The following is a 123,580-nucleotide window of genomic DNA, read 5'->3' on the forward strand; positions in this document are numbered from 1 at the left end:
TTGACCTTGGGTACCTGGATTGGGTTCCGCGGGCAACCAGAAACTGGATTGCGGGTGCTGCATGGTCGGCGATCTTTTCATTGGTCGGAGTTTCATTCACACCTCCGGGTTATCGCGCGGGATTTCGATTAGAACGAGTTGGAGATTCTCTCGAAACAGACTCGACTTTACCGTAAAACGAGACAGTTCTTGAATCATTCATGAGAAAAACCCACGATTAGTAATTAAAAATCCCATCCCCCTCGAAAACCACGAAAAAGAAACCATTCCAGTAAAGGAGGGTTAAAGAAAGTATTTGGAACGATAAGTAGAAGTGTCTGCGTTGTGTCTTCCGCGAAGAATTGTCTATATTCTCATCTCTCTCATCCAGCACCTCGCGCGTGACGCCTAAGAGTTTTCGCGCTAAAAGTATTCTCATTTTTTTGGCGCGCGTATCTAACCGGGGGACTCGTCAAGAGTTAATGGGTTTTTGTCTATTGGCCGAGGGAAGCGCGTGACGTCACGGAGCGATATCCACCCCTCGGGGAACGCCCGTTCACCCGATGCTTATAAAAGTGAGTGGACCCTCGAGCCCGTGCAGTACTTGCAAATCGTTTGCAAATATTGCCTCAGAAGAGAACCCAAAATACGTCTCGCTATCAAACTCTTCTCCAACCATTAAGAAACTAGCTATCCAACGTGAAAGACGCGTTCGCTATTCGGTCCCAGGTAAATTGAGAATCACGCGTCCAAGACGATTAACTTTAACTAGGGTGCTTCGGATGCCTGATATGTCGCCTTAAGGTCGCACCAACGAGACGCCCGAACTTATCAAAAATTCCGTGGTTTTCGCCGTATCAGAACTTTTTAAAAAATCGACGCGTTTTTGAGGACGCGTGTGTTGAAACGAACTTCGGATACCGCAACGGGACAGAACTCTAACAACCGTGAAAGTCAAAAGACGCATTTTCACACGAGGGATTTCGGAATCATTAACGCTTCAAATATGATGCTGTGGACGAGACAGAAACTTAACGGCACATCTTCGCCGAGAAAATTCAACATATCGTAAGTATCCTTTAGTATGACGCAATGCGCTACAAATATTTCGATAGACGAGGGAGCGCGCTAGAGAATGATCATTAGGAACAACGTAGAAAGGAATCGAGAAGCCTTGAACTATACCTCCGGGTACGGAACGAACCCAATAACTGCGATAAAAATGGAACGTATTCTCGTATCGAAATATTTGTAATTAACAATATCCAATAGCGGCGAAACAGGAAACTCTAATAAGCCTTCTACCGTTGCAGGCTTTTCTTAAGGATATCACCGCCAGCGCATCTGGTCTTCGCCTTCGCCACGTTTCTTTGCCTAACCTTCTTCCTATTCCCCGCGGAGAAAACCGCCACGACCAGATCGGAACCATCCACGCTGATTGGCTTGCTTTACATTGGTTCGTTCGCTACTCACTTCGGAACTCAAATCTGGATGTCCCTCATATCTGGTAAGATCATTTTACCGCAATCACGGACAATCTGAAACCTTTTCCCTCCAAACGCTCATATTCGTTATCTTTCGGAATTACAGGCGTTTTCCTATTCTTCAATTTACCGAGGCACATTTTCGGTAAAGTACAGAAAGTCCTATTCCCGAAGTACTTTTTCGTCAACGCTATTCTGGGTTTCGTGACCCTCGCCGCTTACGCTCGATGTCAGAGCAAAGAAGAAAGCTATCAGTTTAAGCTACAGGTATGTTTCCGTTTTCCAAACGAATTCTAAACGCCACCGATCTATATCACTGACCTATATGTTTCCTTATCCAGACATGGGCGTTGGCAATCTGTTTTCTAACGGAATTGGCAGTCCGTCTTTACTTGGTCCCGACCATGCTGAGGACGATGGAAGCCAGAGGACACTTTGAAAAACGAGCGGGTGTCGGAAACGAGATTGGCCGCCACGATCCGGGGGTCCTGCGCGCCGACAATCAGTACATGGACTTGCACAAGAAGTTCCGTAGACTGCATGGCATCTGCGCTATGGCCAACTTGGTAGCCGTTGGAACCAACACCTTCCACTTGTACTACTTGGCCGTCAAATTGGCTGCTTTAATGACGTGAACGGCGCGTACAAAACGTATAAAATCGCGTACGCCTCACAGAGACGTCGTACGAGACTTTCTTCCGGTAGTATAAACCCCCTGGAATCGGACATCCAGCGTCTCCTCTACGGTCAACTTTATCAACAGTAGACGAGGCGGTAGCGGCTATCGAAAATAGCGTTAGCAAACTCCCCAAAAATAATCGAGATGTTTATGTCCGAGATGAGTCCTTCAAATGATCCAGTCAGTCGCGCTCATGTACTAATATGAGTAGGGTAAATTTCACGATCAGCGTAGGTCGTAGCCATAAAAGCTAGTCTTCACTTTCGGCTACTCTATGTCATCACGCCGCCAGTAAAATATCCACATTTTTAAATATACTAAACGCTGTGAGATGGTTATATCCCAAGCTCGCAGCATTTTCGAAAAATGTATACGCCCAAATTATCGTAGTGAGATTTTTGTGCTTATTTTTTCGTCGTCGGAAACTATTGTGTATTGTTAATAAGCATTATGTATTTAATTATGTAAATATAATTGTAACTTGGCCGATATTCGGACTGAAATGAAACGAGCAAAGAACGTTTTTTAAGTATTTATTAAATTTGTCTTTCATGAATTGTATTTAACAACACTTATTTATTTGTTGAAATTTATGACATTTCATGCTCAAAATATAACAATAAAATTTTATAGTTTTAAAATATTTATATTTTGGTTTCGTTCATTTTATTATTTGGGACAGGAGAGCTTGGTAAATTATTAACTACATCCAGGTACCAAATAAAGAATCTAGTAATATAGTATAAACCTGACAATTTTACCTTTAAACAAAAAGTTAATTTAATAGCTAAATTATAAACTTTAACTATATGGTAAATCCACGCGGATAGCTTGAATTGACTGTATTCGTATTTTGAGCAAACAGAAATTGTTCCGAGACTTTCAAGTCGAGTTCGATTTATAGAATTCTCGACTAATGGTATCATACTTAGGGCATTGCACATATTTGAATACATTATGTTAACCTTTTAAGTTTGACTAGATCCTTCCCACATTCGAAGACATTTTAACAATTGATAGAATTATATAAACTTTAGAAAAATATAGAAGTTATGTAGAATATACGTGAAGAAATAGGTACGAATATAAGTATAGAAAAAGGTTTACGCTATTTGAACTAATAGATCTGAAGGTAGGAGGTAAATCAAGACGTTTTCTCGCTTTCTCTTAACTTCTACCTTTGGCCCTACTAGTTCTAATATCGGAAACGGACAATAACGACTTAAATAAACATAATGGAAGATCATATAGGTACTAGATTTAAACGTAAATTGTTCATATGAACGTAGTGGATGGAGTTAATGGGATTCGTGGAAGATTTGGAAATAGATATCTGTAGAGTTGTCTACACATCTCCGTAGAGCATTTTAAAAGCCACACTTAACCATCCACTCTGCATCGGGATTATTTTTATACAAAATGGCAATACGGGCATTCGGATCAAGTTTCCTTTGACCTGAAATAATTATTTAATTAGAAAATTGTTCATTCAACTTATTGTTTATGTCGATGTTGTAAAATTCAAATAACCTACAAATATGTCTACTTATTGGTAGGATTTCAGTTGCTTATTGGTATGATTTCATTTGCTTTTGCATAGTTAAAATTATACAACATTTAGCAACAAATTTATAATAATACCCAAGGCACCACACTAGGAATAAGTCACCTAGAGACTTTTAATGCCTTTCAGTGTGAGCACTTCTAACATTCCCTGAGCGTTTTAATCCACTTACCAATATTGCCTCCAACTTCGTACAAGGCGTGTCCGCATTGCGTGCTGAGCGATGGGATCAAATCGTTGTTTACGGAAGGAATGGAGGAGTAATAGTAATTCTCCAAACTGGAAGCTCTTGTCCTGAAACGTCAAAATGGTCGCTGCGTTAATAAAACATTGCGCGTTTTTCGACCGAAACCGGAGTGAGGAAACCAAAGCCAAAAGATAAATCCAAGCCAAACCAAACCATCAACCACAAAAAAAACAACCAGGAAAAAATAACCAACTACAAGTGTAAGATTATCGAGCGTAAAAAGCGATTAAAATCTACATGAATATACAACGCAAATTTAAAGCGATTCTGTTTACAAAGAACGAAATAAGATCAATTTTTTAGGCCTTAGACGTTCGTGTTACACTAACAAGGAGACGACCCGAGGTGTTACACACCGATTTTGTTCAAACTCTGGGGATTGATTGTACCTTGAAAAATCCTAAAGGGATTTTATTCAATGGGCAACGAAAAATGTTTTTGACAACATAAAATGGAAATTTTCCCATGGAAAATAACATGGGACTTGGACCGATTCCAAGGGTCCCCCCCCCCTGTGAAAAATTTTAAAAAAATTGAAAAAAATTTAAAATACCAAAATTAAATTTTTTTTTTAAAAATTGACGAAAAACATCAAAATTGATCACATTTTGATCAAATTGAACCAAATGGGCGAAAATGAATCGATATGGCTTAAATAGGAAAAATTTCCATTTTACGTTGTCAAAAACATTTTTCGTTGCCATGGCAAAACCGTTACCCATTGAATAAATTCCCTTTAGGATTTTTCAAGTTACATGAATCCCTCGAGTTTGAACGAAATCGGTGTGTAACACCTCGGGTCGTCTCCTTGTAAGTTTAGAAAACTAATATAATTGATCTTTTGGGCTTAGACTTTTTTGAGTTTTGGAAAATCCAATCAAGGATTCTACTTTCGTACCATTAATAACAGAAATCCGCTCGTGATAGCAACTTCAACCCTTTATCGCGACTTACGGCGAGATAATTTTAATAGTGAACCCAACGAACCCGCGTTCGCTTCAGGGAAGCTATCAAAGGACACCGACTTAACGTTTTTTTCCATATCCGAGCACCTGCGATGTCACGTTGGAAAGACACACTGATAAATCAGAGGTTGATTTAGGTACTTGGCAAGCGAGACGAATTTTTTTCGTCGTCTAAAGCCGAGAGATTAAGGAATTGTGACCCAACTGCACGAACGAGGTACTTGGGTACGTTTACTTCACTGATATCGCCAGAACATCACTCTTCGGATTATTCGGTTATTTTTCGTTAGTCAAATGTTTAGCGTATAGTCTACCCACCAACTCTCGAAGAGGGATTTTGTATCTAGAGCCCTACACTACCGCTCGAAAGAAGTCGGAATTTAAAAAAAATTAAGATAACTTGGCAAACAATTCGCCAAAAAAACTAAAATTTGCGAAAATTTATTAAATTTGTTCATGTTTTACTCGCAAATCCGAATACAGAATATCAATTTAGCGTGTTCTCCGTGTCCCCTATCAAACATCGAATCGCGACAAATTAAGAGAAAGGTAGTACAAAATTGTCAAAATCTAGAAATCAACTCTCTTTCATTGCGAAACAAACCGGCAGAGAAAAAACATTTGTAACCAAATACCACCCGTAATTAGTAAATGGTTTTAGTGAAAATTACGGGTGGTATTTGGTTAAGTGAAAATTACGGGTGGTATTTGGTTAAGTGACAATTACGGGTGGTATTTGGTTAAGTGAAAATTACGGGTGGTATTTGGTTAAGTGAAAATTACGGGTGGTATTTGGTTAAGTGAAAATTACGGGTGGTATTTGGTTAAGTGAAAATTACGGGTGGTATTTGGTTAAGTGAAAATTACGGGTGGTATTTGGTTAAGTGAAAATTACGGGTGGTATTTGGTTAAGCGAAAATTACGGGTGGTATTTGGTTAAGTGAAAATTACGGGTGGTATTTGGTTAAGTGAAAATTACGGGTGGTATTTGGTTAAGTGAAAATTACGGGTGGTATTTGGTTAAGTGAAAATTACGGGTGGTATTTGGTTAAGTGAAAATTCGGGTGGTATTTGGTTAAGTGAAAATTACGGGTGGTATTTGGTTAAGTGAAAATTACGGGTGGTATTTGGTTAAGTGAAAATTACGGGTGGTATTTGGTTAAGTGAAAATTACGGGTGGTATTTGGTTAAGTGAAAATTACGGGTGGTATTTGGTTAAGTGAAAATTACGGGTGGTATTTGGTTAAGTGAAAATTACGGGTGGTATTTGGTTAAGTGAAAATTACGGGTGGTATTTGGTTAAGTGAAAATTACGGGTGGTATTTGGTTAAGTGAAAATTACGGGTGGTATTTGGTTAAGTGAAAATTACGGGTGGTATTTGGTTAAGTGAAAATTACGGGTGGTATTTGGTTAAGTGAAAATTACGGGTGGTATTTGGTTAAGTGAAAATTACGGGTGGTATTTGGTTAAGTGAAAATTACGGGTGGTATTTGGTTAAGTGAAAATTACGGGTGGTATTTGGTTAAGTGAAAATTACGGGTGGTATTTGGTTAAGTGAAAATTACGGGTGGTATTTGGTTAAGTGAAAATTACGGGTGATATTTGGTTAAGTGAAAATTACGGGTGGTATTTGGTTAAGTGAAAATTACGAGTGGTTTTTGGGATGGTAAAGTTACCCGTTAAGTGAATAATTTCGTACCGATAAGTATTTAACTCGTGAAGAGTGAATCACCTTTTAAATGACGCGATCTTAAAAGAAAATTATAAGGTTCAAGGGGTCAACCGACTCAAAGATGCAGTCAGCTACCAGTTATAACCGCCAGAAAGTAACTTTTATACTTCCAAGTTTAAATAGATATGACAGATGGACAGGTCATTCGTTATTGGATGCGAGATTAGATTCGAAACTACTAGGACAAGGCGTGGGAGGGAATATACTAAACCAGTTGCGTTATAGCCCAGCCACGGTAACCCGCCCGCATCCACTTGGTTGTTCAAAATGCATTTCGAAAATGCAAAATACCATTTTGCATTTTTTGAGTTAAAAAAGGTATTTTGCATTTAACATTTTGAATTTCTAGGAAACTATTTTGCATTTTGTAGAGAAAGTTCGTCTACTATTTACTGCCAAGTAATCATAGATGGCGATACTTACTCAGAAGCAGACGAACATTCATACAGTGCCACCGCTTTATTTCCTACGCTGGCTGCGAGGATAGTTTGGAAATATCTACGTAATTATCATTAATTAGTAATTAATAAATTATCAATACTAAGTAATTAATAAATTATCAATACTAAGTAATTAATAAATTATCAATACTAAGTAATTAATAAATTATCAATACTAAGTAATTAATAAATTATCAATACTAAGTAATTAATAAATTATCAATACTAAGTAATTAATAAATTATCAATACTAAGTAATTAATAAATTATCAATACTAAGTAATTAATAAATTATAATTGATTAGTAATTATTTAAAATTATTAAATAATTAAAATTATTAAATAATTAAAATTATTAAATAATTAAAATTATTAAATAATTAAAATTATTAAATAATTAAAATTATTAAATAATTAAAATTATTAAATAATTAAAATTATTAAATAATTAAAATTATTAAATAATTAAAATTATTAAATAATTAAAATTATTAAATAATTAAAATTATTAAATAATTAAAATTATTAAATAATTAAAATTATTAAATAATTAAAATTATTAAATAATTAAAATTATTAAATAATTAAAATTATTAAATAATTAAAATTATTAAATAATTAAAATTATTAAATAATTAAAATTATTAAATAATTAAAATTATTAAATAATTAAAATTATTAAATAATTAAAATTATTAAATAATTAAAATTATTAAATAATTAAAATTATTAAATAATTACTAATTATTAAATAATTACTAATTATTAAATAATTACTAATTATTAAATAATTACTAATTATTAAATAATTACTAATTATTAAATAATTACTAATTATTAAATAATTACTAATTATTAAATAATTACTAATTATTAAATAATTACTAATTATTAAATAATTACTAATTATTAAATAATTACTAATTATTAAATAATTATTTAATAACTAGTAATTAATTATTTAATAATAATTAATTCGCATTTTTATTATGAGCTGCAAAAATCATTTTACGTTTTACATTTAGAGAATTCAATTTTCAAAATGCATTTTGAACAACCCTGTTGGATAGACACACAAAAAAAGGTTTTGTATCCCTATAATAGGGCTGGTGACATTGGCACTGCGCTACACAACGTGACAGCGTAAGGGCCTTAACAGGGCCGGTTCAAAAACCAATGCAACACAAACTCAACACAACTACCATAACACCGCGTGCTAAGGCTTAGGATTTTGAGAAAAAAACCGTCATCCCGTTGAGCGCTCACCTTCCATTGACCTTTTCCCTTCCGCAACCCCCCGCCGATTCCAACGTTTTCTCCAAAAGGGACCCAACAGTCAAGGCTCCGTATAAACTGACGGTGAAGACCCTTCGTCGATCGCACTCCAGCTGGACGGCAATAGACTTGTTGCCATTATTGGAATCCGTCAAAGGACTCGTCGAGCTAATACTGTTACTCCTCTCCGAACCGGAAGAATCGGAATTACTCCTCGGCTTCGAGTAATCGTCCTTGGGCTTTCTATGCAATAACTTCAAACCCTTTAAAAATGGTGAATCGGTATTAAAAGATCATTAACAAACGCGAATAGCCGCCAAAACGTTTACTTTGTGCTCTTTGCCAAGTCGCGTCTTGGACAGTTCTTCGTTTTGTTCGCGAATTTGTTTAAGTAGCGGCAGCGGAACAGTCCAGAGTACTTGTTTGTATTTGAGTAACATTTTAGTGATGGTGGCCGTCCTAGTCGCCAAGGCCATTTCCTGATTAATGTCCTTTTTGTGGATTTCTTGGCCATGGCCCGTCCGACTGGACCGGGCCGGAGGGAATAAATTGGGCGCCATGATGACCGACAAATTCTGAGCATTCATTCTATTGTACCGTTCCATTTCGGAGACTCTTTCTAGGAACTCCAATAACCTCTATTAGAAAAAAAGCTATTTAATTAAATCTTAAATTACAACTGACGAGGTGACTACCCGAGGTGATAATCACCGTTTTTGTTGAAACTAGGTGGGTATGTAGACTTTATGGTAGCATGAAATTTCACCAAGGGAAAAGTTGCAATGGGCATTAGTTTTGCCATGGCAACCGAAAATGTTTTTGACAACACAGTATGTATATTTTCCCATCGAAAGTAACGTGGGAATCTGAGATCTAAAAAAATAGATCAAAACTGACAAATGAAATTAATTTTACGATATTTTATTCGAGGGGCTGATCACTCCGCGTAATCGGTGTACAGAGCCGTACCTTTGACTGTACTAATGGGACTACGCGTAATCTTTGAAGTCTCTGCCTTTGGCAGTGGTAATCGAAGTGTAGTCCGGTGTACAGACTTTCTAAGAGTGGTTAGCCCCTCGATTTTGATGAATTTTGGTCAATTTGATCAAAATATGTAAAAATTGATCAGAATCGGTAAAAATTGAGAAAAGCGAAATATAAAAATAAAAAGTTGTATTTGCCAACTAATCTCCAAATCGACGGTAATAAATGAATTTTATCAAAATTAATCAAATATAATTAAGTTGTTTTAATTTGATCAAAATTAATAATTTCAATTAGAATTATTATTATTATTTTTTTTTACAGGGGGGATACGGACCCTTAGAAGTGCTCAGATTCCCACGTCATTTTCAATGGGAAAATATACATACTGTGTTGTCAAAAACATTTTTCGGTTGCCATGGCAAAACTAATGCCCATTGCAACTTTTCCCTTGGTGAAATTTCATGTTACCATAAGTTCTACATCCCCACCTAGTTTCAACAAAATCGGTGATTATCACCTCGGGTTGTCTCCTCGTGAGTTCCCTTCGAGCATTCCAGATGGCGGTACAAACCTTCAAAGTTTCCCTGTGCACCTCCGAGAGTAGCATGACGAGTAGGTTGAGAGCTTTCAATTGCTCGACGATACAGGGGATTTCTTTCGGGGAAAGATAAAATCGTTTTAAAACCGGTTTTAAAATTCGCGCCTATGAAGTCTAGAAGGTCTTACCGGTGACTTGAAGGAAAGCGTCCAAATAGGCGTTCGTCAATAGAGGCTCCGGAAGTTCTCGAATGAACGATTTGCTGAGGAATGACAAGTCGTGAGGGGAAGCCTGCGCTATGGCCTCTTCCACCAAATCGGGACACGTTCGGTAACTACTGTCCACCAACTCTTTCAGACTCTAAAAATACATTTTCGATATTGAAATGACTTCTGCCGTTTTTCCCCGCGATGACTAAGTTACTAAGGCAGTCTTATAGGTGGCTCCCTAGAAGTAAGTCCTTCAGATAGGCTTTAATAATAATAATAATAATAAGTTAGGCTAATACCCAAGACACCACCTTAGGCCTAAGTCATCAAGGAACCTTTAAAGCCATTAATTCAGATGGCCGGGTTACAACGCGTAGGAGGGTGGAGGCAAACCCTTCATGCCACGTGAGCCAACAGCTCCCTACACTAACTATTACCGTTAACCTCCACAAGTTTATATGGAAGGGGAAACCGAAGAAATAGGGGAAAAACCTAAATGTACCGATATTTAGCCTATTGTATAGAACATTACCTAGACCTAGTCAACACGAAACTTAAAAAAAAGTGACGCAATTTGTGCGTAACCGGAAACGGAAATTCCATACCTCGGCCGACTGCACGGACGCCGTCTTTCTGAGAATACCCTCTTCCTTCAGCGTTCGCCTTTCCATCTCTTCCAGAAGCTGCGTGAAAGTGAAAATTATTACTTTCGTAGTTTGTTGATTTTTTATTAAAAAAATATGCCAACATTTAAGCCAAACAAACAGGGAATATCCAAGGCGATAAAATTATCATTGTATTTTGTTCGCCAGCTGGCCGTAGGCATAACGCGATTCATCAAGCACGCTAAAGGGCAATACAGGCCCGTACATGGGGGGGCGCCAGGGGATGCTCAGCGCCCCCAAATGAGTACTTGAGCATCCCCAATTTACTAATTTCATAGGTGGGGAGATAAAAATGACTCAAGGCATTGGCACCCCCAAAAATAATTTGAGCGCCCCCGAGTTTTGGCGGCTGTGTACGGGCCTGGGGCAATACGTGTATATAAAAATAAGGACAAAAACAACCCTCAACGCGCGTATTAATTGCAGGTTGCTTAGAACAGAATTCGCGATAAAAGTTTCCAAAAATACTGAGGAAATAGTACGTAACTCCGTAGGAAGTTATATAAGGCGAATTGAGGGTGGCACTTTTAAATATTAAGAGGTCCTACGCTCCTCGTCTTTTTGGGTTAAATAAAATCAAAGCTAAAAATCTTCTGGATCTTCCATCATAAAGTTTTAAGATGATTTATTACGAAGAAATATAATACAATTTTATTATATTTGTGTACTTAATTTGGACTTAAAATTCGTTAGATATTGAGTTGTTTACAGAATAGGATGGTATACCTTCTGTATAAGTCGATAGCCGCGAGATAATCAAGAAAAAAAAACAGTTTTGGAGAGGTATTATTTTTAAATCTAATAAAAAAAAAATCGCCAGGAAGTAAACGGCCGAAGAGACTGGCCAGGGGGAAGCGAAAATAACTAGGAAATGACGTGCTTTTCAAACCAAATTTCCCCACTCATTAAATCTCTTCGCCAAAATAAAATCAACCAGTTAATATTAACTATGGCAGTGTTGGAACGACAGCGATTGGATTATTCACAATCGAAGCGGGTATGAGATCACGCGAAGCTGTTTAAAATGCGGCGATATTTCGAGGGTTCAATTTCCGTTAAGTGCCGGGTCACGAGTGGAATAATTTGTTTTTAGCGAAAAATGCGTTAATTTCAAAGGGACGTCTCTTCCTGAATTTCAAAGACACGTCGGCTAAACAACCATTACCCGATTTTAGTGAAAAATAAACCAGAAGGGGTAGAGGTTACGGCTATTTTTAAATAAGCTTTCTAATTTGCATATCTAGAGAACTTACCCTCTGGAATAGAATGGGAGTTTGACAACGGGGAAACCTCTGTCTGTCTTCTTCAACTAGTGTCGTCAGGGCGACCCCAAAAACTCCTCCATCTAAAGTCAAAAAACGTTTTCATTATGATTAAAAAAACTGAAATGTCAAGAAGAAATATTGCCTACGGCCTTAACTCGCCATGTCAGTATGAAATAATCAATTCGCTTCGTTAACGGATGTACCATAATGGGACACCCGGCCACCTGAATTAAAAGGCTTCAAAAGTCGCTTGATGACTTAGGCCTAAGGTGGTGCCTTGGGTATTAGCCTAGCTGATTATTATTATTTATTATGCTGTTTGATTTGTATCGTACGGTTAAATAATTAAATAACCAACGCGAACTCAGTGCAGAAATCTACTATATTAGGTACATTTCTTGTATTATTGGATAACTTAGCGGATTTACAAAGCCCGTACATTTCAAGATTTCAGGGTTGGCTGATTTAAATCAACTTTATTTAAATCAATTTTTATATAGTATTTTTGAAAAAGAAAAACCTCGCCAATTGCTATAATTTAGGTTTAAATATAGTCTTTCTTGTACCTTCCCCCTAATGTTGCATTGGGTTCTACCTGTGGGTGGAGATTCCGCCGAATTTATTTTGTAAAGTACCAAAATAGGTTTTAAAAATTAAAAACTTTTATATGATTATTAGCTTAAATGTAATAAATTCATTATACATACATACATACATTATATATATATTTTTTTTTTGGGTAAAATTATGATACTAAATTATATAAAACTTTAAATTTAAAACAAATCAATAAAAATTCGATTTAAATAAAGAAAATCAATTAATTTGATTTTTTTTAAATTGCCCACCCTGCAAGATTTTGTTCGAAAGTGGCAGTGTTTTCACTAGATTTTCTAAGACACGGATAAAAAAGTTTTAATTTTCAAAAGACCGTGAAATTTTAGGAAAATATAGGAAAATAAAGGAAATTATAGGAAGGCATTGAAAATATAGGAAATATAGGAAGTCTGGTCACCCTGTATTTATCGAAGCTGGTCAATTAATCCATGATGCTGAAACACTATTCTAAAGAACAGGCCAAACGGCGTGGTGTTGACGGCAGTTTGAAATAAGGCTACAGCTACAAATGTGGACAAAGACTGACCTTTCAATTTCCTCTTAGCCGCCTTCCTTCTGCTGTAGCTAAGCCCGTGTTGGTCAAGGAGGGCAGCCAATTCAATCAAAGCCAGCGTGTGCATTTTCTTCTGGTCATCGGTGCCAAGGTCACTGGGGTAGGTGACTCCCAACGGATTCTCAGTTATCTCGACATCCTAGAAAACAAAAAGAGTGGAACCACGGTTATTAGAGAAAACCCAACCTCAAAACACAAATACGCAAGAACGCGCCAATTAAGGAAAACGAAAGTTGAAGATAATCTAAATCCAAATGGATCATTAGCCTCGCTACGGCAATACGTACAAAAATTCGAATCCTGCCTAATAAACATTATAGAAGAAAAAATACCATAATTAACGCGGATGGCGATTATACTAATCTTCGAGACATTAAAGAGCCGATGAACCAACGATATAAATTAAAATAAATTAAGATGTTTTCACAACGAAGAACAGGTTATGACTATAACAACGATAATATTTTTAATTAAATTGCAGGGATAAAGATTATTTTTTGACCTTCGAGGATTATTTTAACAGACCTTGAAATAAATTTCCACTATAGTTAAAATAGCAACACCGAAACCGAGTTGACAGCTTTACGGGAGAAAATGTTTTTGGGACAAAATTTTGGCAAACGTACAAGCATAATAACACGAGGAAACAAACGCTATACAACAGCGACATAACAAATTCTGTTTTCGCATTATTAAATAAGAAAAAAAAACATTGATATCGAAATTTCACATCCCGGTAGTGTTAATAAATTCTTAAAATATAAAAAAACCTACATTATCTAAATATATAAATACCACAACAAAACAGTGATATAACGAAATCGAAAGTTTTCGCGTATTTTCAAATACATTTGAAATAGAACAAAAATAAACCTTGTGCGAATATAATAGCGCGGTAACCGAGAAAACCACAAAGAAAAACGATTTCACTTTTAAAAAATTATGTTCCGAAAAAAAAAGGGTATAGTCTAGGGTAATTTATAGCGGTAGCGCTCCGCCAAAACCGAATAGGTTCGTTAAAATACCGACTGCACGGTTCATCGACCCAAAACGTTTATCGAAAAGTCCTCTTCACACCCCTCCTCTGAGAAAGAAAAACAGATATTTCCATCCACGTTTCAAATAAAATGAATAAAAAACTAGCCGATAAAATTATAATATAGGACACGGACTTATTAACAGACGGACGATTTTTGTAGCGAAGAATTAAGCTATTGTAAAATCCGGCAATCTGTATTACAACGATTTAGCGACGCGTATGACGTTTTTGTAAGCATTTAGTTTCAGTTTTCGTAGTTTTTTTCAATTATTTTTCTAGACAAACTGGTTCCGCGTAAGCCGTGTGATGTTAATAAAATGGGGCAGACTGGAATATAAGAATCGTCATTCTTTTCGGAAAAAGGTGTTACACTTTGAACATACCCGCTCTCTCCAGAACCGGTATAGCTAAAGGATTATTTCTAGATATTTTAGACTACAGATAGTCTCGAGCGGAAATAAATTTCTAGGCGGATGCGAAGGCGAAAGTTTTTCCGCGAACGGACCTAGATAGTGAAATCTGAGAACGATCTGTTTGAAACACTTCCGTCTATACAGAGTTAATGAGCTCTTTCGAGTCAAAACAACAATGTATTTGGTAGGCCTCGTGATTCCCGCAAGAAAAACCACGCCCTCGCTCTATTCCTAATGTAACCTTCCCCCCTTTCTCAGGTACGTGTAGGCGAAGAATATCTTCGGGGAATCATGAAAGCAGACTATAGTTGCGGCTGCATATTCTCTGTTAACCCGAATAAATATTTGGTTAAAACTATTGTTTGCTTGAGATCATAGAATGGACCCTTTGTAATTGATTTCATCAAGATAATGTGGTTGCGTTTTCAGTTTAGCACATTTTAAACAGGCTTTATTGTTAATGTATTTATTTTATAAGGATAAATATAGTTTAATAGGGTTTATTTTTGTTTAACGAAGTTTATTTGCTACCTCTTAGTTTTAGTATATTTGCTTACATAATTTAAAGCGTTGATTATATTTATCTTTATTATGGTTATTTACCTAGATAAATATATAATAATAATAATATATATTTTATTATTGATCAATAATTAGGTTGTTTACAGTAAAGGCGAAGTCGACATAACGACTTTTATGTCAATAATAAATTACAAACTGTATTTATATTAACAGTTATAAAAGTGCGATAGGACGAACTATTCATATTTAATACCAATTGGTTAATTGATTCTTAATTGCGGAAACCAGAGTGTAATACCGAACTAATCGATCATTTTTGGAAATTGAAAAGCGATTTTTAACAAACGTTTTTTTTTTTCAGATTCTCCAGAACTCGTCTTCACCGCACCGAAGCTATACTTTAAAATTATTCGAAAATTATCCAAGCGTTTAAAGCACGAAATATACACATTACATAATTTTTTGCAACCAATTCTATCGTTCCGGCAAATTGTTTTCTTTCGTCAGAAATAAATGTATCAAAACATGGTATATATGCGAATAAAAACACGCTATATTATTTTTAACAAGTTCTAAATATAATTATATTAAATTTTAAAATCATAGAAATGTTCGATATACAATTTAACACATTCTGTCATGTTTTTCCGGCAAAGAGTCTATTCAAATAAATTAAAAAAGAATATGAAGAATCCACAAGTTGAAATATTTGATGGGATAAAACGCTAGACATTTTGAGGACAGCGCTAAAATTTACCAAAAACGATCGTTGGAATTGAAAAAGCAGACGACGTTTGCATTAAATTTTTCCCCTAAACGAAATTACAGATAATTTTCGTGAGTGCGAAAACTGTTAATAACTCTTCAAAATTCCATTCCTTTGATATGGAAAAATAGGACTATATAGGCTTACAGGATGTAGATAAAAAATCCATTCAATTTTCAGAGTCCAAAACGTCGTAAGTTACACAATACGAGGATATTTCCCGTCAACCGTTTTGTGATATTTTAAAATCTCATTTACAAAAATGATAGTCGAAAACGTCCGTATAAAAAGGAGGATAAAAATCTTAAATGGGTTCTAAATGCGAACAAAAAATACATTATGTGGATGAGAGATTAAATCGATTTGACATACGCGGAAACGTGTGGTCTCTCTTACTAAGGGAAGAAAATGAGCAGCGCTCTTTCAAAATGGGAAACTGATACACTTCTTTCATACGCAACAAAAACAACAAAACAAGTTGCGAGTCCTTTAGCCTTAAACTCTTATAGATTACACATTTCTAAAGCCTTTTTATCGTTTATGAATTGTATCAAATTTGAAGGGCTGCGTGTAGAAGGGTCTTAAATTTGCATATAATTACAGCTTTTTGCGGCGAACCAACCTATAAAGCTTGCCCTTTCCTTTAAAATGTCATTGAAATAATGGGATCAGATAATTTCATAATCTATTATTAAAAATAGTCCGGGTTAAATTATCACTATTCAACATTTGTTAAAATACATTATATTTTAAGACGTTTATTTTTAAAGAAATTATCATTTAAATAAATATCACGTAATACATAAACAATACTTTCAGATTGTTTTCATCGTAACTTCCCCTTTTAATTTTAACTGCTTGTTTAAATATAAAACTACGGAATTAAAACTCTTAAATAGATAATTAACTTCTCTTTTTCGCGGGGAAAAAATAATATTAATTAGAATCAAAAGGTGTGGTTTTCATCCGAAACTAAGAGGTTTATTGAACCGAATTATTAAAAAGAAAACCTAAATTCTAACAAACACAAGCGGTGTTTTTTTAGTAAGCGAAACCAAACGCGCCTCCATCTTTTGGGCTGAGAAATCTCTCAAAAACTAGATCAAATTATAAAACATTCTTAGCATACGCACACCTATATAGCTAAAACGTAAAAAAAAGACAACCTATTAAAGAAAAGCGTACGTAAACCTGCCGGAAGTAGAACCATTATTTTGGGAATAAGAAAAAATTAAATCAGGTCAATTCTACATGGCTATACAATGAAAATTTATACACCATAAATTTATTGGAATATAGTAAATTAAATCGCTATTGCCAATAATCGTAAAAAATACTAATTTTAAAAAGGTGAAAAAATGGATTTATGATAAGCGGATACTAAAAAATATTGCATTTGTAAAAGATATTTTCCACACAAAATGAAAATGTTTTCTTCAGAACTAGTACCGGAGTTGGAAAAACTGTTAGAAAATTTTCGCGATTTAAAAAAAATAAGACCATTACGATAACGAATTGCATCGCGACCTAGATTCCGCTATTGTTATATTATAAACGATGGTCAGAGACTTTTATAGGTACATGAACTTGGACAATTGCGAGCCATGTTGCGAACACGAACAAATGATATACTCATCAGCTTCAAACTAAACGAACAATATGCAAAATGGCGGTAGAACAGTGTAATTGATTAGGCGTTTCACGACCACCACTATATCATCCAAGTACCGTAAAGGAAAGTGTAGGAACGCTGCCCGAACAATATACTTTCATGGTCCGCTATACACGACACATTTCGTTTCTCGGACTTGGAGACCAAAGAATGAATAGGGATGAAACGAAAAGTTGGATCTTTTTTCGCCATGGTGACGGTGTTCATGGGTGCGAAGGGTAACCAGCCGTTACCGTTCTGAGTCGTTACGGGTTTACGTCAATACGATACTTATACGGTTAAAAGTGTTAAGAGCCAAAACGGTTCTATTTCGAGATGGAAACTTATACCGAAAATGCAGAGAGTTGATAAAATGCCCCAAAAATAGCGTCGAATACAATAACGCTTTTAAATTAGAATATTTTGGAAACTGATTACGAATATTTCTACAGCCAGCAATTTAAAAAGGGCGAAGAGCCGAAACAACGAGAACTAGCCTTTCAACATTTAGAAATGTTGAAATATGAATAAAAATTGATAAAACCTCCTTTACAAAAAGTTAAGTGTTATATTTTATTTATTAATTTATAGTCATATTATGGAGAAAATGAAAGGAGCTCCTAACACTCGTCGTTGGAGCGAAGGGTAAGTTTTAAAAAAGAGAATGTCATTGGTAACTTTTTTATTCAGATGGGGCCATCACGCCCCTAATAAATAAATCATGCCGCAATGACTTGTTTCTATGCTTTTAAATGTAAGACTGGTAGATGTTAAAGTTAAAATATTGAAAATTAATTTTTGGGAAGATTTTGAAGCAAACATCACGGATTTGACAAATATTCGTATATTTTGCGGGTGCGCCTAGATAAGATACTTCAGTCAGGGACGTAATTTGGGTGGGGCAAGGGGGGGGGGGGGGGAACCGCACAATTTCAGTATTTTTTTCTAATACCAACTCAGACTCGGATCGAAATATGCGAAAATGTTTAGTACCGTCTATTATCCTGAAAATCACTGCAATTATGCAATAGCTACTTCGATTAAAAATCCAAAAAATATTAAATTTTACGAGTTTTTTCCCTTTAAAAAAAATTGTTTTCCGTAGCTCAAGTTCCGCCCTTTCCTGAAAAATTCTGAAATGCCGTTCCAGACTTTAGGGACAAACTTTATATTTCATAAGGATTAAGGCGCCTTGACGAGAAATAGGGACTTTCGGGTATTCTAGGAACAAGTTGAAAGCCCTACTCCAGCTAAAGGAACACCCTCGTGTTCGTAAAAGTGTTTAGACCGAACACTTATTTTACACTTTCTAATTTGTACAAACAAACGCGCCATCCGCGTTTATATATAAGCCCACCAAGTAGAGCATCTATATAACAGCATCATCACGTTTTCGGGTTTCAAAATACCAAAAGTACATAAAATTAAAACGTGCCTCTCCCATTCATTTCCGACTTGTTCTTTTTATAAATTGATATACAAATGACGGGAGAAAGACACCCTCGAGGGTCCGAAAAACCAAAATTGGCACAGTCGATATCGTCCCGATCACTTTTATTGTATTTCCCCACCGTCAGAATTCCCCAAATTATTCTCACGCGATGGGACAAACACGTTCTTAAATTCGACCGCTCTCGAATTAATGTCTCTTCCCCACCTTTGACGAACCCGGTAGAAGAACAGAACGAACCAAAAAAAACACCAGAACAAGATTTCTTTTGGCCAATTTGATTCCCTTTTAAATGGAGAGTCGGCCGGTGGACGGGGGCATTTCTCGGCGTGACGTGCTTGGTGTAAGAGAGCGGCCGCGGAAAGTAGGGCAAGCGCCTTAAGTCTAGAAGAGGTTCGTTAGCTGGTAGCTCATTTCGACCCGAGAGTTTCGTTTGGTGACAGGTGCGCCACGCAATCAACAGAAAGAGAAAGAAGGAAAAACAGCGCGTCATTGAGAAATTAAACGGCCGGACTCGAACCCGGCATTGAATTCGCCTTTTTGGAAAACTGTTATTAAAGAAACGCGACTTTTGTTGGATTCTTTCACCGTCACGAAGGACTATTGAATTATCAAGTAAGTTCAAATTTAGCGGATCGACAATTTTCCGTAGGTTTTATTTTAACTATCTAGTATTAAATGATTTATCATTTTAGAAACGATACGTATTAATTCGATTCGCGTGTAACGTAATTATTCCATTTCATAAACATTAACCGAATCTTAATTATTTTTAATTGTGATACGCGTAAAATAGACAGATTAAAGTTACATAAAATCATAAATGTTTCGAAAATTTTGTAGAAGTATTTAACGTTCATGGATAAGATAATTTTGAATAATTGACACTTCCTAATAACCCTTTCTATAAATTCTTAAAGAGTCTTGATATTTGGAATATTTTTACAGGGTTACCACCAAATTTACAGATTAAATTGCTATGACATTTTAGATTTTAACTGGCTCTTTTAAAGCAAAGATGGGACCATTTTAACTTATACTACTTTTATCAGACCCTAATTAATTTAATTCCGCTTATATTTTAGTAAAAAACATTTTTACTAAAACACCTTTTGCAACGTTTAGTTTTTTCAGATCACCTTTATAACATTTTTAAGATAAAATTCACTCTCCGATTTTAACAAATTCGTAAAATGCCATGACCTTTCCCTGACATTCAAGCCTATTTTTAAACTTAGTTACTTTTCCCTGATCCATGATAATCCTGTTTAACGTTGAATAAGAATCAATTTCAATAATGTCATATTATGTTCCAAATTTATATTATATCACTGACCCGAAACCCGAAGTAGCGACTCTATATTATCGATTATAAATCTTTAAAAATATTCAAGTCCTTTGACTCCTTTATCTGGAAACGGTAAAACTAGGGCCGGCGGCGAGTCTATTTATAGAGTTCACGAATTTGAGCCAATGGAATATACCACAAATAAGTGTACGCGAAACCAAGAGCACTGAAATAACAGGGTACCTCTGGCCTTTGATAGCGGTAGCAGATAAGGTGTTATTTTCGAGTATAGGAAGTTTTCCAACGAGGTGGGCGGATTTAAAATATACGAGTATATTTATAGAGGTCCACCTATATCGTTGCACCGAAACGGAAGGCTGAGAAACACGCGCGAAATTTATTCTAACGGAACGTTTGTTTGACAGAAGTTTATTAGAGGAAGTATAGACATTAGCCATATCGCGCAAATTACGTTAACTTTCTATTCATAGACTTAATTAATGAACCACGAGATAATTTAGTCAACAGTGCATTCATTTTTACCGGCTTGTATTTTGGAATTTCAATAATACGGAGCTCAATCTTATTATTTCAATAAAAATAATTTTAACGAAATAATAATTGAAGGTAATCGACTGAAAATTATTTCATTTAATAGTAGAAAAGGAAATGAAAGGAAATAATACAGAGCTCAGATTAATTTATCTTTAGTAAAATATTAAAATAAAATTAATTGACTGAAAATTATTTTGTTTAATAATAAAAAATCCCGGAATATTTTTGAATTTTAATAACAGAGAATAATTTTAATTAATAATTAAAATAAAATTAATCGTCTGAAAGTTATTTATTTCGATAGTAGTATAAGGAACGTTTTTACATTAAATTAGGTAGCTTTCACGTGTCGTCAGCTTTACTATAAATACATAGTGAAAGAATTGCCATCTTGAACAAAATACTCGCGAAACTGCTTGATACACTTTTTAAAATATTATTCATATATTTTTCCGAGCAATATATTACATATTCCAGAGATTTGAAAAACCAGGCGGAATATCCGTATGAGGTTTAGCCTCATAGATTTTCAATTGGGCTACTTTTTCATCCGTTTCTCTCCCGTCTGACGCGTAAAAGAAACACGGCTTACATGATCGAGGATTTTAAAGGGAAAAATCGAGGTTATTGCTTCTCTCTGTATGTAAACAGAAATTTGTTCAATTCTGGGTCAGACAACAACGTTCTGCTGAATGGTAAAAGTTTCCGCGCATTTTTTTTTCTTTACCCACGTTAGCTAAAATAGTTTTCAGGGTCAAAAGTAAAAAAAACATTTGCGTAAAACGGGTTCCAAATTGTATAAATTAATATATTAATCGTATCCCGGCATTCAATTTTAACTGGCACACTTTATTAGCCGCAAATATGAACATCTTTCAACTTCGCTAAAAATATCAAGATTTGTCCATAAAGATACGTCAAGTTTCACACGGCAACGACTCAACATTTCGGGTAGAAGCGAAGTCAAATATTTTCCGTCGATCGAGATGGAACTTATTTTGTATTGTAAATGCATTAAATAACTTTAATTGGAAGGTATTTTGAAGTCGATGGGGAGAGATTTAAGATGACGATACGTGTCCCACTGAGCTAGATATCGGTTTCTTAAAAAGCCGAAAGTAAGATGGTGGTCGTACGTGAGGAAAATTAAAAATATCCACCTTCTCTTTCTAAAAGCGTAAAAACCGCGTTCTCGCTAAAAATAACTATTTGTATTGACTTCGCGGGGGTTTCGCGTCTTGCCTTTTGCGTTTTGGACGAAATTTCGCGTTTGATCTTGTCTTTCTTAAATGGAATAGAGCGTACAAAATTTTAATAAATGAATTATTATTATCATCATTTAGCGTGTATTGGCAGTCATTATCAATTCATAAAACTTCATATGAAAAGGTCAAACGTGGGAAATTTATAACACAAACTGAATTATATTTTCAGGAAATTAGCATACTACTCGATTTTTAACCGACATATCTTCCGGAGATTAATTTAAAAAATTTTCTTTTACAGCCATGAATTTTGCATTGTTGTGCGTGACGTTTCTAGGCGTCATAGCCGTCAACGAGGCTCTGATTCCGTTCCTAGTACTCAAATCACTGTGAGTCTGAATATTATTTAACGCAAATTAGCCCGCGACACGAACTAATTATCAATTGATATCCTTAGTTTGCCGATTCCACTTCCGTTGCCATTGCCACTTCCGATTCCAATCCCGATCCCGAAGATCGGCGTCACCAAGCTGTTGGGAGGCAAGGCCGTCAAGATTAAGATCTCCGCCGACGTGCCGCACCATCACTACGAACCGGAAGTGCACATTGGCGGCTACGCCCACCCGCAGTACAAGGAGAGCAAGCAAGGATGGGCCGGACCCCCGCCGCCGCCACCACCTCCACCCGCGCACGGCGACCACCAGTACGAAGGATCGGACAATGCCCACCGATACAGGCCCAAGGAAGAGGAAGAGAGGAGAGTGTCGGCGAGGGCCGGCCCTGGACCCTACCAGTACTACGCGTCTCCGTCGGAAGGAAGAGAATTCAAGATCACGGCTAACGGAGTACCCTTGTTCGGGAGTGGCACCGTTCGGGTCAGGTTCCACGGTTAGACAAGACGACAAACATCATCTCCCGCGCGGATTGTACATTTTGTAGCCAATTTATACAAAACACTATCTCATGCCATCGAATTTCAAAAGTTAGATGAGAAAGAACACCGCAACCAACGAACCAAATGGCTCTAACTATTAAATAGATGCGGTATAGATATATTGGAAATTAGTTTCAATATGAATCTCCCTTTGACAAAAACAAGCTTCCCCAATAATTAAAATACACCATCGAATATTTATGGAAAATGAAAAGTAAAAAAAAAATTAATGAGGAAATTAGTATATTTTTCTATACGAAAACATCTATGGTTTCATTAGTCGTACGTCCTTAAGAAATAACTAAATACATTTATATTTTTATTTTTATCGCGTAGGAAAATAAAAGTAGCCTATAAACGGCGAGTGTAATATAATGAACAAAAAATATATGTTAATTGTTGCGTGAAACGCCTGTTTTTTTTGTAAATAAAAATAACCATGTTGTTTTGTTTGAATAGTTGATTGTTCCAAAAAATTAATAAAAACATAACAGAGATAATTAATGGTTTTACTTTTTCTTAAATTGTCGAGTGAATTTTTTTATTTTTTTCCGAAAATATATTAAAAAAATATATTTTCGGAAAAAGTCACGTTTCGGGTGTAAAAGTAGACTCGACTTAAATTGGGGCCAAAAAACAAGGAAAGCCCGCCAGACAACTTGCTCTTTTTAGAATAGCACCTTTGGGCTACAATTACCAGAGAGACATTAAAAGAAGAGACGTACTACAATATTGGAGTAAGATTTATTCTCAGAATTAAATCATCAAACTCGATTAATACGTAAATTATAAGCGTGTACATTGAAAGGGAATTTTATCCCTTTTCTCCCACGTTTGGGGCTCCAACCTATTTTTAGATTATGTTCAAACTTACAAAGTTATAAAAGTGAGGTTAAAAGGAGGAATATCTTACATTTAAATTACAAATAGTTCCTGGTTTTTAACACGAATAGAAGTTATACGTGATACATAAAAGGTTAGAGGACGAATGGAACTATAAACAGCGGATTTTTACAGACACCGGTTTGTTTTAGATGTGTGGTTATCATACTACTATATCGTTCAAACGGGCGGAGGGGTGAATTAAGGATTTATTGATCGTCGAACATACGAATCCTTAGCGATTTCTTTTTAAAATTGAGTTGGATTTAGATATGGCTATCCTTGAAATACTTAGCAACTTTAAATTCAGGTGGATTAAGATTGTCTCTCCTACAAATCCTTAGCAAATTCAAATTGATCAGGATTTAGAGATCGCCAATCCTACAAATCTTTAACGATCTTAAATTAGTGGGCAATTCTTCAAATTCTTAGTAATTTTAAATTAATCTAACCTTAGAATTTTCAATTGGTCAGGATTTAGAGATCGCCGATCCTACACAACCAAAGCAATTTTGACTCATTGAAACCCAATAATAAAACAATAGAAAAGTCAATATATTATATTTAAAAACAAATATTTTTGGATAACTTTTGGCCACAAAATTTTGAGATTCAAATTCCCTGACTATTCCCAGATTTTGTTAGGGCCAAAATTTTTATTTTATACTTTACTTTTATCAGAATTTAATAAATATAAATGGACCTCTATTTCAGTAAAAAGGTTATGGAAATGTTGAAAAAATTAGCAACACTTTCAGGGAAATAAACGATAATCATAGAATTTATCATAGATCGAGAGTAAAATTACCTTCAAAAGGTGTTAAGATAAAATTGAATTCCCTGACTTTCCCCTGAATTCTTAAAATTCCCTGACGTGAAGCAGCCCTGCATTATTGCTATAAAAATCAATTACTTTTACAAACGTATTACACGGTACTAAACAAACGCAACAAAACGTAAATTTCAATGAAACCTGACCCAGTATGACACAATCGACCGATGAGGAAGCAAATAATAAATAATTAAAAAGTTCTTCAACACCGGTATTTCTAGCCTTTGAGCGCTCAATGGGTTCAAACATATAACATTGTTAGTTTTTAATATCAGTAGGAAAGCTATAATCTGGGACGTAAATCCAAATTACTATTCACGCCCGATTCAAATCAACCGAATCCGCCGAATGCTCAGGTTAAACAGGTAATTTTTATTATTTAAATATTCTATTAATAGGACTTCAATGCCTCAAAATAATAGCAAAATAAGGCGACACACAACGCCTATAAACATCCTAGAAGCGAAATAGCTAGAAGCGCCGAATATAAGTTACACTTCAACTTCAAATAATGAAATTACGGTAAAAAATAATCAACAAATAAAACGCCCTACTTCTTAAGACGGCTCGTCATTCTACATAAAAGTAAAGGAACCAATTATAGAGTACAATTCCAGTCAAACACAACAAACCAATATTCTAAAAGCCAGAAGACTGAACATCAACAGAAGAACCAATATTTTATTAACTACAAAACGTAAAAATGTCTTTATCAAACCAGGGCATAAAAGAATCAATTTTTAAAAGCGAGTACATCGTAATATTATCATAACAATTTCTTCTAACACAACACAATGAATTTACGTAAGAGCGAGGTCAAGCGAAGGTCAGGCTTCTTTGGTCTGAGATACAACAGACGGCTTGGCGACAACCAAGCAGCAAACGACAAACTTTCTCTCTCTCTCTCGCTGGTGCCTTTGACACAATTATGAGCGGTCGCATTATCAACAACGGAGTGGGGATCCTTCACTTTGAATTTAAAAGGCTCCAGAGTAAAGGATCTTGCGAAAGGGTACTTTTGGCAAACAGCCCTATATTGTTTTTAAATATTTGGAAATTGATAGAGAAAACATTGTATATGAACCACTCTTGAAAGATTTGGAGCTACAAAAGGCATGAACTTGACACTTTTTTTTTAATTATTTGGGCTATTTAATATTTTATATTGAAGTTTAGCGGGTTCTATGGTTTGTGCTTAATAAGATTCAGTGTAGAATTATATATTGAAACACGAAAAAAGGTCTCTTTTGGACTTTCCTCATACAAATTTGCTTTTGTGGGAAATGGTACCACTGCCGCCATCTCTTTTCGATTCGTTTAACTAAAATACCGTTTGAATTCTAAAAAATATTTTTCGTTGCGAATTTCAATTTAATGCTTTACAATATATATTTGCGATGCATACCGTTTAATTTATAAATATAAAATTAAATTAAATTAAATTTAATATAATATAATATATATAAAATTATATCAAGATAAATTCCCACATATTCGAATACAAATAATATAAATTTAAAATTATACGAATAATTTAGATATAAACTTAAGCTAGCAGAATACAGATGGCAGTAGATAGTGTAAGCTATTTTTTCCCAAATCTTTCCTCGCAAAAGCAACGATTTTTTTTAAACACTTGTTTGGAAGAAAAGTAATAAAACTTTCCGCGAAGTAAATACGTCATTTTGTTAGGGAAGATATAACACCTGCTCATATACCTGAATATATTGCAAGGAAACGTATCAGCAAACGTGTATAATATCGCTCTTACGATAGAATCATCCATCTAGACTCATTTATACGAAGCTAGTAATCCGCCAAACCGCGGATGTATACACCGCATCACGGCTGACAATTTACAGCCGGTATTACTCCGCCTAAGGGTGTAAAATGTAAAACTTTTACTTTACTTTTTATTTTCTTATTTATAAACCATATTTTATATGTAAAAATCTTAGAAAATGTCTCAGAATTAATTTCACCCGGCACTATTTTTCCTTCTCAAACGTATTTTAACTTTTTAATGCCAAAATTAGATAATTTTATTTTAAAAATTACTTTTATCAGAAATTAATAAATTTAAATCAACTTATATTTCAGTACAAAGGTTATTGCAACGTTACAAAAATTAGCGAAACTTTCAAGGAACGAAAGAATAACCTCAATTTGTCCTAGATCTAGTGTAAAATTAGTGTCAAGATAAAATTGATTCCCCCGACTTTTTAACAAATTCTCAAAAATTCCTGACTAATTAAGCCCATTTTTAAATATCTCTGACTTTTCCCGGACTAGTGGACACCCTGTATTTGGGAAAATCAACGGGAGCTGCTGAATGTACACTTTTCTGGCGAATAAAATTAACAGGATATTGATATCATTACTTCTGATGTCCAATCGAAAACGAGGGATGTTATTTTTAATTGATCGCGTTTCTAATTAATGCAGTAATGTATATTAATCCGTGATACCCCGCTCCCCCTTGGCCGTAGCTTTGACTGTCCCAAATTTTCACCCCCTCCGAAATTTCTTACCCGCCCTTTGACGAATTTTATGACTACGGTACTTCATAAATCAATTAAAACTATATCGATATAAACATATTGTTACTAAAATTAAAGTAATAAGTCGTTAAGAAAATTAAAAATTGCGCATTTTTATTAAGATTAAAATAACATTTCTCATAAAAGTAAAAGATTACTTCTAAGGTATGAAAACCTAACGGTAATTTTGTCCATTGAGAAAAAAATTCCCTTTTAATGGCGGTCACCAGGGTTGGCTGATTTAAATCAATTTTACAAAGTATTTTTGAAAAAGAAAAACCTCGCCAATAATTTAGGTTTAAATATAATCTTTCTTCTACTTTCCCCCTTATGTTGCATTGGCTTCTCTACCTGTGGGTGGAGATTCCGCCGAATTTATTTTGTTAAGTACCAAAATAGGTTTTAAAAAATAAAAACTTTTATATGATTATTAGCTTAAATTTAATAAATTCCTTATACATAATATATATATATATATATATATATATATATATATATATATATATATATATATATATATATATATATATATATATATATATATATATATATATATATATATATATATATAAGTCTTTAAAAATTAAAACATTTGTTTTAGGTAAAATTATGATAGTAAATTATATAAAACTTTGAAATTTTAATTAAAATCAAAAAATCATTAAAAATCCGATTTAAACAAAAAGTTGATTTATTTGATTTTTTTAAAAAAATCAAACAATTGCCAACCCTGGCGGTCACTATTAAAAGCTACAGTTGAAATTTGGTACTATTTAAATAACGTTACCATTTGAAAAGTTATAAAAAATAAATGAAATATATCAATCAGGATATAACTTTCTCTAGATAACCTAGTTTTTGACAAATATAGGAACTTGGCTTTTCTTTAAATAAAATCGCGACATTATCCGACAACGTTAAGACACCAAAAAATAGAAAGTTATTGGGGCCTCGGGATATCATTTTGAAGCAACGCCAATGGGTTTCAATATTCTTAGAACCACGCGAACTTAAGACACCTGTTCTAAAATTCCGATGGGGGAATTTTCCACTGGCCTTTATTTTAAGAAATAGAAATATTTCCTCGCGGTTTCGATTATAAAATCTAGCTTATCACAATTCAATTATGTATATGCGTACGTAACCGGAATTCTTCGAGACAAGGGAGAACCTAGACGTTAAAGCCGCGACCACTTGTTCCAATAATCACGCGAGCGCTATAACAATGTACCTATTTCGCGTGTGAAAATATAATAACACGCGGAGACACGACCACAAAGTGGCGACAGATACGATTATTGTTAAAATATTCAACCAAGAATGGATTTATTTATATTTAGGTAGAATGACTATATTGAGACGATCCGCGGGCATCCGGTGTTGGGCATTTTCGTCAAAGAGCCGCTCGCACTCGATAGCCTAATATCCGCTCACGCTCACGCATTTTTGAGCGGTAAAATCGGCGCTCCTCTCTATTCACTTTTTTTTTGAGCGGTAAAATCGGCGCTCCTCTCTTTTCGCTCTTTTTTGAGCGGTAAAAACGGCGCCCCTCTCTTTTCACTCTTTTTTGAGCGGTAAAATCGGCGCTCCTCTCTTTTCACTCTTTTTTGAGCGGTAAAATCGGCGCTCCTCTCTATTCACTTTTTTTTTGAGCGGTAAAATCGGCGCTCCTCTCTTTTCACTTTTTTTTTGAGCGGTAAAATCGGCGCTCCTCTCTTTTCGCTCTTTTTTGAGCGGTAAAAACGGCGCTCCTCTCTTTTCGCTCTTTTTAGAGCGGTGAAATCGGCGCTCCTCTCTTTTCGCTCTTTTTAGAGCGGTGAAATCGGCGCTCCTCTCTTTTCGCTCTTTTTAGAGCGGTGAAATCGGCGCTCCTCTCTTTTCGCTCTTTTTAGAGCGGTGAAATCGGCGCTCCTCTCTTTTCGCTCTTTTTAGAGCGGTGAAATCGGCGCTCCTCTCTTTTCGCTCTTTTTAGAGCGGTGAAATCGGCGCTCCTCTCTTTTCGCTCTTTTTAGAGCGGTGAAATCGGCGCTCCTCTCTTTTCGCTCTTTTTAGAGCGGTGAAATCGGCGCTCCTCTCTTTTCGCTCTTTTTAGAGCGGTGAAATCGGCGCTCCTCTCTTTTCGCTCTTTTTAGAGCGGTGAAATCGGCGCTCCTCTCTTTTCGCTCTTTTTAGAGCGGTGAAATCGGCGCTCCTCTCTTTTCGCTCTTTTTAGAGCGGTGAAATCGGCGCTCCTCTCTTTTCGCTCTTTTTAGAGCGGTGAAATCGGCGCTCCTCTCTTTTCGCTCTTTTTAGAGCGGTGAAATCGGCGCCCCTCTCTTTTCACTCTTTTTTGAGCGGTAAAATCGGCGCTCCTATCTTTTCGCTCTTTTTAGAGCGGTAAAATCGGCGCTCCTCTCTTTTCACTCTTTTTTGAGCGGTAAAATCGGCGCTCCTCTCTTTTCGCTCTTTTTTGAGCGGTAAAAACGGCGCTCCTCTCTTTTCGCTCTTTTTTGAGCGGTGAAATCGGCGCCCCTCTCTTTTCGCTCTTTTTTGAGCGGTGAAATCGGCGCCCCTCTCTTTTCACTCTTTTTTGAGCGGTAAAATCGGCGCTCCTCTCTTTTCGCTCTTTTTAGAGCGGTGAAATCGGCGCTCCTCTCTTTTCGCTCTTTTTAGAGCGGTGAAATCGGCGCTCCTCTCTTTTCGCTCTTTTTAGAGCGGTGAAATCGGCGCTCCTCTCTTTTCGCTCTTTTTAGAGCGGTGAAATCGGCGCTCCTCTCTTTTCGCTCTTTTTAGAGCGGTGAAATCGGCGCTCCTCTCTTTTCGCTCTTTTTAGAGCGGTGAAATCGGCGCTCCTCTCTTTTCGCTCTTTTTAGAGCGGTGAAATCGGCGCTCCTCTCTTTTCGCTCTTTTTAGAGCGGTGAAATCGGCGCTCCTCTCTTTTCGCTCTTTTTAGAGCGGTGAAATCGGCGCTCCTCTCTTTTCGCTCTTTTTAGAGCGGTGAAATCGGCGCTCCTCTCTTTTCGCTCTTTTTAGAGCGGTGAAATCGGCGCTCCTCTCTTTTCGCTCTTTTTAGAGCGGTGAAATCGGCGCTCCTCTCTTTTCGCTCTTTTAAGAGCGGTGAAATCGGCGCTCCTCTCTTTTCGCTCTTTTTAGAGCGGTGAAATCGGCGCTCCTCTCTTTTCGCTCTTTTTAGAGCGGTAAAATCGGCGCTCCTTTTTTCGCTCTTTTAAAAAAGATTTTGCCGCTCAATTTGACTCAATAACAAAATCGCTAACGATGAGAGGAGCGGTTCCCATCACTGCGGGCATCATTGTCAGGTTCCCCGGAGCACGAAATGGGGGAGGGAAACACGTCACCAGTGTGCGCTTCAATGGCGTCGCAAATCGCAAATTCGGGGTGACCACAGGAAACCCATTTTTATAGGAAAAATAGGAAATTTTGTCTTTTTATAGGAAATCATAGGAACGTTCAGGTGATTTTATAAGAATAATTTTAATAAAGTTCAAACTAATGCGTTTAAATGAACTTCGGTGTAATAGCAATATTACATTTAATATGAAAACATCAGACTTTGTGACTAGAAAATTAAATAATCAGGGTTCATACAATATTTCCAAGAGTCATTTCCCTGATATTTCCAGGTTTTCCAGAGTAGTTTTGAATATTTTCCAGGTGTACTTTTTTAAAACAATAGGGGTCTCTAAAATGTTAAAAGCATTACTGTTACACTTTCTAATATAATATAGTCAAGATTGAACGTATGAATTCAATACTTAGTAATAATTTCAGTAATACTAAAACAAATTGCACATAATTTGGAGTTCTCATAATTATTTTCCCTGATTTCCCCGATTTTTCAGGAAAATATAATTTTCCCTGATATTTCCCTGACATTTTTGCTTTAAATAAATTTCACTGATATTTCCAGGTTTTCACTGATTTCCATGTTTGTATGAACCCTGAAAATACATTTTCATTTCAAAACAGCAGCCAGCCGTAAAAGCCAATGAAATTAGTGCTTTAGTAAAAGGCTAGCTGTTTTGAGCGCCTTCTATTGAGATTTCAAACTATATTGAAAGCAAAGCGTGAAGTACTAAAAATAGGAAAATATAGGAAAATTGTCCAATTATCTAAATATAGGAAAAATAATAAAATATAGTTAGTGTGGTCACCCTGCAAGTAGTAGGACACCAATGAGATGCCGGCTCGATTTGATATGACTTTTAAGAGGAGGAGCGTACTGGCGGACCGTGACGTGGACACGGTGGATTGCAGGACAAATGTTAAAAATAGTCTCATTCTGGATTCAACAGAAGCCGTGTTCACACTAGCCACTTTGGAACAGTTTTTAAACGGTTTCGAAAAATAATATTGAACATTTTCGGTGTCAACTGTATTAATAGCCATACGATAAATACAATAGAAAGCAAAATTTTACAATTTACTCGTTCGAAACAGTTTTAAAACGGTTCCAAAGTGCCTAGTGTGAACGTGGCTAAAATGGATACTATTGAAAATTCGCGTAAGACAGCCCGGCGATTTCCGCAAAAAAACGAGCACACTTGTAACGCCTTTTGTGACATAAATAGCCCCATCCTAATGACTACTACGCTATTACGTACAATAGAGTTTCAATTTCCTAAACGGAGCTTTTCAATGGTGGGCGACGTCTCAAATTCTTGGCCGCTAGGGACATTTTTCTACAAAAACTGCAATACCCGCGAGACTTTTACTCCCATTTAAAAAGAATCACGTAGTTAAGTAATTACCGGAAGAATATTTAACAGGAATGTCATTTAAATCAATTTGTTTAAAATCAAATGTTTTTTTAATTAGCTGATTTAAATTTGAATACTCAATGTATGAAAATGTCTAAAAGTAGTTTCCGCAACAATGTCAATTCATAGCAAACTAAATTACAAGTAATAAATAAATTTATTTAGCTTTTAAATGATATTTACATTAACAAAGCGCACGAGTTATTAAACAATTTGTCAAGGGAAAAAAGCATAAAATGATATAAATTCGATAAAACCAGGAAATCATTTACATTGAATAAAAATAATAAATTTCGTGTCTATATAGGTCGAAAAAGGACCCTTTTTAGGATTGTAAATTTATTTTTTTTTTACCAAATTCCCAAGAGATGCAAAATGTGACAAAAAGTTTAATGGTCTAAAGAGCTTAAGGTTCTCTACACGTACAATGAATGAATATTTATTTACTCTTTGTTATAAGCAAATCCCTTTTAAATGGTTTCACGAGTGACATGTTATTTTTAAAATAAGTTTGGCAAAAAAGAAATAAACAAAAAAGTCAAAATAAAACAAAAAGCCAGGGCAACATTTGTAGAAAACTAGACTAATTACAATATATACAGTTACACCAAAAAGTGAGTTATCGTTTGGCACTATGACCAGTTTGTCAGAATTAATAGCCCGGTGTACCTAGTAACAAAGACCACACCACCGGAGGCCTATCATCATAGTGCCCTACGCCAGCGTCCACAGCCCGGACAGGTGACAAATCCAGAATGGGTAGTAGCAACTAACTGGGTACGTGACGTTTAGACCCCGCTGTTTCGCCCCCAGGCTTTTCGACCTCGGACGTTAAGACCCCTACGATGATTGAACTCCAGCCAGTTTGACCCCATCCCCAATTAATAAATATTTAATTAAAAAATAATTCGAAATAATTTCAACTATTTATATACCAAAAAATTTAAAAAAAATACCTAAAAAAGAATACCCCCGAAAATGAAAAAACCGAAAATAAGAAGATAAGAAAATTAAAGCTTGGGTCAAAGTGGTCGGGGTCGAAACGGTCGGGGCCGAAAGGGTCGGGGCCGAACTGACCTCGGGTCAAAAGGGCAGGGGCGAAACAACTGGGGTCAAAACATCCGGGTCCGGCACCCACCAGGACAGGACTGGCTAGTAGTTGGCCCCACCGGCTATGCAATCGTCTGGGCCCCATTTCCCATTAATTCCAAATTTTTCCTCTTTGGCCCCGATCTGACCGGCGATCGCCGGTTAGCCGCCCAGGCCAGTCCGGGCCTGGCACCCACTACCGATGGTCGCACCTTCGACGCAAGCCACTCAACCCAGCAGAAGGTGCAGCAATGGGTCGACCAATCCCCACTTCGCACACAGCAGTGGGATTAAGAGTGGATGCTATAGCAACTCCAGGCGACACCCTACGTAGGTACCTTTCAGTTCTCACGCGATCCCAACGTCTCAAAATTCTTTTCGACACAAGCAAGTACTACCCACTCCTAAACCCAATAAATACGCAACGCAGTCGTCCGATTTGTCCAGTTCATTTGTACAGCTGCGACATTGCGGGTGAAAATAAATTCCGGGATTTGGTCTAATAAAACCACCTCTACGAAGCACCCCCAAAAATATTTAATCCAAACAAGAAAACCTTTACGAAATACAAATATATTATAATATTTATTTCCTATATTTCGTCAAAACCCTAAAACGTTGCTTTGATGATCACAATTAATTATGAATTTCCACACGGGCTAAATTGGTTAGTGTACCATACGCGTCAATTTTTATCAAGAAATGAACAGAATGAACTTTAAAGGACGATATTTTTATCCCACTCAGGATAGTCAACCGTGTTTGGTGATCATACTCAAGATTAAAAATTATATCCTTCAAATTCCATAACCAAATAAGTAGATAACTCGTAAATCCGGCATTTCAATAGTAACAATAAAGCAGTATGAAAAAGTAAAATCACGGTAAACATTATTCATTCGGGATTTTTTCCTAAAATTAAAACCAGTTTCCTCGTACAAAGAACGGATCTATTGAGAGCTAGTCCTAGAAACATTGAAACTTAAGTGTCTGGCGCCCCGAATCGAACCTAAAACCGAGTTTCCAAAGTCTAGGGCTATTTAAGCGCTTAAAAATAACATGAGAAACCCCTCTTTGTATACTAAACGCAAGAGCGCGACTTACACCCATCTGACATTTCTTTTATTCGCCTAAGAATTATCAAATATCCCGATTTTTATCAATAATCCGAAGAGAAAAACGCTGGAAATGTTTTAAAAAATAAAAGGAAATTTTCTCAACGCGATCAGCGGGTCAAGGAACCTTTCCAAAAAACTGTAACGAAAATTTAGCCCGGAGCGAACTTCGCTTAAAACACTCTCGCTTATCTGACAATAAGCACTTTTCCTTTCAACTTAATAGAAAATTTAAAAGCCACATTTTATTGGTATTTCGTTAAAAAAAACGGCAGAGTACCTACGTAATGAAAATTGCATTTTATTTAAAAATCATGGAAGATTCGAAAATAATTCAAAAGGCGGTTTGGACGTTTTGTAAATAAAAATAACGATGTTATTTTGGGGGTATTTTTCATCGCGGGAAATTATTTTTATTTTCGGTTCTGCGGTTTTGAAAAATTACATTTCGAATTTTGCGTGTGAAATAGGTACAAGTTTTATTTTGGTATATAAGCCGCGTGTACGGATGCGCTCCTCTTTTGTACGGGCTTATTTAATTTAAAGCGATTTCATCGAGGTTCCGCGATATTTAAAAAAAATACTTTTGTTACGATTGATAACTGCGTATTGCAGGGCTCCCACCAAAATCTCAAGAAAAAAAGGGAAATAGGGAATTTTTTAGGCTAGAAATAGATACCAAATATTGACCATTTTAATAAAAAGTTAGATCTTTATTTAAACTTTTTGAAAAATGACTAAAAATAGGATATTTTAAAACTGACTTAATTTTAATCTGTAAAAACATTTTATCACACAAATGACCTATCTTTACTCAAAATTATATAGTTAAACTTTACGATAGGGAGGCTCATTATGAATTTGTAGTGTAAATTATAGATATAAAAGTAAATCGATACAATTCTGGTTCAATATTATAAGCCGATGGTACTTTTCACCATATTTACTAGAAATAGGATGATTTATGGAACAAATTTCGATTTTTAAGTGGTTTACGGACCTCGAAAAAAGTAGGAGCTTTTAGGTATTTTAGGGACCTGGTGGGAGCCCTGCTATTGCTTAAAGTAGTTAAAAAACCAAAGTGGTATCGCCAAATAATCGTATAAGAGGTATTTTTAAATAACAATTACTTATTCAAACTAATTGATGGAAAATTTGCATCTTATATGTTTTACAGGGTTGCCACAAAATTTTCAGATTCAAATTCCCTGTTTTCCCTGACCATTTTAAGAGATTTTCCCTGACTTATTAAGGCCAAAATTTGTCTTTAATATTTTACTTTTATCAGAAGTTAATAAATTTAGATGGACTTATATTTCAGTATAAATGTTATTGCAATGTTGAAAAAATTAGCCAAACATTCAAGGAAATAAATGATAATCGCGGAATTTGTCATAGATCTAGAGTTAAATTACCTTCAAAAAGTGCCAAGATAAAATTGAATTCCCTGACCTTTCCCCGAATTTTTACCAATTCTTAAAATTCCCTGACATTTCCCTGACTTTTTAGGCCCATTTTTAAATTCCCTGACTTTCCCTGACGTGTGGCAACCCTGTGTAATCTAAAATTAACAAGATGTCACTGACATTTGAATACACACAATCCCTCTATGTATTAAATACATTTTGAATGTTAAATTTAAACTTGAACTAATTTTCAATCACCTTTTACATTAACTTAATAAGCGTGCTATAATAACCCAATAGGAATTTTATCAGAAATGAGCGATTTCTCAACCACCCTGTAAATTAAAAACATTATCTTAATCACCCTGGCGTTTAACATAACTAATCCACCAAAGAGTAATTTTAACTCAAAGTAAAACCCATGACCACGCTTTATTGATCACCCTGTCCATTAATTATGAACGATATTTCAAACACCCCTGTCCATTAAATTACTAAGCGAACTATAACAACCTAACCACCCGGGATATGTTAAAAACATTACCTAAATCACCCTGTCGTTTAACATAACTAACCCACTAAGCTTTAACCAAAGAGTAATATTACCTCAAAGAAAAACCTAATCGATTTGATTTAATTAGTTTTTAATTATTTTAATTAATTTTTATTTTATCGAGTTTTTATAGTTATCCTTTTTCCTTGGACATATTGATAAATATTAATTTGATATCAGCGATAATTTTAACATAAGTTTAAATTAATCTTCATTAAATGTAATCGAGATTGCTCAGAATAGCATTGCGAGAAACTACGTTCGTACATTTTCATATACATGTATACGTTGAAGTATAATAGGCGATTTAAATCAAATTTAAATAAAATTGAATTAAATCATAAAACCCTGATTTAAAGTTTTTTTAAATAACCGATTTAATATTATATATTTCATAATTCAATATCTGAAACAAGGGCAAGATATATATAATATATATAAAAAGGATAAAACACCAAATATTAGCCATCACTTATTGTGAATTATAAAATTACAAGACGTTTAATAACACGGAAAGAAATAGATTTTCAATCCGTCAATGTCCAAGAGAGCGAGTTACGTCAAAGTGAAGTCATCCGTGTTGAAGAGTGAAGCGAAAAAGCGTTTGTTTATTAGGTAAAAAGAAAACGTGTGGGGAAGAAAGGCAAAAAAGAAACATTCCAATCAAACTAAATAAGGATTTAAAATTAGATCGGGTCTTTTTCCCAATATAAACATATAGAAAATATTGATAAATAATAGCCAATTAAATTTGCAATTAAACGAAATATATTGAAAACAATTTAAAAATATAACGGCACAGATCTCGTAAATATCAACCTTAAAAGGATAATACCAGAAAAAACAATATAAGTAAAATACTGAACTATTTCCCTTCATGATAGTCTATAACCGCGTGATTGGGTAATCAGAAGCGGAAACACTTCACAGCCTACTCGCTTCGTTTAAAAAAATTGCTACTGGGTTAGTGTGATGGCGATAAATACAATAATTGTCATTATTTTCCCAAAGTAAACGTTATGTTTACTGTTTACAGAGTTTCAATTTTTAATAGACTGATAATTCAAATAAGCTGTTGGTGGTGTACACCGTTACTTAACTATCTAAAAATTAGTAACGGCTCGCGAAGATTTCTTAGTCATATTAATCAAGTAATGCTTTACATAGAGTAGTTTCAGTTCGTAGCTTTGGCTATGGCCGCCATTTTGTGCGGGATTTTTCTCTATGGGAAAAAGCATAGGTGACGTCGTGTCACGTGATACTGAAATAACTGTATTGCCATTGGCGAAACAGACCATTAAAACGTGGGAAGAATATTAAAAGTCATATTTACGCTTATGTAACTTATGGTAATGGAAATAAAATTAGTTATAATAGACATTTAACAAAATATTTATAATTTGATAGGGCACTGAGGAAAATCAGTAATAGAACAAAACTCAAGTCAGGGTTGCCACAAAAATTTTCAGATTCAAATTCCCTGACTGTTCCCTGTCTTCCCTGACCATTTTAACAGATTTCCCCCGACTTATAAAAGAAAAATTTTGGCCTTAATATTTTACTTTTATCAGAAGTTAAAAAAAAATTAATTAATTAATAAATTTAGATGAACTTATATTTCAGTAAAAAGGTTATTGCAATGTTGAAAAAATTAGCCAAACATTCAAGGAAATTTATGATAATCGTGGAATTTGTCATACATCTAGAGTTAAATTATACCTTCAAAAAGTGCCCAGATAAAATTGAATTCCCTGACTTTTCCCTGAATTTTTACCAATTCTTAAAATTCCCTGACTTTTTAGGCCCATTTTTAAATTCCATGACTTTCCCTAATTTTCCTGACGTGTGGCAACCCTGCAAGTAGTGAACTTCAGACTTGTTGGACTAATCTGCGAGTCACATATCGCCAAGACATTTTTAAAAAGATTAAATTAGAAAATTTTCCCCCACGTACACTTCACATACATCAAGTTTATAAACCACTGTGTCAAAAAGAATCAACTTTAAAAGATCTTTTGGCGGAGACAAAATCGCTATTAAACGAAAACGACATCGCGTTAGTAGGCGGGAGAGAGGGTCAATGCCTCAATCGCGCCTTTCGAGAAATAAAAAAAAATTATCGAAAAATAAAATTGCTTTTTTTTCTTCCTTATTACACTTCAGAACGTCCAAAACATCGTTGTAGCGTCACCTAGGAACGCGCTGGAGCGGAACTGGCGAAAGAAAGATAACAATAACTGGTTGCCGAAATACCAACGAGATGTACTCGCGCCAGACTCAGAAATAAAAGGATGAGCCATTCCGAAAGATACAGCTCCGAAATTCATTACCGGCTAATGTGAATATTGATGGTCTAGGCTACGAAAGAAAAAAAAAACAGATTCGGTTGGGACAAAGATAATCTATTTTACACTATTTCAAAATATGGGTTTATATGAAAGCCCATCTCTAAAGGAAATGGATAAATCACCGAATTCTATTTCAAGCATCGAATGGTTAAGGAATTAAATTATAAGAACTAGTCTTTTAATTGGAGATAATTCCTTGATTTACCGGTTTGTATCGCGACACAAATTATAGGTCACTGTGAACTTTTATAAGAGTTATTTCAGATCGACATTATTTGATTTCATCCTTAAATTTTAACAATATTAATGGAAAATATAGCAAATAGTAATTGGGGGAAAATCGTGACTAGAGCGTAACTAACGCAAGATTTACCCAAAAAGAAAAGACTAATTCTTTCATATTATAAGGATAACTAAGATTAATTACTAATATTAAGGAAAACTCTTAACGATCAAAATATTTTATTTAAAAATGTTGAAATTAAAACGGGTGATGAGTTTGATGACACTATGTCCAGTGTAATACATATCAAATCTGATATGTTTTACACATTTTTACCTCTCCGAGGGGACTTTGTACCCTAGGAGGAATTATACAACCACCGTGTCTGTGTCTGTCTGTCTGTGGGTCTGTTTGTCAGGCCTGCGAACGCGTTCGCATTTTCGGGGCAAAGGGTAATCACTGCGTACCCAGTTTCTTAGAATAAGGGAAAAGGTTTTTCCAAAAACGCCCTCTTTTTGTCATTGGGTGTAGTATAATTTTTTAATCGGCCGGGATTCGAACCCGAGCCCTCTTGCACGACCGGTGAGCGTTCTACCGCAGAACCACGGATACAGTTACGCTTCATTGAAAATTAAAAACTATTCCGAGGAGAGGTATATTTTGTCTTGCCAACTTGTTATATACCACAACATAATGACTACAATGTATTTGTAACATTTAAATTTTAATATACTTAAGTAAAATAATTTTTTTGTAAAGATTACTTTTCCAAAAAAGTTTATCAATTTTGGTGTCATTCTGTAAAATACTTTTTGAAAAAACGTAAATGAACGTGTTTCGTTTCGTATAATAAGCTTCTTCATTGTTCGGCTAGTATCTTTTGCATCAATAAATGACGTTCGTAGGACCTTTCAGGGAAGCTATCGCCCTACCCATCCTAAATTAGCCCCCACTAAACTTTTCCAAAACTCCCCAAAAAAATTTAGATAAGACTAATAGTAACTTTCTTACTTTGTAAAAGATACATTTAAAACCTTGGAACTTTAGATTGCAATATAAAGAGTTTATTAGCATAAATTAACCAAAATTCCAAAGCTATAAGAAATACATTCGCCAATCACGGGTATTTAAGTGCCACTTACATCGAACACAAGGAAATAAAGTTCCATTTTTTTATCAAGAAGTGTACAGCTACATTCTTTGCTGCACGAGGGGTCGGACATTTACCAAAATCCCGCACACTTTGTCTAAAATCGCAAAATCTTTTAACTCTCTCTATGGTAAATTAACATTGAAATCCCAAAATCACTTAAAATAATGATAAAATCGCCAAAATCTCTACGAAATCCCGTACAAAATAATGGCAAGTGTCCGACCCCTCGTTGCTGCAGCTCGAGCGTAAAGCAACAAAAATTATAATACCAACTTCCGATTGGTCGCCGTGAATTACGACACCACCATGAAAATGCTTGCCCAAATAAGTCAACAAATTAGCACTTTCACTTCGCAGCAAGATAAACCGGGTTTAATTCCAGCTTGTGCAGCACCCGAGGTGTTTATTGCCGATTTTGTTCAAAGTCGGGCTTAATATAGACCTATATGAGATATGAAATTTCCCCCAAAAAGGGATGTTGCACTACACATTCGATTTGCCATGGCAATCGAAAATGTTTTTGATCACTTAAAACAAAAAAATATCCATTTAAAAAAGCATGGGATATTCTAAGTTTCACGAAAGTTTTAAAAGAAATTGAAAATCACGAAATGGGTAATTAGGACCACATTTAGGCAAATTTCATAACGTTTGGGTAAATTGGAATTTTTTTGGCTAAAATTGTAACACGTTTTGGGTAAAATAAGGAAAAAATGTTATTTTTGTTTTAAGTGGTCAGAAACATTTTCGGTTGCCATGGCAAACGAATGGCTAGTGCAACGTCTCTTTTTGGGAAATTTCATACCTCATATAGGTCTACATTACGCCCGACTTTAAACAAAATCGGCAATAAACACCTCGGGTACCTTGTGAGTGAAACCTCGAAGAAACTCCCGCTTTGAGTTTTGCAAGTTCTCTGCCCACTGGTTTAAGGGGTTTTTCCCAGACCCTTTCGGTTTCCCATCCCATGAAAACTTGTTGAGGTTATCGGTAATAGTGAGTGTAGGGAGCTGTTGGCTCGCGTGGCATGAAGGGCTTTCCACCACTCTCCTACGCATTGTAACCCGGCTACCTGATTAATCGCATTAAAAGTCGCTTAATGACTTAGGCCTAAGGTGGTGCCTTGGGTATTAGCCTAGCTGATTAGGATTTCAAATCCTAGCGACGGCACTGGCATCAGCTGTTAAACATATTTCGCTACATCCAATAAACTGAACAAGCGATATCTTCACTATTTATTTTAAGTAGTTTTAGTAGTAGGCTTTATAAGACTGAAATAGCTATTAGTTGGGTGTTTTCACGGTAACAATAAAGAAGCTTAAAGGCCGACTACATAGTTATTCGGTTTACTCTGCCTTTCACTGGAAGCTGGCTCGCTGCAAGACATGTGCTATGCAAGCAGCCAACTTCCATTGAAATACAGAGTAAACCGAATAACTATGTAGTCGGCCTTTAACGCTATGAAACACAGCAGGATCACTTGAAATCGGATACTACTTTTAAAAGAATACCGCAAAACCTTGGCAGTACGGGGATGGCAAATCATTAATGAAGCTTAATAAACTTTCGCTAATGAAACAAAATTAAAAATATCCTCCCACGGGATTTTTTATTTTCCATTTCATTAGTTGGCCATCCCATTAGGCTCCGACTTCAAACTAGCGCTTAGAGAAGATATCCGCATTCTTAAGGAACTAAGATCCATTTTAACGACTGCTAACGTACTTAATTTCGCCAAGTACGGCTAACTATCAGCGACAGCCGCCTATCACGAAAGGGTACGACAGCCCACCCTCCTCGGCAAAAACAATCAACCGAATCTTGGATCAACTAAATTTGAGGGAAAGCGAGCCTCTTATCTTCAGAAATAACCTATCATTGAAAAGCGTTTTATTTAAGAAAATTCCACCCGACAAAGTTATATACTTATAAATAATAAACAAATCAAAAATGAGCTTGAACCTATAACGTAACAATGGCTGGCGCCCAAAAATACTATCGGCTAAAAAAAACCCAGAAAGCAAGAGAAATCGCGCTTTAGGGTCTTTAAACCTTCTCACCTTGTTGGATACGTTAAGTAAGTGCGATTTACCTCGGAAAAAAAAACGTCAAATAAGCAATTATATTCCCGCTGAAGGAAAGGTTAAGATTCGCTTTTTTTTCGCAACGTAGCATTTTCGTTAGCGTCTCCGTGTGTGTCTCTTCACAGTACAGTGAGTCCGGCAGAGCTGTGGAAAAATGACCGCGAAATAGCGTCGAAATAACACGGCTGGCGATGCTTAGTTATGGATCCCTTGTTTTGAAGGAAAAACTGTCCTCTCCCCGCGCGAGATTTTTTGCCGAGAGAAATAGATTTAAGAATAACGCCCTTGACTAGGTCTTCGCGTATTAGCGACAGCGGCCAACCAATGGGACGCGAGCTTACTTAGCCGTGAACTAGAACCGTTAGCAATGTTTACAGTATATATGATTGGGACTGTGGGCTAACGACTACTAGGTTACAGGCAATTTATGAAAGCGGACGACTGTCGATTTTCGGGGACATTAATATAAATAGGTTAGTCAGCCCGTCACAGCTCTTCATTCCAGAAAGTCATCGGTTGACGGAAGGTCCGTAGGGTGCTAGCCAGTGGATTTCGTTTACTAGTGGTCCGAGAGTGCTCCGTGTTGGATTAATCTCAAAGGTATTGTCCTACCGTTTACTTTCGGCTAAAAGACTACAGCTAAATCCTTCATCGCGCCCTGTCATAGGCTTTCGGTTCACTCAAAATAGTTATCGTTTTCTATTATTATTAATGTAGCCGAATGTTAACTAGCTTAGCAATAGCAGTTTATTGAATGAATACTTTTCTACGTTAGAACGATGAATCATAGCGATGGTACACCAGCAACGTAAATAGGTTAAATTAGAGTTGTACCAAATAATGTTTCTCGTGTCAAATGAACGTTAAGCACAGAGGAAAAACTTATTCAATTTATGATTACCGAATTATGGATTAAACCTTAGGGAGCTGTCGGCAATTTAACCCGGCCACCAAAATTAAAAGGCAATAAAAATAGCTAGATGACTTGGGCCTAGTGTGGTGCTTTGAGTATTATTAGTATAGCCAACATGTTGAAACATGAGAATCGAATTCAACAAATTTAGTTTCCATAAAAAAAAAGACCTTGTAGAGAGAAAACATTGGAGCTGCTATGTAATAATCTATATCTCGGATCTATGACGCACGTTAACCTACCAGTAATAAAAATGGTGAATTTCCCAAAAGATTTAAACGAGAGCCTATCGTGGTTATACCAAGATGTAAAGGTTTGAAAATGCAGCAGCTGCAAACTGAACACCACATTCGTCCTAGTGTATTACCCCTATTCCCCCCCCCCAGGTTAGAATTGTATCACGCGAATCCCAAGCAAGTTTCAAACATAACCAAGGTCCTAGCGATTCCCCATACAAGCTTCAACCACAATCGAAGTCCTAGTGTCCTGGTAAACCATGTCAAACCGAGATGCTCCGATACGTAAACTTAAGTCTCAGAAAGCGAACCCACGCAAAACGGTATAGCGTAGGAACTTTTACGTCTAAAGAGGAGTGTTTAAGTATGATTTTTGTAACATTTAAACAGGGCAAAAAGAAAGGAATCATGGCACGATTGTTCAGTAACTACTACTTGACAACGGCGGTAGCGGCCGTGATGGTCATCTTGGCCACCTTCTACGCGGGACAAACCACAGCCATCTCGTACTTGCAAATAAAGCGACTGGCTGGACTGGCTATCTTAGCCAAGGCGTTGAAACCCGACCTGATCCCCATACCGATTCCAATGCACTTGGACAAAATGCCTTCGTTCATGAAGCACCATAAGGAACCAGCCATAAAACCAGTCTTCATTCCAGTCCCGTAAGTTATGTTTAATTTGACCCGAGAGTTTCGGAAATAGGCTAGAGAATTGATGCATTTACTGCCTCGCGAAAGCTACGGAATCACCGAAAAATATCAATATTTAAAATTCGGAATTTCCACTTAAATATAACTTTTCCAGCTGTGGATCGAACTAAAGATTGTATTTTTTTTAATATTCCTACGATTTAATCAAAGAGTCTTAAGCAGTGGCATAGATAAGGGGTGGTTTCAGTTTCAACCTCCCTGGGCGTAGCTTTAACTGTACTAAATTTTCGACTCCTATAAGTGTTACATTATCTGACTAATTTCTGCCTAACCTACTTATCTTCCAATAGCTATTAAAAATTATATTACATTAATAATTTGGCCTGATGACAAAAACAGGGTTCGTATAAAATTCCCTGACATTTCCAGGTTTTCCCTGACCAAATTTTCCCCGACCATTTTTGTAGAATAAAAGAATGGTTTGAGGTAAAAATCATGAAAAAGATTCTTTCAAAATTTATTTGCCTGATTTTTTTGGAGTCATTTTAAAATTCCCTTACTTTTTGGGACCATTTTCAAATTCCCTGACTTTTCCCTGACATTTTGGAATATTTTCAAATTCCTTGACTGTTCCCTGACCCTTTGGGAACATTTTCAAATTCCCTGACTTTTCCCTGACCTTTTGGGAACATTTTCAAATTCCCTGACTTTTCCAGGTTTTGTACGAACCCTGAAAAAGCACAACCATTAAGTCTGAGATCTTTAAAAAAAAAACCTCATTAGCATACGTTTGTTAAGTAGGCTAGTGGGTCTGACAAAAGTAAATACCCGATTTAGAAATTGTTCTGGTAACGGCGCAGTCCTAATTGGCAGAAAGGAAAAAGGATGCCGTTCCGCCAGAACTAAAAAAAAACGCTGCAAAATCGAGCAAAGAGGTGAATCAGATTATAAAAATAATTTTCCGAATTTGGCGTAGAATTGGTAAAAGTAATAAGTGCACGAGGAAAGAATGTCGTATCTCTGACAATGAGGAAGGACGTTCTTCCTTCGTCACCCAACGAGTTACAACTCGATGACTATTTGGGACTCGACGGAAAGAGAACCTCCGCTTAAGAATACCGCGATGATGTCCGCCCCTGAACTTGAAAATAAAAATAATTTCGATGAAATTTCGCTACTCTTCTTTCGCTTTTATAAATATTTCATTTTGAAGTATGTCGTCACGCTTGCCGTAGTCGGCAATGTATATACTTAAGACGTTTCGCCCAGTTAAATTTCATTGAAATTGATATGCCAGAACTGTGACAGTTATTTGTAAGAGAGTAGGCTAATGACCAAAATAAAAAATTATTAATTCAATGGGATTTAGAAGTTCCACATAGGTAAATATATACCTTTCTATTCCATTTCAGAATTCATCACTATCATACAACGCAGAAAGTATTCAAGGGGTTGTCTTCTGGTAAAGGACACGTTATTTACACCACTCCCACCATCGGTGGATTTGGAACGAACATATACGGAGGACTGGGTAGTCCTACTTCGTACGGAGGATCGCACGGCGGGTCTTTCGGAGGGTCAGGAGGTTCGGGAGGAGGAGGACACTCTACACCTTATTTAGGATCGTCCACATCCAACTACGGTGGTACGGGATCAAGTTTCGGAGGTTCCGGATCAAGCTTGGTAGGGTCGGGATCAAGTTTCGGAGGTTCCGGATCAAGCTTGGTAGGGTCGGGATCAAGTTTCGGAGGTTCCGGATCGAGTTACGGAGGGTCGGGATCGAGTTACGGAGATTCCGGATCGAGCTACGGAGGTTCCGGATCGAGCTACGGAGGTTCGGCTACCTCGGGCCAGGACGGAGGACACGAAAGTTACGGAAGCGGCAGCGACACCAACCTGGTCGAAAGCGAATCGACGCACAGCGGCAGCTACAGCCCGATGCATCCAGGTGGCTCATTCCTAAGCATTCAACCGATGTCATCCGGTGCCGCTTTCTTCCCAGCGGCTTCGGCGTCCAGTATGATGCCCAACCCGAGCCAATTCTTCAAGCAGCCAATGGCGTGGGCTAACACTTTACCTAATGGAGCGAGTAGCTTCGTTCAGCAAATGATACCCGCTAACTTTAACACGGGACAACAGAAGACCCAAACGTTAGAGTCAACGACGCAACCCGCGCAAACGATCACGGCCACTAGCCCCGACGGACGCGCCAAGGCCATGTCCGGCTACTTCTCGACGGTCCCCAACGGCAAAGGCGTCATGTCGGCCTCGGCCAGCAACAACAACGGCGCTAGTTCCTGGGGTAGTAGTTCTATTACCGGCAGCGGAACCGCTTCGTCCAGTAGTCACAGCGCGACGAATTATAAGGACTGACTAGAGGCACTGACCAACTCGAAGAACTTAAGGATCAACATATTCTTTAAACTAGTTTAGTCCTAGACCGATCGAATATGTTTCGAGCGGGTCGAATCCCTGGGGGAATCCGAATTGAGTTGAAATGACCAAAGAAAGTTAACTTATCGGGATTTAAATTCTGTAAATACGCGCGAGTAGCCCTTCCCCCATGTATCCATTCAATAATTATTTATAATCGCATTTTATTAATAAGCCATGTATAAAATATTTTCTTACTTTGTAATAAATATTTTTGAAAACTACTTCGACACACAGAGTTCGTACGAAGGCATCAAGTCAAGGTAGGGATAATTATATCGACTATATTAACGGGAAATTAATATATTTATATTTATATATAATTTAAATTATATAATATAACCAAATTTTTAAAATTCTTTAAAAGGCAAAGAAAGCCGATAAGACGCTTATTTCAAACGTCTGTAATATTAACTAAGTCGAAATCGGATATTTTAACATAATGAGTTTATCTTGATTATAAATAAATATAGTCTACATTTTCAAGGTCTTATTTTCGATATACCCGTAAACCAATCTGTGTACCAGTGTGTCTACTCTTCCAACGTTCAGGGTCGTCATTCAGGGACATTGTTAAAACAAATGTCAAATGCGGTTTGCCGCGTCAAAACTAATATGAAGCTTAGGTTTTTGCTGAAAAACAAGGCGACAAAACACATGGCGTCAGAGGGGCAGATGGCGGCGTTTAAAATTTCTAGCAACACAATTTTGAGCTTTTCCCCGTACTCGTTTTCGTTAAATAGTTAAAATTTTCTTATCGAGAAGAATCAGCCTAATTCCTTAGACAAAACAGTCTGCTTCAGCAAATTCCAAATTTCGATTAAGGAGGAAATTTAAAAAAATGAATTTTAATTAAAACGCGGTCAACCGATACGTCGATTTTAAAACAGAAAGAACCTAGATTATTTATAAGAGCCGTAATATAATTCAATAAAAGTTTATTTTAGTGACAATCGCGGACCGTATCGCGAAGATTGGAAATTTACGCCTTTTAGGTTTAGCTAGCTCATATTGTTTAGTAGGTCAAGAGTGAAGTTATTATATCTCTCTACGATACGCTTTTCCGTAATTAAGTCTTAAGAAAATTAATTGGAAACGCTTCCATTTCAATCGTATTATTATTGTATTCTTAGAAGTCTAACACCATTCCTTCAAAAGCCATATTCTTTCCCAGGTTTGCCACCAAATATTTTGATTCAAATTCCCCTGACCACTTTAACTTTTAAGGCCAAAACTTTTATATTTTACTTTTATCAGAAGTTAATAAATTTTAAAGTACTTTATTTCAGTAAAAACGTTAATGCGATTTTGAACAAATGGGCACAAACTTGCAAGGAAAAAATGATAATCCTAGAATTTGTCATAGATCTAGAGTGAAATTACCTTTAAAAGGTGTCAAGATAAAATTGAATTCCCTGACTTTTCCCTGAATTTTGACAAATTCTTAAAATTCCCTGACTTTATGGGCCCATTTTTAAATTCCCTGGCGTGTGGCAACCCTGTTTCCAGTATTTCGTTAAATTCTTCAATATCAGAAGTTAATTATACTGTGCACATAACCTATTCGTATGCGAATGTGAAAAATTTAAAATAATGCAAATAAAGGGTAATCAGTATAACCCAGGGGGTTAGACAAGTGGTTGTGACTAACTTTGCCCCGTTGAATTGTGGGTAAATAAATGTTTAGGTAATATTTCCTATACTAGAATATGTAAATTTATACACTTAGTTCGTGCGACTTTTCGATGACATTTAAAATTAACACATGAAATTAAGATTTTGTGTTTTAAGTAGTACAGGGTTTGTTCGAAATAAAGATGTGCCAAACTAAGGGCATATTTATATATACTTCAGGAGAATGACTATCTATCGAGAGTATTTTTGGCGTTGTTCATAAAACACCATCACGCCCGAAAAGTAAGTTTCTTCCCCCTAAGATGGCAGTCACGTGACTTTGTGGAGAACTGCAGCGCCATTTATCCTAAGAAATACGAACTATTATTCAGTTTCTTTTGCTAATGGTGGTTTAAATTTTGATCGATTTATTAATTAAAACATCTTGTAATAGAAAAGTGTAAGTTAATTAGCTGTCTGCAGTATCTGGAAGGAATATTATTTTCTTTAACGTCGCACGGCCAACTATTTACACGAGTTACCGAATCGAAGTTGGCTGGGAAAAGCTAGTCACGTGATTTTGTTTTCCTATTTTAACAATTTGATTAAGACCAAATTTACTTTATAGTTTCGCCTATTGGTGCCTTAAAACTGATGTCTTTTGGACGCGATGGAAACACACGCGGGTGACAGTTTCCCTCCCCGCTGTCATGCCATGCCATGAATAAATTATACCATGATGAACGCCGATCGTCTTAACCCTAAGTGTAAATAAATACATTCATTGGTAAAACCATTATTTTTTAAAAACCTTCCAAGTAGCGGGTAGTTGTTTATTTCAATTTAGGCTTAACAGAAATTTCTACAGATGGTGAATTACCCATTTCATAATTTCCATTTTTTTTTTAATTTTCGTGAAACCGAGAAAATTCCCTCCTTTTTGAAATGGAGATTTTTTTTGTTTTAAGTGGTCAAAAGCATTTTCGGTTGCCATGGCAAATCGAATGGGTAGTGCAACGTCTCCATTTTGGAAATTTCATATAAGTCTACATTATGCCAGACTTTGAACAAAATCGGCAGTATGACCAAGGACCGTAGATACAGGGACGAGAAAACAGAAAAAAAAATTTGATTTTAATCGTCTTCATATTCACGGGGAGTTAGATGTAAACAAACCGCGGCCATTGTTAAGACGTGGTTCACCATGGACAGTATTATTGTAGTTAGTTTTTACCATTTTGACGTTAAATTAAAAATAAAACTACGAGCGTAAATAAAAAATGCCCATTTGTTTTGAACACTTAAGCCTCGTCAAGAACCGCTAAAATTAGGTGACCGCCATTTTTTTTGTTTACAACTAACTCTCCTTGCGTTTAGGTCGTTTTAACTGATATATTCCCACAGAGGCCGCCAATACACTTTCCTGTCCCTGTATCTATAGTCCTTGGTATGACGTAGCGCGTTGGCTGGACCACGGCAAACTTTGATCACGCGCTGTTCACGCTACAGCGGCCAACACTTCGTCGAAATACCGCGAGCAAAGATTTTCCCCTATAAACTGTACTATAACGTGTAGGAGTTCAGCGCCACGCTCGGTTGTTAAATTGACTTCAATGTAAAAACTATTCTGAAAATAATAATCCGCTAGGGGCGCTCACGTCATACACATCTTTTGCTCATAGGTTAACACAGAAACGTCAACGAATGAGACGGCCGCTGTAGCGCGAGAGATGCGCGAGAGATCCAAGTTGGCCGTGGCTAGACTGAGGAGCTCCTGTCGAACATTGGAAGCAGATTTTCAAACGCACAAAAAAAGATACAATTCTTCTGGAGTTTTTGTACTTTTTGTGAGCTTTCTAGATATAGTTCAAAAACTTCAAATAAGGTTTAAAGAAATTAAGTTCCATATTTATGGAGAATCCATAAATTTAACATTTCTTCCACCATATTTAACAGTATGTAGTGGTGATTGGTGTAGTTACGTTAGAAACAAATCCTAGCCTGTGTTAGCATAACCTCCTTACTGACACCACCGCTTATAATTAAAACTAATTATTAAGAGCTATTTTTATAGTTAAAAATTAGTAATTTATAGGCTTTTGTACCATTAAAATTAAGTTTAATAACGGTCGGTGACGTTAGATGACGCCAGGTGTTGTATCAATTAATATTGAAATTCTAAACAGGCGGAGGCTGTAATTCGTATTTTCGTCACTCAACCGAAGACCCCGCTACTGCTGTCCTTATCAGTTTTATGCGAATAATTACGTTAAACCAAAAGTAGCATAAGACCCAAAAGCGAGGGGCTAACCACTCTTAGAAAGTCTGTACACCAGATTACGCTTAGATTAGCACTGCCAAAGGCAGGGACTTCAAAGATTACGCGTAATCCCATTAGTACAGTCAAAGGTACGGCTCTGTACACCGATTACGCGGAGTGATCAGCCCCTCGCCCAAAAGTGTGTCAGCTGTACCTTCGCGCCTATTAAAATTTCTAGTGAGACCTAGTCACACTATATACTACATAACCTACTAGTTGGAATAGTACTAGCAACACTATATTTAGTCTATAGTCTAATCTATATCTCTCTTCGATTTACTAGCCCGTAGACATACGTTCTAAAACGCCTCACTCGGCGGCGCTGGAGTATCTCGATTTTGAAGACGTATTTTCCGACCCCCCCTTCGTTTCCTTGTTTTACTTTGCGACAAACTCTCATTAACTACTATACCGTTCTGACACACTTTTGGGTCTTATGCTACTTTTGGTTAAACTATTTATAAAGTTTGATTTTCTACGGATGGTGCATGTATCGGCCATTTTTTTAATATCGGTATCGGACATTTAAGCCGATATTATTATTATATTTAAAATTTATTATTATTAGTTTATTTTTTGTTGCAGATTACTGCAATAAATAACTAATAAACTAATAATAATAATAAATTTTAAAATTTTAATGTTAAATGGTAGTGAAGAAAATAAATATAAATATGGATAAATTTGTGGGCAAAATTTTACCAAAGATTTGTGTTAAAAATTGGAGGAGCAGTGGACTGTGATTTGAAAGCAGAATGACGTCATTCTGTTGTTCACAGGAGTATTTGTTAATTCTATTTCAATTAATTTGACAAATTAATCAACAATAAAAAATAATATATGTCCCGACTTTAAGGCCGCACCTCTAACGAGCTCTAAACTGTTTTTCAGTTCGAAGTACTGTTTTTGTTATAATTCAATTTGTGATAGAAAATATTGATTTGGGTACATTTGTTAGAATTTCATTCGTCCGAACGGTGGTACAAATGTCCGAATGATCATTTGTCCGAATGCCGGAAAACAGGATCGTGTGCCCGAAAACGTATTTCATTTGCCCGAAAAATTTATCACAACTTTTGTTGGTGATTTAGTCGTTCAATTTATGTTAACTTTACCGGCGAATTTCATTTGTTCGAATAATCGTTTGTCCGTTTTTTCGAACATTAGGAATTGTTTTTTTTTAAATATTGTTAATATAAGAAAATAGTAACATTAACGTGAACCTAACCTAACCTAAAATATCCACAACATTCAACGCAATTCCTAACCTAACCTAACATCGGTTATTGTATACTTGATTAGCTTATGTTCAGGTAGTGTAAACTAGAGTATCGGTTAGTGAACATTAGGTCTACACTAGTTTCTCGGTTATTGTATACACTGTCTTAAGTATCCCGCGAAAGTCCCCGTGAGCGTAACACATAACGTTGCGTGAGGGTTCACTGCGAGTCTGCTGTGAGTCTGCTGAGAGTCTGACTTAACGTTGCGTGTGAGGCAAAACTACTTAGCTGGGTGAGAGATGTCTGTGAGATTCGAAAATAATAAATGTTTAGTAATATACTAGAACGCTATGGGAGAGTTATTTCAGGAGCCACGAAAGGTTTGCTGAGATGTGTTATCTATTGTACGTATATATATATGTATATGTATATGTATATGTATATGTATATGTATGTATATGTACATGTTTATGTATAGTAAAGTAGGAGAGGTAGAGAAGAAGCTGACTTAACGTTGCGTGAGGGTTCGCTGAGAGTCTGACTTAACGTTGCGTGAGGGTTCGCTGAGAGTCTGACTTAACGTTGCGTGAGGGTTCGCTGAGAGTCTGACTTAACGTTGCGTGAGGGTTCGCTGAGAGTCTGACTTAACGTTGCGTGAGGGTTCGCTGAGAGTCTGACTTAACGTTGCGTGAGGGTCTGCTGAGAGTCTGACTTAACGTTGCGTGAGAGTTCGCTGAGAGTCTGACTTAACGTTGCGTGAGAGTTCGCTGAGAGTCTGACTTAACGTTGCGTGAGAGTTCGCTGAGAGTCTGACTTAACGTTGCGTGAGAGTCTGCTGAGAGTCTGACTTAACGTTGCGTGAGAGTCTGCTGAGAGTCTGACTTAACGTTGCGTGAGAGTCTGCTGAGAGTCTGACTTAACGTTGCGTGAGAGTCTGCTGAGAGTCTGACTTAACGTTGCGTGAGAGTTCGCTGAGAGTCTGACTTAACGTTGCGTGAGAGGCAAAACTACTTAGCTAGGTGAGAGATGTCTGTGAGATTCGAAAATAATAAATGTTTAGTAATATACTAGAACGCTATGGGAGAGTTATTTCCGGAGCCGCGAAAGGTTTGCTGAGATTTGTTATCTATTGTACGTATATATATATATATATATATATATATACAGGGTGTCAATTTTTATTCGAAAAAGTGATTTTTCTCAATAACCGTTGCAGTTAGAATTTTTAAATTTTTGGTGTGAATTGTCAGTACCGGGGGCCATTGTTGTACATGTTTATCGATTTTAAAATAATATTTTAAAATTTTGAAAAAATAAATTTTGATGTATTGGAGCTCGTAAAATTTTGCCAATGAGAAAAATGTAGAGCGACGTCGAAAATATAAGAATAACGTTTGGTCGTTGAAAACACAATCATTTTTCACGAAATTACACGCGTTTGAAAATTGACTTAACGGGTAAACAAAATAATTGGAAAAATCAAAAACTAAACTCTTTTGGATGCAGTGGAAGTCGTAAGACAATATTATTGTTAGACTGAATTAAATACAATTTTTATTTATTTAAATTAAATTTAATGAAAAATAACCGAAAGTCCAAAAACAATATCCCCGAAATTAGATACGTGATATCTTGAAGGTTCCCCGAGTATTTACTGAACGAAAATGTTCTATGGTAATATAGCATTTAAAGGAGAGTTAGAAATTTAGAATCTTGCATTAAATAAATAAAAATAATATTTAGTACATCCTAAAAATAATATTGTCTTACGACTTCCACTGCATCCAAAAGAGTTTAGTTTTTGATTTTTCCAATTATTTTGTTTACCCGTTAAGTCAATTTTCAAACGCGTGTAATTTCGTGAAAAATGATTGTGTTTTCAACGACCAAACGTTATTCTTATGTTTTCGACGTCGCTCTACATTTTTCTCATTGGCAAAATTTTACGAGCTCCAATACATAAAAAAATTATTTTTTCAAAATTTTAAAATATTATTTTAAAATCGATAAACATTATGTACAACAATGGCCCCCGGTACTGACAATTCACACAAAAAATTTAAAAATTGTAACTGCAACGGTTATTGAGAAAAATCACTTTTTCGATTAAAAATGGACATCCTGTATATGTATATGTATATGTATAGTAAAGTAAGAGAGGTAGAGAAGGAGCTGACTTAACGTTGCGTGAGAGTTCGCTGAGAGTCTGACTTAACGTTGCGTGAGAGTTCGCTGAGAGTCTGACTTAACGTTGCGTGAGAGTTCGCTGAGAGTCTGACTTAACGTTGCGTGAGAGTTCGCTGAGAGTCTGACTTAACGTTGCGTGAGAGTTCGCTGAGAGTCTGACTTAACGTTGCGTGAGAGTTCGCTGAGAGTCTGACTTAACGTTGCGTGAGAGTTCGCTGAGAGTCTGACTTAACGTTGCGCGAGAGTTCGCTGAGAGTCTGACTTAACGTTGCGCGAGAATTCGCTGAGAGTCTGAATTAACGTTGCGCGAGAATTCGCTGAGAGTCTGACTTAACGTTGCGCGAGAATTCGCTGAGAGTCTGACTTAACGTTGCGCGAGAATTCGCTGAGAGTCTGACTTAACGTTGCGCGAGAATTCGCTGAGAGTCTGACTTAACGTTGCGCGAGAATTCGCTGAGAGTCTGACTTAACGTTGCGCGAGAATTCGCTGAGAGTCTGACTTAACGTTGCGCGAGAATTCGCTGAGAGTCTGACTTAACGTTGAGCGAGAGTTCGCTGAGAGTCTGACTTAACGTTGCGCGAGAGTTCGCTGAGAGTCTGACTTAACGTTGCGCGAGAGTTCGCTGAGAGTCTGACTTAACGTTGCGCGAGAGTTCGCTGAGAGTCTGACTTAACGTTGCGCGAGAGTTCGCTGAGAGTCTGACTTAACGTTGCGCGAGAGTTCGCTGAGAGTCTGACTTAACGTTGCGCGAGAGTTCGCTGAGAGTCTGACTTAACGTTGCGCGAGAGTTCGCTGAGAGTCTGACTTAACGTTGCGCGAGAGTTCGCTGAGAGTCTGACTTAACGTTGCGCGAGAGTTCGCTGAGAGTCTGACTTAACGTTGCGCGAGAGTTCGCTGAGAGTGACTTAACGTTGCGCGAGAGTTCGCTGAGAGTGACTTAACGTTGCGCGAGAGTTCGCTGAGAGTGACTTAACGTTGCGCGAGAGTTCGCTGAGAGTGACTTAACGTTGCGCGAGAGTTCGCTGAGAGTGACTTAACGTTGCGCGAGAGTTCGCTGAGAGTAGAGGATAGCGCCGCCGATCAAACGCCGCCGCCGCCGATTATTTAGATAACGCCGAAACGCCGCCGCCTATAAATTTAATTTCGGCGGTGCCGCCGCCGCCGAAACATTTTCATTTCGCCGCCGAATTAATTTCCATTATTAAAGTATAATAATTACGTTTTGAGATCTAAACTACATAGATTTTTCTTTTGGTAGTGCTACGATTCCTAGGCTGTTGGGTGCACCGTACTAGCGTTATAAAATTAAAAATAATTAATAATTTCCAAAAGATCTGGCACCACTGCACCGCGCGCACCAAGATTTTCTGCAGCAGATAGCTGGGATAGGAGAGAGAGAAACGAAAACGGGTTTGGAGTTGCTCGCCTCGTATTTTGTAATAAGTACAGAAACGTATGCTGCATTGGCTGCATTCAGCAATAACTATTCTATTACATTTTAAAAATTCCTTTGATACAAAGATAAAATAATTTGTGATAATAGACAAATGCGCGGGGAAAAACCGGATTTGGGGGGTTGAAATTTATGCGGTAGAGGGCTGGCTCGTTGGTTGTCTGTACGATAATGGCGGCGCCCAGCAAAAGTTTCTAAAAAGAGTGTATAGATAATAATACTAGTGAAATGGTAGTAAATTAGTACAGTAATGTTATTACTAGCGTAAATGTTTTAGTTTAATAGTATCATATGTGACATAGTTACTCATAAGTGTGCCTCTGTTTAACATATCTGTATTAAAAATTTAAATGAGACCTTGTTTCACAGCCACCAAAGACTATATAAAGCTACGCGTAACTTTATATAGTCTTTGACAACCACCAACGAAAATACAGCACTAACGTCGCGTAAAACTGGTTTTAACTTCCTTCCCCCCTACGCGAAAACTAGTTTTGATGACGATAAAACCGTCATCGACTGGGAAGTGACGTCAATAACGTCATATCCTTGCAACAAGGTATCATTATGAAAAAATTATTTCAGGCACACTTATGATTAAATAAGTTACATCTGATAGTATGTAACCAAAGTTACCTCTTCTTTGTTTTGGAAACAAGTGGTTCCTATTTTAATAAAAAACATTCTATTAAACATGTATTTTTTAAATGTGTTTAACAATTTAAGTTCTAGCGGTCTTTAAAAGGCTGGCGCTATTTCTGAGGGGGGGGGGCATTTTTTCCCCTTAGGCGCCGCCGCCGCCGATTTTTTTCAACCCCACCGATTATTTTCTGAAAATCGGCGCGCCACGCCGCCGCCGAACTAATTATCGTTCCCGCCGCCGCCGTTGAAAATTGGTTCGGCGCTATGCTCTAGCTGAGAGTCTGACTTAACGTTGCGCGAGAGTTCGCTGAGAGTCTGACTTAACGTTGCGCGAGAGGCAAAACTACTTAGATGGGTGAGAGATGTCTGTGAGATTCGATAGGTGATACTGGACGGAAATGCTTAGAAAGATATTACAACGCTATGGGAGAGTTAAGCCTAATTCCCACTTGGCGCGAAATTCAGTTTTCGCGAGACGAATTGACGCTTGCGAATAAAATTTACTAAAGAGCAAAGCTACGGCGAAAATTAAATTCGTCGCGAAACTACCGAAAATTCGGCAAGTGGGAACTAGGCTTAATTATAGAAGCCGCGGAAGGTTTGCTGAGATTTGTTATCTATTGGATGTATAATACATGTGTGGGAGTTATATATAGATTTATAAGTAACCATTTACTACACTACTTACTCTTTTTTATACTATAGTGTAATGTAGTGTACGAAGTGTATGACATATATAATAGTATAGTATCCCACTTACTAACAAACAACGATATTTACAATGTAGTTTTTTATTTTTTATTCATGAACTAAAAAAATCCGTACCAAAAAAAACAGCGATAAGAAATACTAATTTAACGACAGAACTCGGAAAAGTGATGCTACCGATTCGGACGAATGAAACGAACAAGTTGTCCAATTTTTTTTTCGGTGGTTCGGACGAATGAAATTTGAACATTTGTTCCACCGTTCGGACGATTGAAATTCGAACAAATGTACCTACCCCAAAATATTTAAAGAAACATTCGGATATGGTCTCGCAAACCTTTTTTAATGAAACATTAGAATAAAATTGTATGACAGCTAGTGCACTGAACCATCTTTTACAACTACCGTTATGATAGATAACTTAGTTAATATCGTCCGATATTACGGCTGATCTATCGGTGCATCCCTAATAAGTGTTAATAAATTCGAAAGCCTGTATTTTTGTTTCAATTTAATAAGTACGATATTAGTTTTTAAGCATCGCAAAACATTAGTACTTTTGTGAATACCACGAATGTATTTATTAAAAGTCACGTTATTGTTGATACAAAGGTTGATAGTATACCGGAAAATTGTTGCTCGTTGAGCAGCATCTGATTAGCCCTATCGAATACGCAATAAATACACAACTAAATTAAAACATTTTATACATTTTTGTTTAAGCGTGCCTCGATTTAGAAGGATTGGTTCTGTTGGTAAAGCAATAACCGGATATTTTTTTAACTTAAATAATAATACTGATAATAGTCAGCTAAGTTAAAAGGAACCACCTATGGACTGCATTGCAAAGGATGTTAAATTAGCGAATAAGTAGATTAGCAACGCTTAATTTTTCTCATTTGGATTGTTGAAGAAAACTAAAATTTAAAGTTGGGCGTTTAGAGTGACGCTTTTCATTTCAATCCTGTCGAGTAATTTCGGGTCGATTGTTTTCCCATTTTTGTACACGCGTTGTGAATGACTGGAACAAACTACCAGCTGAACTTCTTGAATTGAACACTTCTAATTCGTTTCGAGGCAATGTTACGAACTGGTTGAAGACCAACTCTACTTAATTTTGTTTTTATTGTTATTTCCCTTTCCCTCTGGTCAACTTATTATTTTTAAATTAATGAATCTATGTAGTAGAATTTACTCTTTTTACCTCTCCGAGGGGACTTTGTACCCTAGGAGGGGTTATACAACCACCGTGTCTGTCTGTCTGTGGGTCTGTCTGTCTGGCCTGCGAACGCGTTCGCATTTTCGGGGCAAAGCGTAATCACTGCGTACCCAGTTTCTTAGAATCAGGGAAAAGGTTTTTTCAAAAGTGCCCTCTTTTTGTCATTGGGTGTAGTATAATTTTTTGATCGGCCGGGATTCGAACCCGAGCCCTCTTGCACAACAGGTGAGCGTTCTACCGCAGATACAGTTACGCTTCACTGAAAATTAAAAACTCTTCCGAGGAGAGGTATATTTTGGCTTGCCAACTTGTTATCTTTGTCTTTCTTAGTGTGTAGTGGGGGTTACACCTAAGTCTCTAGTGACTTCGTAGCTTTGTACACTGTGTGATTCAATAAATATTTGCGGTTTGTAAACATTTACTTTGAGTTTACACATTGTTAACCTGAAGTAATGGCTTTAAAAGTCGCTTAAAAGAGAAACTAAGCCTAAACATTAAACATTAAAAATTAATTAATTAATGTTTAGGCTTAGTTTCTCTTTTCGGTGTAATAGTCGCAAGCCAGATATCCCGCACATTACTGATGAGTCCCAAATAGGACGAACCCGGTCTACCGTTGGAATTTCTTGCTATTTAATTTAATTTTTCACTCTAAGATCTATTATGTCCGAGTTTCGTGTCTTTGTTTGCTCGAAGACCTATCGGTACGAGCTATTTGTAAGTTTTTAGCTTTTTTATCCCTTTTCATAATGGACTTATCTACTTATTCGCTAATTCTATCGTCCTTAATATTCAGCTAGGCTAATACCCAAGGCACCACCTTAGGCCTAAATCATCGAGCGACTTTTAAAGCTATTAATTCAGGTTAAAAATGTGTAAACGTAAAGGCCTAGGTTTTCTTCTACCTGTCCCCCTTTAAATTAGGCCAACATGTTCAGCGGTTGGCCTACCACCAGGGTATTTGTGCTCCACTAACAAGGAGAGTACCTGAGGTGTTTATTGCCGATTTTGTTCAAAGTCGGGCGTAATGTAGACCTATATGAAATATGAAATTTCCCAAAAGGAGACGTTGCACTACCCATTCGATTTGCTATGGCAACCGAAAATGTTTTTGATCACTTAAGACAATAAAATCTCCTTTTAAAAAAGCATGGGATTGTCTCGGTTTCACAGGGTCCTAGCTACGAAAATTCGGAAAAATTTTGAAAATCACGAAATGTGTAATTTGGACCACATTTAGGTAAATTTCATCAAGTTTGGGTAAATTGAAACATTTGAAGGGTAAATTTGTAACAAATTTTGGGTAAAATAAGGAAAAAATCTTATTTTGGTTGTAAGTGGTCAAAAACATTTTCGGTTGCCATGGCAAATCGAATGGGTAATGCAACGTCTCCTTTTGGGAAATTTCATATCTCATATAGGTCTACATTACGGCCGACTTTGAACAAAATCGGCAATAAACACCTCGGGTACTCTCTTTGTAAGTTAATTTAAAGGGGTACAGGCAGAAAAAAACCTAGGCCTTTAAAGTAAATGTTTACAAATCCCAAATACATTCGGAAGTATGCGAAAACAATCGACCCGAAATTACTCGACAGGACTGAAATGAAAAGCGTCACTCTAAACGCCCAAGTTTAAATTTGTTTTCCTCAACAATCCAAATGAGAAAAATTAAGCGTTGCTTTTTTCTGTTGGTCATAATCTCAATATTCCATCAATATAAGACTTATTTTCCCGAAGAAGCTTTCCTAAAACGCGTATGGAAATAATAGAAATACCTTGACATCCACTCAAACCAATTATTTCAACAACCTAAATTTAGATTAGTACATGACAAAAAAAAACGATACGATGACTAAGATCGGTCGGTCGGACGGCGTGCTTAATCGCGCTTTTTGATAAGATTATATTTTTTCCTTCAACGCTTCAGCTCGGGAGGGGTGTAACATTAACAAAAGGCCCCCCTCGCCTTCCGAATAAATAGAATAATATAAATACGGAAAAAGCGCGTTGTTTTATTGCTCCTTTTTTTCATTCTCGAGAAAACGGACGGAAATAGATCCGACGCCGATTTGCCCCAATTTTAACATGGCAGAGTTCAAAAAAATTTAAAACATCGTAGAAAACACAACCGAAATATATAATTTGCTTTGGCAAAGAATCATCTCCTTGCGAGATATTTTAAGCCCCAAGCATTAAATGCGTTAATCAGGGTTCAGTTAATAATAACAAAAGGATTTATAATCATAAATATATATACATCGGGATGACGACATAGAAAAGCGTAATTTCAAAATTTCCTAAAAAGATATTTAACATTAAAGATTTTTCGATTTTAAAACTAAAATCTTATCTTTATACGTGCCAATTAAATGGGGAAATTCCTTCTCGGAGTTTCGCTTCCAAGAAGATTTAAATTGAGTGGTGCATAACTTTCTCAAAATGAATCTCAAGCGGGGCAAATTTAGATTATTTTTAAAATGAAATATTACTTTAAAATTGTTCGCATTATCATAAAATTAATCTTCGTTTTTATCCAAAACCCAACTGGAAAGAATAAACTTTTCACTGCAACTACGATATATTTTTCCAAAGCCAACTTTAAATTGCTACTGTATACGCGTTAACATCATTTAAGGTTGTAATAAATGCAGGGAAACTAAGTTAAATCCACGAGAATTATTAGAATGTAGGCTAAGTATACGTTTATAAAACAAATATGTATACTTAGTCCTAAATTACCTTTTTCTTTAAAAACAAAGATTTCAATGTCTTTATCACAAAAACAAAAATAATTGAATCACGAGCGTGAAGAAAAGACGAATGCGTAGATTGTCATAATAGTTATTATTTAACTTAAAAAAATGATCAAAACGTCACGGACAATTCAGAAATTCGCGATATTGAAAGTGAAGGTTACGGATGACATAAGCAACGCGACGTGTTCTGCCTATGGAAATATCACGATACACCTTCCTATAACCGTGAAAAGGTTCTCTAAAAGAGGTGGTAGCATTCTTGAAGATATGGGCAAATTCATTCGTCAAATAATATATCACGTTTTTTGGAAACACGCGAAACTATTAACGCGTGAATAATTAAAATATCAGAAATTATCCGCTTTGTTGAATAATTTCTGGAATAAATTGGGAAAAAACACGTTTTTCTAGATTTTCCACAGTAGAATTAGCGTTAGAAATCGACAGGCAAAATGTATCACCCTTGAGAGTATACGTGTTACTGGGTACGCAGCTATTTAAGCACGTTACATTGACCCTTTACAATATCATCGATTATTTATAGGAAAAATAAAGTCAACCAAGTTAAATTAATCGTAGTTTTTTTATTAATTCAATTAAAATTACTAGCTAGAGACTAAAATTAATAAACGGACTTTTGGGTTTCTCTTCATCTAGACCTCCAGCTCGGTCTTTCAACGTAGGCTAACTCTTAATTTAATTATGATCAGACTCCTTAATTTTAATAAAATAGTAATTTTAATATTAAAATAATATTAAATATAAATAAAAAAATTGTTAGTCTTGATGATAGCGTCAGCAATACCGAAACTAGTCGACAATTTAATTTTATGTTTCAATTAAAATTTTACTTACGCAATAATTTCATTTTCTTAATATTAGATTAATTTGAAATTAAAATATCGAATTACTAAAATGTAATTTAAATAAACCACAACAAAAGAATATTAAAAGTAAGGATACCATTTGGTATTTTAATTACTATAACGTCACACACGAACATTTAATTTTCCAGAGACATTTTGATAAACGATTGTCGATAGTAAAAATTTACGTAAATCAAGAGAGGATATTGTTGAAACAAGTGCTTAATTACACGCAACGTAGCCGGAAAATATGAAATTCACGCTATTAAAATAATTCCCGACTCGGTGCAATTTAACTCACCGAAAAATGAGAATTTTTTAACGAAATTCCGTTCTTATATTTTATACTACAATCCCAAAATTAACCCAAAAATCGAACTGCTAAAATTAATTATTCAGTTTAACTCCGACGTTTTTCCTATTAACCCCACCCCGGGAAATATTTAAAAAAAAACCACAATTTCCTATTTTGTTCACAACCTGCCGCATACAATCCCTTTCCTTATGGAACGTAATAAAATCAATGAAATATGCAAAATTTCCTTTTGTCTATACATACTCCAAGACCTTTATAAAGTTACATCATCTCTACAATATCAACAAATTGTTATAGGAACGACCAGATTAAGCACTATACCCGAAAAAGAATCTAGAACTTGATCGATAATATACATCCAAGGAAGACATTCGCATATAGGTGGAGAGGGGGGGGGGAGCGCCAATCGAAAGCGAGAGTCCAAGAATCCATTTTTTTTTTATTTCATTTCTAAAATAACCAGAAGGAAGCGACTGACGGGGAGCGAAATCGGGGGTCCAAACACCCGGGGCGTTTTACCATTTATATCCCAAGATACCGAATAACGTAACATACCCTGGGGTGGAACTTGCATAGTACTTGGTCATAGTACAGATTGAATCCCGTGACACACTTACCAAAAAACCCGCTAGCCAGTCAATACGGGGGGGATGGCGCAACCTTCTTTTAACCCCCGGAAAATAGAGGTCCGTTACAATCCCCCCAACCACTAGAGACCTACCTACCTACCTTATAAGGTTATTAGTGCAGCCCCCAGCTTAAAGATACATTTTGGGTAAAGTAAATTTTTGTCGAAACCCCCCCCGAAGTCTCGTTTCACCTTACGCTGTTACTATTCTAAGATTAAGTTCAAGGAACCGCGGCGATCGTGGTTTCTGTGGAAGACGGTTCGTCTGTATGGAAACTCCGCCTTCTTCGTGGCGAAAGTGACGAGGAAAAGAGCGGTATAAAAGGGCCGTGATTCTTACCAATGGACACACTCAATCGCAGTCTTCCCTCCTAAGAAGATCTTAGCTCGCTAAAAACATTTAAGTTGAAAACTTTTCAATTTACTTTCTTTCGGTAAGTTGAAAAATTTTCTCAATTCAAAAAAAGGATATTTAGCGCAACTACGGATAACGGCGGAATAGTGGATTAATTTTTCCATTTTCTAACATCGGATATAGCTAAAAAATGACGAGAAAACTGATCCTTTTGGCTTTTGTCGTGGTCGTAATGGGAGCTTTAATGGTACAAGAATCTCAAGCCCTTCATCTCAAGCTGAAGAAATTGGCGGCCATCGGTATCCTCGCCAAAGCATTGAGACCTTCCTTCTTGCCATTGCCACTACCAATCCCGATCGCCCATCACAAAGAAATCCACCCAAAACCATACCCAGTCCACGTACCAGTTCCGTAAGTACCATTTTAAAATTTAACACCGTTCTAGCTCCGGTAATTTTAATTTAATTCCTGACAATTCTGTAACCCTTAGAGTGTACCACTACCACAAGGAACATACATTCGAACTGGGACACGGTGGACACGGTGGTCACGGAGGTGGAGAAGGATGGTGGTAAAGATCATCCGGGAATCCTTAAGGAGTCCAACATCCGAAAAAAAGTCAACAACAAAAACGGATACTGCCCTCTTGTGAATATTTTTAACCACGCCCCCCCTTCCGCGCCTCAACTCGAAACTCGCCTAACCTCAGTTGATATCCAATTGTATAAATTATATAATCGTTATAAGATTAACTCATGTACAGTATTTTTTGTTTATAATGACATTTTTGGACACGTATCTTTGTTACGTTTGTGTTAGTATGTATACTTGACATGTTAATGAAAATATACATGTTTTTTACCCACATTACCGTGTTTCAATTTTAATTTCGCTTTAAGACTACAACGTACATAACAAAGACATAATTTTAAAGAGGGTTCACCACCTTAGTTCGGCCAAAATTTGCCTAGCAAAAACCTCAAAACCGGTAGCAAAATATCACAGTATAGGCATATTCATTACCCATAAAAACACGAGTTATAATATTTAAAAAAAAAATTTGAGATTTTTCGATACACCCCAAAAACCACAGTCGCAAAAACGACCGTTTTCAATAACAACTTCTAAAAAATCTTATCCCTAAAAAACATGAAATTAATTCGTAAGCATTCGGACTCCAATGTAGGTTAGCGGTCGTTTTCTAGACTTACGATGTAAATAAAAGAAAGTTAATATTCATCGAGTTACACATGTATACAGACCCGATAAAACAGTAAAATTCGACAAGTAACGAAAAAAATATTCCACTGAACGAAATTCTTTAACAGCCATAACGATAAGAGTATACAACAAATTTCCAGCTTGATTATTTCCTTAAAAACTATGTTGTGTAGGGGGAAAAAACGTCCAAAAAATAAAACGGTAAATTATAACCTCTGATGGGATTTTTCTAATCACCGAAGGGCTATCGAAAAATGCTGGTAAAAGTTGGCCATGATAAAATATAACGAACTTGATATTTATACAGACAAATACGAGGTCAGTATAGTGATAGGAGTTTGACTTTATTAACTACAAAATCAAGTTGCTTATTAAACGGCTAAAATAAAAGAAAGTGGATCAGCTAATAAAAGCCATTTTGCATTTGTCCTAGTTTCATCGTAGTAAGCACCTTTTTCGTGCTTATTAAAGTGGAATGTTATTTTTTATTTAAAATGGGCAAATATCTAAGGTTTTTCCTCCGCCCCCCCCCCTTCACGTTTTCTTCAGATACGTGCTTCGAAGAAAAAAAAATTCGATACTAATTTAAGAAGAGCGTTCACCGGAGAAATCGGTCAGAATCATAATAAGTGAAAGCTATCGGGCTTGTATTAGAAGCAGACCAAGTAGTGAAAGCGGTTTTATATATTTGTACCGCTTCCTAATTCCGGTATACGCCCTTGTTATATAAAGAAAAATGAATTCGTAGAACAGGTCTAGTTCGCGTTGCTATATTTAAGAAACTAGTCTTGCAATAGTTCGATTAATTCAAAGTTATTAACATCCTATATTTACATTGTGTTAAGGTTCAATTGAAAATAAAATACTTTAAGAAACCATGAACTTGTTTTTTATATTATAAAAATAATATTTTGTAAACAAGGTAATTTATTTCGGTTAAAATGTTTATATTAAATATTCATTAAAAGACTAAAGCCAGGGTGACCACAGAATATTTTAAAATCCTTTAAAGGAATTATAGGAAATTTATCAGTGAAATATAGGAAAATATAGGAAGAAAGTTGGGAGAAACACAGGAAAAAATAGAAGAAAATTAATTATACAATATAAGAAAACGATTGTCAAAATTGTTTAAAGGGGGTATAACCTACAAAATAAAGTAGATAACTGATGGAAATAGTCGAAAACTATCATCTAACAGTGTTGGAAATAAGCATCTTTAAAAACTAGGACGTTTTGAAGACTTCTAAGGGTAAAATATCAACTATTTTAATTTCTTCAGACGTTTGAGTTAAAATATAGGATATTATAGGAAATTTAATGAAATTATAGTAGAAAAAAGGAAGGACGTTATATTATAGGAAAAAATAGGAACTGTGGTCACCCTGCTAAACCTTATCACTCGATAAATAAGTGTTCATGTCATAAATATGGCCTTCAACCACGTCAATATTTAGGGTCAATTCTAGAAATGGTTTATACTTACGATCTTAGTTCATTAGGATAGTTGGAAAAAAAACAAGGTGAAATGAACCAAATCTTGACTATTGCTAAAATTACCTAGTTTACAAGCGTATGTTATTTATTGAACTTGGGAATAAAAGTAACCTAAAGAAAGTGCAAGCATGGATAGTAGATTTTAGAGGATCGGTAAAAAGCCTGGTTTTTAGCCCCCGTAAACCAATCACACTAAGGGAGTCGCCCAAGGTTATTTGAAAAAAACAAGTATAACTAAGAGTGGACGATACTGTTCGAAAAAAGATAAAAGATAAACACGAACATGAAGTACATTTTTACGCCAAAAGGTATTTTTTCACGTTTTTATTGATTAAATATGATATACTAAATATCAGTTGATAGTTTTTATTGAATTAAAAAACCAAAATTAAAAATGACTAAAATATAAAGCGCAAAAAATTACGTAACAATATCAACCGCGTTAGATTTCCATTTTGAAATTTTAAGATCACGTGGTACAAACGACCTTGCAAGACTCCCTCGGAGTCTCTCGAGCTGCTTGATACGCGGGGAGAAATAAAATGCACTGTGGAAGGGTATCGAAAACCTGTCCTCTTAATTTACTGTCCATGGTGCAAGGGTCAGTAAAGGAGGCAATGTTCGAGATATGGCTAAGGTCAACGGGAAAAAAATTACGAGTTATTCATTGGAACTGAAACGAAAATCGTCAGGTATTCTACCTTGTTTCGGAGAATAATCGACAAATGAATAAACTCGGAATGTTTAAAAAGATCGGCGTGCCTCTTTTAAAGGAAAAAAAGGGGCTCCTTTCTGAATACGTTATACAAAAGATCGTGCCCGTTACTACAATATATGGAAGGAAACATTCCCTTTAATAACAAGAAATCGTGATTGATTTACAAATTAAGGACTAAAATCTCAACGCGTAACGTAACTTTCTACATACTACCATAAGTAAAATAACTATAAGTGTGACTATTCGAACGACGCAATTTATTTTTATAGAAAATCTGTTTCTCCAATCAACGCATTAATCATTGCGTGGCTACAACTCGTCTATTACTAGTCTTTAGAAGTAACAGAAGAAAGAAGAGATTATCCAAGGCCTACAATAGGTGTTTCTATAAAATACGTTAGGTCACGTGTAAATGTTTTTTCTACGTCACTAGCTAAAGTTATTGAAGATAGAGAGCGACGTGCGAAACGCGCGTGCCAATAAAGCACCAAAAAGCTTAAGCTCGTGACGCGGGGAAAAACATTTTACGCATTTAATTTTTTTATTGATTTATTTTATAGAAACACCTATTGAAAATTGAAACACTTTCAACAATAAAATGTTAACTATTTAATCGGAACATAAAATTATTATTATATTTTTTTATAATTATTTTTTATTATTATAAGTATCCGCTTTGTTTTTGAAGCTAGTCATTTTTTAATTTGAGCCTTAAAGGTATCGCTATCACACTAGCCTGACTGTAATTATACGAAATTTGCGATTACGCTATCACTCGGCGACAGATTAAGCAACAACGTTCAGCGTCATACTAATAGTATTATATTACTTATGGTATTATACGATAACATAGAGCTCTCGACCCATATTATCCCATCAGTGAAGTTTCTATCGGGGGCCCGTGATTTATAAATCCGGCAAGAACACTAGAGCGTAAAATAGGAGGAAAATACGCGTTTGGGCCAGGTGAAATAGGCATCTGTTAAAATGGTTAAAATTAAAAAAAAAACGTGGCCTAACGCAATAAGGATCCCACTTGTACGTGTCAAGGAGAAAGTTGAATCGGGGAAGCATTAAAAGAAGCTTTCTCAAAAGGAGAAAAATGTACGCGGAAGTAAAACTATAAATGTATCAAGTGGGAGGGCACTCTTTTCATTCTTTACCCCAAATAACATTCGCCAGACGGTAAAAGTAGCAAAGGTCAGCGAGGATAGAGAAAAGACCAGCCGGCTTCAACGGAGGAAAGACACTACTACATATTATCATTACAGGCGAGGGGATATAAGCGGAAAGTGTATTCTACGAATGTCCAACCAAAAACGAGGTCATACCGACAACTTAATTTTATTTACCAGATAAGTCTTTCGCATTCGTCGAAAATAATAAGACCTATTCACACGAGTTAATATTTTTCACAGACGTTATTGCGAGGGGCAGGTCACTTCCTTGATTAACGACGCACCACTTAAAAGATTAAATCCGATTTAATCGTGATAATTTTGATTAAATTCAATTTAATCACGATTAAGTTTATTAAATCACGTTTAATCATGATTATCATGTTTAAATCTGATTTAATCATGATTAAATGTTTAAATCTGATTTAATCGTGATTAAATGTTTAAATCTGATTAAAATGATTAAATCCTGATTAAAAAAATTATATCGTGATTAGCATGATTAAATCGTACTTTAGTTTTGATTTTAATGATAAATTCTCGATTCGACCGATTATATTGATTAAATCGTGATTAAAATGATTAAATCTAATTAAAAAGATTAGATCATGATTAGAATGATTAAATCTCGTTTAAATCGTGATTAGATTTTCATACTTGATTACCCTGATTTAATCATTTTACTATGATTAAGACGCACCCAAAATGGAAGTGACCTGCCCCTCGCGTTATTGTTAATTGGTCGAATTTTCTGACCAAGGTTTAGCTACAAATGTAAAATAATTTCTCTACACAACCTTTTGACTACACAAAAACCAATTGAAAATATTAAAAACTGTATTAATGTAAATTAACCTTTTAGAAGAGAGTTAAGCAAGTCGAGTTGGTTGGTTAAACACGTTGACTCGTGTGAAGACCTTAACAAAGCCATATTTTATAAATTACGCTAATTATTCTAAGCACTATTTAAAATGTAATCGCGGAATACATTTGCATACGAATGCGGAAAAGAGATTAGAGTAACGATAACCCCAGAACATAAGTAGAGTAGCCAAAGGAGACGTTGTATATTATTAATCATGTATAAATAAAAAAAGATGTAGCGATATACCGTATTTCATATCCTTTGTTTTACTAATATAGTCCGGTCATTATTCCCACGGCGCACCGCTAGGAGAAAGACCACACGCCATAAATAAAATCTTTTGTATAAGTGTCACGAAGAAAAATAATCCCTTTAGAAAGACGCGCTATATTTGGTATATTGGTAGGCTCATTCAAGCGTATAGCGATACGGACTCGCTTCCTACTCACCCCCATCATGAGAAATCACCAAAAGGTCAGTGGTCAGACAAATAAATTTTCCAAAAATAACTTTCAAACGCGATGCTTGAAAATTACACTCTTTTCAGGCGAGGCTTACGAAATAGGGCGTAGCAAAGATAATTTTAAAACTACGGTGGCTAACTATGGTTGCTCAATTTCTTGCTATTTCATCTAACTGGACATCTGTCAAATGTTATCCCTGGAACTATTCGGTTTCCCCTTTCCATCAAACCTTACTGAGGTTAACGGTAATAGTAAGTGTAGGGAACTGTAGGCTCGCGTGATATGAAGGGCTTGCCACCATCCTCCTATGCCAATTAAACCAGTCACCGGCAATTGGTTTCACAAGTCACTAGTTGACTTTGGCCTGTGTGGTCAGGGCCGTGCAGAGGGGGGGGGAGGCAAAATTTCCGGGGCCCGTAACGGTTGTTTATTTTCTTTACTCTAGGAATAACGTATTTATATTAATACTTCCGGAGAATGACTATATTGAGATGATTGGCAGGCGTTTGGTCGAGTTTTCAACAGAGAGGGAGGAAGACCTCTATTTTAGGAAACCAAACGAGATATCGGTCTGATTTAATTATTTTTGGGGGAAAGCAGTTTGGAAGCAACGCTAAAAATAATCCCATTATAGGTATTATCCCGAAGTATAAATAAATACATTCTTGATCCAGTTACAGTAAGAAAAATCATTTATTTTAATTTGGTAGAATTATTGTTGGAGCATGGATGAAATTTTATGAAATCACCACCTACAGTAACTGTTAAGTGATAGATAATGGCATAAGTGTATAATATTTCTACATAAGTGTGACACTTCCTATTCTTCACATGCAAAAGTTTTACTGGGAGCTATTCGCAAGAAAGACTGCATTACGGGATTCGTCGCAGTTTTGCGTCCGTTTGCTAACGCGTCACCAGTAGCGGCGCTAAGGGTGGGCTGAAGTGGGCTTTAGCCCCCCTGCATTTCTGAGAGGGGCCACATATTTATATTAAAAGGGCCACATATTCATAATTAAGAGGCCACATATTTTAATTTATTAATTTTCATTATCTCTAGAAATTTGTTTTATTGCCAAAAAAGGTTTTTCTGGAAAAAAATCTTTCAAAATCAATTTGTTTACTCAAAAAGGTAGTAGACCATAAACAGATTCGGGAGGAAGGTAGTGGAAATTGAGAGAAAGTTGAAAAGAAAGGGGCTTATGGGAATTTAGGGAAATATCCCAGGCATGCACGTGTGACGTGTCCCCTCCAGGTCGGATACAAGGTCAGTAGGGGGTCCATAAAACGCGAAGAGAGCCGCAACAATAAATCGACGGTGCTCTTCTCGCTTCCTGGAAAATTTTGGGTTTTTTCGATTCCACCACTTTTGCGAAATATAGTCGATCCAAGGTTCAAGCTAAGGGCCACAAAATTCTAGGGGCCACAAAATAATTAGCCCACCTGTGAAAAAACCTTAGCGCCGCTACTGCGCGTCACACGTAGCTTTTGACAGCGCCTCGCTAGGGGGAGATTTTCTTTTTGTGATGACGTCACTCCGTTACTAGCTCTCGATAAAATATTCCCAAAAAGGGACAAACTTATGGTACAATATTATAGACTTATGGTTCTTCCCGACGTGATGCAATTCCATTAATATTTGATTACCTAATAGATGAGCTCCAGTCAAAATACCAAACAACTCTGCAATATCATCATTTCTTACCAGGGCTACCAAAATTCAATACCCCTCCGAATTAAAACTGAATATATGCTTTCACAAACCACTTTCCAATACGTCGAAATTATATTTATAGAATAATATTATAGACTTATGATAATGGCGGACAGTGAGTGGCAATAGAGTGGTAGCACTTCATAGAATGGGTGACGTAATAGCACGTCACAGTGTCATTACTCTATAGCAGCGCCCACGTTAAGGCCCAAAACAGTCTAAAGCCATCTAGTAAAGGAATTTGTATTTAAGTTTGGAGGTCGCACGGCCAAATACACCAAATTCCCAATTTGGAGACTAACGCGTTATGAACCAGGCTCGCCATCTATCGGCGATGTTGGAGATTATCTTTTACCCTGTTAGGAATTGATTTAAAGGGTTGTCAGTTTTTTCACAATCAAATACCCTGATTTTTCAAGGTTTTCCCTGACTTATTTTGCGCCACGATTTTGTATTTTTCCAACCTATATTTTAGTAAAAGTTTCTTATTTTTAACCTAAATTAAATTCCAAGGCTGACATTTTCCCTGATTTTTAAAATTCCCTGACTTTTCCCTGATTTTTATACCAATACAATTATTAATAGATTCACAAAATAATTTTTTTCAAATTTAATTAGCTTTGTCATTTTGCTAAGATCAAAGTGTAGTTTATTTTTGCATAAACTGAAAATTAGATCCATCTATTCGATAAATACTTGTTCTGCCAATAACCAAGTTAATACTGACCTTAACAATGGATAATGGTTAATAGAATTAGAACTCACTACTATTACAACCAGATTTTTACATTATTATTATTAGTGTAATTCCTTACCAGTGGCGTAGACAAGGGGGGGTTCCGGGTTCAGACCCCCCCTTGGGCCTACCTTTGGCTGCACTAACTTTCCACCCCTTGTCGACCCCCCTCTTAACATTCACATAATTCGACCCCCCCTTGACGAATTTCTGGCAATGCCACTGTTCCTTACATCACATTAAATTAGATTCTAACTAAGAAAAATTATTAAATTTAGTACTGACCTTTTCTTTGAACACTAATTAGTATCGTTTCAAAAAGTGTTAAATTATAATAGCAAACTTTCAAAGTGAGAAAATACAAAGCCCTTAATTGAAGATAAAATTAGATACAAAACAGGTCTAAATTTTACATGTCCATAAAATGTCACAGCATTTGATATAAACCCTCCGTTAGTCATAGTATATGAAAACCAGCAGTTCGAGGTAATGTAACTCCGATTACAAGGCTACTCTCTTTACAATGCGTGCAGGCAGCTATCAAAGGGTAAATCTAAATTCTGCCCTTTCATTGAATCCTTTTGCTAAACTTTATGAAATGTGACCAAGACTCGTTAAAAAGTAAATACAAATAACTCACAGGTAGAACTTTATCCTTGTCATCAGAATCCGTTCCTTCCAAGATTTGAAAACCATAATCCTGTTATAGTAAAAAGTTTAGAACTAATAAATTTAAGATTCTTTGAATTTAAACTTACATCTTCATTCTTGTCATAGAAATTAATTTCTTCATCAATTTCAACCGTAGGCGCAAACAGATCAGTAACCAATTTCTTGTCAGTGGCCGAATTTGGCTTCAAATGTTTCATGGAACTACGTATGTTGTAACTTAATACTTTGACTCCTAATAAATTAATAATAAAAACTTAAATTTGAGATCTAACATTTCGTACGGAATATTATTAATTTACCGGTTCCAGTCACTTGGCTGCCAGGTGGAGTATGCCCCAGTTTGTAGCCTTGTTTATGAGCTGCCCTGAGGAAAGGGTTCTTGTCCATCCAGTTGCCTTTTTTGTGTCTGGGGTCAGCCTTATTCTCGTAAGATTGGGACCTGAATACTCTGCGGACTTCATCCACAGATGATTGTCTCATTTGACCAGTCTTCTGCTTTCGATCAGGGCCATTAGGGTCAGTCTGCAAATTGGGCTCATCATCACTAATCATATGGTCGATAGGTAATGAGCTTGCAATCACATCTGAATTATAGTCCCTGTTGCAATCACCATCAACAAGGTTTGAGGTAGATTTGGACAAAGATGGGTCAGATGTGGATCCATCCGATTGGTAAGTGTCCTAATAAAATAAATAACAGTTAACACTCAAGTCCAGTTATATTTATTTCGATAACTGACTTCTTTAATAGATGGGAAGACATCTCTAACATCTGGAAGTCTCTTGCTAATCTTCCTTTTCTGTATGGTAGCTGCTCTAACATGATCAACTCTTTTCAGTACCGCTTCGGCTTGAGCGAGTGTTAATGTTGATATAACTCCTTTCAAAGGGTCTTCTACGTCCTCCTCCTCACATTCGTTGTCATCGAAAGCTATTTAAGTATAAATAAATATTACTTAAAAAACCCTTATGTCGAATATTAACGCGAAGACGCAAAACAAAAATATTTGCCGCCGAATACACCGACCGTGTCGCCATCTGGCAGAAAATATCAAACTTACCTTTGATTAAAAATTCGAATCCGGTTTCCCTTAGCCAATCCGCATCGGCAACTGCTTCTGTCGATGATAAAAAAGAAACGCTGTTAATTAATTTGACCACACACGATATTTAATGAAAAACGATTAGACGACACTGTTTGGCGCTAAAATAATAATTACGAGGAATTTTTTTGGGACAAAGTACTGGTCTATTCGGGGGACAAAGATAAGTGTTTCAATTTGCAACTAAATACAATTATACCCGGTCAGTAATTAACGAAAACCGTTAATAATAAGCGCTTTTGCAAGATCACAACAAATACGAACGTAACGCTAGGAATTAATTTGCGGCGGAATAGAGGATGAAAAGATAATTTACACGAAATGTTTTTCTTTCAGTCCAAGGCAATCTAGATATTTTCACAAACGTTGTATAAGTCCAATTCAATCATTATCAGTTTTATTGAACAAGTTAATTTCAAATAACTTAGCAATAAAAACTGCTTTAAGGATTAATTCAGTAGCGATTTATAAGTTTTGTAACATTGCATTTTAATTATTCTCCTAGGGACAAAAAGACTATATTAAGATAATATTTGATATCATTCGTATTTTGCAAAGGGGGTTTCATTTAAAATTTGACCTATGGGAAACCTAACAAATTACGAAATAAACGTAACTAATAGGTCCATTGTTAACAAATGATGAATTATACCGAATGAATGAGGGTAATTTGGGACGTTCATATCACTGGGTAGAGCCTAAATAATTATGCCTCCCCTTCAAAGACATTCCAACCCAATTTCTGGCAAATTTTAAAACATAAATCTCTATTTTGGAAAATATTCTACGCGTTTCCAACCTCCGCATATGGTTCCCTATATTTACCAATTAATAAGATGCAAATTAATTTCGGCCAAGCGGAGCTGACGCGTGCCAAAGAAATCGCTTCTTACGATTTCTATTTTTCTCACTCGTGCTAATTAACATTTTTACCACCTACCACGATTACGCTAGTGCTAAAAACCTATTCCCAGTACTTCGTATAAATGAAGCTATTTAAAATACAACGACGTGCCTAAGAACTGGTATTTTATACGCCTCTTTATAATGGGAATAATTAGTTTCGTAGTCACGTAAGCTTCGCGAAAGTCGAGTACGCAAAAAAATACTAATCGGAGACAATGCAAACAGTGTCGCGTGATACGGTAAATTTCCGAATAAAAACGTTTTTCGTTAGAAATATTGAGGTACTGAAAACGGTGATATATTGCTATCGAAAAAAGAGGTATCATGACTAAGGAAATTAAATCTATGGGTTTCTAAGAGAATAGGAGTTTGTTGCGATCTGCGCGGGTTCATAAAATAGACGTGAAATTGAATTTGAACTTATAATTTTTAGACCGGATGTAGGTCAAAGGCGTGAATACATATCGAAAAGCGTTTAATTTAGAACGTACAGCCAGACGTTTTCGATTTAATTTCACTTATAAGTCATTGTTCAGGATACGGGTCACGATTTCAATTTCAGATATTCAAGTTTGGGTACAGGTAAAAGTTAAAACTTTCTCACGCACCATATTTGACCGATTTCAAAATTCATTTTGCACGTGAAAATACTTCATGTTACGGTATAAAATACGGGTAAATACGCCTGCCGGAGGCTGTGTTGGTCGCCAAAACGTAGAATAGCGGGGATGGAACAAAACCAGACAGATAATCAAGACACTCTTTACCTTCGGGCGTGGGTCCGTCCTCTTCGTCTTGGTCATCGTTAACGTGTCCGTTTTCGGAATCACCATTCCCCTTTAGGTGCAACAGATCCTGGTACTCCTTTTCCTCGAGGTAATCCTCGAGGTCCCTCTGGCTGAGTGTGCCCATGGGCTGGCAACGCTTAAACACTACTAGATTATCAGCGTACTCTTCGTCGTCAAGCACTTCTTCTCGCGAGAGCTGAGAAGAGAAGTTACAATCTCCCGAAACGGTCTCGCGTTCGGCGCTCGGTCTGACCTGAAACAAAACGGAGTAATGATAAATAAAATACGACTTCTACATCAACGAATCATAAAAAAACTGTTCCGGCGGTGTCGCCCCCCTCCGCCATCACCTTCTTTCGCGGTAATGAAGTAGAAGGTTACATAATTCGGAACACCATACGCGGCAAAGTGGTACGCAGCGACGCCAAAAGAGCGAACCCCGAAAATTAAGAGAACCTGTCATTAATGGGACGCAATCTTTATAAGCAGATAAACATTTATCACGATACAAAGCGACGCGGCGGTAAAAGCAATTATTAGAGCCAGATTCGTGGAAATGTATACGCGAATTGCGCGTCCACTGACAGATCAAACTCTACATTCGCAACAGCTTGGGTTATGACGTATGACTGTGTAACCATGTCCCCGTTTACGCAGTAACTACGCACTCTCAACTATTTCTAAGCCTCGGTTCAACAGCAATCATTTATTAAACGGAAAAGTCGGAACTTCGCGGAAACATACCGTTTGATAAAATTAGCGTACAGGATAAAAAACAACGCGGTTAACTGAACGAATGCCGTCGCATAAAGAAATTGAATCGCGTAGATTTAATCCTCCAATTTCACTAAAACGAAATTTTATCGTTTTGTCTTATCACAGCCCTCCTGTTGGTTGTTTAACAGATAACGAAGCTTTTTACGTTTGGAATCCCGCACGAGATTATCAATATAGTTATAGGTATAATTCTTCACTGATAAGCGAAGAACCACAAAGTGAACAATATGGTTCCGCGATTCGTAAACGAAATTTGCAACCAAATAGTAGTCAATATTTCTTAGTCACTCGTTATTCTCACTCATCCAAATGCACGCAACACTCCGAAAGATAAATGGCAATCCTCGACGTAACTCGTAACTACTAACTAACCTAACTCGAGTATCTACCACGTGCTCCAATAACATCGTAGTTTACTCATTTTTAAGAGTTAATCCGAAGATCAACATTGGCAGTAATACCAGCTCTACTTTATAGCCCACATATAATATATCAAGCTGAAACGCTTTTAGATTAGATACGGCGGCGCTAGTCACCTCATTATAAACAAGTAGCTGGTAGAAGTAAAATTAACAAACTTCAATAAACACGAAACACTTTGAACCAAAACAGCGAATGGTATTGACCACGTCCTTTCTCGAGTAGGCTAGCACGCCGAATACGCGAATACCTTTTCTTCCATCGAAAAGTCTCTTTTCTCTCTTACTTTATTACAAGCAGGTGGAAACCGTAGTAAAAGTATTTACCCAGCGGCAGATTGGAGATTACGAATAGGCCTCTTTAACGAACAATCACCTGACGGTAAAATATAAGTTTAATAACTTATATAAAATAACAAATACACCCATTGATCCAACTGTTAGGTAAGGTACAAATCTTATTCGCGTTTCCCACGCGTGGAATTTAAGAAAAACGCCATTATCAAATTCGCCGCTTCAACAATATTAAATAAAATATAATGGCGGTCCCCTTAGAGTACAAAATGAATAGTAAATCGAAATAGTGGCCAGACACCGGCCGACCTATTGTGTTAAAAGGCGCAAGAGCGTTGAACCATGTTATGGCTTCTTCCGTTTTATTTGAGGGGAGCTAACACTGAGGAGAGGTTCATTTTAATATCGAAGCCCCAGTGTTGATTTAATTTAGCCTTAAGCTAAAAAATACAAAAATTTGTAATATAATTTCGTCTTTCCAAATGATGAGATAATTAAAGTCGACATAAAATTAAAAGGTACGTACAGCGAAACAAACACGCTGCCGGTGTTTCGAAACTCAAATAATTCTGACTGTATAATTAAACGCGAACGGGTTAAGGTCTACTTAAACAAAAACGTTTTTCTTCTTCAGACACCTCAAGTATCATAATTAACGTAGTTGCGTATTACGGATGTTAATGTATTTTTCCAATAAAGAAATTACATAGTTGTTAGACGGAGATACATCCGTATATATAACTCGTTAATGTTCATACTCGGTAGAAAATGTATTCCAGTTAAATGTGAATATTTATAATTTAAATAAAATGGAACATCGGTTATTTCGGAAATTTACGCTCTGTATAGGTCGAAAATTAAGTTTATTAGCTATATCAGAGTTTGATATTACTGTTTTTCTAAATTATTTTCTAAATTACTAGAATTTGTTTATTTAGCTTTTCGAAAAATAAGGTCTGTGGATACAGCGGAGATAAAATTTCCATTGAAATGGTAAGATTAAAACGCGTACCTGACAAGAAAACCCAGAGTTGGGAAGTTAAATTAACCGGATATATCATTTGAATAAAAATGGCGTATTTCTTTAGCCCAAAAAATTCAAATTCGCAAAATAAAGAAACCCTTTGTATCATATCTAGGTAAGATACATATTTCAAAACGATATAGTACTTTTATATTAAAAAACCCATTCTTAAAAAATTTCCAAATGCGCTTTAGAAATAATAGCGGGACTGATTTAGCATATCTACGTATCATTCGAGTTACCTTAAATTTTTTGAAAGCACTTATTAAACAAACAGGATAAAACCACTTTCTGAGAAGTAGAAAAACTATCCATTAAAGATTAATTTCTAATGCCATAGACGAGTTTTGGGTTGTTAACTATACACGCTTATTAACTAGACAATTAGTAATTTTATATTAAATTAAATGAACTAGGATTTTGGCCCGAAATAAAAAAAAGAGTACTATAATTTGTCTCAGGAAATAAAAACCGCCGCTTCCATTTTCAAGGTCAAGGGCAAATTAAATTATTACCTGTTAAATTTCGGCAGTAGCGTGCAATTAAACCGAGACTACAAAAATTACAAATTACTAACGCGAGCAGATCCAGTTTATCAATGAATTTCGGCCGAAGTAAAAATAAAACTTCCACGTAATAATATACTGCTGAAAAATTGACAGGTAATTTAATAGTAAATTAAGCAGTTGTCGAGCTCAGTAAATTGTTTGAATGAGATTCATTTTATCAAACGGTGGCTGATAAACAGAGTCGGGTACAAAATTTACTCCATTTAAATATGCGCTATGAAATATTTCTTTGTTACACGATTTCATTTCGGTAACGAAATTTAATGGGAACGTACCGAAATGTTCCTATTATTTGCGGCGGATGTCTCAAGGATAAATCTGAGACAAATTTATGTTAAGATGGTTAAGGAAAGATGTCTCAAATTGGTCTGACCGTCTGATAACCATTTGTACGTAACAAAAGAATAACAATGGGTCATTTTTTGTTCCATTGACGTAAAGGAAATTATTAACGCAGTAGGCCAGCACCAAAACACGTGGTTATAAACACGCGTCAAAGAAATACCAAATTGTATTCACCAGGTTAAGAGGTTACAACAAGGCTTATAGTTAAACATTGAATATTTTCTCCACTTCGCACTCTTAAAGGCAACAGTCTATTGGGGAGACAAAACGTACCTTAATGGGCACAAACAAAACGAATTCACAGAGATGTGAAACTTAACTTCGTCGCAACGGATACATTGCTACAGAACAGTCAGCACGCGCGACTCGCACGACCAATAATATTGGGCAACGCGAAATACACAAGTTTGTACCGTTGACAATCGGAGACAAACCGTAATAACGGTTCAATTCTACGGAGGAAATGAGAATACGCGTTTCGGTTCGAAAAAAAGGCGAAATCACTCATTTCCGTGGGGGAGCAAAACTACTTTCATTATCTAAGTGGCCAGTGTCCTTCTGCTGTAGTTTCGGATGGGTGGTCGTCCACATCAAACCACGACAGCATTTAACTCGTATTCGGTTGATTATTTTATCCGATTGACTGTACAGCGAACGGGGTTTGTCCGCGGTTCCTTACTAGCGAACATTAGCGCGCTAAAAGCAGCGTGACTTGATTTCAGTTCATTATTAGGCGCGGCTCGCCACCAGCGTTTTTCTGGTCCAAGAAATCGCGCGACATGATTTATCGGAACCCGCGGCTCATTCAATTCGTAAGCGCCGCTTCTAGTGCCTATAGTCGTTGAGCGAGCGACTTTGCAGTCTGAATGGGCTGGACCCGATTTCTAAATCTATCAATTTTAAATACCGGTTATGTTTTAAAATATTAATGAACGCTGTCTTAACATTTATACAAGTAGTTCAAGTCGAACGCTACATTTTTCAGTTTCACAGATAATTTGTTTTCAATTGCGCAAGAACGGTAGCTTGAACATGTAAAATTCGAACCCCAAATATTATATTGTCAAAAGTAACATAATATAATATTTATAATGATAGCCATTTTCGCCCATGAGGACTGAGCAATCTCCGCGAATCTTCGGAACTGCCTGGATAATTGAAAAGCTTTCAGCAGAAAAAATATTGAATACAAACATAGAATCGACTTTCGTAAAGCTAACTTCGTTCCAGAAGGTAGATTATTTTCGAATTTGAGACCTAAAAGTGTTTTCAACATGAAAAAAGGCCTGACCTTGCTCTAACCTATTGTTAACCCACCATTGTGGAAGTGACTAGTTTCGGAAACTTCCAAAATCGCGATCGATCTAAGAGATTATATCATAAACCGAAACCGTTCACCGTTATATTGATAGTCATCTGTTACGCGAGACATTAAACTTATTTAAACAACGATAAAGAACGATTGAGTGCTTATAAAATGTTATTTCAAAACCGTAATGACTAAATGTCAAACCACCTGCCAAAAATTAAGACTTAAGCTATCTCTATACATAAACTTTGGGTAATTGAACTTTGAATAGACGTCATTTACATAAACGTTAAGGTACATTTAACAAACGCAACTCTAATAAAATAGCGCTCGCAAACAGATAAAATTAAGCAGCGTTATAAGCGATATTATTATTTGATGGAATTATACGATGGAAGTTAGCGTACCGGAAATGTCGTATTGTGGTCAAAACTGCGCCTTCCATCCCTGACAGCGATATCTTCCGACCTGAAGCCGCTCCAGGACACGCAACGAACCAATTCCCGTCTGCCTCCACCGTGTTCGTCGTCACCATTCCTGCCAGTACTATAGCAGTCTCCGAAACCAAGTACTTGCGAATTCCTTCGCAATCCTCCGAGGAAGAACCAATGCACGGCGTGTTGGAAAGGAAGAGACGAAGTCATCTTTCTCTTAATCCAGTCGACTTCCGAACATCAACCAATAGTTGTAACGGGAAAAGAACTAAACGCGACACACACCGCGATTTCGGCGAGGCGTTACGAGGATTCCAAGAGCGGAAAAAAACCTTTGTCACCAAATTACCCAATTCCTTAGTAAGAATTAAGAAGGTTAACAAAAAAGGATATAACCTCGGAGAAGGCCGAGGAATAGACAATCTCGTTGATGGTAACAATCAGCGTACGGGTTTTTATTTTCCCCCGCTTTGTTGTTGGATTATAGTAACCAGAAATTAGTTCCGTCAGGTTTTTAAGGAGTATTTCTATTAATTTCTTTGGAAGAAAATTGTCGAAAGAAAAAAAACAACACCACCCAAAACGCGGTATATCTTTAAATACGCCGTTTTATACAAAGGAAGGACGCAAAGTCGCGCAATTTTGGCGAACACAAAGAACGCGAACGGAATGATATTGGCTGTTAACCAACCGCCGCCGCCTCCTCTTCGACGAAATTTAAGGACGACCTTCGAAACCTCCAAAAAATTAATAATTCAACTCGACCGTCGTCGTTAAGAGAAATTTTCTAACGAGATTCTTTTAAGGTGGAGATAAAAACACCATCTCCATACTTTAATCCTTTTCTGGTCGTGAAAAATAACATCAGTGGCTGACAAAATTTTCATTACCAAGTACTTCGCCTTCCCTGGATGACAATGATAACGAAGACACACGTGATTTGCGAAGACGGAAAGAATTTTAGCAAATTTCCTGTACAATACGTCTACCTTTCGTCGTAAAACAATTGGTAAGGAATGAGTTAATCCAAGATGACCGATGTTAAAAAATCCTCATGACTGTAGGAAAAATGGTCACTTATCACCGATGCCATAAACACACTTTATAAGAAGGTTTTACTCGTACAAGCCGAACCACGATCGGGTTGTAATAATCCAGTAGCCTAAAGGCTCAAGCGCGCAGCCACGACCGTTCTCAGTATACGGGTTGTAAAACAGTCGAAAACCGAACGAATAATAAAAAGATCTTATTCGATGCAAAAATATGTTTCATAAAAATGTAATATCCAGATTGGGGTAAGACCAGTGACCGGAACGGGTGCTCGTAAGCAACAACTTCGCGGCAGCCAGAAATTGCCTTTAATACGAATATGGGTACCGGTATCCAATTTGATGATAACGTGGAGGAAATATTTTTTTAACCCGGCGCGGCAAAATAAAAGAACGAACCACGTGTACGCGCTTATAAAGATGATGGACCCGGCAAATTGATGGTGCGCCACTAAATGATACAGAAGACGAGCTATTGAGAAAACTTATTTTCTCTTCGCGATTTTAGTCGATTCCTGGTCGGAATTCATTAGCCCACTTCCCCCTTTCAAGCCACCGCCAGCTCATCTCTCTTCCTTTTTCATCTTCGGAGGAATTATATTATCTTTCTCACCCGGGGCGTCCGATTTCGGTAACCAAGCGAACTCGGTTACCTCGAGGCACCCGCCGTCGTGACCAGTCAAACATTCAGTCTATTAGTATCAATTCAAAAAAAATTTGACAAACTAGAAATTTCAGTTTAAAATATTACACCGTTAATTACCGAAAAACACAGGGTTGACACAAAATTTTGGGATTTAAATTCCCTGACTATTCCCCGTTTTCCCTGACCATTTTAAGAGATTATCTCTGACTTACTTTTATCAGAAGTTAAAAAACTTAAATGGACTTATATAAGGTTATTGCAATGTTGAAAAAATTAGCCAAACTTTCAAAGAAATAAATGATAATTACAGAATTTGACTATTCCGTTTTCCCTGACCATTTTAAGAGATTATCCCTACAGGTTTTTTTAAGGCCAAAATTTTTATTTTATATTTTATCAGAAGTTAATAAATTTAAATGGACTTATATTTCAATAAAAACGTTATTGCAATGTTGAAAAAATTAGCCAAACTTTCAAGGAAATAAATGATAATCATAGAATTTTTCATAGACAGGCGCGTAGGAACGTTTTGGATTAAGGGGGGTACAGCTTGGATGCTAAATTTGGCGCCCCCTCATCAGCATCCTTTTTGCGCCCCTTCTAAAACAATGTGGCGCCCTTTTCATACCCCTTTGGCGCCCCTTTCCAATTTCATTGTACCCCTGTCCATAGATCTAAAGTAAAATGACATTCAAAAAGTGTCAAGATAAAATATAATTCCCTGACTTTTCCCTGAATTTTTACAAATTCTTTAAATTAACTGACTTTATCGGCCCATTTTTAAATTCCCTGACTTTTCCTGACATTTTAGGCCCATTTTTAAATTCCCTGACTTTTCTCTGACGTGTGGCAACCCTGAAACACTTTCCTAATAAGGACATTTTCCCCGACCTTTTAAAGGACAAAATGATAAAACGTTGTTTTTACTAAAACAAAATTTGTATCGCAACGTTGGAATTAAAATGTCTATATATTCCCAAAGCGTTGAAAGAGCTAAATAAAAATAGCTGGAGATGTCACAGAATTAAAGTAAATGTACATTTTTAAAATGTTTAAGATAACTTTAAATTCCTTCAATTTTTCCTGTTTGAATCAAAAACTTTTATCGTAAAAGAACGTATATATTTTTTTATCAGCGGAACCAAATTGAATACTTATTTTTCACTCTCTAAATTAGATTATGTTAATTCAACAAAACATTACACGCGCCACTTATGGGAATCGTAGTTCGTATGGAAATTTTTTCAATAGTTTTATCAGAAAGAAATTTTTTTATCGTGCGTTTTTCTAAAATCATTATCTCGAAATGAGGTTTGACGCATAAAGGGTTTCTCCAATAGCAGAAACTCCTACACACACGTATATAGCATATAAAATTAATAATCAGCTAGGCTATTGCTAATACCCAAGGCCAAATCAAATAACGACTTTTATTGCCATTAAATCAGGTGGCCGGGTTACAACGTGTAGGAGGGTGGTGGCAAGCCCTTCATGCCACGCGAGCCAACAGCTCCATACACTTACTATTACCGTTAACCTTTAAGTTTTTAAGGAAAGGGGAAACCGAAGAACTCGGGGAAATACCCTTTTAATGTAAATTATATTTTGCTTTCTTCCATTCGGATTTTTTTTCATTGTTTTTTTTAAATTGGTTAATAATTTACGTGTAGTAAACTAAAATTAATTATTCGATTAATTAAATTAATCTTAAATTAAAATAATATTTGTAGTTTTGTTTAATTTAGTTTGCTATGAGTTCGCAATAACTATAGAACCACCTTTTGTACATTTTCTTATATACATTACAGTATTATAGAGAATTTTAATCAAATGACATTTTGAAAAGAAAATCGATAATTATTCGATGAACTAAATTAATCTTAAATTTAAATAGCGCTAGTAATTTAGTTTGCTCCGAATTGGCATTACTATAGAACCACCTTTAGTTCATTTTCATAAATGTATTGTAGTTCAGGGCCTCCACTCAAATCTTCAATTTTTTTATAGGAAAAATAGGATTATATTTCTAAAAATATAGGATTTTATAGGAATATAGGACCTCTGGGGGCCCTGGTAGTTTAATAAGCGATTTAAATCAATGGATTTTTTTGAAAAGAAAATAAATTTTATTTAGGTCTTGATTTCAAATCAGACAAAACTCGAATAAAAATTGACACTTTTCGGTAGAAAACATTTAAAATAGAGAGTTATCTGCGAGAGATTTGTCGATGATGTAAATTCCGATTCTAAGTCGAGTCGAACGTATCAACTAATACCCTTAATTAGGCAGTTCTCGGAGGCCTTAATTCTCAAATTCGCCGGAAAAGGTCAATCACGCCCGCGCACTCCCCTGTTCCTCAAAAAGAACTCTTCTACGAATTAAAATAACGCGAAGTGAACGTATTGCACCAGCGATATGGCCCGTTTCACACGATTCCCAAAACGTTATTTACGATAAAGAGAGTTGAGGGAGAATTAATCGAGATCGCTTAAATGACTAGCGCACGTAGCGCTTCCCCCACCCCTTTATTTCATAATAGTTGAGACCGCCAACGAACAGAAGAGCGAGTACAGGAATTTTAGTTCAAGACGAAAAGATGAGGTTACGATTTAAATAAAAGATGATAGAACCCGTCCTATAACGAATGACGCATTCGTCGTATCATTTACACTCGCACAATCTGGCCACCCTCGTGACAATGGCCGATATAATCGTTTAAGAAATGCAAAGATTATCCGCGTGAAACGCACTTTCTCCAACAACGGTCGTGACGGCATTCGCACGAGCCAAGACCGCGATACTGCAAGCGGGTCACGGACACTTTTTGACCAATGACAATAATAACTCTAGCCCCCAGAAAGAGCGAAGGAGAACAAAGTTCTTTGGGTCAGGTCGTTGAATGGCTAAAAGTTAAATTTGACAACCTCAATACTGCTGGCTGGATAAAGAAAAACCACCTCCATTTTATGAAACTAATTTATCTCCAGTTAAAATTAATAGACCAATTATAATTTAAGTCTGATACAGAACTATTTCATTTGCATATTATACCATAGATACAATTACATTCAAATTACTAGGTATTTCGCAACATTACATTTATTCTATTTATCGCATACCTAACGTACGGAAGAACCAGGCTCGGCAAAGCACCATTGTTTACTGTTGATATAATAAATCTCGAACAAAAATCGACCGACCAAGTATTTATACATTTATACATTAACAACCCCCCCCCCACCCCCCCACCCCCTTATCTCTACAAATACAAATACAGGTAGCGCTGGAGTCAAAATAAAGATCCTACAATTCAAACAAACTCACAAGGAGAGTACCCGAGGTGTTTATTGCCGATTTAGTTCAAAGTCGGCCGTAATGTGGACCTATAGAGTGTTGTCGTCTGATACGATTTTGAAAACTTGTAACGTCACAGCTGTAGTGATAATAGTGGCCGCCATGACAGTTACCGTTTTTTATCAATAGGCAAATTACAATGGTGACGTCGCAGGGTTTCAGACGACAACACTCTATATGAGATATGAAATTTCCCAAAAGGAGACGTTGCATTGTTAATCAGTTTAAACTAGTCTAGAGGTTTAGTTTTACTTTTAGATGCGAAAATGTCGCTTTATTTCAATTTGTAAGCAATATATAAGACTAATCATGGAATTAAAACTTTATTTTTTTTCAACGAGTTTCCCCCGGAAAGGCAGCGGGGGAGGGGAACTCGTCACCGGCGCGAGCTTCAACCTCGTTGGAAGCCGTCGGTTTTAGGGAAACTGATTTGGTTTGTTTTAGATGGAAAAAGCTGATTTTTCGAATATGATTACAGTCATTTCCCTAAGTATAAACAAGATTGTATTTATGCTAAGGCAGACTGACGATGTTGATACTATTTTTATCGTAGCTGCCAATCCTCCTCCTACTCGAAAGTAAGCCCTAAGAAATCCAAATCAGCCCGGTTTCTCTTCCGACGCAATTGAGGACTGTGACGTTTCCCCCTTCGCATGCGCAAATTTCGACCATGATGCCCGCCGATCATAGCTGCACGGGCTCGTCTCAATTTCGAGCTAAATTGCGAGTTTGAGACCGAGCCCTTTTAAATTTCATTCAATCACGAGCATTCGAAAAAATAAAACCATTTTAAGCACTACCCGAGAACAAGAATTATATTTTCTAATTTACGAGCTGAGACGGGACCCATCATTGCTTTGAGACGAGACCGAGTTCGAGTCCCTAAAATAGTTGAAAAAATAGTAAGTTCTTAAGGATACGATCTCGAGATGAGCCCCAGTGAATCAGTACGAGCTTGAGATCGGTCGCGGATTATTTATACCGAGCCATAAATGTTTTTTGTACGAGCCATAACATAGGTTTGTTTTAAATAAAAAAGTAGAGTGAAATTTGTGCCGAATTGAAGACTCAAAAGGGGTGAGTCCCCTAATATTTATCCCGAGCCCTACTCTCAGACGAGTCCAAAACGAATTGTTTAGGTAAGAAGCACCCGAGACTTAAAAAAATAGGCCTAATTCGTCACGAACTCTCTTGGTAAAGTTCAGTTCGGTTTATGCTAAAAACAGGGTGCCTCGTAGAATTTACGGGCCTTTTTGTAGTAAAACGTCATCGATACGTCACCCGTGACGTAGCAACAACATCAAAACAAGAAGGCCAATGTTACTTTAGAAACACCTATTGAGCTCGAGACGAGACGAGGGAAAAACGTTAAAAACAAATGAGACCGTGGTGAGTCCACATGAAAAATAAAGCCTAACAAGAGTCCGAGAACTAGCCACTTCAAACACTGTCGTTTTAACTGAGTCTGAGCTAAACCTGTACAATATTTTGCCTTAAATTGAGCCAAAGACAGAGCACTTAACGTTTCGGTAAAAAATTTGAGATGAGCCCGAGTCCAACTCGGGCCGTGCAGTCTTGCCGCTATTATCTCGACTTTTTCCATTTAATAGTTACTTTCACGGCCAAAATAAGCTTTGAAATCAGTCAATAGTTTTTTTTTATTAAGTGACGTGGCCTTCTTGTTTAATTGTGGCTTGTACGTCACAATCTTTTACTATTACAAGTCAACAGTCACTTTTTCTGGCGCGCGTGCAGAGAATATACTAATAAAGCTGTATCTTGTGACGTAAGAGTAACAAATTTTATTTTTTACTTTTAATTCATTTTATTTTATAAAACCACTATTAAAGACAAGTTTTTCTCTAACCATTTTGAAAAACCGAGCGGGTGGTAGACGTGGAAGGGGCAACGCCCACCAATCCTTTTCGGGAGGTACGCCAGCATTCCACGTATGGCTTCCAAAAATAAAGAGACGAGGTGGGGTAGCCCAAAAGACGAATTAGCCGAGGCTAAGAGTACGCGAGCACTCGCCACGAATTTTCTTGTAGATTTGCCAATGCTAAAGACGTAATTCATCGCCAGCTTTTAATCGGTAATATTCTTGAATGAAAGACTCGGAAATCAAGGTTCCAGCCGCTAAACATTTAAATATTCCATTCTTTGATTCTCATACAGCGGTAAAACCGTATTTTTTTTTACATGGAAAACCCGGCCTAATGCAATTTTAATACAAAGGTATCGAAGCCCCGCGGCGAACACTATCTTACAAACCAGCGATTTTAATAAAATACAAGTCTTAATGTGAATAAGAAAAATATACCACGTGCCGTATAATAAGCATTAAGTCGTAAGATTATCGAAGCCCTTTAAAGGTAAAAAAATGAAGTATAACAGCCATAACATGCATTTAGGTTTACAAGAATACACGGATAGCATCCTCTTCGCTTCATGATTCCCGGAAGAAAAACCACGCCCCTCCGCCTTTCCTGGTATAATCTTTACCCCTCTCTTCCGGAAAAAAAGAGGGGGGGGGGGGGTGGACTACAGTATGATCATTGTAGGAGGAGAATTCCTCACGGGAATCACGAAAGCAGAGGCTATAGTTGGATCTACGTATTCTCAGTTAGCCTAAATGCATTCTTGGCAGTGGGGACAGCAGCCTTGTTAATGCCGAAACTGCCGTTATGAAATATCAGCTTAATAATTAGTGATGCCGGAGTTATAACGAACTATTATCGCGATTGAGATAGGGTCCGCGTTAAAAAAAACGGGTGCTACTTGTACTCGTCGCTCAAGGTCGCAATTAAATTACCCGAAAAAAAGAGGGCAATGAAAATGAGAATTTAGAACCCAAGTGACTGAAATATTTTACGAGTTTTTCTGTTTATTTCAATAGGCCTATTTGCCAGAAACAAATCTGGCTTCGAAAATCGTCAAAAAAATGATCAAATACAAATATACGCGGCGTATCATTCTCAAATTTTTTTTTTTTAATTGGATGTTTGAAAAACGTCCAAATAACTACGCCTTTCTTCAAAGACCGCGGTGAAACTGGACCGTTCCATCAAAGCCAGGCGAGTAGGTATAGGTTGCTTTTAAAGACGCTGTAATGAGAGTTAGTGCGTTTTATTCCGGTTAAATAGCCAACTTAAGATGGCGAAACTTTTAATTACACCTACGCGAGCATTTAGGGTATCCTGGCACGAAGCGAAACAATGGAAGAGATATGGCTGTTAAGGCGGTAACAGACGTGACTGAAATATAATGAGATGTTTCGACGCGCGCAACGATTTGACGAGTGAAACAAATGATTCCTTGGCAGTCTATTTTTAAACTGGCCTACAATTAAAATACCTCACTTATGCTAAAGTAAAATGCATCCGGTTCAAATAAATTGTATTAATTTTTTGCCACACTAACCAAAATATTATCGACCTCAGACTTACGGTTTTTATTATACAAAATTAACGCGTTAAATATGGTAATTTTTTGTATTTCAACAAACATTTGCTCAATTGCAATTTCGCAACAACGCGCTGATTTTTAGGCCCGTAACCTACAAAACGCGCGGTATAAAAGTTGTTTGACAAGGTTTGTCGTACTAGCTTTTGAACCCCCTCCCTCCTCCCCCAACTGTGAAAACGTAAAAAGGGGGAGGGGTTCGAAATCCCCGATGGATTGGTTTCAAAACACCTGCAATAACCGGCAATCTTTTTACACCGAGGCTTAAAAATTTTAATATACAATTAAGCCGTAACACTCACCCATTTAAACGTCCGAGGAATACACCGCAATTACGTCGAAGAATAAAAGGAATTTCGAACTCGCGAACTAAATAAAACGAAGAATATTTGAAGAGAACTCGTTATTTTTGCGTCTACGCGAGAGCGGCGGTGTAGAATACCGGTGCCGGCGGCCTGAAGCGAATTCTCGGCTTCACGCTCGATTTGAAAATGATACTTCTTTGGCGAATAGCTGCAATTGGCGCGCCACCCGTGCCGGAAATAATCAACTGCCGGTGAATCGTCGTTAATTTTTTTAAATGAAATTATTTTGATTTAAACGTATTTTATTTTTCAGGAAACAACATTTCGTAAGGCGTTTTCCAGCTCCCGATTTTGCGATATTAGTTTTTTCTTTCGTCCTAAAAGTGATTCTTGATGTCGCAAAGTTTTACTGAATTTATGAAAAACATAAATAAATGGTTTTTTTAAGTCATGTTTGTATTTTCTTTATTACATTAGGTGGATATTTTTCGGTTGTTCAGGGATTTTAAATTCTGTGTTGGTTAATAGCTGTGGTCATTTTACCAGATAATAAAGCAGATAATTTTATCAGTTTCTCTCTTTACTCCTAATTTTGAGGAGGAGTAGAAAGTGTAGCTTCTGTCGAGGGGCAGATCACTCCTATTTCGGGTACATACTTAATCGGATTTAATACGATTAAAATATTTAGTCCCATTTCACACAAAATCATTTCTCCCAAACTACTTTTCACCCAATCCCATTTCTCCCAAATCTAATTATCCCAAAAAGATATAAAAACGACATCATACGATTCTTCGAACTTCTAACCCATTTCATGTTAACCAGAACACCAACTGCGATAAACCTACTACTTTAACATCTTAATATATGAAACTTAAAAAAAACTTGTTTTTTTAAAAGATTAAACATGCAATACCAATGTATGCAAATTTAATTTAATTTTTAATCTATTTTGACTTGTTTTTTAAAGATTAAACCAAGAATGTATTTATTTATACTCAGGGAGAATGAATATGTCGAGATTATTTTTAGCGTTTCTCCAATTCCACCCGTTGGGGCCCCCGGTATGCTCCTCCGCTTTAATAAAATCAAATAATACTGAAATATCATTGGTTCTTAAAAATTATGTTTTTCGACGCGATTAACGCTGCTGCGAGGACGCAAAAAATAAGACCCCTTCCTCCCCCCCTTAGCGTGACGGGGTTAGGGCCTCAACGTGTCCGTCTATAGTCTCGACATATTCATTCTCCCTGAGTATAAATAAATACATTCTTGATTAAACATACAATACAAATATTCAAATTTAAGTTAATGCCATAAATAAATAACTTTATGAATTTTGGGTGAAGTGGGAATTGGGAGAAGTGGTTTTGGGTCAAACGGTACCACTCTTATCTTTTGGGTAAAGTGGGAATTGGGAGAAATGGGTTTGGGTCAAATGGGAACATACCGATTAAAATGAAACGTATTAAATCGTGTTAATCGCGATTATATTTTGAATCCGATTTAATCTTGTTAATCGCGATTAAATTTTGAATCCGATTTAATCTTGTTAATTGCGATTAAATTTTTAATCCGATTTAATCTTGTTAATCGCAATTAAATTTTTAATCTGATTTAATCTTGTTAATCTTGATTTAATCACGATTTAATTTCGTTAATCTTGATGTAAATCTGTTTAATCGCGATTTAATTGAATTTATCGTAATTAAATCGATTTTATCCCAATCTAATTTTATGAATATATTTATTTTTTAATCGCGATTTAATCGGCTTAATCACTAACTCCATTTAATCATGACTTGATCGATCAAGGGTGCAAACATAATCTGTGTACTCTGACCTTGATGAATAGTGAAGAATTATTCACTCCACCAGATCAAACTAATAGTTTAATTTAGGGTCAAATTGGTACACCTTTCGTTCCAGAACATACGAAAAGTATCGATCTAATATTAAACCTACCGGTATTTTAAAAGAGCGAATTGACTGGTTTTCCAGATATCTTCGTCTATTATTTTCTCCGTGTACTTTCTCCAGTATCGCATCGATTTTTCATCGTCCACCACCGGAAAGTCAAATTTCAGTTTCGTTACGAAAGAATCTCTTAAAGAGACACCACATTTAAACATTTTGGTCTAGTCATTCTTAATGAAAAGTCTTTTCGTATTTTAAAAATTGGCGTTATTCACTTTAATTGCTTCTTCAGCGTTAAGTATTCTTTGAGAGCTTTAGCTACGTCTATTTCCAGTTGAAGATTCTCACTTTGGACATCTTGGGGCGCGTATTTTGAAAATACACTTCTCAGTAATGCCACGTCAGAGTCATTTTCGATGTTCAAAGCCTTAAACCAGTAAGTCAAAAATGTAAAACCGAGATATTAATGAAATAAAATTATTTTTGGATATACTCTAAAAACTGTGTCCAAACTTTGCACGGCTGAGTCATCTAAAGGATTGACGGCTTCTTTAACAGAATCCTCCAGCAAAAATCCCTAAAAACGCGAAATGTCTAATCATTTTGCGTCTTCGTACAATCTAGGAGGATGGACATACTGGAGGGGAAATATGGGATTCATAGGCCTGGCAATGTGGGGAATTCGGACATAAGATACTAGAGACACCTAGCGGACACCGTAGTCAAAATTTCGTCCGCGTGTTCGTTGGGACTTGGTTAGAAATGCGTGCCGGTTTTAAAATCGTGTTAAAGATTTATTTATTTTGTCTTCAAATTAAATAAACGTCTCCGAAAAGTAGGCAAAATTTATAGAGACAAAACATTCCGCCTATTTTTACGATGGCGCTACGCTCGTATGTCCGAAATTGTATAGCTCTCGCGTTGCCGAAGCTAAAAGAGCGAGTCCGTGATGGGGGAATACAAATTTCTGTTCCAGGTACGCAGTATTATATTCCTAGGTACAATTGGGTGCTTGCTCGTAACGTCGTAGGCATGCGTCATAACTAAAGCCACGTTCACACTAGAGCCTAGCTAAAACTCAGTTTAGGTCGGTTTGTATGCCAGTTTTGACCGCCGACGATAATTGTTGGTTCACACGGGCGAAATCGCTTCACCGGGTTCACCCCGGTTCGCTTATAGCCAAGGCTTAACGCCATTTCAAAAAGAAATTTGAAAATACTAAAATGTATCCCAAAACAATTAGTTAATCGTGTTTACTATACATACAGTAATATTATTGGACATTATTTAGAATTTGATTCCCATTATTTTGGAAAATACGAGCAATTGGACTTCCCCGCCTTGCCGTTTTGAAAGCGATTCTAAGCGAGCGGACTTGGACAAGTTGCTTCCCGAACGCTGGTTTCGAAAACTAGTTATCTAAACGAAGCGATTTAAGGGGTAAGTGTGAACGCGGCTTAAGTACCGCCTGGAAACGGCTGCCATAACATTAATTTAACGACACAGATCACGTGGAAAAACGCCACCCTATCCTGCGAAATAACAACCTGACCGCCATGGGTGTCTTAATGTCATGCCTGACCTCTACCCGAGCGAGCTAGGAATAGTTTCAAGCTGCTCTTACCATTTCTTCGGCAATCATTTTAAAAATTGACTCCATTGGGATGGAATCAATGACGTCGTCGTTAAACGCATCCAAAAGGGGTTCGTCGAAACTTAATGCGTCGTTCTCTAATACAATTAACGAGTTTATGAAAAAAAGATTCGGTATGAACGGTAAATTGTTATGAAAAGGTACCTTCTTCGTCCTTAGGTTTCTCGTTACTTATATAGATTGGACCCAAGTTACTCAGAAAGTCCCTGTCGATAAATAAATGCATATAAGCGCACTGTCATCAAGATACAACGAGAGATGTGCCCCGAGGGGTCGGACATTTACCAAAATCCCGTACACTTTGTCTAAAATCGCAAAATCTTTTAACTCTCTCTATGGTAAATTAACATTGAAATCCCAAAATCACTTCAAAATGTAATAAGAAAATCGCCAAAATCTCTACGAAATCCCGAAATCCCGTACAAAATAATGGCAAGTGTCCGACCCCTCGATGTGCCCTAACAATTTCGGTCTTTCCCACGCCACGTTCAGTATCTTCTCGGCCACGTATCTGTCGGTGTCCAGTACCTTTTCCAGCATAAATTTAGCCTCTTCCTCTTTGGTGAGCCAAACGTCTTTAAACCTTTGCGTTTCCGCCATCTCAACGCGCCATAGCTGCTGTTCCAACGTTTGGATCCGTTCGCGAATTTCCTGGATCTCGTGACGAGTTTTTCGCGTGGTTTTCTCTTCTACCGTTTGTAAATCTTTCAATTCCTTTTTCAGGTCTACCATCGTGTCGTGTAGTTTCGTTCGCGCTCTCTTCTGCTCAACTCTCAGCGACTTGTTTTCCTCCAACTGTTTGCCCAATACTTGGAAGCTGTAATCCAACTTCTCAGTGTTCAAAAGATGAACGCCTCGAATGCGGCTCAGTTCCCGTTGCAGGGCCTGTTGCGAGTACAATAACGTAATTGGCGTGCTACATTAAACGTACAATGAAGTTCTTACGTGCAAATCTTCGTCCAACGAACGTTTCATCCGACGAAAATCGTCAAAGTTGAGCCGTTCGAGATTTTGAACTTCATCTTGATAGTTCAACATCAATTGTTCCCTTTCTCGGATGGCCACAGTCTGAAGCATATTTGTGTAAATAAACGGAAGACAATACAAATAACCAAAATACCTCATCCTCTTTTATCTTGAAAATATTATTTTGCCATTCGTTTTCTTTGATATCCACCAGTTTTTGGTATTCCGCGTCGAAAACAGTCTGAGGTGACATGATAACCATATAGATGACGTCATAAAATATCCGTTTTTCATTTTAAAAGTAGGTGGATACTTTTCGCTTGTTCTAGGATTTCGGAATATGGAGTAATCCTATATGACGTCATTTTACTCCGATTCTTAGATATTGAATAGTTTGAGTCCCTTTTGTGAGGGTCAAAAAGACGTTTTCCCAAAATGTCTGCTTGTGGCAATTTTACCACATTCAGGATAAGCAGACAATATTATCAGGAGCAAAAAAAGGGTAATTCCAATACTCTGACCTCACGGTGCAGAGTAATTCTCTTCACCAAAACAAGCGAATAGTTTAATTCAGTGTAAAATGTGTACACCTTTCGTGCCAGTACAAGCGAAAGTATCCACCTAATATACGCTTACTTGAAGGTGGTTCAATTCCCCGTTACAGGTCTGGCTCAAGGATAGTAGCAACTGGTCTACCCTGTTTGATATTACTTTGGTGTCTTCCTCTTCTCTCTTAATTTCTTGGACATAATCCGTTTCTTTCTTTCGAAGTTCCTACATAAATGCAAATGATTTATCCGCGAAATATAAGAATTAGTTATGTTTATAAGTGCTTACTTCGGAAATGTATTTAATAATGGAATCTTTCTCCGCAAGTAGTTCATCGCAATCTTTCTTAAGTTCCTCTATTTTCTTTGGAAAAAAAGTTATATTGTAGTTTTGTTTCAATTTCAATTAATGTAATTTACATTATGTATAGTGAGGCAATATGTTTCTTTCTTCGTAGACAGACATTTCTTGTATATCTTTCGATAAATTATGAAAGGTTTTAAATAAGAATTGCGATCTAAAAAATTACGCGTGTTTTCCAATTACAAATACCTCGTTGTATCGTTTCTCGGCTTCCAAAGCTTTTGATTCTACCAGACCAAATCTAGAAATAATATTTTGTGACAAAATTCATTATTCATTAAAATATTATGTAATATAAGGCGTTACCTAGAATTTGAACTTTGTTGTTCTTGGGTTTTACGGTAGTTTTCGCGTTCTTCCGCTGCTTTTTGTACGTTATTTACAAATGTAGTCCCATCCAGGTATAATTTCTTCAGAATCTATAGGCGTAATAGTAGAAACAAGAATGTATTTATTTATATTTAGGCATAAATAAATACATTCTTGGTAGAAATTATAAATATAATAAAAGTAGTTAATTATATAATAAAATATTACCTTTTCACTATTTTTTATGGACGTTTCAATTACTTCATATGTTGAGGGATTATTCATTTTAAATATTTCGAAATGCAAGTATTCTTCAATAAATGTATCGCATCTCTTTTGTTACTATTTGGTTTCCATAGTAGCGAAGGGTACCGAGAAACCTGATTTCAAATATTGCGGTTCTATAAACGGAGGCGCCATCTACCATAGAAAAAGAAGACTTAAAAATAGATTTTCACGACTGTAGGCATTTAAAAGTGCGTCGAGATTGTTGTATGTGTAAGTCTTATATTTAACTCTATAAAACGAATTTAAGGTCAGAATTAAAATGTCTTCCTCGGCTAAAGTATTTGTTCAATACGTGGTGGTGCGGGGTGATTTATTGAAACAACAGAACTGGCCCATTGGAGCTGTCATCGCTCAAGCTTGTCATGCTACAACCGCGGTTATGAAACTATTTGCTAATGATCCTAACGTGGAGTCCTACACCGAAGATTTAGACCGTATGCATAAAGTTGTTTTAGAAGCGGCTTCTGAAGATGAACTAAAATCACTTTCGGAAAATTTAAGAACAGCTAATATTGATCACAAACTATGGATTGAACAACCAGAAAACTACGCAACTTGCCTAGCAACTAAACCTTACACTAGAGATGAAATAAAAGTATACTTTAAGAAATTTAAATTGTATAAATAAAACTAATTAAAAACAAATTTGCATTACACATTTGAAGAGCAATTTATTAGTAAATACAAAGACATTATTTCGAACTCTTCGTAGGCATAATGATACCATCGTATTTCTGTTGGAACCATTTCATTGCTTCTTCTTTACCTAATCTGTGAGGATAGCCAATGCGGCCCTTCTTCCTCCTTCGGTGAGCTACATTGAAACCGGGACGACCGAGAACAACGTAGAAGTCCAATCCATAAATACCAATGGAAGGATCGTATTTAATTCCCAAATCAATATGTTCTTGAATACCAAAACCAAAGTTCCCGGTATCAGAGAAGTTTTCCCTTTTCAATTCGTATTCTCGGACCTACACAGAAATTATAAAAAAAACCTTGTTTTCTTAAGAATTGTAGACTCAAAATGACTTAATGCCATAACCCCCGATTTTTTTATTGCTATGTCGTATACACGGTGACCACAGAAAAGCTTTAAAAATTTTAAAGAAATTAATAATCTATTAGAATTAATTTTTTTTGGAAAGTAAAAGAAAATGCTCAAAATATAGTTTCAAAATACTTCTTATGTAAAATCTGCGGGTTTTTTTACGGAATTTAAATTAGTAATTAGTTGAACAAGCAAAACTAGATACTTTATAATCGTGTGGAATTTGCGTCATGAAATTACTGATGTAATAATATTTGAAAAGGTTTTAACTTTTTAGTTTTAGATTTCTATTTACCATTTATACTAAAACACAATTGAAAGAACTAAAAAAAATGCTGAAGAAATTAGAAAATAGTGCTAATATAAGATGACATTGAAAATATCAGAGATGTGGTCACCATCTGTATGCAGATGTAGAAAAATAAAATCGAAGGTCGATTTAGTTCAATAGCGTTGTGCAGTTTTACAATAAGTACAAGATAATTTTTTTTTTAAATAACAGATGTATCTTAACAAAAGTATCACCCTTAGTACGGTGTTGTAAGAGTGGGTTGCAAAGTAAGGATCAATTTAGGCATAAATTAAATTTTTAACAGAAACAGATCAACATTGATGAAGAGTCCTGCCCATATTATGCCAAAATGTGTTTGGAATAATGCAGAAAACAAAATTAGTATACCTTAAGCCCCTTTTCTAAGATTTCTTCCGCTTTTGGTCCTCTGACTGTGCAATGAACAGCAATCTTTTCATTACGCCTAATACCGAAAGATCTTACAGTGTACCTGGCTTTAGAAAACACTGGCTGTTGACCCGTGAGCTGTTCTAACACCTAAAGGACCAAATACAAACAGATTAACTTGAGAGATCTAATATTGCATACATTAATTAAGTTGGTTGATTAATACCTTGGCTGCTCTCGTAAGTTTGTCACCAGATTCTCCCACACAGATATTCAAACACAATTTACGAATTCTAACTTCTTTCATTACATTCTTGTCTTTGTCTTTTGACGGAGCGCGTTCCTCCGGTTTCTATCAAATAGAAAAAAATTAATGAAACACTTTGAAAAAAAAATGACGGACTCGAAATCAAATTCGCAAGGTAAAAACCCCAACTTGCCATGTCCTACTACTACTTAAAAGGTCGGTTATTAAAGCCTTTCGCATTACAAAACCAACACGTCTAAACTTGTTAGCATAGGCCTTGGCGTGATATGGACTTTGAAAACCATTCTATCACCATAACAGAATATTTAAGGAAAATAAGTGAGAGAGAATTTTAATCGACAGAATTAAACCACTAAAATCAAACATTAACATAAAAACTTACTTAAATTAAAGAGGATTGAAATGGATAAACCAAAACAACATACCTTCGCCATGTTTCTGTGGAAATGGGATCAGACCAACGCCTGGCAGCCTGGCAACTCTTAGACTAAGTAGTTCCGGAAATAAGCTACTTTTTCAAAAAAGAAACTGTTTAGAAGAGAACTGTGACCACCAAAATTAATAATCTGATAATGACCACTTAGTAGTTATGTTCAGATTATTAATTTTAGTCTAAACGGTTCCAGAAAATGAAGATCAATAAAAAAAAACTATGCCCAAAAATTATTAATTTCACTAAAACAAAAAATATTTTCTGCTAATATTAAAAAATATTGTACTTTATCGTACGCTCTAACGGATTGATCGAAAAATAGCATACTCAGGAGGTTGCTTATATTATCGAACCACCCACAAATTGGCCCTAAATTATCGATGAGTAAGATAATTATCGTTCTTCTGGCAACGCTAGGACAAGCTACTTCGACCCAGGAGGTGACTCCTGGCGTCAATGTGGCTGCCGCCATAACCACCGTTCCTGGGGTGGCGGAGTGGTTAGCCCTTTCGCTTCGCAGCAAGAGGAGCCGGGTTCGATCCCAACTTGTGGCACTGAGTGAAATCTCGGAACAACTCCTTCCGAGATTGTAAGTTCTCTCCCCGCTGGTTTAAGGGGTTTTCCCTCGAGTTCTTCGGTTTCCCCTTCCATAAAAACTTGTTGAGTTTAACGGTAATAGCATATGTTACATAATTACTCATAAGTATGCCACTAGCTCTATTTCTTCACTAACGGTTGGTTTCACAGATATTGCGTCATCCGTACCCTACGTAATATTTGACGCAGGCCCGTCTTAAGACCTTTTGGGGCCCTGGGCTTAATTATTTTTTAAGACCTTTGAGATCCCCAACGGTGAGCCTTTGTATGTCCGTTGTCTAAATTCAACTACACAATAATCAAACCAAAACTACAGTTAGTCACTCTTTGGTTTTAGCGCTGCCTACGTTAAAATTAACGTAGGCCGCGGTTTTAGAAATTGTTGGTACCTGTGATACGTGATGTGGCGATGAGTCAAATTACTTTAGACGAAACTAAAAGATACATACTATTAAATGAGCATAAATAATATTTAACCAACTAAACCCTTTTCCCTAGAGTAGAGGCTGTATGGCTGGGGGCCCTGGGCTGTAGCCCATTTAGCCCATGCCTTAAGACGGCCCTGATTTGACGTCATATTTGATGTCATATTTGACGTCATAGAATCTCAAATGCCGATAATGCCGTCGCCCAATTAGCTCTACGTCTGATAAACCGACGGCCATTATTTTTGTAAACAAACCGGTTTGAACAACCAAGGCTTAGGAGCTTAAATGAACTACAAATCTACAATATAGTGTCAAGTTCTGTTAATGTAATTAATTTGCAAATTAATGAAGTTTTCGGAGACTCACGTTCTAAAATAAATTTGCATTGTCAAATAAAAGAAGCAGGTTTATTGGAAAAAATAGTTGAAATTCAGGTTGAGCTTTTCTGGCGCATCTACAAGATTGGAGTATTTGCAGATTCTATCATTCTTTTGAGCCTAGGACTAACTCTTCTAGGCTTGATATGGGTTTTAATAACGCTGGTGGAATATCCCACTTCGACGACTTGTTCCATTTTCGGAAAGCGATCACTTATTGATCATTTTCCCCAACCTTTTATTTTTCTAAATTACTCATTATTTAACTTCATCCGCACAAACCGAGCGAGTTTATTAATTTCAATAAAGCTACATTGGGCTGACTAAAATTCCGACGCAAAAAATTCCTTCTCAATTTAGAGGTTTTCCATTGGCTTAAATAAATATGTTAGTAGTCAATAGTGTGTTAAAATCTAACGTAGTCCACCTTTTTACTGGTTCGTGGTGAAACAAACCGTTAGTGAAGATTTTTTAATGGAATAAAGGTACAGTGGTATACGTATGAGTAATTATGTTACATTAGGTAATAGTAAGTGTAGAGAGCTGTTGGCTCGCGTGGCATGAAGGGCTTGCCACCACCCTCCTACGCATTGTAACCCGGCCACCTGAACTAAAGTCGCTCGATGTCTTAGGCGTAAGGTGGTGCCTTGGGTATTAGCCTAGCTGATTATTATTATTATAACCTGTCAATACCGACGTCCACAAACACTTGTAAATACTGCCGCCCCCCTGTCAATATCACCCCGGTAGACACTCCACGCCCCGTCACCGCCTAGCCCATAGCATGCCTCAACCGCCCTCGTGTGCTTCAAGCTGGCGTCCCAGTGGACCCTACTGCCCAGCCGTTTCAACCGTCTTTACCAAAATCCCTTCTGTCTCCCTCCGGCCGTCAGTATTCTCATTCGCCTCACTTAATACGGGTTCTCCTTACCAATTTCTTCACTCTAACACTTTACAATATCCCTGAATTAACCTTGCGCCTACTCTCTAGTGATTTTTCTACTGTGGGGTTAACTGAGACGGGCCTCAAACCTGAGGTTCTGAGTAGTGAGTTCCGGCTCCCACAGTTCTGTGTTTTCCGCCAGGACCACGCTGGTCGGACAAAGGGAGACAATGTTGCTTTGCTAATCCCTACCAACTGTCACCTTCAAAGGGTGTCGCTCCTACCGGACGCCGAAATAACAACCCTCTCCGAGTCCATCAGGCTTGATGTACTATCTTTAAAATGTGTCCTTCCCTCCGTCACCTTCTACATCTGCCTAATATACCGATCGCCTTCGTATGATAATCACCACGCCTTACTAAATCTAATTGACGTCTTTTTTGAACGGTGGGCCTCCGACGCAGCTGTCCCGATTTCCCTGGGCTACTTCAACTATCCGCACATGTCCTGGCCCTTGGAACAAACTGTCCTACCCGCTGACCAAGCCACGAGGTCCTTTCATGCTGCTTGTAACCAACCTTCATATTTCCAAATGGTCACTGACTACACCCGCCTCGGACACCTCTTCGAACGACCTAGTATCTTAAACTCGGTTTTCACCACTGAATAATACTTAGTCTACGACATTGAGCAGTCACCGCCTCTCAGTAAGGTCTGCTCCGCCCAGCGCCGAGATACCCCACTGCCTACGCTGCCTTTGACACTGACTGGACTGTGGCGTTAGAATATAATGATGTAGAGATCTGCTGGAACAATTTTCTAAATATCCTCCTAGTGGGGATTGACCACTACGTCCCGTTTCGGCCCCTCCGCCTGGCTTGCCCTCTGCACAACTCTGCTCGCTTCGCAAAATCGCTGAAGTTCAAGTCCTCCGCATGGCAGAGTAATGTACGCGCCAAATCGTGAAACTACGACGGCTCCATTGTTGATGACGCCACCATAGCTGCTTCCCGGAAATTTAAACGCCTCCAGGAACGACACTTAGTGCCCCAGATATCTTCCAAACCCAAGGCCTTTGATAGTCATGTTAATTGGGACCGTACTGCTAAATTATCCATTACTGAGATGAAATTCTCTAACGACCAAACTGTCACGGATCCTGTAGCTTCTGCGCCTTCTGCCAATTCTACCAGTAAGCCCCATTTACGGCCCGGACTCACTAAATTTACGAGTGCTCCTACGTCTGTCTTCAAGCAACTCATGGCACTCGTCCCCACCAAAGTGGTGGGACCAGACGCTCTGCACCCATTTTTTCTCCGAACTTTGGCTCCTACTCTCGCTCTACCCTTGTTGCGTATCATTAACATGAGATTCACGTCTGGGATTATTCCAAATTATGGAAATGTGCTAACATCACGCCTATTCACAAGTCCGGAGCCCTCGATGAACCAGCCAATTATCGACCAATCGCCAATACCTGTCATGTTAACCGTGTAAGTAAACGTTTGGTCGACTAGAGCACCCGGTTTTTCCTTTCAGCATGGATTTCACTCTAAGCACTCGTGCACCTCCAATCTAATTACTGCAATCAATAAGTGGATCACTTGGCTTGATGAGGTTCTTGCTATCGACAACATCTACCTCGACTTCAGCAAAGCATTCGACACCATGCCTCACGAGCAGAGATGGGCATTTCGTGAACTTTTTGTTCATTTTCATTCCTCATTAGAGCAAGAACCACTATAACATATGTAGTTCGTTTCGCGGCATAAGTGAAGTTATACTCCCGTGAGCAAATCCGTCCGTGATCAGGATTTGTTTGAGTTGAACAGTGTTTACATAAGAAATATCACACCAATTTTGATATGTTCACGGAAAGAATCGTTCTTACGAAGATTTTAATAAATACATCGAAGAGTGAATCCTTATATCGTAAACTATTTCACTTCAAAACCTTGATATAGTTAATTCATCGATATCCTTTCAAGAAAAAAATTAAAATTGTCTCTTCACAGTAGCTAAAAATCTCGGCGATAAAAAACTGTCGCTCTAATGAAAAGAGCTGGTTAAATAAATAACATTCGCGGGTCATTTCTGGTCACGGGAGGTTTAGTTTCTTAGTTTCAAGTGAATATTGTTTTTTTTTGGTTTGGAGGATATTAGATAACTGGTCACCGAAACTTTCCTTTCGCGAAGAACTTTTTGATATCGCGATAAAAAACTGAAATGCATCCACGTTCAATTTTGTTATAAAATGTTATTGAAGATATTTTAAATTTAAAAACGAGAACAAAAATGATATCGTCATGAACAACCTTGAAATATAATTTCAAGGTTGTCCACGGAAAGAATTGTCAGAGTATGAAGTAGAAAGTATAATATATGGTACCATGTAAAACGTTATCTGCGATCCCCATTATAAAGTGTAGTACGTTTTTGATAAGTAGTAGGTAAAATATAGTATTAAAAGTTCATAATTGATCTTCGACAAGTATGACACTTCAATTCATTTCCATGCCTCTTTTGATTCTTGTTCCGGCATCTAGGAGCTGTTGATTAACTTGATTTTATTAAATAGGACGTAACTCTTGCGTCGTACTTTAGCTAATCATCATACTTATCGAAGATGAAATATAAACTTAGTTATTATGCTGCCAAAATTAGTTCGTTATCCACATTTCAATTCGCTTAATTCAAATTCTTTATTTCGGTTAATAATATCATGGTAATATAAATATATAATGGCACATTTGTGACTTAATTACAATTTAAATTTTTATTATTTTTTCCTCAAAATGATCTCAATTTGTGGCTCCCTGTACTCTTTATAAATTAAACTATCTTCGAATAAATCAATTCCGATCGTCTCGGCCTTTTAAGTGACCCACCTCTGGAAAACATTCGTTCGCAACTCGTGAAGTTGCAGGCATGGACAAATGTCTTTTTGCAAGTGCCGCAATAGCCGGGTACTTGGACTGATATTCATTCCAATAGGCCAATGGGCACGAAAGTTCCGGATTTGCGGTGTCTTCTTGCACGTACGAATGTATATGAAATCGACAAATTAAAAGACCACTGTGTGTACAATAAAAAGTTTTATTTTATTTGTACACACAGTGGTCTTTTAATTTGTCGATTTCATATTATAAATGTACAAGCGCCAATAATTATTAATTTTTAATAATAATCCCTTATTAGTACGAATGTATCATCCTTTGAGTGAGCCTGGTTATATCCTTGGTTTCTTTTTCAGCATAAGACTGAAACACTTTGAAGTGGGTTCAGCGGTTGCACGGCCTTGATTAGTTAAGAGTAAAAAAATCAGACCCAAAGCTCTCCAATATTTGTAGCGGGTCATTTTTGGTAGGAGTCTTAAATTCTAGATAACTCTCTGCCCAAGGTGGTGAACTGAAGTCATCCGCAAATAGTACCATAAGTAAATGAACCTAAGATATCAGAGAATGTATAAATTTTAAGAGGTATTTTGCCTAACGCGGGTGGAGAAGGGAGTCAAGTTACCATGCAAATAAAGGGCATTAAAATAATTTTAAGATATTAAATGGGGTGGTTATTTTGTGAAATTGTATAAAACAACGTGAATCTTATATTACCTTGGAAAATAAATAATTTCTGTATCGGATCGACCATGGCAGGAATAATATAGAACGGGTCGGAAAGATGACTACTAAACCTCGATTCCCGATTCTCCAACAAATGTTTGCGAAGTCCTCCAAATTTGGTGGTGTTGTTGTCGTAGATTGTCTCAAACGTTTCGAGTAATTTCATTACGACTGGTAGTGAGATTTGTGGACCATCGCCTTGTAAACGGTCTGTCGCGTCTCTTAGAGGAGATAACAAACCTTGAAGATTTTTAATTTTGGTGAACAAACCCGGCGATGGAGCAGTTGTTACACCGCGCTCGGCTAGCGAAATTTCTTTCGCGTTTATCGCTTCCATTAGGATTTTTGTAATGGCACTTTTCACGCCAGGCTTTGTAACAAAATACAAAAAATTAAACATTTACAGGACCAGGAGATAGTAAAAACCATGCATTTGTGGGTGAAAACGTTTGAACATTTATTTTCCCAAGATATTTTTCGGAGGGCTAACCTTTTAGGTCAAACGTTCAAACACCTAAAGAGTCAGAACTTAAAGATTATATTCCCTATATCTGTGACATTTTTCTCATTAATTTCATTAATCACAACTTCGAGGCGCACTGGGCTCTGGAGTCGAGAAACCCGAAGATTAAAGGGACTATTACCTTCAAGACGACCTTTAGGGGCGATCGATACACTTCCTTACATAACTTACTAAGCTGGAGCGCTTTCAGCGTCAGATATATCTAAAACCAAAAGGCGACAGCGGAAAAAAGTGCCACCTTAAGGGGGTGAAAAGAATCTAGGGGTAGTATTCCCTTTAACAATTGTCACTTACCATTTGAGTGACTATCCTCAATTCTTCAAATTTGAAACGTTCCAGCTTTGCTAGATTTTGATAAATAAATATGGCTTACGTACGTATTTTGGGGATTATTTCAGTAAACTCGACTCATTTACTTTTGTTGTATAATGTTATAAATACCATTAAGAAAAGCTCCATGGCAAAACAAAAAGAATTCCACCTGGTTTTCACGGGGCAAACCAAATCCAACCCACCATTTAAAGCGCGTAGTTTTTCAGTATATTTCGTGGACTTGCGAAAGAACATTATTACTCCATTGACGTATTCACGTACTGTCTTCGACGATTGGTCATTTCGTAGGCTGTTTACAACTATTAACTGGAGCATGTGCGCGACACAGCCTAGTCTTGTCCACTTGGATTTTGAAATTGTGTTTTCAACCATCATCCAGCTTTGATCGTTCCACGCTAAATAAATGATCATCCGATTTTTTATATTACTTATTTGGTAGCCTGGCGTTCACCAGAAGTAAATGAACTAAAGTTATCAAACAGCCTATAGAAGTATAATTGTTGAGACATGTTATCGCGCTTTAGTGCCATCCGTTGTCAGAGAGGCGAGAATCGTGACTCTGGCTAAGCAGCCCTTTGCGGTGTGCATAATTATGGTTAATGCGTTTCGATAACTTCGGTTCATTAACTTCTGCTTTCACAGGGTTAAATGTTTACGTAGAATTAAAAGTGTTACCGCGTGCTTCTAAAAAAGGTTGCAGCAGCGGATTAAACATGTACATGAAGACACTGCTATTTACCATCATCTAATTGTTCGAACGAGTCAGACTCATCACTGGAACCCTCAATGTCCCAAGGCTCAGAGTAGACCGCTTGAAGGTTTAAAGATTTTACCATATTATTCGCATTATCAGCACAAACTGCTACAATCTATAGGAATATTAACAATTTTACGTTATAAAACTAACCAATTTCAAAATATTTGATAAAATAATTAGATAATAAAGTACCTGGGTTGATTTCACGCCAATATGTCACGAAGAATTACTTCAACTTTTGCCAGAATATATTCAACGTATGTGCAGCTTCGAAGTGCGTGAATGCGAGGGTGCGATTTTGGAGCTCGAAGTTATCGTTGATGAATTGGCATTTAACGCCTAGGACGGCTTCCCTCATTCGTGCACTCTATAAATCAAGCGTTGGGTGTAAGAACGACACGTCCTTAAGCAAATCCTTTAGTTTAGTTGATATTTCTTCGGAAACAATAATTTTCCAATCCCTCGTAACAGTCCGACGACATTGAAGGTTAATTTGGGGCCAAAACATTGCCATGAAATCTTTAAAAGCCTTTCCTTCAATAAAGCTGAGTGGAAGACCATTGATAGCGACTAGGCCAACCATGGTCTCTTTGAAGCGCAGTTGCTGGGCAGACGTCAACGGGACCTTCTCGATTTGCTAACATTTTACTAGATGATGATCGAGTACTCGCTCAGCCCTAGCAACCTGTTTTGCAGATATTAGCGAAGAGTTAGGAATAGTTGGAATACAAAAGTAGGCGTCGAAGATACGCGTAGGTGAGGCGGGAAATCTAATCGCACGGTAACTTCCAAAATGCAACGTTGTTTGCAGATTCCTTTAAGAGTTACTTAAGATTGAGTCGACGTACCTGTATGTGCCGTTCGAAATTTGCTGCTCCATCTCCTCTCTCGCTTTCATGACACCGTTTGCAGGTTAACAGCTTGTTTGGGCCAGCGACATCAGTACCGGTAATAGGTATAGAACCGTTATATTTGAAAAACTTATTAAGATTGAATTTCGCTATAAAATTTGGACATTTTACTAACTTCTAATTGTTATCAGCAATTAATTCTCGGGTTTTAGCAACGTTACTCGTGGAAGCGCCATTAAAATCGATGTCTTCAGCCATCACCGACTATCGTGAAATGATGAAGCTAAATATTTACTTAATGGCTTGCATTTGTAAACACGTATAATAAAATGGCAAAAGGTCTACTAATGTTATCAAAGCGTGCTCAGTAAAAAATCGCCACGTGATAGCGAATTAAGAGATGGGTAATATTTCTACCAATAAAAAAATCTCGACATTTTTAGTTCTCTTAATGGAAGTCTAAACGTGTTTCTGTAGTTGTTTTTTAAAAAGATAATAATTTTCAATGACCACATATTTGATAAAACGATTTACATGCCATTAAATATTTATTCGTCAGATAACAACGGTACTTTTGTACTTCGATCGCCAATGAAATGTTCACGTTGTGAACGCTGGTCAAATATCATTCTAATATTAATTCACGACAGTAATTATGGAATATGAATCGGGAATTTTATATTATTTTTTGGTCATTCCTAAAACTATTCAAGGACAATTCTTAGATAGATATGGAGCTAAACGTCATTTTACGAAGCGATCTCCGCAACCTATTTAGCTAAGTGTGATGTCTGATCACATGCATTCAATTATTTCGAGAACGTACTTTTCAAGGTAAATATTATTTTACTTTTTTAAGTAATATTTCGTGCTCGGATCTCTGTTTTTCTGGTTTTTTCTTGTTCGTGAACAAAAAGTGCCCATCTTTGCTCACGAGGGCCTTCTCGATGCACTTTGAGACGCCGGCATCATATGGCCCTCTCCTGGCTCACCATCTTCATCACTGGTAGGCAGCACTCAGTTGTCCTGCAGGATTCAGTTTCGGATACTCAATGTTCTTTGAGTGGTGTCCCTCAAGGCTGTGTTATTGGGCCTATACTGTTCTCAGTCTTTATCAACTTATCAACTCTGTCCCAGCGGTTGTTCAGCATGCGAAAATGAAAATTTTCGCTGCTGACTCCAAACTCGCCTCCTCTGCGGCATACACCTACAAGCTGACCTTGATGCTGTCGCGACTTGGGCCACCAACCACAAAATGTCCTTTAATGTTGCTGAGAGTGGAGTCAAATACCTGTGTCGCAGGAACCCCAAAGTAGGATATTATCTGAATGGCGCCCTGCTTCCATATAACGACTCACCGGTTTGAGATCTGGGAGTATGGATTGACCCGTCACTAAATTATAGCCACCACACTACCAAGGTCGTCAGTCGGATTAACTCACCCACGGGACTAACGCGACGGAATTTCGTTTTCCGCTCTTCGAAATTGATACGCACCATTTACGCTTCCTTAGTGTTACCCCATATTAACTACGCATCGGAAATTTGGTGCCCTCCTCTACTGGGTGATCAAGACCGGCTTACCAAAGCTCACAATCGATTCACGAAGTTTACGCAAGGTCTTGAAAAACTTGCTCCTAAGTAGAGGAATATCAATGATATCGTAAAGCTCTGGAATATGTGGTCAGGTCACTCTTCCGTTGCCCCTACTTCACTATTTACCTTTGACACTCTACGCCGAACTCGTGGTCATGGCGCGAAAATCTCTAAACCCCGCGTAAAAACAACTATACGACAGTGGCAATTTGAGTTCCACGCTGTTAAACCCTGGAACTGCTTGCCTACTACAGCGTTCTCTGTCAAATCTCGTGGTGCCTTCCGTAACCTACGGCGGGGCCACCTCCGTGGCAATAATTAGTGTTCCGTTTTTCTTCTTTTATTTTGTTATATTTCATAGTTTTATTTCATTATTACTTTTATACTATCTCTGTATACCATTTGTTTGCCCTTGTGTCAATTTATCATTCAGCAGCAATTTGTTTATTACCCTGTTGGTAATAAATAGTTCTAGATGCTATAAAATGCTTTCAGTTTCAAGTATGAAAATAAGTCAATCGCTGAATCCTTTTGTGTAATGGGTTGATCCAACCTGAGACTCAATCATGTCCTTATCAGAGAACCGTTCTAGCTGCTACGCTTAGTTGGCACTAGCCAAGTGGTAAGTCAAAAAAATAAAATGATATTACTACATCGAAGCTGATTGCGTTTTTACACATTATCCCATAGGATTTTCGCAAGGTACGTATCCATTTTCGTTTTTGTACCATGGCTTTTTTCATTTCGCGCCCAGGTCTATAACTCTCTAACCGATAGGGTTATGAGGGGAAATGGTACATCCGTCGATAGGAGATATCTCATTTCGGATATTAATTCATTATTTTTGACGATCAAGTGCTTAGAAGTAGGGCTGTGCCCATAGATAAAATAACTTCGTACATTATATAGATAGGAAACTTCATGTTGTAGAAGTGACGCCAGAATTTTGGCCGACATCTGGTGGCGGCACCCGAATAATATTATTTGGTGAAGTTCGCACTACTCGAAGTACGTACTAGAACCTTGGTGTAACCAAAGATAATTTAAACTCGTACCCTAGATTCGAATACTGAGAGCTTTCCCATTGACGGTTTTGTTACGAAGCGTTTACCCTTTTCCGGCACGTGATCTCAGAAAAATCGGGCTCCATCGGTTGCGGCACGGCCAACTTCGATCACGCGCTGCCGCGCTGTATAGCGTGGCAGCGCGTGGTCGAAGTTGGCCGTGGTTGCGGTAAGGCGCAAACCACGGAGCGAATTTTTTCAGAGTTCCGGCGGGAAGTGGGTAAACGCTATCGGCAACGCGCGAGAGAGTGATTTCGAATCTAGGGTACGAGTTTAAATTATCTTTGGTGTAACCAAGGTGTAATGCAATCCAAATTGCAAAGGCTTAAGGGAGATATATGTATTAAAAGTACTTTTTCTTGAACTGAGAGCAAATTTAAAAAGATAGCACTAAAGAAATAGCATTCAGTAAAGATTTCAAGTTTGTTTTAAACGCTATTTCTGGTATATTTGAAGACATTTACCTTGCAAAATACGTTTATTCCCAAAACTCCGACCTCAAATTTCTCAATACGTTCTACGTTCTTGAGAACACAGCCAACTGGCGCAGTCACTAGATGTCAGGGCAATGTCGTGAGAGTCAGTTTGCCTCATTGCAGTTTCCTATCTATATACGAAGTTATTTTATCTATGGCTGTGCCAGTTTTAATTATTTATCTGCATTGTACATAACTCTTCCAACCGATAGGGTAAGAAGGGTGTATGACACATCAATTTTTAGGAAAAATTAAACACAAGCTCCCAAACATTTTCGTGATTGGTGGCCCAAATACTGTCCAGCTCAAGTTTCATGATTTATAAATTTTATATCTCTAACGCCATTTCACTATTATTGGTGTTTACAGCGTATTTGAACTATTTTTTTCCGTATTCAATGGCTCAACTTGCATACGATAGCTGCTGGTCAAAATTTTCCCGGTACTTCAGCAGTGCTAATAATGACGCCTCTAACGGCTGGTCAAAAGCTTATCCCATGTTTCGAAAGTGTAAACAGGTTTTTCGTATGGGGATGCCTGTCTAAGTGAAGCGTAAATCAAGGATTCTATATCCTTGCGTAAATATAGTCTGTTCGGAACCGGATGGTTTGGCTTTGATGAGGTGTTACGAGGTAATTGAGAAAGCGTTGTAAATTATTTTTCTACGACTATTAGGTAAATATCTAAAGTCGAAAATTAGCAAATATTCCCAACCCCTTCAACCCTACCACCTATAATACCTCTTGCCATCCGGTAGCATGCATTTGAGGGATTTGTGCATAAGTTTCAGTTTTTCACCACCAGATGGATTCATGTAGCCATAGAAATGAGACTATTACCACCGCACTTACCGCCAATCCCAAAGGAAACGGGCAAGCTAGAAGGTTGCCATTAGGGTGGAATCAGGTTATCTGCGCCATCTGGCAAGCGTATTAAACATTGTTGCCATGGTTACGCGCATGCCGCGATGCGCAGTGACTGTACTTTTGTGTTTGCGTTTTTCAAGACCATATGTTTGACGTTGAGTTGGAGATGGGTCATCAAGGCAATAGTTTAATTATAAAACTAATTATGTTATAGGCCAAAGTTCACCTGAACAAAATTTCCAGAGACAAAAACCTGGAAATGAAAGGGAAAGCAATTGTACATAAGCTTTCTAAGCTTATTTTATTTACAGGGCCAGTACATTTAAAACGTTTATAAAAATGCAATTTACGTTATTGTAGATTCTTGTGAACGTAATGATTTTCATAGTTGTTATATAATTTCGCTGAATTAATAAACGTCTTTCTTACAACTCTGCAATGTCGTAAACCGATCGAAGAACATAAGCAAACCAGACGACTTTGCATACGACGTTATGCCACTTGGTCATATCTAGTTTCAATTTTTTTTTTCAGAAGGCGCGGATATGTGCGATTCGACTCTAATGGCGGCCATCTAGCTGGTATATCTCCCCTCAATCCGATCGTGGTTCTAGTCTCATTTATATTTCAATGGTTTGGCCAGTCATTAGCCTAATCCCATTCGTTTCAAACTTAGGGGGGCCTTGATAAAATTGACTTTTCACTGGACAAATGACAATGTGATTTGAATCGTTTATTATTATAATCCCACACCACTCTTTTTCTTACATCACAAGCAAAGTAACATTGTCGTTTAGTCCACCGAGTTGGTAGTCGAAAGTTCCAATTGGCGGACAACAGTGGTAAATATGAATAACAATTATTCTTTCAATAAACTTCTAGCTAAAGAAATCAAAGGGTTTCGCGCTCACTCATAGAAAAATAAGAACCATTTATATTCTTACAAACAAATAGCACAGCACAACTTGCGACAGATCTCCATGGATTACTCGCACAATCCAGTGGCGCACCCATTAATTAACAAAATAATTCAATGAACATTTGGACAAACGTATATTCAGAAATAGTTCGGTGGTTTTTCCAAGAATCCCAATACAAAGTACATAATAACATTCAGGGTCCACTATTGGATATTGACTATACTCCACCTAAAGGAAAAGGGTGCTAAGTAGGGTGTATAAAAACCAAATATCGCCTTATTAATATTGTCTAATCATTGTTTCTTTCTTCGTGTAAGATTGTTATAAAAAATAAATAAAACTCATTAGTTAATATTGTTCAAACAGCAAGATAACTAAAATCAGGTAGCTATATATGTATACACTTGGAAAGCCTAAGGGAGACTATACTGGTCCTGATGATTCTCATAGAAACAAGCGCGCCGTGTTAAGTTAAACTCGGCACCTAGTCGGCTAGTCGACATTAAGCCTTGTTTATTTACTTTTACTCTTTTTTTAGCAGTTAAATACTAAAAGAGTTTCGCGAAGAACATTTCAAATTTTCCAAGATCTTCAGTATGAGAACTATTCGTAGTTACTTAAATTCATTTTCTGGCAAGTATATTTTTCGAGTCCGAAAAGGAATTTGTAAAAATGCGTTACGCGCGGTGACAACGAATCCTTAGAAATTCCAGGTGTATACTTATACATGTATAGTTTTGTTCTAAAATCGATTAAATTAAGCATCAAACATTTCTTCTTTCTCGTAGTTTAATAATTTAATAATTGTATCAAGCAATGAAACTACTTCCTTTGGTGTAATGTTTGTAAACGAAATAACAAATGACCGAAACCGTAACCAGAAAACCAAACCGAGGAAGTGCCCCGCTACAAGATTTCTGTTTCTCTGGCTTTTTGGAATTCCTTTTGTTGATGGCTCGAAGTCTGTCTTCATATCCCAGGATGGCTTCCCTGGCTCCTTTCCAGAGGTGAGGTCCGTTAATTCTGAATTGGGTACTGATGAAGGGTCCGGTAAAACATGCCCAGAAGAGTTTTGGATCGGTGAAGAAGAGCTTGAAGAGATTGGGCTTGGCCCCGATGAAGGATGCCACTTCGTCGATGTACTGCAACGAGTGGATGAATAGATGCAACCGGTTTCCTTCACCTTCGCCCAATCGTTTCTGTCTCGCTTCCTTTTCCTTCTTGTTGCCCTTATTCATTTTTTCAATTGAAGGTAAGGGTAAATTACCCACAAAAACTTGCGCGACCCATCGAGCTTGAATTTCGCTTATGGTTAGAGTCGCTCTATCATCAGAGTCCACCAATCCGACAAAAGCGAATGTATTTTTGGTGAATTCAGTTGGCCACACAAGCTTGTAGAAAGTGTCACTTTTCTCTTCGACGTCCACGACGTTCTTTAAGAATGGGAACAACGCCCTGAATCCTGTGGCGTAAATGACGACGTCCGTGGGCACTTCCTCATCGGAGTCCTCGAAGATGGCGCCCTTTTTCGTCAGTCGTTGAAGGCCCGCTACAACTTTAACTTTTCCAAAGATGATCTCTAACGGCAGGCGATCGTTAATGACGGGATAGTGGTTGAGCAGACGATGCTTCGGTTTTATTCCGTACAGTTCGTGGTCGCAACTGTCGTTAGCTAGTTTTTCGAAGACCGAACTGGCCCAGTTCAGCGGAAACCGATCATATATCATATTTTGGTACCTTACGCCAATGATGGCGTCATAAGGTCTTCCTTTCCGTACCGTCCTGGGTAGAATCCAACCACCTCTTTGTCTCGTTGATAGACTAACCTAAACAAAAGATAAACCAAAATCTGTTTTAGCTCTGTCACATAGCTCGTGCAAAATTTTCGTTGGATGATAAAAATTCGAACGTTCTTCCAACAATTATCTTACGAACGGCCAAGTGTAGAGACTCTCTTCCAATTAGAAAAGTATTCACGTCACATTTCATTTCGAAATGACTTGAACCCAAGCTAATTCGATCAAATAAAAGGATGATAAACTAACTTTTTGAGGTTAACGATAATATTATTTCTAGGGAGCTGTTCGCGAGCGGGTCATGAAGGCTGGTCGCCACCACCCTCCAACGCAATATAACCCGGTCAACTGGAATAATGGTAATAAAAATCACTAGCTGACTTGTGCCTTGGGTATTAGCCTATACTATTACTTATTTATTTATTATTATAATTAATAAACATAATTTATAATCAAGACCTTAAACTAGAATCGCAGATTCAAGTAAATCTTAGAATTACTTCTTTGGCAGTCGTGGCGCATTCAGCCGCGATATCGCAACTGGAATTTCCAAAGCCAACCACTAGTACTATCTTGTCCTGGAACGTTTCTGGTTTCCGGTATTGTTGAGAGTGCAGTTGTTGACCTTCGAATTCATCCTGCCCTTCGAATGAGGGCACAGAAGGAAAGCCGTGATGACCCGTACTGACGATAACAAAATCGTAAATTTCGTCAAAAATGATCTCAGTCTTCAGGTCTTTGATTTTTAGTTTCCAACGTCCCGTCATTTCGTGATCTTTTGTTTTATCAACCTGGATATATAATATCAATAATTAATTAATAATTCGCCGAACAATTTTCGTTTTTTTTTAAACAAAGGCTTAGAAACTCATTTTAGCTGACGAGTACCATTGTGATTATTTTATAATATTAAACCACTACAAAATGTGGAGAAGGCTTTAACTCGTTATTGACCTCTTTGTGTCAGCGTTGATCAAGGCCAATTTAAACGGTCAATTTTAACCACCAGTTCTCGTGTCAATTTTAAATGAAACTAAAATAGTAAAATGAAATACACTGCTTGAGCTTACCTGAAGTACTTTGTGGTTGAATTGGATTCGATCCAAGAGGTGGAAATTTTTGGCATAGCTGCGCAAATACTCGGCGAACAATGGATGTGGAAGGTAGAGAGGAGTCTTTTCCGAATGAATGAAGTCACTGTAGGACGTGAGATCGCGGCTAGTGTTCGAAACCAAGCCACGAAAAACAGTCCCTCGATCGGGACAGTCACCATCCACGTAATTCCACAGACCCCCAACATTCCCAGTTGTTTCGTAAGCCGTTGCTTCCAAACCCACCTCCAGACAAGATTTGATCGCCGGTAACCCACTGCAACCGGCTCCGATTACGGCTACTTTCTTCGTCATGTCGTCCAATTGCTGTAATCGACAAATTCTGCAGCAAAATTCGCGTCTCTTATTAACTCGCGAAATTGTTTTGTGTGCTGAGAGTACGTATACTGACTGAATCCCTCTTTTCCCTTCTATTATGTGATTTGAAAAAAAAATTATTTATTTTTTATAATCAAGGACTTTTCGTGTCTTTCACGCCCAAGCTAGATTGGCACAGTTAGTTTTGCTATTATATGTTGAATATCTCTATAATATTTTGATTTTTAGAAGGCTTTCAAGGTCAGGCGCAGCAGTAGCTTCATTACCATTGTGTAAAAGTGACATACGTTAACATGATTACAAAATCGATTCTATTCAATAGACGCCTTGCTAACGAATTTAAAAATTATTTAAGCCACTTGTTGTACAATAAAAAGGTTCATTTATATGTATAGTAACGCTGATAACCCAATAATCTATAAACAAATGTTAAATTATCAGTCTGGGTTCGAAGACCAACAGATCGGAGTCCGTTGAATCGAAGAAAAGCCCCAATCGATCAAAAGTTTCAAATAAATTTTTAAGAGTAAAAGGTAAAAGGTTTCAACGGATCGAAAAATAATGTTTTAAAAGACTACATTTTAAAAAACAAGTTTTAAAAAGTATATAAAGTAACTCATCATAATCGTCATCTTTGGGATGGATATAGTTCATTATTATCATAAATAAATAGCTACGTTTGGTGACGGTGGGGAAATAATGAGATTTTAAACTTTCAAACCTCATGCTTCCCCCACCGTAACGCTATGAAAAAATTGGTTATGTAATATTTATCTGCTTGCCTAGAATAGCAGGTATAATAACAAAAAATGTTTTAGAGGAACCTTGCGTATAATTTATTTTTTAAATAAAAATAAGGGTTATAAAATAATTTTAAGAAAATGTTATTGTATATTAGTCACAATTAGTTACAACAGGTGGCGCTACTGCTTTAGTTTGGAAGATTTAACGTTGTTGCGCTAGCCTAGTAGCCTCTACGTATTATGTCTTCGGTCCATCATTGAAAATAAAATGGTAGATTCGATGCACCATCTCGAGTATGCTCAGTAGCCCCGCCAGGATTTTTTCGCGAGTAGGCACTGCGTGATTAAGAGGCCCCCATAAAAAACTCCTTTGTAATTTTTGTTGTTCTTTAACTAGCCAAATTGTATATAATTATTTAAAAATTTTATTATTATTAAATCAATAAAATTTTTATTATTATTAAATTAATAAAAATTTTATTATTATTAAATTAATAAAAATTTTATCATTATTAAATTAATAAAAATGTTATTATTATTAAATTAATAAAAATGTTATTATTATTAAATTAATAAAAATGTTATTATTATTAAATTAATAAAAGTTTTATTATTATTAAATTAATAATTTTTTATTATTAAGTATATTATTTACAAATAAATATTACCAACTTTACTTTTACTCGAAGAATTCCACCCTACGATTACCTCTTTACCCAAATTCATCAACTACTTATTTAGGCTTGTCTCCCCCATTGTTAAGGGGGAAGACTACAGTGGCCATGGTCTAGTTTCACGCTATTTCAAGCTGAACTGTTTTATTGTTGTGTTTTAACTTATTAAATTAATATTGATGTGTAAAACAGCCTCTTGTTTAGTGCTTAAAATAATTTTGACAATTTTAAATTTCAAAGTAATCTAATTATTACGTTTTAATTCGGACCCCCGGAGCTAAACACGTTGGGCAAGTGCTTAAACTACCCTATAGTAGTTGACCTCTTGAACAATCATTTTTCTCACTAAACTTGCTTTTAAATCATGACATTTTTTTTTAAATATCTAATATTGCAATAAAGTTTCCCCTATTCCCAATATTGTCGGCGGATGTGTAAGTGTTCCCCTGATGTGCTAAATCTTGTTGGGCACATAAAATAATCACTTCCACGTGTGTAGATAGGACCTATCTGTTTCTAATAACGTCTAGTCTATGGTGGTCGTTAACCTGGCAAACTATTGATCCACGGGATTAGGATTCCATGTAGTCTAAGTACATTTTGTAGGCTAGTTGGTGAGAAGATTTGTTGGAAGTGAAGTGTTCTTCGAATTGTGTCCCCATGTTTTTCCAATCCGAAAATCCCTTTAGAAATGCAGTGTTTCTACTGCCTAAAAAATGACGGCAACAAAAACAATACACTGCATCCTTTGCAACTGAATATTCAATCATTTGATATTTGTCATACCAAGAAGAATTGAAACCTCGATTTTTACCGCCAATTAATCTTTTAGGAAAAGGATTTAGTTTAGGCTGAACTGGAAGGCAATCTTTATCTAGACTAATATCCAAGTCATTCAACGCGTGTAAGCCCATTTATTTTGAATTGGACACGTTGTTTGATGTATTTTGTGCATGGTTAGAGTTGGGGTTTGCAATTACTTCTGCAATTTCTCCTTCATGAGTCAGTTCCATTTCCATATCAGTACTGACGTTTGGAAGAACTTCAGCAGTATTACTAAAACAGTGACTGTTATCAGTCTCCAAGGATTCTAAACCCTTTCCCAATTCTTTGACTAGGTGTTTCTCAGAACTATGGTTATGGCTTTGCGCCGACGATTTCAAAAAACGTGCCATTGCACCTTTCTGATTACTAACGAAACTATCTTCCCTTTTCCATTTTTCTCATTTTTGGGACCCAGATAAAAATTTTCTGGTACTCATATTTGAAAATGCTACTATTATATACTAATAGCGAAATAACCTTAAAAAGGTTTAAGAAAATAAAGCTTAGTTAAAGCTATGTAGTCTTCAAACAGACTTTTTAATAATACCAGCTATATCAAAGCCCTGAAAAAAGCGGTTTGAATATTTTTTCTAGAATAGCTAATTAGCCTTGAAAAAGGCTTTTTGAATAATTTAGCTAGAATAGCTAATTAGCCTTGAAAAAGGCTTTTTGAATAATTTAGCTAGAATAGCTAATTAGCCTTGAAAAAGGCTTTTTGAATAATTTAGCTAGAATAGCTAATTAGCCTTGAAAAGGGCTTTTTGAATAATTTAGCTAGAATAGCTAATTAGCCTTGAAAAAGGCTGTTTAAAAATTAGCTTAAAACAGCTAAATAGCCTTTAAAAAGGCTGTATTGGCAAAGTTAGTCTCGGAAGAGACTTAGAAAAAATTTGACTGGGAGAGAATCGAAATTGAGAACTACCTGTTTGTTCAGGAGCAGAAAACGAAATGAAGAAACGCGCGTTATCTGGGACAAGTCCGACCACCGAAGGTGTAGGTCCTTTCTCTACGATCAGTGAACACTGATATCACGTGATTTCGCAAAAGGGACAAGGAGTAAAAAAGAAAAAACCCTAATCCCCAGGACGCTCTCTATTCAAAGTAGTGACTGGTACGATGCTTTACGCTTCGACTTCAGCTCCGCTGGGATTTCCCTTCGTTTAAGCGTTGCAACGGCTTAAGTCGTATTAAAGAAATCCAGTTTCTCACTTTATGCCCCCTTTTGTAGAATTCCTAGATACTAAGCTTATGTTTATTGTGTTGGTTGGAGCTAAGTTATCACTGAGGCGAACAGGTGGTTTTTTTTTGCTGCTTTCCTTGCACGACGGACTTCCCCGTCCCGGGCCAGTCTTTTGTCATATACTCACAGAGTTCGCTGCCTTTGTTTGTGTACTCAAGTAATATTGATTTCGAGTATAGGTGGTTCAAAAGGGAACGTTTTGTTAGGGCCATTTAGGACTCTTGGAAATTGGAATTGAATGGGAGTTCTTTTTTTAGGGGGCTAGATGACCAATTTTTAAAAATAAATAAAATTTAAAACAACATTTGGAGGCCCCAGAGGCAATTTTTTTAAACTTTTAGAGGCCCCTAAAATAGACCTAAATTTTTTGAACATAGGCACGTGCCTACTTGTGCCTACTGCTGGCGGGGGCACTGAGTATGCTAAGCTTTAGCTTGTAGTTGATATAATAATAATGTATGCCTGATCGTTGCTAAGTAGCTGTACGCGTTGGGTCGCAGACTTCAATTGTTTTACAGATCGGATTATTATTATAATTGTTTTATTAAAACAGTTTACTAGGTCGCTCCCTTAAAAAAATACTAGGATGTAGATGTTGAAGTAAGTTGCTCACGTGCAGGTGGCGTCACTGGTAAACAGGGGCGTAGGAACCGGGAGGGGCAGGGGGGGGCAATGCCCCTCCCTAGAATTTTGCTAGGAGGGGCAACTAATGTTATTGGCCCCTCCAACTTTTTGGTCAGTTGAAATCTTCAAAAGACTCAAATTCTCATTTTAAAAGCTTATAGAACCTCAACTGTGTTTAAATTTCAGTCTTTTCCCGCCAATTTACATAGTGGTAAACAGTACACATGCATTCGGAGAAGCTACACTCCATAAAAATTCAAAACCATTCTCCAGACCCGTTTCCGTTTCTCTTTGCCCCCTCCAACTTCTAGAACGTTCCTACGCCCCTGCTGGTAACGAACGTCACTGGTGAGGAACGTTAATTAATTATTAATTTAATTTAATACTGGGTTTATGGTTACTTAAATATTAAATGGAAAGTACATATTGTCTATTTGACGTTAAAAGTCGACTAACGAGGAATGTACCCGAGGTGTAAATCACCGATTTGGATGAAACTCGGTTGGTATGTAGACCTTGGGGTAACATGAATTTTCACCAAGGGAAAAGTTACGCTGGGCTTCCGTTTTGCTATGGCAACCGAAAATGTTTTCGACAACATAAAATGAAAAAATCTACATTTAAAAAAGCATGGAATTTTCTCGGTTTCACAGGGGGGTACCCTGTGAAAATTTTTGAAAACCCAAAAAAAAATTTAAATTTCAACTAAAATACTAAATTTGAACAATTTTGGGTGAAATTCATCAAGTTTCCCCCCTTGTGAAACCGAGAAAATCCCATGCTTTTTTCAATGTAGATTTTTTCATTTTAAGTTGTCAAAAACATTTTCGGTTGCCATAGTAAAACGGAAGCCCAGCGTAACTTTTCCCTTGGTGAAAATTCAAGTTACCCCAAGGTCTACATACCCCCCGAGTTTCATCAAAATCGGTGATTTACACCTCGGGTACACTCCTCGTAAGTTTTACAAGAATTATATGGTAAAATAGTCCTCTTTTGAGTACGATATACCTGTAAATAATGATGTATTGTTTGAAAATTTTACCGCATATTGTTTTCGATTATCAGTAATGAATGGTGATAATAAAGGCCGCTATATCATTGTATAGGCTGAGAAGGAAAACAGTAACACAAGGGATTATTTTTGGACATTGGTCTTGTACAATTGGTTATAACTTCGATGTATTTTTTTAAAATAAAAATGAGTGGAAATCAACATACAGCGTTGGTCACCAGATGGCGACAGTCAAAAACGACCCAATTTTAAAAAAGTATGCGCTAACCTTTTAAATTGCGAATACACTAAAATACATCAGAATATATTTTATCTTCAAACTATTCTTTATCCTCTTAAATACCTGTCCCTTCTTGGCCGCAGTGACTTCCGACACTCTGTTACCTATATATTTTCCCGGGTGAAAGTAACAAGACAAGTTACTGTTTTATCCGACGAGGTTTATTTCTACTTTTACAATAAAATACTTGCAAAGATAAGATGCGGGAGAAAGCGGTCCCAATCTTTGTGATCTTTGGAGACTTAATGAGCGATCATAGTGGCGATGGTCTTGTTAAAGCGCTCGACCGTCCCATTGGTTCGAGGATGGTAAGCGGTAGTCTTTTTGTGATCCACGCTGTATAGACGGGTGATTTCCGTGATCATCGAGTTCAGAAATTCCGTTCCCCTGTCCGATACTATAGCCGCGTTCACACATACCCTCTGCAACGTTGCGAGTGCTCCCGCTGCGTTTGTATCCCGTCGTGTGAACAGTGACCGTTGCGCGTCCCAGCGTTTCAGATCCCTTCAGCTGAAACGCTTCGTTGACCATTTTTTCAGCGATACGTGACGTCATCGAGTCGGTTTTTGTAAACCATGAGCCTTTTTTTTTTACAAAAATCGTCAATCGTGAACTTTTTTGCGCCTAATAAAATTTGTATGCCTTTTTTAGAAGAAAATGTCTCGCAACTTTTTGTCTATTTGTTTAAAAAATCCAACAAATTTCTTCTGGGTGCATTCATTTTTAATTAGAATGTTTTGAAAAGTCACTCAAATGCGTGAGCAGACGAACTTCTAATTATATTTCTATACTACGCATGCCCAATTTTTTTCAAACCTCACTGTAAATCAAACGTGTGAACAACAAGTTGGCAAGCCAAAATATACCTGTATAACTGTATCCGCGGTTCTACGGTAGAACGCTCACCTGTCGTTCAAGAGGGCTCGAGTTCGAATCCCGGCCGATTAAAAAATTATACTACACCCAATGACAAAAAGAGGGCGCTTTTGGAAAAACCTTTTCCCTGATTCTAAGAAACTGCGTACGCAGTGATTACCCTGTGCCTCGAAAATGCGAACGCGTTCGCAGGCCTGACAGACAGACAGACAGACCCACCCACCCACCCACAGACAGACAGACAGACAGACACGGTGGTTGTATAACCCCTCCTAGGGTACAGAGTCCCCTCGGATAGGTAAAAAGATTTCCAAACGCTACGAACCGCAGCGAGATCGAAACGAGGCAAAACGTTTCCGAGGGTACGTGTGAACGAGGCTTATCTCTTTCGGTGCTCCGAAGCGGAGTATGACGTTTTGAAGAAAGAACCTAGCGACTTCTTCCGCGGTGCCTCGTGGAATTGGAGCGGCGACGATGACAGTCCGTGTACAATAGTCTGTACAGAGGAGGATGTGTTTGTTACCATCTAGTGATTAAGGGAAAGGCACTAATTTGTCTATTCCGACTATTTGAAAGGGCTGCGAGGTCGGGGGGATCGGTTGGAGGAGCCCGGCGGGCTGGAATGGGTAGATTTTCTGTCGTTGACATTTCGGCCAGGAACGAACGTAGTTGGTAATGTTAGTCAGCATCTTCGGCCAAAAGAATCTGGAACGAATCTTTTCCCATGTGCGACGAAGCCCTAAGTGACCTGCCGTGACATCGTCGTGTAAAGAGTTGAAAATCGTAGGCCACATAGGTTTAGGGGTGGAAAGCCTTTAGTGCATAATAATTTCTTGTATGGAATAGATAAAATGGAGAACAGTACTAAGTACTATTGTTGTTGTAAGTTCAAACCACTTAGATGTAAAGGTCGCACTATAAATAGCGAAAATCTATTGACAATGACGACCTAACTTAACCCAACCAGCAAGAATATTTATCGATTAGTAGGGCTTCAATTATTATTAGTAAAGAAACTCACCTTCGGCGTCGGAGATTAAGATCCAAGGGTTTTCGTTCGATAATCCGCCGCCAGGACTGAACGAAATCCACCTCTAAATCTAATTCAATCATGCGGTCTTATTCGATCCGCTGAAAGAATTAACCTTTAACTCTTAAAAAGAAATATAATTTTCAATATTTTTTTATTGTATACTTCTTTTCGGTCCGTTGAAACCTTTTATCCTTTACACGTATAAAAAACCAATTTGAACTTTTGATCGGTTGGTCGTTTTTTCGTTCGGAGAGATTTCGATCCGTTGGAGCCCTTCGGTCGGTTGCTCTTCGACCCATTAGACCTACCCCAGATTATCCATAGAGTAATATCGGCGTGACGTATATCGACGTCACCCATGCTTTTTCCTATAGATAAAAAACTGCACTCAAAATGGCGGCCATTGCCCAAAGCTACAAAGCGATACTACTCTATAGACTCCTAAACTCCACTTATATACAAACTAAGTATTGTTACTTAAAAACATGAGTTTTTTTTATGAAACCTGTAACATTCCTAACGCCATAATAAAGGTGAGTTCACACTTGTAGACTATCTTCTGGTCACTGTCATTAAAGGCCTGCGCCGATCTGATATGGGTCGGCGGCGGCGTTTGACCCAAAATATACCGGCGGCGGCGGCTTACGCCGGCGTTTAGGCCTACGGCGGCGGCGTCTTCGGCGTTTGTATAAATTTTAGAGCTATTTTTTGTAGCGACAGTTTAAAAAACACGCGACCAGAAGGGCAAGGGCAAATACCAACTCGTACTAGTCCTTCCATGGACTAATTAATGTACTTAACACAGGGACGCCCCGTTCCCGAATATTTGCTTCGGGCGATTGTTAAATGTGCGCTCTGGCGGCGGAGTTTGGAACTAACGGAAAACTAGGGTCAACCGGGGAAGAAAGAAAGGGGGGTAGGGGAACAATCGATAAACCAAGCAACATTTAAATTTAAAGGGAATTAAAATGTGGATAATCTTTGGTTATATTAGTGACTCTCTCTATAAGTCTATAGCCAAGTTAGCAATGCTGGAATCTATCAATTGACGCTAAGTGAAAATGCTATTACTCTGCGTCGACCGAAATCCGAAAACCAAAATTTGAAGTTCGATGTCGTGTTCAAATGTAGTTATTTTCGCGTAAATGAAAACCAAGCTTAATATACCAAAAAAAGTGTATAAAGAAAAAAAGAAATGGCGGCGCGCCGTTCTTTGTATCGGCGGCGGCGGCGGCTTGCGCCGATTTTCCAACAATCGGCAGCGGCGCGATCGGCGCGTTCAAAATAAACGGCGGCGGCGGCGTTTAGCGGCGGCGCAAGCCTCTAGTACAGTGTATCACAATGGACGTATAGAGTAATATCGGCGTGACGTATGTCGACGTCACCCATGATTTTTCCTATAAATAAAGACCGAAACCCCTGACCTCGCGCTGTCAAGAGACGCTGGCATTCAGACGCTGGCAAGAAAGAGACACGTTTCTCCCTCTCTGTTTGCCTGACTTGGCTGCTGCGTGGCACGACCTACGACCCTTTTCGTTTGCGTTTGCCCCCCCTCCCTTCCTCGACACGGGACCTCTGGCTCTAATTGCCTCACTTAGCTGCTGCATGGCACGACTTTCGACCCTTTTCGCTTGCGTTCGTTCTCTTTTCTCAGCCCCCCCCCCCCACTTCCTCTCTATCTGTGTCTAGAGTTCTTAAGTTACCGTAATTTAGGAAATCAGTAAATTACGCGGCAATTTACCGTGTTGCGGTAAATTACCGTAATTTTCTTTTTATTTAAAAAAAAGTTTTTTTAACGATTAAAACAAGGAATACAAAGAAGAAATGCTTTTATTGGGTATTATACATTTTATAAATTACCACAATATGTTATAAATGCCCAAAAATTTTCAATTTACTTATTTAAATGATATGAAATTATAGAAAAAATAGTATATTCTTTCGCTAGATTACTTCGAAGTAACGCTAAACTAACGCAGATGCTCGGAATAACCAAGTGAAAATAAAACTAACATTTTATCAGACGACAGATGAATGTGATTTTTCTTAAACAGAGCTAGACATAACGTCGGCTGAGAGCAAATTCCACGTAATTTCTTAAGATACATTGTTACGTGGATATTCTTCCTATTAATCGTATCAAACTATTCTAACACGGAATTCGACTCCTTGGAAATTCGTAACCAAAACGAATCTAGGTGGCGCAGTGGTGCCTAGCTCTTCGAGTTAGTGCGTTACGCGATTTACGCCTATGATCTAGTCATATAAATCTCATAGGTAACTAGAATGCTGCCGTGTAACTGGCAAATGGACCAAACGCCGTGGCAGACGATAGCCAGATCTCAGCCAATCAGAGCTCAAAGAGTGGTTCTGCCAAGAATTTAATGTCACCAGAGAGAATTACGTCTCCTAGCTCCCGCGATAGTAGCGGATCCAAGGAGGATTATTATCCTCCTTGGCGGAACCACTCTACGGCCTCTCATTGGCTGAAGGTTCAAAACGAACTGGCGACAAGCTCGACCGTAGGCGGCAGCATTCTAGTTACCTATGAGATTTCTATGGATCTAGTGTTTACTGGAGTGAAATTACATTATGAAACGATGCAAAAATACACTAAAACGCGAATAACGTTAGGTTTTGAGTTTTGTAATCTTGCGCGACGTATTTTAGGTACATTTTAGCCCGAAAGATCAAAGAAAATTGAGAAACAGTGAAACACGAATACGATGGTAAATTACCTTACCACAGTAAATTACCATGGTAAGTACCAGGGTAATTACCATTTTTGTAATTTACCTGAGAAAATTGTAAATTACTGTTACCAGGGTAATTTACCGAGTAAATTACCAAGGTAAATTACCGATTCGTATCTCTATCTGTGTCACGCAGACACCTTTGCC

At 37.0% G+C, this 123,580-nt stretch overlaps 7 protein-coding genes across 8 annotated transcripts; 3 read left to right on the top strand and 4 right to left on the bottom strand.

Moving 5' to 3' along the window:
- The first annotated feature begins 590 nt into the window (after nucleotides 1-590).
- LOC149940844 (transmembrane protein 205) lies at nucleotides 591-2,689 on the top strand. 2 transcript variants are annotated; one of them, XM_090177161.1, is made up of 4 exons: nucleotides 591-1,047; nucleotides 1,293-1,486; nucleotides 1,570-1,730; nucleotides 1,805-2,689. In XM_090177161.1, exons 1-4 carry the CDS (start codon nucleotides 986-988, stop codon nucleotides 2,096-2,098), a joined length of 711 nt encoding a protein of 236 aa, XP_090033287.1. In that variant the 5' UTR covers nucleotides 591-985; the 3' UTR covers nucleotides 2,099-2,689. The 2 variants fall into 2 exon arrangements, with proteins under 2 accessions (XP_090033287.1, XP_090033288.1); XM_090177162.1 differs by lacking the exon at nucleotides 591-1,047 and adding an exon at nucleotides 1,138-1,230.
- Nucleotides 2,690-2,712: 23 nt separating this feature from the next.
- Nucleotides 2,713-79,772, bottom strand: LOC149940845 (rho GTPase-activating protein 28-like). Its single transcript, XM_090179380.1, has 16 exons — nucleotides 79,536-79,772; nucleotides 74,371-74,644; nucleotides 72,656-72,712; nucleotides 72,335-72,525; nucleotides 71,894-72,275; nucleotides 71,681-71,826; nucleotides 71,563-71,622; nucleotides 13,175-13,340; nucleotides 12,019-12,110; nucleotides 10,706-10,783; nucleotides 10,080-10,251; nucleotides 9,925-10,007; nucleotides 8,696-9,004; nucleotides 8,358-8,629; nucleotides 3,879-4,000; nucleotides 2,713-3,598 (listed from the first exon to the last, which is right to left on the bottom strand). Exons 1-16 carry the CDS (start codon nucleotides 79,770-79,772, stop codon nucleotides 3,510-3,512), a joined length of 2,730 nt encoding a protein of 909 aa, XP_090035506.1. The 3' UTR covers nucleotides 2,713-3,509.
- On the top strand, nucleotides 62,532-63,238 carry LOC149940846 (uncharacterized). The gene is made up of 3 exons (XM_090179751.1): nucleotides 62,532-62,608; nucleotides 62,713-62,940; nucleotides 63,020-63,238. The coding sequence occupies exons 2-3, from the start codon at nucleotides 62,720-62,722 to the stop codon at nucleotides 63,102-63,104; spliced, it is 306 nt and encodes a 101-aa protein (XP_090035877.1). The 5' UTR covers nucleotides 62,532-62,608; nucleotides 62,713-62,719; the 3' UTR covers nucleotides 63,105-63,238.
- Nucleotides 79,773-88,666: 8,894 nt separating the features above from the next.
- LOC149940847 (dynein regulatory complex protein 1) lies at nucleotides 88,667-93,990 on the bottom strand. Its single transcript, XM_090177160.1, has 11 exons — nucleotides 93,885-93,990; nucleotides 93,754-93,828; nucleotides 93,553-93,690; nucleotides 92,896-93,157; nucleotides 92,414-92,835; nucleotides 92,095-92,156; nucleotides 91,921-92,027; nucleotides 90,790-90,873; nucleotides 90,572-90,723; nucleotides 90,345-90,485; nucleotides 88,667-88,788 (listed from the first exon to the last, which is right to left on the bottom strand). The coding sequence occupies exons 4-11, from the start codon at nucleotides 93,073-93,075 to the stop codon at nucleotides 88,689-88,691; spliced, it is 1,248 nt and encodes a 415-aa protein (XP_090033286.1). The 5' UTR covers nucleotides 93,076-93,157; nucleotides 93,553-93,690; nucleotides 93,754-93,828; nucleotides 93,885-93,990; the 3' UTR covers nucleotides 88,667-88,688.
- A 610-nt stretch (nucleotides 93,991-94,600) lies between these two features.
- LOC149940848 (putative peptidyl-tRNA hydrolase PTRHD1) lies at nucleotides 94,601-95,071 on the top strand. The gene has a single exon (XM_090178698.1). The coding sequence runs from the start codon at nucleotides 94,685-94,687 to the stop codon at nucleotides 95,051-95,053; it is 369 nt and encodes a 122-aa protein (XP_090034824.1). The 5' UTR covers nucleotides 94,601-94,684; the 3' UTR covers nucleotides 95,054-95,071.
- Nucleotides 95,072-95,076: 5 nt separating this feature from the next.
- RpL11 (ribosomal protein L11) lies at nucleotides 95,077-96,947 on the bottom strand. The gene is made up of 4 exons (XM_090178697.1): nucleotides 96,849-96,947; nucleotides 96,382-96,507; nucleotides 96,156-96,305; nucleotides 95,077-95,399 (listed from the first exon to the last, which is right to left on the bottom strand). Exons 1-4 carry the CDS (start codon nucleotides 96,855-96,857, stop codon nucleotides 95,118-95,120), a joined length of 567 nt encoding a protein of 188 aa, XP_090034823.1. The 5' UTR covers nucleotides 96,858-96,947; the 3' UTR covers nucleotides 95,077-95,117.
- A 13,638-nt stretch (nucleotides 96,948-110,585) lies between these two features.
- LOC149940850 (flavin-containing monooxygenase 5-like) lies at nucleotides 110,586-113,385 on the bottom strand. The gene is made up of 3 exons (XM_090177580.1): nucleotides 113,014-113,385; nucleotides 112,444-112,734; nucleotides 110,586-111,973 (listed from the first exon to the last, which is right to left on the bottom strand). Exons 1-3 carry the CDS (start codon nucleotides 113,347-113,349, stop codon nucleotides 110,957-110,959), a joined length of 1,644 nt encoding a protein of 547 aa, XP_090033706.1. The 5' UTR covers nucleotides 113,350-113,385; the 3' UTR covers nucleotides 110,586-110,956.
- Between the last annotated feature and the right edge of the window lie 10,195 nt (nucleotides 113,386-123,580).

Source organism: Leiobunum rupestre, chromosome 6 (assembly GCF_980474605.1).
Source record: "Leiobunum rupestre chromosome 6, qqLeiRupe1.1.hap1, whole genome shotgun sequence".
Lineage (NCBI taxonomy): Eukaryota > Metazoa > Arthropoda > Arachnida > Opiliones > Sclerosomatidae > Leiobunum > Leiobunum rupestre.

Excerpts from the sequence above, each read along its gene's own strand:
- LOC149940844 (XM_090177161.1), top strand. The coding sequence starts at position 986 with ATGATGCTGTGGACGAGACAGAAACTTAACGGCACATCTTCGCCGAGA. Across the intron at positions 1,048-1,292 it reads CCGAGAAAATTCAACATATC|GCTTTTCTTAAGGATATCAC; the intron begins GTAAGTATCCTT and ends CTACCGTTGCAG. Across the intron at positions 1,731-1,804 it reads GCTATCAGTTTAAGCTACAG|ACATGGGCGTTGGCAATCTG; the intron begins GTATGTTTCCGT and ends TTCCTTATCCAG.
- LOC149940846 (XM_090179751.1), top strand. The coding sequence starts at position 62,720 with ATGACGAGAAAACTGATCCTTTTGGCTTTTGTCGTGGTCGTAATGGGA. Across the intron at positions 62,941-63,019 it reads CCAGTCCACGTACCAGTTCC|AGTGTACCACTACCACAAGG; the intron begins GTAAGTACCATT and ends TGTAACCCTTAG.
- LOC149940845 (XM_090179380.1), bottom strand. The coding sequence starts at position 79,772 with ATGACTTCGTCTCTTCCTTTCCAACACGCCGTGCATTGGTTCTTCCTC. Across the intron at positions 71,827-71,893 it reads CAGCCAAGTGACTGGAACCG|GAGTCAAAGTATTAAGTTAC; the intron begins GTAAATTAATAA and ends TTAATTTATTAG. Across the intron at positions 8,630-8,695 it reads GACTTGGCAAAGAGCACAAA|GGTTTGAAGTTATTGCATAG; the intron begins GTAAACGTTTTG and ends CCATTTTTAAAG.
- LOC149940847 (XM_090177160.1), bottom strand. The coding sequence starts at position 93,075 with ATGAGGTATTTTGGTTATTTGTATTGTCTTCCGTTTATTTACACAAAT. Across the intron at positions 90,874-91,920 it reads AAATGATTGCCGAAGAAATG|GGATTTTTGCTGGAGGATTC; the intron begins GTAAGAGCAGCT and ends TCGCGTTTTTAG. Across the intron at positions 90,724-90,789 it reads GTTTGGACACAGTTTTTAGA|GCTTTGAACATCGAAAATGA; the intron begins GTATATCCAAAA and ends TACTGGTTTAAG.
- LOC149940848 (XM_090178698.1), top strand. The coding sequence starts at position 94,685 with ATGTCTTCCTCGGCTAAAGTATTTGTTCAATACGTGGTGGTGCGGGGT.
- RpL11 (XM_090178697.1), bottom strand. Across the intron at positions 96,306-96,381 it reads AACTTACGAGAGCAGCCAAG|GTGTTAGAACAGCTCACGGG; the intron begins GTATTAATCAAC and ends TTGGTCCTTTAG. Across the intron at positions 95,400-96,155 it reads TCTTAGAAAAGGGGCTTAAG|GTCCGAGAATACGAATTGAA; the intron begins GTATACTAATTT and ends ATTTCTGTGTAG.
- LOC149940850 (XM_090177580.1), bottom strand. The coding sequence starts at position 113,349 with ATGACGAAGAAAGTAGCCGTAATCGGAGCCGGTTGCAGTGGGTTACCG. Across the intron at positions 112,735-113,013 it reads TCAACCACAAAGTACTTCAG|GTTGATAAAACAAAAGATCA; the intron begins GTAAGCTCAAGC and ends TTATATATCCAG. Across the intron at positions 111,974-112,443 it reads GCGCCACGACTGCCAAAGAA|GTTAGTCTATCAACGAGACA; the intron begins GTAATTCTAAGA and ends TCTTTTGTTTAG.